At 33.6% G+C, this 126,583-nt stretch overlaps 3 protein-coding genes across 4 annotated transcripts in view; 1 reads left to right on the top strand and 2 right to left on the bottom strand.

Annotated features, from left to right (window-relative positions):
* The first annotated feature begins 11,583 nt into the window (after positions 1-11,583).
* Positions 11,584-34,840, top strand: LOC131958177 (EGF-like domain-containing protein 2). Its single transcript, XM_059323049.1, has 13 exons — positions 11,584-11,737; positions 20,703-20,804; positions 21,560-21,706; positions 22,039-22,140; positions 22,708-22,811; positions 24,359-24,478; positions 26,462-26,604; positions 27,063-27,205; positions 28,554-28,644; positions 29,790-29,958; positions 31,276-31,327; positions 32,955-33,197; positions 34,130-34,840. Exons 2-13 carry the CDS (start codon positions 20,747-20,749, stop codon positions 34,366-34,368), a joined length of 1,611 nt encoding a protein of 536 aa, XP_059179032.1. The 5' UTR covers positions 11,584-11,737; positions 20,703-20,746; the 3' UTR covers positions 34,369-34,840.
* A 2,322-nt stretch (positions 34,841-37,162) lies between these two features.
* Positions 37,163-102,135, bottom strand: LOC131958175 (cubilin). Of its 2 annotated transcripts, XM_059323046.1 has the most exons (71): positions 101,885-102,135; positions 100,365-100,494; positions 99,968-100,018; positions 98,595-98,699; positions 98,040-98,150; positions 97,438-97,479; positions 97,085-97,147; positions 93,480-93,518; positions 93,052-93,153; positions 89,847-89,950; positions 89,435-89,564; positions 89,080-89,248; positions 87,998-88,132; positions 87,228-87,317; positions 86,948-87,078; positions 86,495-86,684; positions 85,917-86,029; positions 85,484-85,727; positions 84,786-84,970; positions 83,660-83,828; positions 83,274-83,461; positions 82,770-82,926; positions 82,233-82,414; positions 81,604-81,778; positions 80,462-80,693; positions 79,767-79,894; positions 79,007-79,193; positions 78,739-78,902; positions 78,134-78,315; positions 77,763-77,916; positions 76,851-77,020; positions 75,160-75,313; positions 73,816-73,997; positions 73,194-73,359; positions 72,766-72,938; positions 70,271-70,433; positions 68,196-68,309; positions 61,488-61,742; positions 61,150-61,285; positions 58,850-59,043; positions 58,159-58,243; positions 57,825-57,921; positions 57,391-57,583; positions 56,848-57,033; positions 56,137-56,286; positions 55,735-55,922; positions 55,052-55,272; positions 54,814-54,951; positions 54,098-54,282; positions 53,303-53,653; positions 52,340-52,521; positions 51,719-51,884; positions 51,392-51,592; positions 50,235-50,378; positions 49,623-49,744; positions 48,994-49,216; positions 47,911-48,095; positions 47,335-47,491; positions 46,697-46,852; positions 46,293-46,469; positions 44,793-44,913; positions 44,053-44,273; positions 42,988-43,107; positions 42,085-42,164; positions 41,044-41,206; positions 40,137-40,324; positions 39,812-39,941; positions 39,445-39,626; positions 39,014-39,170; positions 38,369-38,613; positions 37,163-38,208 (listed from the first exon to the last, which is right to left on the bottom strand). In XM_059323046.1, the coding sequence occupies exons 1-71, from the start codon at positions 101,986-101,988 to the stop codon at positions 38,071-38,073; spliced, it is 11,115 nt and encodes a 3,704-aa protein (XP_059179029.1). In that variant the 5' UTR covers positions 101,989-102,135; the 3' UTR covers positions 37,163-38,070. The 2 variants fall into 2 exon arrangements, with proteins under 2 accessions (XP_059179029.1, XP_059179030.1); XM_059323047.1 differs by lacking the exon at positions 97,085-97,147.
* A 5,698-nt stretch (positions 102,136-107,833) lies between these two features.
* The window catches only part of LOC131958183 (cubilin), a 25,794-nt gene continuing 7,044 nt past the window's right edge, over positions 107,834-126,583 (bottom strand). Inside the window, exons 4-13 of the mRNA XM_059323056.1 lie at positions 126,268-126,488; positions 118,338-118,457; positions 117,972-118,051; positions 117,037-117,199; positions 116,273-116,460; positions 114,518-114,647; positions 112,440-112,621; positions 109,456-109,612; positions 108,259-108,503; positions 107,834-107,957 (exon numbers count right to left, since the gene is read on the bottom strand). Coding sequence (XP_059179039.1) covers positions 107,853-107,957; positions 108,259-108,503; positions 109,456-109,612; positions 112,440-112,621; positions 114,518-114,647; positions 116,273-116,460; positions 117,037-117,199; positions 117,972-118,051; positions 118,338-118,457; positions 126,268-126,488 — 1,591 coding nt within the window. The 3' untranslated portion in view covers positions 107,834-107,852. The remainder of the gene's footprint in view (positions 107,958-108,258; positions 108,504-109,455; positions 109,613-112,439; positions 112,622-114,517; positions 114,648-116,272; positions 116,461-117,036; positions 117,200-117,971; positions 118,052-118,337; positions 118,458-126,267; positions 126,489-126,583) is intronic.

The following is a 126,583-nucleotide window of genomic DNA, read 5'->3' as shown; positions in this document are numbered from 1 at the left end:
GGAATCAAAAGCCTTGAGGAAATGTATCAAGCGGTTGGTAACATTTGAATGATTTTTATGTAAGCCCTGCTAGGGGGGGATACCTTAGAATCTATCTACCCTTCCCTAGGCTTATCTATTACCGTCCGGTCAGTGCAAGCCCGGCTAAACCCAAACTTGTTAATACCTTAACCTTAGTCTAAATTTAAAAAAAAAAAAAAAAAAAAAAAAAAAAAAAAACTTTAACAAATTAATAAAATTTATTTCATGGAACCAATCCAATTAAGAAAGATGATAAACTACAGAATACACAAAACACGACTAAAAACTCAACGGGACAAAACACGACTAAACAAAACAAAACAGATTTATACTTGATGGAAAGAGGAACGCCTTCGCCCTCACCTCATTGCTTCAGCACACACAAAAGACATTACGAAGAAAACAGTACGTACAAAACAATATATATCAAATAAACTTTTTACACCAAACAAAACACTCAGCCAAGTTGCCCAAGCAACCTCACTGGAAGGGGGGGGGGAGAGAAAAAGAAAAGGTAAACATAAGAAAAATGCATGGAAAAATATATACATCAATATATACATGTTTAAATACTAATAACTTCTACTGGAGATATCTAAAGCTTCGAGTAAAACTAATCCCTACTATTACAATTCTAAAAGCAATTATCAAAAGCACAACTAACCACTGTCTAACCAAGAACTAGCAACTTAAAAATAACGTGTAAAACAAATTCATTGTAGAACCAATCTTTCCTACACAAGGAGCAGCCAGAAGCCATTGGTCTACTTATACAACATCCATATTGATAACATTGAAGTTATGCACAATAACAACACATCATATAAAGTAAAACAAGTAAATGCACACACGCATTCGTACCAGTTTAGGAAAACTCCTAAACACACTGACCTAAACCACGTGGTCCGAAAACACACGCCAAGGGTTTATAAAATACAAATTTTAAATCTTTCAAAATAACACACCACGTGCATACCAGACATGCCGATGCTCACTATCTCGTTTTAGACGAAAATGAAAGAAAACGAGAATTATCGGCAGTCGCATTCATACAAATCACTCATAAAAAAGTAAAATAAAAACAAATACCTTTACGCGTGAGATGCGCCACGCGCCCACGCAGAAATCGACCCTATCTATATCTTGCCTCGGGTCAAAAGAAAGAAAATTATCCGAGCGGTCAATTTATATACTGACCGCTTCGGGCGGAAGGGGAAACCCCGTGACCGCTCCCCATTGGATCTTCCACTTGCAGATTCGCACCAAATAACACTGGCTTTGGCGTAGAATCTGCCAACATAGTATGCTTCTTTAGTTAAGTTACGTGTACCCTAGTCTACCCCCCCCCCCCCCCCAATTTCCTAGACGTAGACGAACAAACACACTACTTGTCAAACACTCGTTATATATATATATATATATATATATATATATATATATATATATATATATATATATATACAGGGGCGGAACTACAGTGCCGCCAGACCCCGCAATGCGGTGGGCCCTGGCCGTTTAGGGGCCCACGGCTGACCATAATTAATATTTTTTTAAAATTTGAATTTAATTTTCGTGCATTTTTGCCTTGATATTTGGTTTGTAAAAGAAAAACACTGTAGCTGCAATACGATTATCTTTATTTTACAGTCACTATACCACGCTCTTCCGCAAAAAAAAAAATCCATTACACAAACTACAGTGTAAAATATAGGCAACTCTTCAAATTTGAATGACTTCTTTGACTCGTTGCCCCCCTTTGATAGCTAAATAGAGGACACGTAACTGTTTGACCGATCCTCCAAAGTGTACTGTGGCAGATGGGGCAGGGGATGGGGGCCAAAAAGGGGATAAAAAATTGTCGTCAAATTTTTTATGTTTAAAAAGTTATTTATAGTTGTATTTTTTAACCATCGTCAAGGCCGAGTTCTATTTCCCTACAATCAAACACACGCTGTCGCCCGCAAAATTCTTTTTAAAAAAAACATTAAAGTCCATATCACGAGAAGCCGCTACATATGAAGCGGGCTTTCATGATGCGCGGTTCTTCTTTGCGGCATTGGTTAGGGACCCGAAATCTATTGTACATTTTTCAATGTTAATATGTGTTTGTGATAGTGGTTGAATTTGTATCCTGTACTATCTTGTATCCTACAAATAATAAAAAATAATATAATATTAGAAACTTCAGTTTTATATAAGTTTACTTGTTTTTGCTTTTACAAGAAATATCATAGTTAACTTTTAAGGCTTATACTTGGAATTATCTCCCCTGAGTAAGTTTTCTAATGGGCGATGCTGACGTACAAAGGCGTTTTATTGTCTCTTTCAAGTTTTTTCCCAAGCCGACCCCGATCCCATCCCTCTTTCTTAGCCTGGCAAGTATCGAGTAGATCAATGTATCGTTTATGAACTTCTTCCTAACCGTACGATTCACCACTTCAGTACATTTTGTCGGACATTAGACAGCACTAGTCAACAGATATTAATTTACTCGCATAGTATTAGGCACATCTAATTCAAAAAACAGGGACGGTAAGATTATTATTTAAATTATATAATTATTTAGAAATTAATTAGAACGTTTAGAATTAATTGAACATTATTAATAGTCAATTACTATTTATAAATGACGTCATTGAGCTGGGGGTGTGTGAGGGCCTGGCTTTTTGTTAGTCGTTAAAAATGTGACGTCATTTGTGGATTCCCCCCACCCCTAAATCAGAAGTTTATCCGAAGCGTGAGCTGGCCACATACAGTTGTACATGTGAAAAACATTTTTCTATTATGCATTACTGCATCATTCACCCAATCGCCATGAAAACTTGGGAAGCTGTTGAGTACAGCCCCGCAAAAGTTTCTGTCATAAGGCCTAACATTTGTTTACATTTTGGAGTGGGGACGCCTAACGGAGATATGTGATTTAGCGCCCCAAGATACTACATAAGCGGATGGGGTTACTACTTGAATCCAGTGTTTTTTCCAGACCTTTTTCTCCGGGGGGGGGGGTTGAAATTTTCGGAGGGGGGGGGGGGGGAGAGCGGTCTAAATTTTTCGGGGAGGGGGGGGGGGCGGACACTAGTAAAAGTGTATGTTTACTTACAGCATGCTTTGGCGTGTCTAGTTGGTAGTGTGGACAAACCCGCGCCCTAAGATCCAAGAAATGAACTGCCGACATTGTTAACATTTAGATCTAATTCAACTACTGGAAAACAGGGCACACGGTTGGTAACGTTTTGATGAAAGCTTCATAGAAATCGGCGTCAGTTTGGTGTGTTGGACTAGATTTAGAGAGTCCGTGCTTCTCACTTGGAAAACTGAATAGGGCCAGCTCGTGTGCTGGAAAACCTCTGATTTATTCGTGTACCAGATGGAAATTTTTAAAAAAAATTAGAGCGACCCTTGTTTTCCATATATATATATATATATATATATATATATATATATATATATATATATATATATATATATATATATATATATAAATTTATACATATATATATATATATATATATATATATATAGGGGCCCAAAAAAAAATCTGCGGGGGGGGGGCCTTTTTTTCTAGTTCCGCCACTGGTTGACACGTATCCTTAATTGTGATGAAGGCGTGGTCGAGTCGGCTAAAGCTAATGGTTGATAAATTCGAAAAAAGTCTCGAGCTCAAACCCTCTGGCAGATAAGACTCGATCTCCTCCAACACTAAACATTAAGAACGAAGAAGAAGAAAAGAAGGTGTATATGCCCGCCTGAGAGTATATTTTAGTCTTTTTTGAGTACTTAGAGTCGTATGTATGTGTGTGTATATATATATATATATATATATATATATATATATATATATATATATATATATATATATATATATATATATATATATATACATATGAGTGTGTATACGTTTAAGTGTGTGTGAGTAGAGAGAGTGTATGTGTTGATGTCTGTGTGTGTATGCAGCCATGTGTGGTACTTCCGTGTTCACATAGCTTAAAACAAATATCCAGCAATACATTTTTTACATAACCAACGTTACCTCTTTGTCTATGTTTAACCCTTTACCTTCCATCTTTTCCCTCTTCTCTCACTTCTATCACCAACCCACCCCATAATCGATACATCGATCATGTTCGCTATGTCGCCGTGACTTAGTGGAGCAGATTTTATTTCAGTTCAATGATGTCAAAGCGAGCCTTACATAATATTGATTTTCTCAAAATAAAGTTATAATAACTTATCTTTCACACAAAATAAAGATATTTCGACTTATCATTCAAACAAATTAGAGATACTCTGACTTATCTTTCAAACAAAATAAAGATACTTTGACTTATCTTTCACACAAAATAAAGATACTATTACTTATCTTACACACAAAATAAAGATACTTTGACTTGTTTTTAAAACAAAATAAAGCTACTATTTATCTTTAAACAAATAGAGATGCTATTTTAAATTCAACAATTTAAGTAAATAACGCTGCTGTTTAGAATTCAACACATAGATTTACTCTTCAGTATCGCATCGAAAATCTTCAGCTTAGATAAATATTGATTTCCTGAACAAAAAATACAGTGATGTGCCTAGCGGCAGAACGCTAGACTGCTAACCCGAAATTCTCGAATTCGAATAAGATAGAACGTCCCTAAGTCCACTCAGATCTGATGGGTACATAACTCACGTTGGATAAAGGCGGCTGGGCACACTTTCCCTTCATGTGGCGAGGTCACAGAAACAGGTGAACTCTACTTCACATTCCCCATGGACCGTAGCTTCGAAAAGATAGCTTTATTTACTTTTACATGGCTAATACATAAAAACATTTCTTTTATAACAAAAAACATATTATCAATATAACAGATTAACCCTTCCCCCAAAGCCCCTACCCCCACAGAAAAGACTCCCACCTTACATGTGTGCCAACACATTGACGCAGCTAACACCCCCCTTCCCCCCCCCCCCACCCTTCTGTCATCAGATTAAATACGACCACACCCAAGTATATGAGAGCTGATGTAAAACTCTGTGGTTATAAAAATCATTAGGAGACACCTGTCGCTCAAACAAGCAAACAAGATGACGTAGTGGTTATTAAACATCTACAATATAAGCTTACCTGTGTTCATAAAAGTTCAAAGTAAACAAACGATTAAATGTATCGAAAGTGATATGAAAGGTGAAGATGGGGTTAAGGCAGCTCATCCACTCGAGTTTCATAGTTTTTAAAAGCCAGTTTCATAGTTTTTAAAAACCGGTTTCAAAGTTTTTAAATACCAGTTTCATAGTTTTTAAAAACCAGTTTCATAGTTTATAAAAACCAGTTTCATAGTTTTTAAAAACCAGTTTCATAGTTTTTAAAAACCAGTTTCATAGTTTTTAAAAACCAGTTTCATAATTTTTAAAAACCAGTTTCATAGTTTTTAAAAACTAGTTTCATACCTTTTAAAAACCAGTTTCATAGTTGTTGTTTTTTAATTTAAAAAACAGTTCATAATTTTTTTCAAAACCAGTTTAATAGTTTTTTTAAAAAATCTATTTCAACAAACATAGCTTCTAACAATAAAATATTTTAAATGAAACAAATTACTATTATATAAATTGACCAAAAATAATTCAAGGGCTTTCGCTACAAATTAAAGATTCAGCTTACAAAAAAACATAAATAAGATTCATATGACAAAATTAAAATTAAAGAAACAAAGCAAAGTAAAGTAAAAAACAACTAACGTAACAGAACAACCTAAATAACACTAACAGTCAAATAATTTTATATAACAATGCAGAAATCTACTTTATGTATCTAGTAAACTGAAAATCTAGTATCTTGTATCTAGTTAACTGAAAATAACACATGTTCTATATCAAGGTAAACTGGCTTTCGAAAAGTAAAATATATAGGCTATGTTTTAACAAAAACAATGAACTAGTAACTAAAATAAGGTTTGAATAATTAAGTCAAATTAACACAAACTCAAACATAATATATAGTAATCAACTTATTTGTTGGATAAATATAACAAAACCAAAACTGTATAATAATATTTAATGTTCGAAAGGATACGTGTTAGTCATTCTCTCTCATACTTTCAATTCTCTCTCTGACCTCTCTGTCCCCTATCTATATCTCCATTCTCCTCTCTCTCTTCCCCCCTCTTTCCCCCCCCCCCTCTCTCTCCACTCTCTCCACTCTCTTTCTATCATCTCCCCTCTCTGCCCCCCTCTCTCTCACTTGTATAAGCTCATTACAGTCTCAGGCAATGCTCTATTACAGGCTTATCAAGAGTCTCTCACCCCCCCCCCCCTAGTCGCAGCCACTAGACCCGTGGGTTTTCCGCACACTCCACCCTCACCACCCCACCCAAGTTCATCAGGTCACCTGGTTTGTGATAGGGAGCAGTTCTGTCTTAGGGTCCGAACTAGTTACCCTCAGGTTAGCAAGCGCGTGGTCTACCGATCGACCACCCTGTCGCTCTAACAATGAGTCACTGTATCGATATTACATTAACACAAAAGATAAAATATATCGATACTCGGTGATCGATAAATGCAAGCGAATGAAAGACAGGCTAAATAAATCAATTAGCCCACAGGGTTGTCATTGTAACAAACAGGAGTCATAATTACTTGTAAACAAGCTAATTACAAGAGAAAGTTTGGAGAAACATAAGACAATAACCGGTATCGTGCAAGGCATTATGGGTATCGTTTCACTTAAGGACACTGGCGTCATTAGCTTGGCGATGGGGTGTGGCAGGTGCATACTTTTGATATAGTGGTGTTGACTTATCACAAACACGAAAAAATGAATGAATCATTCTATCATTCTGGTGTAGCTAATTATCTATCATACACTTTTTTTTAAAACACCCATTCGATATATTAAGCTTTTATGTTAACTTATGTTTAGGTTTAAATTTGTTATAGCTTTAGGTTCAGAGTTTCTTCCATGCATCTCTTCGGGGGGGGGCTTCCGTCTATTGCTCCCCCCCCCTCGGACGAAGTGAAATTTATATAGAAAATATATACTTTTAACAGTTCCCCCCCCCCCCCCCCCGAAGAAAGTCTACCTCCCCCCCCCCCCCCCCCGAAAATTTCAAGTGACCCCTGGAGAAAAAAGTCTGGAAGAAAGGTTTGGGCCAAGTTAGTGTTCATGTTTGAGTTTTGGTTTGGGTTTAAATAAAAGTCATAATTTAGATGTAAGTTACTTTTAAGTTAAAATAAGACAATGGTGGATTTTACGATAAAATTCAGATTGAAGTTGAATATTTCTGGGTCTTTTGTTGGCTATGATAACAAACTAAAGACCCCAATCTTAGTTTCTTAAGATATAAAATAAAAACATAATTTCTTTTTAATCTTCAAGCAATGGATGGGGATTTTTTAAAATTCTAATATATTTTCTCGTAATGCTTTTTAAAGTATTTAATTTATCAGACAACGGTTGATATGTTTAAATTATTTGAATTCCATTTGACTGATTTTGTTTTATTTCCCAAACTTATTTTTTTGATTTAGTTAAATATCTTCTTGGGTTTTTTTAGTATCGCTGGATTATTACATCACTCAGGTACAATGTAAAACTTCCGTTCGGTAAACGAACCCAACTCAAATGCTTACAAACATGACATTGATTTTCTTACTTTATAACGTTTACAACACACATATCTAACACTTACTTCAAAAAATTATTATATTGGAGTAAGCCTATACTTTAAAGCACCCATTTTTATAACTCTAATTTATATTTATTTCTAAAAATTAAAATTATGTTTGTAAATTGACATAAGCTTTTGTGAATTATTTATTAAGCACAAAATTATCTGTGTAAATGAGTACTGTAGGCCTATCCTATAGATCTAGGTCTACTTTGGTATTTATGTTACACAAGAATTAAAAAGTGAGATTACGCTTGCTGTACGTTTCATAACAATTCTTATTAGCATAAACTTTCGATAACTAAACTTATTTGCATAAATGCAAGTATTCCAAATATCTGATTGTAGTATCTTGTTGATTTTGGAGAAACGCCAAAACAAATAATCCCCAAATGAATAATGTGTGTGTATTGACGTGTGGTCTGTTCTTACCGCGGTATTTTCTAATGGAGACATTTATGTTTGTTTTAGCTCGATTAGTTTCATGATTCACATCTGCCTATTGTGTTTGTGTGGGTGTCTGTGTTTTGAGTGAGTGAGAGTGTGTGTATCGGTCGATGTCAAATTGACCTGTGAATGGATCTATCAATATGTGTATGTATATGTGTATCTGTGCGTGCGAGGATCTATGAATGTGAGTGGGTTGGTGTAAGATACAACGCAAGACAACGGTCACCTGAAAAGTTCATACTTTGTAGTTTTTCAATTGTGTTCTTACACTCTACTTTAAGAGACACGAACATAACCGGCTCATGGCTGTCTCACATTAAACAGGCCTCAACACGGCGAACTCAGGTCAACTGGTTTTAGTAGGATTAAATCTCCCATTAGATATCGATGTATCTACTCCATACCTCCCTGTTTGATACAGAGGCGTAGCGATGGGGGGGGGGGGGGCAGGGGGGTACATATGTCCCCGGGCGCCGACCTTAGGGGGCGCCAAAATGGGTTGGAAAAACAAATTAAAATGTCAATTTAGCTGCACTTTTGCATTAAAGTTTGAGTGGGGGGTGGGGGTGCAAATCAAAAGTTTGGAGGGGGGGGGGGTGCAAATCGAAAGTTTGAGGGGGGGTGCAAATTGAAAATTTGCTCCCGAGGGGGGCGCCAAATTGAAAGTTTCTCCCCGGGCGCCGGGAAGGGTTGCTACGCCTCTGGTTTGATATGAAGGTTTAGTTGGACCCCACAGTGTTATATTTTTAAACAAATATGCCCTAGCCTACATACAGTTTTTCATTTTAAGTTAGTGATCTAACTACTGAACTCAAATTAACAAATTACATTAACATTGAATTTTTTTATTTTTTTATTTTTTTTTTTGGGAGAGGAGGGGTGTGGGGTTTTATGAGATATCTATGCAACAATAATATTTTTAATTTGTATCTTTTTGCCTGATTAGACAATGGATCGCGTCCAGAGATTATGATATATTTTTTTCTTGTGGTGCAATGTCTAATGTGGCTTTTGATGTCAATTTTAGACTGGCAATCTCTACCAGTTATTGCAGATCATTGTTGCTGTTACCATTTGGGCAGATTCTTTCCTTCTTCTCCTCCTAGATATTACCTCAGCCAACCAGCGATGCGGTTGCCAGTCCACAAGTCCTGTCTCCCCAAAGTTCTGTCTTGGACTAGTTCCTCCCACATCAAGCAGCACCAGAGTTTCATCTAGGGGGCGCGGACCTTGGCGTCTAATAAGGAGATCGTAGTTAACCCATGCGTTATAATCCCTCTCTCAATTAACCCATGCGTCATAATCCCTCTCGACCTTGACTGTATATTTTTTTTTATTTACCTTAAAACTAATACATAATAGGCCTAATTGCACTGAAAATTTTAAATAATTCAAATAGTTTAAACCCTTGCGTAACATATTTAATATTTCTAATGAATTCAATACCTTATGAACTAAAAATGTATCGATTGACTGAAGTTTTGAGGGTGCTTGTCCTAAATCAAACGTGCCCGAATTCTTAAATGTAACAAAATGGATTAAACGAGAGTACTGAGCTCTTTAAAGTATTAGCTCTTACAATTATACACTGCTGCGTTGAAGGGAGGTTTCATAAGCTTGAAAAGACGTCATGGATTAAAGCTAGTGTTGAAGTGGGGGTAAGGATTAGATTAGCGTGTCACGTGGATCTCGATAGCTTAGATCAGCGAAGCTGGTGTTCGATCCGTTGTTGGTTGTTTGTGTGGAAAATATGAGTAGGTCGGTTAATGCACGCGCTCGTGTGTGAGTGAGTTGTTTGTGTGTGTGTGGATGTTTGAAGTGTGTATGAGTGTAGATAGTTGTGAGATGTTTTAGAGTGTGTGTTATTGTTAGGGAGTAGGTTTATTGGGATTAGCGTATGTATGGTGTTGTATGTGTGTATGAGAGTTTGGGTTAGTGTACTTATTGTTTGTGTGTAGAGGTATGTGAACGTTTGTATGTGTGTGTATGTGTGAGTGAGTGTGTCTGTATGTTTGTGTGTCTGTATATGTCTATGTCTGTGTATATGTCTATGAGTGTTTGTGTTGATTGCTGTGTTCATGTTTATGTGTCTACGTGTATGTGTGCATGTGTATGTGTGTACGTGTATGTGCCTGTCGTTGTATCTGTGTTTGTATCTCTGTATGTGTCTCTGTGTTTTCTTTCTGTGTGCGTGTCTGTTTGTGTCTATGTGTGTACAAGCCTGTGTGTATGTCTATGTATGTGTGTGTCTGTACGTTAGCTTGTCTGAGTGTGTACCCATGTGTGTATATGTCTGTTTGTGTACATGTCTGTGTGTATGTCTATGTATGTGTGTGTCTGTATGTTAGTTTGTCTGTGTGTGTACGTGTGTACATGTCTGTGTGTTATTCTATGTATGTGTGTGTCTGTATGTTAGCTTGTCTGTGTGTGTGTCGGTGTGTACATGTCTATGTGTGTATATGTCTATGTGTGTACATGTCTATGTGTGTACATGTCTATGTGTGTACATGTCTATGTGTGTACATGTCTATGTGTGTACATGTCTATGTGTGTACATGTCTAAGTGTGTACATGTCTATGTGTCTACATGCCTGTGTGTATGTCTATGTATGTGTGTGTCTGTATGTTAGCTTGTCTGTGTTTGTGTCGATGTGTACATGTCTATGTGTGTATATGTCTATGTGTGTACATGTCTATGTGTGTACATGTCTATGTGTGTACATGTCTCTATGTGTGTACACATCTATGTGTATACATGTCTATATGTGTACATGTCTCTATGTGTGTACATGTCTATGTGTGTACATGTCTACGTGTGTGCATGTCTATGTGTGTACATGTCTATGTGTGTACATGTCTATGTGTGTGCATGTCTATGTGTGTACATGTCTATGTGTGTATATGTCTATGTGTGTACATGTCTATGTGTGTACATGTCTATGTGTGTACATGTCTATGTATTTACAAGTCTATGTGTGTACATGTCTATGTGTGTACAAGTCTATGTGTGTACATGTCTATGTGTGTACATGTCTATGTGTGTACATGTCTATGTGTGTACATGTCTATGTGTGTACACATCTATGTATGTACATATCTCTATGTGTTTACATGTCTATGTATGTACATGTCTATGTGTGTACAAGTCTATGTGTGTACATGTCTATGTGTGTACAAGTCTATGTGTGTACATGTCTATGTGTGTACATGTCTATGTGTGTTCATGTCTACGTGTGTACATGTCTACGTGTATACATGTCTATGTGTGTACAAGTATATATGTGTACATGCCTATATGTGTACATGTCTATGTGTGTACACATCTATGTATGTACTTATCTCTATGTGTAAGCTCGAGCAAGTCTCCTATGTGAGTTCGACCACCACCAGGTGAGAGTATTAAAAAAGAAAGCGCGTGCGCGTGTGTCTCCCGCCGGACGGTACTCAACCCATCAGTTACTGTATCAGCCACTCGGGTCACGTACAAAAACCTGACCTCCGCTCACACACAGCTCACCTCACGTCGGCTTATGACCGCCAGGGATTCTTAACATTGTTTTATATCAGGTGTTTGAACACAATTTCTTTATTGTCAACGTGGTTTTTATAAAACATAAGTAAGTATTGCTTAGATGTAATGTGTTTAAGTAAAATTAACTTAGTTTCGAAAATTTAACAAGTACAGTTGTATCGCATTGTTGATACAGTTTGATACTTTATTGATACACTTCATACATTGATGATAAAGTATGATACAATAATGATACACTTGATATTTTAATCATTCTACTAGATACAGTTTCATACATTAATGATACAGCTTGATAGAGCGTGATACATTAATTATACAACAGCTTGCCAGATTAATATCCACTTATTACAGCTTCTTTTAGTTTTAAGTTCGAAAATCGACCTTTTAAAATTAGGTTTTGTTTTCCCAAATTTAGTTTTAGATGCCTCTTTATTAAGTTTTGTAATTATCACATAACAACAAGAACTTGTTAAAAAATGTGCTTACTTTTTTTTAAATGTTCCCTCTAGTTTAGAAATTAAATTTTATTTTCTGTTCTAAAGATCTAGTTTTACTAGTTAATAATACAGAAGACAATACAATGGCAAATATTTATAGATTTTGTTTGTAGCTTGTACTAAAAAAACATTTTAAAGTAATAGGTCGTGCTTTGCTAGAAAAGTATTTCGTTTTTCAGATGAATGAGAGGCTTTGTTAAGGGTTAAACCATGTCTTCAGTACTTGTCTAACAAAGGTTTCTTTTAGACATCTCTCCGTATAAACAGTTCACCGCTTCCCAGACGAAATAGAAAAAAAAAGAATTGTGTTTATACAGAAAATATATACTTTAATGAGAGTCATATCGGGAGGTTCAAGTGCCTCCCCCTAGAGAAAATATCTGACATAAACCTCGCTCTATGCCTTGAATGGCCCTTCAAACATAAACATAACTCAAACCCCAGATCTGAGTGGCCATCAATAGATTACACGACAGACAGACAGATGGGAGCTTTTATTATTAGCCCTTACATCATTCACAGGACGGGCCAATCATTATTGGTCGGCCTGTCGTATATACTGGTTATACAATAATGCTTCGCTGTTACTCCGAGCAAACAAAACAGATCATCTATTTCATATTGCCTACCTTTTTACAGTTTTTAAAGTCAAAAACAATTGTTATTGTCATCAGTTATATACAGAGGCGTAGCGAGGCGGGGGGTGACACCATTTAGGGGGGTGAAACCAAGGCAAAAACAGCAAAATATATAGAGAAAAATGATAATTCCACTTAATAAAGTGATTAATTCGAGTGTTAAATAGTGTTTTAAGAGGTGCAAATTGAAAGTTTGAGGGGGGGGGGGGAGGGGGGTTCAAATCGAAAATTGAAAGTTTGTTCCCGGGAACGGTCGCTACGCCTCTGGGGGTTGGCACCATTAAGTGCCGCACCGGGTGACACCCGACCTCGCTACGCCACTGGTTATATATATATATATATATATATATATATATATATATATGTGTGTGTGTGTGTGTGTGCGTGCGTGCGTGTATTGAGAAAGTGGGTAATTCGTACCCCTTTAGGAAAAACAGCCATAAAAACTATTTACGTGAAGTGTGAGGCCCTACCAATGAGTATCGGTTCAACCAGACACTAATTAAATGCTGGGTGTCTTTACTTATAAAACTGAAAAAGATGACCAACATTTGCCAACAAATATTTAAGTTTAACGATAGTTATTTGGTCGTTTTTTTTTTGTTTCCGCCAACTGAAACTATATCAGATGATTTTTTTTTAATGTGACCACAAAAGTTGTCTCTTTAGGACTGGTGAGCTTTTTAAGAACTACAATCCTAGAAGTCCGATTTATGGAAGCAAATATGCAAAAAAATTAATGATGATATAGAAATATGTGTGCATGGAGAAAATTGGATGGGAGATAGTAAACAAAATAAAGTCGTAAAATAATATACACTTAAAAGTCATGATGATAACTGTTGGTAAGATAAGATCTAACAAGTCGGGTTATTAGTACCACGGGTACTTTTTACCCGCCGTTTCATTGTACGACATTGATTACAAACTCACTTCTGCTTCACGTTTGTCATTGCGAAGTTTACTAAACAGAACGTATTTATTAATGAAGTAGGCTGATTTTTTCAGCACTTTAGAACATTTCAAAACCAGTGTTTCTTCCAGACTTTTTTTCCGGGGGACGCACTTGAAATTTTCGGGGGGGGGGGGGGGGGGGTACTGTTAAAAGTAATAAAGTATATATTTTCTATATAAATTCCATTTTGTTCGGGGGGGGGGGGGGGAGACTTTATTGGGGGGGGGGGAGGGGTCGGAGCCTAAAGAAACTGTTCAAACCAGGTCCGCGTATCCTACTCAACATAGCACAATTAGAAAACAAAATCCAAACTGGGTTGTTGTTGTTTTTATCATTGGTGGCAGCTCCATCAACTGGGTGTACGCTAACATCATCTGTATTCAAAACAGCCGCTTCTTGTAAGGACCAAAATTATTAAATTAAAACCGAAATGTGTAAAAAAATTAAGTTTAGACAAAACTCGTTTAAAAATATTAGTCTGCTTAAATTATTGACAAATTGAATAAAGAAAATAAATCTGCAAGGCTATTGAGGACCATAGTTACATAAAAACCCAGTATTACATACTGTCTAAATTTTGTTCTTTATAATATGGCAGGGTTACTCCCATACTATTACTATGTCGCACACGTCAGTACTGGTTTATGGACTAGGTTACTCTAGGTCATTTAATTAAACTGATCCAAATTAACAATTAATTAGACGTTTTGACGACTCTGATTACTTAGATTCTTTTTTTACAGCATGCATAATGTAATTTTATTGTTTTCGTAACACGCTGGAAAACTGGGGGTGTGTATCGATACTATAAATCGGTATCGCTAATGAAAATAATGTATCTCTCCGATTTCATGGGATGCTCGCTCAACATGTTTACCCCGTTTTAATAATAATTGTAGCGATTTGATAATTAATTCATATTTTTAGCGACAAAAGCATTTATTAAAGATATAAAATTAGTTTTATTTTCTTATTTTCAGTGCATTAAAAAACTTTTTGCTATAAAGGTTTTTCATTTTTGTTTTTTATATATTTTTTTCGAACTTTTCTGGGGCTTTTTAATCAGCTGTTTACTAGAAACTGTCATGGAGCAACTGATATGTGATTTGAGTTTGAAATACGGGAATAATAATGACAGTATATAGACTGTTGTTCTGTTGTTGACTTGAAGCTGAAACTGTCAATTAAACTAAATAAATACTGGAAGCATTAACTCCGAAGAACAATATGCTGATGTTTTATTAAAATAAAAGAAAATGTAATTGATCAACATCTAAATTATTTGTAAATGTTTTTTATTTGGTAAAACGGTAATGAAACGTTCCTTTAATTAACTCTAATTTCTAGAAACCGTAATATCTATCAGTTTAATCAAACTTCCGAAACACGCTCACAAGTAACCAAAACTTCGTAATACAAACCTAACATGACCAGTTTTTTTATGTTTATTAATCTATGATGACATTGCAAAGGCGTAGTGACACTCCGTCGCCAAGGGCGGAGTTTCAAATTTGCGCCACATGGGCGAAAAAGCGCCCCCCCCCCCCCATTTTACTATTCAATATCCCTTGACAATTTTTATTAAGAACATTATGTCACAAAATTGAAAACAGTTAAGTTAGTCAGGAGAGCAAAGCAGTAGTCTGTGTATTATTCAGTAATGCTGCTCAGAATGAGCTTTTTAATAATTTTTTACCCTGGTTGGCGCCCCCTTAGGATGGGCGCCAGAGACGGCCACCCCACCCGCCCTCCTGTGTGCCATAGTAAGTAATAAGGTTTGAAGATCTGTTATGTTATTATAAGTTCAACTGTGTCATCGGTAACAAATATCGATTGACTGAGATGATAATTAGAAAAATTGTGAAATAACTACTGCTAAATACCAGAAGAATGTGCATTCAATTATTTACCACGAAAGATTAACAAATGTTCAACAAGTAAGTTGTGTCGATGTGATAGATTTTTTTTTTGCTGATGTTTAGAAATGTGCGTGTATATATATTTTATGCGACGTTAGTTAATTTTCATAATGTCTGACTTTATTTTTATTTTTTTGTGGAATGTATTTTTTTAACATTAAAAAAAATATATAAACGTTTTTTATCTAGGTATATCTAAACTATGTTTAAAAAATCAATAATCTCCTGCGTGTTTAAATTTTACACGATTAGCGTTGCTTCAGGCTGGTTTAAAATTAACGTTAAGAAAAATAAACAACTTCGCCTTTACAGTCTAGGGCGTTTAAATGATTAGCCGATTGTAAAGAAAATCCTAAAGTAAATACCGCTCAAGCGTAGCGTATTAAGTCTGAATCAATACAACTGTTTCGTGTTGCAGTGATTTATATGTGGTCAAATTAGCGTCGGCCAACCTCACATACATGGGGGAGGAGATTCAATTCTGTAGGAGGGCGCAGTCTCATATGTAGGCTAATGTTCAATTATTCGGATGTCTAGTAAAGTACGAAACTTTTGCTAATCCACAAGTGGGTGGGTGACAGAGGCGTCGCGACTCCTCCCGGCGCACGGGGCGAACTTTCAATTTGGCGCCTCATTATATATATATATATATATATATATATATATATATATATATATATATATATATATATGTGTGTGTGTTTGTGTGTTTGTTATTGTGTGTGTGCGACAGTCCGGAAAAATGAAATAATTACGATTTTCGTTCCCTAACACTTTACATGTCGCCAATTAAACTCGATAAGAAGCATTATTCCTTCTTGTTCTTTAAAAAAAAAAAGATTTGTAATATTAGAGAGAAGTTTAGGCCAGTCTTTTTATATTCTATCTTTGGGGAAGTCTCTATTATGATAGTTGGATTAGAAGTTTGTTAGAAAAGGGTCACGCAAGTAACATACAAAAGCAAATAATAAAAAAAAATGTGGAATCCAAATGCGTTGTCAAAAAATTCAAACAGGATCTATAGCTAAATGTGAAGCCTCTTTTACTGTATGGCTTGGAGCTGGGTTACAGACAGTGGATAATGAAATAAGAGCAACGGTGGTTGTAAGGGCACAATATCAAAAAGACAGTAAATAACATCACTAAGCAGGTGCTGATGTAAAGTCCACGGGGAAAAATGGAGAGAAGGAGACCAAAAACATCAGGAAGGAAATAGATAGAACTAGAGGTGTTGGAGGCTGGATTATAAGCGTTCGATCATCATAAATAAATTAAGTGAGTTGACGAAGTGTTGCCTATTCCTATGCTCCGAAGGAAGCTAAAACGAATGAAAAGAAGAAAATCAAAAGAGTTTAGAGAAGTGGTTCTTAACCTGGGTTCGATCGAACCCAAGAGGTTACGTAGGTCAGTCTAAGGGCATCGGCGTAGCACCCGACTCATATGATTCACAATCGAATTTTTTTCAGTGTTGACGATAAAACTATTAAGAATGGTTTAGTGAATGTGCTTATAAAACTGGTGGGGTTCGGTATCTCCAAAAAGGTTAAGAACCACTGATTTAGAGTGTAGTTTGTAGAAGGTGCAAGCTTATTTGGTCTTCTTTTGGTCGTGTCATTGGAACAATTAAGTTAATATTATATTACAGTTTTAAATCATCAGTTAGATTGAACAAAGTAACAAAGCAGTAGCAGTGTCGTGTTGTATCGTTCTTACCTCGTTTTATGAAACAAGCAATAAAATAACTGATCTTTTCGGTACAACATATTAATTGTTTTAGCTCTTTAAATTTCGGCAAAGAGTATCGCCATCCACCCACCCGCTCCGACCGTATGCTAATTTACTTATCGGATAATGATACAATAATCAGTGATATCTATTTCTCTTTAATACAGTGATTCATGCAAGATATAATGCAATCTAGTAAACGTATCTGATTTCTCACGTTGAGAATCGTACAACGAACTAGTCGTGTCATTTCTTAACAAAACTGGCTAGTTAAATCGTAAGCTGCGCGTTAATAAAATTGGTTAAGTGTTAAACAACTTATCTACTACTTTCTGTGTATATCCTTCCCAGTTGCCATGGCAAAAAAATATTACTATTACGCATTACGCTTTAATACAATTGGTTTCATTTCTAAGTGTTAAAAGAGTAAACTACTCACCTATCCATCCACCTATAAAAAAAACTATCATAGATCATGTTTTTTTTAAAAATTAAATTAAGAAAAAAAATCTGATCAATTTACAGTACTACAAAACCAGCTTGTATTAAGTGGTCATTGAAATACATAACCAGCTTGTATTAAGTGGTCATTATACTACATAACCAGCTTGTATTAAGTGGTCATTGAAATACATAACCAGCTTGTATTAAGTGGTCATTGTACTACATAACCAGCTTGTATTAAGTGGTCATTGTACTACATAACCAGCTTGTATTATGTGGTCATTGAAATAACAACCAGCTTGTATTATGTGTTCATTGTACTACATAACCAGCTTGTATTATGTGTTCATTGAAATAATAACCAGCTAGTAGTTTGTGGTCAGTGTAATACATAACCAAATAGTAGGCTGTGGTTATTGAAATACTTTTAACGAGCTAGCAGTGTGTGGTCATTGAAATATATAACGAGCTAGAAGTTTGTGGTCAGTGTAATACATAACCAGCTAGTATTGTGTGGTATTTGTGACCAACCCACATCTTATATAAATTAAATTGGTGACTAATACACATTGACTTTGTAAAAAAAAAAAAAATTATCCAAACAACCGACGTTTGCTTAACGTACAGATGCCCTTGTTTATTTTTCAAAAAAAAAAAACAAATAATGGAAAAGTTAGACGTAAAGTATGTGAAATATCTGAGGTTAGATAGGGCTAGTGACGTCATCAGGCGTGTAACATCTGGTCCAGGTGTTGTGATAAATCAAGGGGTAATGTGGATCAGTGTGGTTTACATGGTGGGTTTTACAGGCGGTAAGATAGGGGCAGTGTGGGCTTTACAGGCGATATGAGTAGGTTGGGGACAGTGGGCATTATAGGTGGTAGGAGTAGGCTGGGGACAGTGGGCTTTACAGGCGATATGAGTAGGTTGGGGACAGTGGGCATTATAGGTGGTAGGAGTAGGTTGGGCAGTGGGCTTTACATACCTACACGGTGTAGGTTTTCCACTCAGAGGTATTAAATAGGACATAGTGGGCTTCTCGATAAAAACTATTTAACATAGAGCCGTATAGCTTTTACACAAAATTGGACATCTTATTGCAACTACGCTTTATGAGAAGTGGGATTAAAATCATAAAGTGGTATTTTCTAGAGACCATGAAGCAATATTTACTTTGAGATTAGACACATTTGGATTTCGTGTAAAGTGGGTTTGTACAGATCAGGATATTTGCGTTGCATAAAGTGGGGGATTAACCCTCACACAGCACACAATGCTTCTTATCCTAACCCTAATCTTGTTTTTGTGCATATTTGCTCAATAGAATTAAAATTTCAATTTCACCATGATAAGAAAGTGAAACAATATCAGCAAAGATCGATTAAATTTGACGTAAATTGCCCTCGTTGATACAAATCAATACTGACATCGTGTCTAATAAATGTTGAAGTTGATATCCAGTTAACTGAACAGCTGCAAAAAACTTGGCAATAATAATTTTTTAGACTTATTTTGAATCATTGATAGCTAATACTTGATGCGTTGGAATCCGAATAAAATGTGTAAACTTTATAATATGTTTTAAACGGAGAACCTATATTTGGATGGCGGATTAAAAACTGTTAATCGAATACAGGATTATATTGATTTTTTATCTCAGGTTTGTTTTGGGGGCAGTTTGACTCGATACCTGGGGTCAAAGGTCAGCCAACCAAAGGCCGTCATTTTGTTTTCAACGTATGATGGGATTATACACGTCTAGGTAGTTCACAAGTTTTTACCAGGGTTCGGGTACCAGGGTTCACTGTGTTACGACAGTACTAAACCAGGGTTCACTCTATTAAGATAGTACCGGGTCAAAGTTCACTTTGTTACGATAGTACCGGGCCAGGGTTCACTTTGTTATGATAGTAACAGACCAGGGTTCACTGTTACGATAGTACCGGGCCAGGGTTCACTTTGTTACGATAGTATTAGGGTTCACTCTCTTATCGTAGTACCAGTGTTAACTTTATTACGGTAGTACCAGGGTTCGAGTAGCGAATTTGAGCTAGGGTTTACTCTGTTCGAGGGTCCGCCACGGATGTCAATAAGTAATACAATTTATACCAACCCCCACCAGGATGAGATCCAACACTAACACTTTCGACTCTTAACAAGTCATTAACAGTAAAGTCTTCATTGGATTAAACACTACCCTACACAAAATAAGCTACAGCGTACCAATGGGCAGGTTACGGATCTAACCTAACCTTATGTAGCCAATCAACCAAATGTGTTACAAAACACTAGTTGCCATTTTGCTGGTGTAATACGTTGTCGTAAATAAATAAACCTTTACAAACTTCTAAGACAACTTTCTCCCTATGTGTCTGACAACCCTAACATCAATCAATCCACAGTTACAATTTATGAAATGACTTTATAAATACGTTTTCAGATTAGTTACTCTTTTAAATAACCAATAGTTTATATTATGTAAGGATTAAGGGGATGAAAATGTATCAAATGTATAAAACTGTATGCGGTAGAGGTGAATTGCAACATTTTTTATGTAAGGTGTACGCGATGGCCAACTTGAAATATTCGTCTAAGTATAGATGGATTATTTGAAATATTTTTCTCTCTCTAGATCTCTAATTTTAAATGTGTCCATCTTATATATATATATATATATATATATATATATATATATATATATATATATATATATATATATATATATAACCTATAATTTATAATGTGTATATCTTTCTACAAAACCCTAGTTTGAATAATGTTTTTCTTTCTATAAATCCCTATATTGAAATATTTCTCCTTTGTTGTTGATAAATTCCAACTAACAATTTATCTCCATCAATTTCTGTTCCAGGGAAAGACAATTTAACAAAGTGCAACGGGAAAGAAGTTGACAAAATGAATTTTTACTTTCTGGCTTTTTGTGCCAGTGTCGTTTGGATTTTTTCATACCATGGTAGGCTAACAATTTAATTTTTATCATTGTAGGCCAAACATAATTTTATGGTTGACCAAACTTCTACAGTAGGCCAAATTTATTTTTTCTCCACCCGGTATAATCTTTTGAATTATCATTTTTTTTTTGTTAAATGACGTCATGGTTATTTGTACCGCTTGTTACCAATCCTTTCCTGCCGCCACAGAATGCTAAATTAAAATAATATTACACTTACGAGAATACCCCTTCTCACATTGCAAGCTTTGTTATTGGACATGTGATTTTTGTGCGTGAAAAGAGCTGGGTGAATATAGAGTAGCCTTTGTTGATCTACTTATGTTCAGTTATATACATTATATATATATATATATATATATATATATATATATATATATATATATATATATATATATATATATATATATATACTTGCATTCAAAAATCAAAATATTTTAACTTATATTCAATAAAGAAATTCGCCAGTTCATTGTTTGGTATAATATAAGTTTTAACTGATCATATAAAGAAGATTGTACGTTCTTAGGTTGCTGTAAGGTACAACAAGTCACAATAAAAGCTCTTTTGACATTTCTGAGGCAATGAATAAGTTTTTAATACTTTCATTTTTCTTTTGCGACCAAATTAATAAACTCTACTCTCCCACATCCTAAACTCTTCCTCCAACTTCGTAAACTCTATTCACTTCCTCAACTCCAACCTACCCTCCTAGAAACAACACACCCACATTCTAAACTCTTCAACTCTTCTTGAAGTCGAGGCCCAGACATCAACGGAATTTGTCTACGACTGCCGAAGACCAGGCAGCAACTGTGGCGATGGCAACACGTGCAACTTGTCGTCTGGAAACTGCATCTGTCCAAACACCACTGCTGTGAATTACGAATGTAAAGATTTAACAGGTAAATGGCTTTACAACGAGTTGATGTAATTCTGAACTCTGTGTTATCTTGCAAGATTTGTGGTCAACGTAAACTTGTGTCGTGACAAACTGGTTATAGGCTGGTTATGTTGTAACATTTATTAATGTTATAACAACAATTGTTCTTTTTAAGTCGATGAAACACAAATTTAAATGTGTTGAAGGCTTTGCCCTAACACGACTTGAAATTTTCTTTTGTTTTACTCTAGACAAAGCATTACTGTGGACTTGTAGATATGTGACAATAATGGGCACTGTTTCAAAGATAATATCGTGTAAATAATGATTTTCTTTCTTCTAATTCTACTCTAGGATCTGGGAACTGTACACAGACCTGTATCAACGGGGGATGCGTCTCTTCTGCGTGTGTCTGCAAGCAAGGATATTACGGCCAGACCTGTGAAATGCCTAGAGGTAAGGAAAATGTCTGTAGTCTGTTTGGTCATGGGGGGAGGGGGGGGGGGGGGTCCTGCTATCCTAAGTCTCTAGGCTAGATCTCATTTAACAGATGTAAAGCGATCAAGTAAATAATAAATTTAGGCATATGCCGATTTATAAAAGAACCTTGAATGAAATTATTTAATTCCCTGCTCAAATTTTGCACGCACGGTAATTGTAATTGATTAACTTTTATTTTTCATGTTTGTTTTATTAATTATGTTTTTCTATCATGACATGTTTTCATCAGACATGTAATTTACATCATCACTTTGTATTGCCTGCCTAAACGCTTAATTATTAAAGTTTTCATCATCAGCTTACTATTTTGACAACCCGCCCACCCCCCACCCCCCTCAAGGCCATTTAGTTTGTAAAAGTTGTACTTTATTTTTAAAATTTTAGAATGCAAATCAACGAATGTATTGTTTTTTTACAATGTAAAATAAAATTCTAATTGTCTAAATGTCACAACGTAAAATAAATGTAAGGTATGTTTTATTTAAAACTAAAATTAAACGTTTAAAAAAAAACTACCCACAGTCCAAGTTTTCTGCAATGCTGAGGAGATGTTCATCAACATCAACCCACACCCAGGATTCTCTGGTCTCATCACCGTGTTTAACAAAACTGATTGTCAATTGCAGGTAAATGTTGTGTTTTCTTTGTTGATATGATATGGCGCCGTCGAATGGCCTAGCGGTAGAGAGCTGTGCTGCTAACTCGAAAGTCTCTAGTCAGTAGAACGTCCCTGGGCCCATCCAGCTCCGCTGGGTACTCACGTTAGGGAAAGCAAAGTCGGCTGGGCATAGTGCTGAGCATACTATCACACTATCCCTTCATATTTCGAGGTACCTGACACAGGCGAACTCTACTTCATCCCATGTGTCTTGGACTCGAACGGAAAAAAGTAATGATCCAACCAAAACTGAGATTGACATGATAGTGGCGAATAGTAAAGGTCACGATAGTAAAGGTCGCGATAGTAAAGGTCACGATAGTAAAGGTCACGATAGTAAAGGTCACGATAGTAAAGGTCACGATAGTAAAGGTCACGATAGTAAAGGTCACGATAGTAAAGGTCACGATAGTAAAGGTCACGATAGTAAAGGTCACGATAGTAAAGGTCACGATAGTAAAGGTCACGATAGTAAAGGTCACGATAGTAAAGGTCACGATAGTAAAGGTCACGATAGTAAAGGTCACGATAGTAAAGGTCACGATAGTAAAAGTCACGATAGTAAAGGTCACGATAGTAAAGGTCAAAATAGTAATGGTGAATGTACTTGGTGCTCGACGTACTGTTCATTTATATATTATCAGCGCCGTGACTAAGAGGATTTACTTGAGCCAGGTACTTAATAGAGCTGAGTGGACTACGGGAATATCCTGTAGGCCTCAATGTGAACTGAACTCGACGACAACGTCATGAATACTTAAATGCTAGAGAGAAAAGTATTCTTCATTTCCCCTAGCTCCCTTTCTCTCTTTCAGACATACTAACGCGTTCCTACCTTTATCTCAAACTTTCACTCCCAGTTTCTCTCATACATTCTCACCGTTTATCACGTTCTTTCCCACTTTTTTCTTATTCTCACCCACACTTTCTCCCCACTCCCTCTCAAATTACCGACTTTAGTGTCAAGATTTCCCACTAATAAAAGTCTACATCTCATCGAGTAAATTACACATTTTACTGTTTTTCTAAAAGTCTGTTGTTTTTTAGATAAGAACACCAAAATCTATAGCTTTACTGGTGTCTGGTGTAGCTAGATGTGTGATTTTAAATGTGGTGCCAGTCAACGTATCTGAATTACGGCTTTCTTTAGGAGTCATTCATAAAGGACATCGTGCTTTGCTTTTACAGCCAGTTGATAGCATCTCCTATCATTAGGGTTAATCACAAAAAGCCAGATCCATCTTAAAACGATATCCCTCCCCGTTCACAGCAAAAAAATGTACCATAATTGTTGAGTGTTTTTTTTTCAATTCAATTTTTCCTTTGATAAAGTACAAAATAATTGCCCCTCCCCCCCCCACCCTTTTTCGAGGTTAGTGATTTCATGTATTATTTATTATTATATAGTTGCAAGATTTTCGTGTGGGGTCTTTTTTAATTATTATCTAGCTTTCCATGTTAAAATGGTATGTACTAAGGCGTATTAACTAATATTGATCCTAACTTTTTCCTTAGAATAATACAGGAAGTATCTCTTTATCATACGTGTCGGAAACTGTGAGTCCTAAACTTCAAGGACTTAGCCTTGTCATCAAAATGACAGATGAAAAATGTGGATATGCTGACAAAATAGATGTACGGTTTGTTTTGTGTTTTCGTTAAGTTTTTGTTTTGTCATTAAACTACAAGCCTAGTGCCATTTAGGCTACGATGTATTTTCATCAGAACGAATTGCGTCATTCTTATATAATAGAGATTTTGTTCTTTGTGTTTAACTATAATAGCGCTCGATTTTTTAAAATGTATTTTGTACTAATAAATCGTATAGAGTCTATGTATGATAAAAAAAAAGTTAATAAAAAGTCTAGTGACAATTTAAGCGCAATTTCCTTATGTTATCCATAACAATTTTTTATTTTTTTCTCACCGAACGAAAGGATATTTTTTGCGCTAAAAAAAGACAACTATATTAACCTATATCAACGGAAATAGTTTTATTTTAACGAGTAGGCCTACACGATGCTATGTTTAAAAAAAAATATCATCCTAGGCCTACACGATGCTCAGTTTTAAAAAGTAGTAATTAGTTTTTTGTGACCGAACGAAAGGATATTTTTGAAAACTCTCTTCGGCAATATTGTCCAAAATTATGACAGGAATCGATTGGTAAACGTTTCAAGTCGCTACGTGGTCTGGTTGCCGAGATATGGGCCAAAAACTGCATTTTTTTAGGTTTTTTGGCTTTTCCGGGAAATCCAACACGGAGTTCCGGGAATTGTTTTGGCCCACAATCATCCTCGGAACTTGCTTAACATATTTGCTTTTGGAACTAGTCCTCGATATTGCTTCGTTGAGGAGGAGATACGGCTTAAAGCTGCGAACACACATCCATCCATTCATTCATTCATCCATCCAGAAATGACGAGTTAATAATCGCAATTGTCCGTATGGAAATTGCGCTAAAAAGTACGTAGCACTGCCTCAGTAGGGAAACGCTGTGATGGTCACCCAATTATGTTTAGTGGTTTCATGGGCTGACCCTGAGAGACAACACAAACACACTTATGTGCATGTAAAACGTGAATCGCATGGGATTAACTTTAAAAATCGCTCAATAGAGCACTACACAAGATTCACAACCAAATTAGAGTTTGGTAATGTTCCCTTGGATGGTAACACTATGGTATGTGTTGAAGTTACATTGTCCATTACGAATAGATTAACGCATTTTCAACTATAAGATATTAAACCTATATAAAAATCGTTTACCTAACTGAAACAGTACTCAAATTATTATGCTGACACGGAGACAGAATAAAGCACTATTTATTGTTTCTGGAAATCTTTCAAAAGTTAATGAAAACTTTCGCATGTAATGTAAAACTTATATTTGGAATTTTGTCTACCGAACTTTAACGGTAATCAAGTTATAGGCTTTTGAGAAACCGGAAATGTAAGAACTACTAATTCCTCTTAATGGAAATCGCTCAAAAGTTTAGAGAAATCTACAAATTTGATGTCATACTTATATATGAAATTTTCTCAACCTAACTGAAACGTTACGCAAGTTATCACACACGCGCATGCACATATGTACAGAATTGCAAAACTAAGTTTTTTTCCGGCTCGAGAGGTTGTAAAGACAAAATTTATCAAAATCTAGATTTAGTTTTTTTGTAAGATTACAATACATTCTTTACATTCCGTATAATCAGGGGCGTAGCGAGGGGGGGGGGGCGGGGGGTGCGGACCGCACCGGGTGACACCATTTAGGGGGGTGACACCAAGGCAAAAAATAGCTAAATATATGGAGAAAAAGTTGAGGGGGGGTACAAATCGAAAGTTTGAGGGGGGGGGGGGGGTGGGTGCAAATCGAAAACTTGAGGGGGGTGCAAATCGAAAATTTGAAAGTTTGTCCCCGGGAAGGGTCGTTACGCCTCTGGGGGGGGGGTGACACCATTAAGTGCCGCACCGGGTGACACCCGACCTCGCTACGCCACTGCGTATAATATAAAGTATATATTTTATTCAATTTTTTGCACGTTTACATTTTCTCTACAATAAAAAAAAAGAATCGTATCTCCCTTTACAATCAAGAACCCGTAACTCTGTTCTCAGGGTGGTTTTTCTCGCAAGTTCTTCATTCAATACAACTCATACTTCAAGTCATCGGTGGATCAAATCATTACAGCCGAGTGTAGACTCCAGAATGGCAGCACAACAGTCTACAGTGGTACTAACATCATCAGTGACATTGACAGGTGGGTTTAGAATAGGTCTATCTGACGGCCAATAGTGAGTGACTTAAGAGTCAATAGTGATGAAGTTGAGTAGTGTAGTTCGTTCAATGCCTTGACGCCTTTAACATAGTTAAAGTTAATGGTAATTATTACTATATTAGAGCAATAGATGAGAGTTAGAGCCATGATGATAACCGTGGGTCACCATTAGGGTTCAGTTTGGCCTTGGTAACATTTTACGAAATTCGAGAAGTTTTAATGATATAAATAGTTGTTTGGGTAAAGTAAGCATTTTCGACCAACGACGCAGTTGTACATGTAACCAGCACTGTTTCTTTCAGACAGTCTGCTCAGGAGGCGAGGGGATTTAGTAAATTTCGCGGTGTTATGGGTGGCATTGTTAATTTGTTTCAAATGAATATCTTACAAGTTCCTGATCAAGTAACCAAGTAACATTCATGTGTGTGCTTTGTCCACAGCCCGTACAATCAAGTCAACGTCAGCACTGAGGTAGAGATTGTCAGCCTTGGAGTGAAGAACAACGACAAAGGAATTGACTCCAACACCCCTATTAAAATTGGTGAATCCATTGATCTAGTTTTTGCCTTGAAAACAGGTGTTGGTAAGTTTTAGTGCTAAACAGTTGTATGAAAACTATTTACTGCATGTTTTGTATGATAGGCTGTATACTGCATACCCCAAAATATATTTATATAAATGTCATTCATGTGTGTGTAGGCCTATATATATATATATATATATATATATATATATATATATATATATATATATGTGTGTGTATATATATATATATATATATATATATATAAATGCTTATAGGCCTATATATATATATATATATATATATATATATATATAGCTTATATATTTATGTGTATACATGTGTCTATTGTAACGGACACCAATCTATCAGCCAGATAGATGGCGAACGCTCCCGGATTCGTTTAACTGATTACACACAGATGGCGACAAGCCTAAATAAAAGAAAATTGACTCACTAGTTCGCTAGGACTCGTAATTGATGTCTAGGGGAAACACTAGAGAAACTAATGATGCCAACAAAACCTTTAATCTGCATATAACTTGTAATGAGTGTACAAAGTCGTGGCAGAACACTAGATTTAAACAAGAATAAAATGGATATACAGAATGATCAAAACCCAACTTACAATTCGTGGGAATAAATAGTATGATACACTATCACAGCTTTAACACTTTAGAAAAATCACCACTGTATACATAACACTGCTATAAGCATAAAGAATTACTTAATCACAAGTAATATAACAACTTAATACTGCACAGCAACACACAGGGCTTATCAACTCTCGACGACGTCTGACCAAAGACTGCCTCGAGACACATGTGGGCGATCTATTTATAGACTTAGGTAACATGGAAGGTCACCTTCAAATCATAAGACCATTGGTTGGGGTGGTCATCTGGTCTGAAACAATCAATCATCTCTCGATGGAAAATTTCTGAGTCTAAGACTCTCTTAGTAAGACAGCGGAAAAAAAACCGGTTATTGCACCACAGACCATATATGGTATTATAACAAATGTCAAACTAAAAATAAAACATTACTAGACCTAAGTAGGTCACACTATATGTAGGCTATGTACTATGCATCATTATGTAACTTGTATGTTTTGTCATTCTGTCCATTTTTATATAATGTTTGTAGTTTTCTAATGCTTTTTTTTATATTCTGTATTTAAATTTGTGAGGTTAACATTTTCTGGCAGTTTGCAAACTTTCCCAAAATACTCTGTTTCTTCTTCGTCTGCAGACACTTTTTAATTTTAGAATTTATCAATTGCTTCAACACCCACCCCGTCTCCCTTCCCTCCCACAAGCCAATTAAAACTGGGTAGGAGACTGAAGTTTAAAGACACTCATCACAAGGAATCTCATTCACTAACAGAAATAATTCAACTCTCCCCTAGGTTATACAGACATCCGTGTGGACAACTGTAAAGCGAACAACCATTGGGATAAAGCAGATAACTATAAGGAAACTGAGATTTTAAAAGACGGGTATGTTGACTTTTTTCTTTAAGCATATATCAGTGTGTGGTACATCTTATAGCTGGTGTTTTGTAAAATGGTGTAGCAGTGTCAATGGTGGGGGAGAGGGCTTGGACCGCATTGAGTGACATCCACAGTAAAATATAGGTCGTTTTAATAAGAAAGCAGCTTTTTTCTTTTTAATTAAGTATCTTATTACTTATAATTGGGTACATGAAAAAACCGACTTGGAAAGGGTTGACACCATATCATAAACATAGATCCTTTCATGCATCTCTCCTCCCAGAAGAACGTCCACTGCTTCCAAATGAAATAGTATTTATATTTAATATATATTTCAACCAGTGACTGCCTCCACCCACCCCCCATCACCACTCCTCTGATGTGTAACCTAGTGACACCACTGACACAATGTCATTGTCAAAATAAAAAAATCCTAATTTCCCAACTTTACAAGCAAATAATTTCAGTATCCAAACAAAATTTGTATATATAGCTTAAGAATTACAAAATCTATTAGACTTCAAGAGTCTATGTGTAATTCATCTTACGGATTACTTTCACTGTATGAATTGTTAATGAGGTCATTTTGTGTAATGTTCCTTAATACTGTGCATAAATGCCACAGTTTCGTGGCTCCCTTTTTTATTTTTGCTTATGTCTGAGTGGCACGTATTATAATTTTGGATAGTGTGCGTGTTTATATAATAGCCAACGTGATCAGCAACAATTCTGCAAAGAGTAAACCAACCAAAGTTAACAACTCATCATTTATTTTTCAAAACAGAATAAGTAGCATGTTTGTTTGTTAAAATATTTTTTCGTGAATTTTTATTGAAACCTGCACTCCATAAAATCTGATACTTCTTAGATAAAATACATCTTTTTTTTTATTTAATTAAAATAAAACCATAAGCACACAATTTTAACAATGAAATACAACATTGTAATATTTGAGTTATATTAAATTAATTTATGAACTGTAAAGTTTGAGCTGAATGACTCAATTTAAGCCTTATTTTGATTTGTTACTGTATCTTTATATATAATGCTTGTTTATAATAACTTAACACAAAAAATTCACAAAATATAGACTAATTATCTCCTAAAAAACCAAAATGTTATCTAATTCTATTTATCTTTACTGACAACAGGTGTCCTGCACCAGCTGCTGTTGGGCTGTTCACTGGAATAAACATTAACATGTCCTCACCAATGACAGTCACCATCAGCATGAAAGCCTTCATGTTTATTGGTCCTTCAAAGCAAGTCAATTTTGTTTGCAACTTGACTTTGTGTAATTCCAATTCCAATTGTCAACATGTAAGTAAAGAGTGTATTCTTTTCCTAGACACATTACCTCGTTTTCTAAAAGTGAGTTATTTAAGTGTAAACGATGCTGCCGATATACTTCTTGGATTTTTTTGAGTGTGCATTAGTCGCTCTCCGTAATAGTGAAGTGGAACATACTTCAGTAACAGCAGATGTCTCAGGGGCATAGTAGGATGCTCTTGGGAGCCACTGGTTACAGTATTACAAGGGTGCCGGGTACAACACTGGGTTCGGTTTAAGGCAAAATAGTACTCACAGAGAAAATTTTAGCTTGCTTAACAGCTTGTACATTGGGGCACCACTGTTTATATTTATTTGATTTTTTTGTCGAGCAAGCTAAAATTTGCTTCAACACAAGAAAAATTTTACAAGTAACTGGATTGGAGGGTTTAAAAAATTGGTGGAAAAGAAACACCCCCAAAAAAAGATTGCAATTGATTGTGAATCAGAGCTATTTAATGACACTTACTGAACTCATTTCTGAAACATTCTGAAAGTTAGCAAAAGTTAGCAAAAAACAAAACTCCTAAGACAAGTTTATTTTAACAGACTGCAGGAAAGTGGGTAAACGTGAAAAAAAGCAAAAACCCCACAAAGAGAACAGCTGTGGCAAAAATTTGGCAAATTTAACAAAACTGTATATAGTAAGATTTAGGTTTAGTTCTGTTTGTCAAGATTAAGTTATACTTAAGTTAAGAGATAAAGTGAAGCATCTGGAGTGTAATGAGTAAATGACTGAAAGAGCTTAGCATTAACAGCAAGTGAATGATGTAAAGCTCCTCTGTCTTTCTCCTCCAACATACACTGAAACTACTTTCTCTATCAGCATCTTCTGTAAGCTCAAGTGCTGTCTTTCAAGGAGAATAAACCTTATAAAACTAGTTTATTTCTTTACATTATCCTTTGTTATGTTATTAAACAATATTTGTCATGTATAAATTCATTTTTCTTATTTAAAAATGTATTAAAGCAACTTGGGGGAAGCATTTTTGGGTCAGGAACAGATTAAAGGCATTTCAATTAATTTCAATGGAGACAATTTATTTGAGATACGAGCAATTTGACATACGAGCAATGTTACAGAATGAATCAAACTCGTATCTCAAGGTACCACTATGTATATGTATAGGCTACATAGCTACCTGCAGATTGTTTACTTCATAACATGCTATTATGATTATAGTCCTTTGTAACTGTAATTAAGATTGTATTAATTATTTGTATAATAGTAAAGTGGTAATTTCCAGTTTTTTGCAACAAATTATTTTAAATGTCATGTGGTAATTATTTTATTAATTTATTCTTCAGAACAACTGCTCAGGCTTTTCAAACTTCTACAACCTCTACATCCCACCTACAAGTAATTTTTTTTTATTATTCCATTGTCACTTTAGTCTTATGCATATTGAACTACAACAAATAATGTTTGTAATGTAAAAAACTATAGAAGTATTTCATACAAGGTTAGGTTGACTATGCACATGTGAGAATAGGCCTACAATAATCTTTGCAATTTAAAATTTGGCTGTAAATTAAGGTAGTTAATTTATTTAGAAACTTTTTTTATTTGCTCATATTTTTAATAGCCCTTTTTACTTTCTAGTATGCAGATTATAAAGTATTGTAATCATGCACAAAAATCACATGAAATTTTGACTTTCAATTTTTCAAAACTCTATAGCTTGAATACTGTTTCAGATAGATAAACGAAATTTCACATATAAGTACAATATCTAATTATCTGCCTTCTTTCAAATTTTGAGTAATTTCCTTTGACTGGAAGTAGTAATATGCTATTTCCGATTTCTCAAAAAAAAACACATTTGAAGTACTAACAATATTCTTACTATTATACGCATACTGTTTTTCATTCATTTGGCATGAAATTCTTTTTTTCTATGAGATTTTATTATATTTTCAAAGTTTAAGTAATCAAAAATGTATTAAAAATCATGTCTATATCATGATGTGCCATCTCCGGTAGTGTTATATAAGAATATTCGAGAAAGTTTAGGGGAGATCACTCCCAGTTTATTTAAGATACATTACATTTAATTTTGAAAATATTAATTAGCTAAACATATTTATCATTTTTTTTTTACATATCATAAATACAAAAAGCATTTGAAAAAATCATACTATTAAAAATGTCAGAATTTTTTTATGGTCTCAGATAAAAATCTGTCAAAAGCACTCAAAACAAAATTGCTAGTACTTTAAGAAATATATAATTTTAATAAGCTTAGAAAAAAGTATAGGTAATCTACCTGTGGGAAAAATACAAATATTTCGGTGGTTATGTGACTTACTTAAAGTCTGTTCTTTGTAAAATATAATTTTATAGATCTCTTATTTAGTGTTAAGTTTTAGTTGGGCTTCCGCAGTTTGTAGGATGTCTGTGATCTGAGCCTACCCTAAATAAATGCTGCATATCATACTATTGTTATTTATGCTAAGGTCAAAGAAATTAATTTATCTGGACCATCAAGCCTAAAAGACGGCTGTACTTATGATTTACTGGTACAGTCATCAAGAATTTTCTGAAGTATGACATGGAAATATCATAACCATATTGCATGACATCATGAATTATTTTGATCAAAGACATATTTGATTTAATCATATGCATTGTATCATCAATCATCATTACTTTTTATGCATGGGGTAGATGAAGTAGAGTTAATCTGTTTCAATGACCTCAGGGGGTTAGGTGAACACTATGCCCAGCTGCCTTTGTTTTCCTGATTTGAGGTAGGTACTCATCAGAGCTGGGTGGACTCAGGGATGTCCTACAGACTCCAACCTGTGATCTGAACTTGAGACTTTTGGGATAGCAGTCTAGCATACTACCTTCGGCAACATGCAATGTATACTTAAATAAAATATGCTCCCATTATGTACTAACAATACATTATATAAATAGTTATATATATTTATTATATTGTTTGACCTCAATGCTGACTCTGGTTCAAACTTTCCACATAAAGCACCTGCACCACCAACAACTACAGTCAGCCCGGTCGTGTATCAAAACACAACCACCTTGAACAATACGTCCACTATCGCACCAGTCAACAGCACAGCGGAGTTGAACACAACAACAGAGTCAAACACCACAACACAAGCTTCAGGAAGGAGAAGGCGTGCTGCTAGTGATGGGGAACAGAAAACTGCAAAGGCTACAATATCAGTGTATGACCCATCAACCACATCAGTTCCAACTTCTGAAGGTACGCTCAAACTAGTGCTAAATATATTTTTAAAATGCATGGACAAATTTTAAGTAATATACATTCATGTGATTTGTTTGGCAGCAAAGGACTGCAACCACATTAATATTATGACTTTGATTTTGGGCAGCTCTCTACAGCTGTAAGTTCAGCAACTGTAGCTACATATTCTATAGTACTTGTCTACTATTTTCTTGGTCTTTTTCACTTTGGCTTACAATCTGGTGCCTACCTGGTGATATTAACTTCTCTTCTTCTCAGTATTTGCCCAACCTGTCCCCATTTATTGGGTTTAATGTCTTTAGTTATGGGATGCTGCCCTAAACTTTGCAATAGCTGTACACAACGAGACAATTTCAGGCCATCTTATATTAAAGATGCAATTTGAGCATTTGTTAGTGAAGGCTTGTATCCTGTTAGTGTTTGATATTCTAGGTCTCTGATGTGTAGAGCAGTAACACCTTAATATTTGTTTTATAGATTTCAATCTTGCTCTTTAAGGCACATCTGATCTGGTTGATGCAGCTTTTTATACATGTAAACTTGTCTGATTCTTGCATTTCTTCTTTATTTTAATTTCACTGGATCAATTTCTACATATAGTTATATATATATATATATATATATATATATATATATATATATATATATATATATATATATGGGGGGGGCTGATGTATGTATAAATTTACTAATATACACACATATTTTCTTATTTATTGTGATTTGCCATGCTTTTCTGAAAATGAATTTGTTTTTTTTACTTTCCTTGTTTTTGGTTCAAGCTTAGGCAGGTATTGATTTACTTTAATGTATGTAACAAATCAAGTCAACACAACGCTGGTCTATTTTATTGATTGCTAAATACAGTTTATATTTTACTTTACCATCTAAAAACAATAGGCACATTTTTTTTTAAATCTTTGTCACAGCTCCCGACTCCAACATCTCATCTGAGTGTATGCAAGATCCAAACATCCTAACTGTGGTCATCATCCTTTCTGTCATGGTAGTGCTGCTCCTGGTTGCCTGTTCCATCTTTGTCTGGCTGTGGATGAGGTCCGTGCCGAAGACGTACCCAGCAGACAACACAAGGTATGCTGCCAACCTGGAGACTGTCAGGATCCCTCGGCTGGGAGTCAGTCAAGCAGCAGACAACCATGGCTGTTGATCTTGTTCATTAATATTGGAAAAAAAAACCACTAATTTTTTCAACTAATTTCAATTTTTTTTTAGGCATAATTAGATTATTTTATTAAATTGTAGGGGAGAGAATTTCACATTGGCCTTGTATTATATTGTACAATCCAACACCCTCCTTTCCCTGCACCACCCTTTCCCCCACACACAAGTGTTTAAATTTATGGCTTAGCTAAACATTTCAGCAAAGGTGGCAAACACAATTTTGCTACTTCCTGTTTTTATGTAGGCCTACATGAAAATGATATATACATATACATGCATATATACACACACATATATATATCATAAATATCATATATATATGTATGGCATATATATATATATGTATGGCATATATATATGGCATATATATATGTAGCATTTATGTATGTATATATAGGATTATACGTATACACAATATACAAACATGTATATACATATATATATACCTACATACATGTACACACACATACACTTGTATATGTGTATATATATATATATATATATATATATATATATATATATATATTTGCATATATGTATAATCATATATATATATATATATTATTTTTATTTTTTATTATGTATATAATATTTTTTTTTCATTGTATTAATTTTACTTTATTTTGCTGTATATACATAGTTGTACAAATGGAAACCTCTATTCTTTCATTCATTCCATTTAGAAAATCTTGTTGGGGGAAACAGCTTTAATTGAAGACTTGCAATTTAAATGTATCCTGACAGAGAGCTAACGTAGTCATTTGCCATTCCATAATAATTCATTTTGTATTTATTTATTTTAAAATGGTCAATATTTAAAAAAAAACTAAATGGAATAATCATTATCCAGCATAATAGGAGGTAAAAATAATTATTATAGTCATAAGATAGTAATATATTAGCAAAGATTCATAATGTTATTTTAGAATTAAATCGCAAAAAAATCTGAATGTACTAGAAAGCAATAAAATGTTTGCTTGCACTGAGTAAAATTGAGTCTACTAGCTTTATTAAAACTCCAATCAGGATGTATGGATTTGACTACTTACTGATAATAAATAAGTTCTACTTACTCATATTATTGTTTAGTATTTTAACATATCTGAAGTTATAATAAGCTCTTTTCAAAATGTTCTCCCCAACACCTATAAAAATGTAACACTTCTTCAATGATAAATGACATTATCAATTAATTATCAATTATTCTGGTTCTATACCAAAGTTTTAGCTAATTATGTTACAAAAAGTTTGGCCATGGAAATCGCTTTCCTGTATTGTTATGCTATGTCATTACTACTGCCTCCATAATTAAAACTTACTAAAATAATAACACAATTTTTACAGCCTTTATTCATAGGTATTTATGTTTTGTCAGATTTGAGAGTAGGCCTATTTATTAACACCATTAATCCATAGTTTTTACCTATCATAAAAGAATATTGGTGGGCTAATGTATCTTTTTTCTTGAATAAAAAATAATTTTTAGTTATACTCAAGTTTCTAAATTTTGTAAAATTATAAATCTGACAACTTAATATGTGAAGAGAAATAAAACTTTGGCCTATTTTATTGTTGTTTTATTTTATATTAAATAATTTCATTGAGAAAACTAATTAAGTTGTAGGCAAACAACATTCTCTTTTTAAAATAGCACAGCAGTTCCTAGAATTTTAAAATTAATTTTTTCATTAGAATTAAAACTTCTTAGTCAATAGTTGTTTCTTTTTTTTTTTCAAATTAACATAAAGTAAAAAAGCAAAATTAAGCACTTTTAAGAATGAAGCACTCTAAAAGCAACAAAACACAGGTGAAGCCAGGTATTTGTGATGGAAATGGGGGGGGGGGGGAGTGGTGAGAGCTTACATAAGCACTAGTTTTTTATCATTTCAATGTCTCCCACAACAGCTTTTCAAGTTGTGTTAGAGCACTATTTCCCTTATAGTCTTATATTTCCATTGCATATTTCAACAAATCCAACTCATATGTAGGCATCCTACATGATTGGACAGTACTTTTAGTAGGCTAATTGAGATTTGAACAAATATGTCACACAGACTTAATCACACCACTCTCAATCAGTGCTATTGTTTATCAATGCACACTGTAAAAACTTTATGAAAACTTAAAACCTGGGTTCATTTATAGCTGCTTAAAATGTCAGGCTTGAAAATGTCTAATTCAAGCATATATATATATATATAGGCCTTTACATATATATATATATATATATATATATATATATATATATATATATATATATAAATAATGTAGGGACAAATCCCCTCCCACAAAAAAAAATTCTAGCTATGGACAGCAATCCATATAGAAACAAATATGCCAAAATCAAACAACTGCTGGATGGACAACGGCTATGGAAGTAAATCCAGAAAGGAAAGCAGGCTGAAATCGGAGTCAATGGCATAAAATACGTTGACACATAATAGATATTTGTGTTGGAGGAAATTCCTTCTAACATTTAAATTTAGATCAAAGACGAAACCAATGAGAAGGGCAGTAATAAACAAAAATTTGCACTTTACAGTGTTAGATGAGTAGGCTTTTTAAAAATTAATACAATATACTGAACAGTAATAGTTTATAATTTTCAAATTATTTTCTCGCTCACATTTTGGAGATTTACTAATCTTTAATTAGTACATTAGAACAACCTGTTTTAAATTCTTGTAGAGTATTGCGTGAATAATGGAATGCACATTTTCATTAAATTTCTGTAAATGCAGTACATTTGTACAAAACTAATAAAAACAAAAGCAATAAACTGTTCCAGAAGGTGTTTAATAATAAATCAAATTAAAATGAATGAGTATATATACACAAGTACATCACACAGTGATCTGCAAAATCTTATCTTGTTTAGTAATTAATTGCCACTTTTCTTAAATAATACATGAACATTTTCTTACAGGGAAGAGTTAAAACATGTAACCAAAGTTATAACTAGGGGAGCACACTCAATAATTTTCAAGCCAACACCTCTTTCAATGTTGTTGTTGCAATGTAAATGTAATGTATAACAAGTACAATGTACAGCCTGAAATAATTTGATCAGAAAATATGATTAAAACAATTTTTGTTGTCTGATGCGTCTTAATGGTCCAAAGCAGGGATCTCCAAATTACAGTCCGCTGGCCAGATGCAGCCCACAAAGCCCTCTCATCTGGCCCGTTAAGATCCTTTTGACTACGGAATTCAATTTTTTTTTAGTGCCCAGCCATGGCCAAGAAGAGGAAAAGAAAACTAGACAATGAATGTCAGCAATTTCAAGACGAATGGCGTTTGAAATACTTCTTTATCAAATCTGGAGAGAAAGCATTGTGTGTGATTTGCAATGAAACCACACCCTTGAAGAACAATTAGATAACAAACCTTTCCATTGATAATTTCAGGTCACTGTTGATGTAAGGGACATCAAATCTAAAGCCAGAATTGTCTTCTATTCTGACATTCAGGAAAACATTTTCACCATTCCCACTAATACAGGTGTTCATGTATAGTGTAACAATGTGTTATTAAATAATAACTGAATAAAATAATATTAAATAAATAATAAAAAAACCATTTGGATGAGTATGTTGTCGCTTATTGATAGTTAATGCGCCACTCTGGCTGAAAAGTTTGGAGACCCCTGATAAAGGGATCAAGCCTACCAAAACAGACAAAATTGTAACTACCGGCCATACAGAGCACTAGTTGGATTAAAAGTAGACCTATTAGTAGAGAATTTCATCTTGAAAACAGTTCCGTTTCCATTTGAAACATAATTGACCAAAATTGGTGAACTGAATAAACGGGGTGAGCTTGGTTCCTGTTTATAAATAAAAGAAACATAAATTAGTAAACTGACAGTTTGTGAGTTAATGTTAAGTTTCAACAGAACAGATTTTAACTTGAATCAAATAAAATATGTGTGATAAGGAGAATGCAATGTAAATACATGTTTAAAATAGTAAAATAAAATAACTTACATTACAATACTGTCCCAGCAATTGATCATCAGTTGTAGAACCTTGATAAACATTGATGTAATTACTACTGCAGCTACTTGGGTTATCATGGGCTGTGACCTGGGTGAACCAATAATACATTGGCCTGCTTGAGATTGGTGTAATGTACCATGCACAAGTCTCATTTCTGGTGAAAGTTGCAGGAAAGTTGGGGCTAGTAATTACACCTGTTGAGATACCTTCAATGGCACCACCACATCCTGGACCTGGGATAAACGGAAAACACCTTTTTACTAAGAAGGGGCAGCATTTTAAAAAAACTGGCATCTACAGATATACATTAAATAATTGTTGCATTATGAAATAATGAAGTGAAATTATCCACAACCTTAGCGACATCAATAATAGTCACAGTACTAGTTACTTTGTCAATTATACCAGCCATTACAGCTTCCCCATTGTTCTCTAGATGCAGAGTTGATTATTAATTTAAAAATCAATTTATTTTAATTTGTTTAAAATGTATGCACCCGGATAAAGAAAAATAAAGATAGTAATAGTGATAATTTACAGAGGATGATTCATTGACTGAACAACATAGAACTTCCAGCCAGAAGGTTGAAAATTTGCAAATGTATCCTGCCAAATAAAAACATGTCTACTTACTTTGAGTTGATGCCACATATGTAATGTCAAATCCTCTTTGTGGTACACTTTGATCTGTTATTAATCTTAGCGTCACTATGTTATCATTCAGATGTATTGGATCAGGGATGTAACTTCCACACAGCTTGTTTACTCTTAAGGATGAGCTATTAAGAACCTAGAAAGAGGAGGGTATATTTGACTTCAATTTTAGAAGGTATAAAAGCACTGAAGTCAAATAAATATTTTGTATTTGTAAGAAAATTTATATTTTCGAACTGCCCACACACAACTGCCAAAACTCATGGTTTAACTTACATTTCAGCATGGGGGAAGGGGGAGACGAGAGGAGACATCAATTCTTAATTATGTTTTAATTTACACATACTATTATTGATATAAATTCTTGCACTTATGCCTATATTTATTTAATATAACATTTATCATATTACCTGTAGACTGTCATATTCACACAAATAATGATTCTCCAGGTTAAAATCATTAAAGTAAAGAGAAATTGTGGTACGTTCAGGAGAAGTTATAAAATAAGTGCAGTTTAAATTATGTTGGTACGGAGTTGGATAGTTTGGGCTTGTTAACCTTCCACTTGAGTGTGTGTAATTCCTGTGACAATCTGCACAAGAAAATTGTTTAAATTACAAAATAAAATTAACTTAGTAAATTGTCTGTATATTTTAAATCACACTAGGAGATAAGTTGTTACAAAGTAAAAAGCTGTTTTGGTTCAAAGCATCAAGTAATGCACAGATTTAGATCTAAAAATAGATTTTTTAAGAGCCATTACATTTTTAAATGTACCTGATAATGTATAGTTTAACTGAAATCTTGAAGCAGAAGAACTTGATAGTTGTGATTCGATGAAAATTTGTTGTGAAGTAGAATAAAAAGTTGGAGGTATTGCAGCACCTCTGTAGGTTTTTTCCTGACCCTAAATTTAGAATGATATTTTAAAGACAACATCAATTTGATATAAATTAATGTTTAATTATTCATTTTAAAAAAGCATAGTTTATAAAATAAATTCAAAACAAAGCTTGTACAATCAAATTAAAAATAATGAAGTGTTATGTCAAATTTGACTGATGTCTAAAATAAACATTATTGATAGATACATCAGACTAACCACAGGGTGATCAGAGAGCCTAACAAACTCAGAGTCTGTCAACTGGAAATCTGTGAAATCTATGCGTATTGTTTGATCAACTGAGCCTGAGTCAATTGTCCAATGGCAGTGCTGTGTAGTATCAGGTTGTGCTGAATAGGATATAGTCTGTGTCACATTGGTAGCATTATAGCCACCTCCACATACAACTGTAGAGAGAGAAATCATGTTTAAAACATGATGTGCATAAGCTTTTGATATTCCAACCAGTTTGTACTTGATATGATTATACTCTTTAGTACATTGTTAACAATTTGCCCACTGCCCCAAACAGCTAAACAGATTGACCAAAACATTCACTCTGGTTACCAAAAGCAGTGCATCAATTTGTGCGCTAAATTAAAATATTAAAATACCCCCCCCCCCCTCTTAGGCACAAAACAACAACCCATTTAAAAGATAACTATATGTATATATTGTTATGTATATACACAACGGTCAACAAAGAAAATGCACAACAGAAAACTGAGTAACTAAAATGTGTGCAAGGGAATTACAGATGTTAGTAAAACAATTACCACTTTCATGTATATTGTACCATAATAAATCATTTTGTTCCATGAAAATTAAAATAAATTGTAAGTTTATTACTATAATTAGTTTGTATTTCCATATGTTTCTGTTTGTTGAGTATTCAGATACACATTTTTGATGTTTTAAATTGCGTTATCGCAACAATTTATTTAGCAGAACAAGATAGCAACAAGAGGCCCAAGTCAGAGCTGTTCAAATATGCTGACCATGTTACAAGCCTTAAAGCTAAAAGCCTCTCTGAAAATATCTCTATTCAAATCTATCTAAAGCCACACTATCTGGGTTTAGTAAATTTAGCTGCCTCCATTGCACTTGTTAATAAAAAAAAACGTACCATCAATTTCTTGGAAAGTTGCATTAAAACCTCTGCCAGAAGTAACAGAATCAGTTTTAAAGATAACCAGAATTACATTGCCTGAAGATCTCACTGTTTGTGGAATTTGCTGACCGCAATAAGAACCAAGTATTCTGTGATCAACTGTCAGCCCATCATACACCTATTATTAAAAAATAACACTTTACATCTCACTATGTGGTCAGCACATATATAGACTTATACATTATTTGAGGCGTAATAAAGAAAGTAATTATGAATGTACATTTACATGTACATATAAATTTTTTTATAAAACTTAAATAGAATGAAATGGAATTGGGAATGAAAATGAACGGAAAGGTATATATATATATATATATATATATATATATATATATATATATGCTGCCATATTTCATCATGTATTAAGAAAAATTGTGTATTTTCCATGTGAATGTCAACAGAGAAACTCCAAGGGTTTAATAATTAATTAACTAGTTAACATGCTTCAATTAGTGTCCAGGCTTGAAGAAACTGTCCCTCCATAAAATTTAGTAGATTCCCCCCACAACACTTTTGAAGCCTAAATGTTTCACTGATGAGTCAATGAAATTTTGAATAAAATAATTTCTATTAATACACAAATATTATACACAAATATTGAGAAAATAGCAACTTTGAAAGATTGTGTTGTTATGGAAATTCCCAACCGAATTCTTTGCAATAGATGGGGGAGTCTTCATTATTTTCTTGAGATCCCATGCAATGTACATCAAGTATCATTCAAATTAAACACTTATATACAAAACATGTAAATTGCAAAATAAAAAAAAATTATGTTAATTTTCAGTACCTTTTTTTCAAGAGGTAATTATCATGGTAAACCATAATATCAATTAACTTGTCTCAACCAAGAAAATCTTCAAAACAATAGGACCTGTTACTCCATAGTTCCACTTACTTTTTTGTGGATTTCTTTGTAATTTCACATGATAATTTTCATGGCCTGTTACAAGTACAGATTAAAAGTACAGATTAAAAATGAACATAAATACTCACAGTGAGACTGTCTCTTTCACAGTTGATGTGGTATTCAATATCTATATTATTAACTGTAAAGTTGATGGCTTTGTTTGTTCCTGTAAATAAACAATAACAAAAAACCACTGACTACTAAGGTGTTGTCTAGTGTTAGAGCACTGGACTGTTAACATAAATGTCACCAGTTTGGTCCCTAAGCTTAAGTTTGTAGGCTGTGCATGAGTTTCCCCCAGCTCTTTTTTCTACACAAGGGACAGAGTGGCCGAGTGATAGAGAGCTAACCTGTATGTCTTGAGTTCAAATCCGGGTTCAAGTAAAGACGACAGGGCATAGTGCTGACCACACTATCCTTTCATATGGAGAGGTCACAGAAACAGGTGAACTTGTCAGGTTTGGAAAGGGAACTTTACTTTTACTTACTTTTCTCTACACACAGAATATAGCTAATGATAATCAATCAAACTGACTTATATTAAAGGGATTAGCCTGAGTATCATGTTACAGTCTGTTATGAATATATCAGCTGGCCTCTTCTGATTGGTCAATACATCAGTGTGACATCAAGATATCTACCTGAATTATCAATGTAACCCTACTACTAGACTGACATCAAGGTAAAATATGACTTAAAAAAGGAACACATTCACATCACAACACTATTCTTGCATAAGGTTACAAACCTAAAGTAGCACTGGTACTAAAATCATATCAAAATACCAACCTGACATACCAATGTACCACTAAATGGTTTAGCCAACAAGTGTTTTACATCTAGCAAAACATCTATCTTTTAAAACTTGTTATATTTTTATATTTACTTATCATGTCTCCTTATAAGCAAAATGAAAATCCATTAGAGTGCACTATAAGCAATCAGCAGAGGTCTAAGAACAAAACACTAGCTTTTACTACTGCACCTACCAACAAATATAAGCCAATTGCATTCCAAATCAGGCTCATACTGTCCATCATTGTTTATATCCAAAGATCTTATTGTTCCACTTGGTTGTCTTAACGTACCACCACAACCTTGGAGTGGCCCTAGAAAATGATTTCATAATGTTGTGTATTATCAGTGGCTAAACAAAAGTGGTTGAGAAAACTGGACATAATCTTAAAAATGCTTCTGTACAGGAATACAATTCACATCTATTGCTGTGGACTGGAATTAATAGAACTATCACAGTGTAATGAAACAATTGGGTAAACTATATGAACATAGAAAAACAAAATTTTTCAAAAGGATCACTAGTTTTAAAACTCCAATTTTTTTTACCTTCCCGCCTAAATATCTGTAGGGAGTTGGATATTGTTTCCCTATTAATTACCCCCCCCCCCCCACATTACATGCAGATAAACTAGCTCCCACCCCTAATTAGATACCCCATGAAAAATTACCACCCCTTCTTCTCTAGAATACTTATTATTCATAGTATATCATCATCAACTTTATTCTTAATTTTAGTGTTGAAAGGGATACCCTCCAGCACAATTAAGTATATGTGTCAACTGGTTATGTGCCATTGAGACCATTAACTACAATTTCAGCCTGCTTTTCTTTTTGGATTTGCTTCTATTGTCTTTGTCCAACCAAGAACAAACTACAAGGCAGCAGTTGTTTGATTTTGGAGTTGTCTCTCCTAGAAGAGTGGCTGTCCCCAGCTAACGAGCCTCATCTGCTCGAGGGTTCGAACTCGAGACTTTAGCAACCATGAGCTTTACTGACTCAACCACGCCGGTCCCTTCATAGTATCTGAGATTGTGAAGTGGGATGGTGGGGTGGGGGTGTGTGCTTGAATGTCTTAGACCCATGTCTGTATCAGTCAAAATCTCTAGCTTCAATTTTTGAGAAACTCACAGCTCAAAACTGATAATAGAAGATTACCATTTATTTAACTACCTAAGCTTGTCATACACTTTGAAAAGGAATGCAACAAACTACAACAATACCAGTTTTGAGCTTTAGAAACTGAATTGAGCATTTACCATATGTAGTATAATAGGTTCCAGTAAAAGTAATCTGGCCATAAGGTTTTCTATTAAAATGAATGTACATTGAATCTCCTGAGCTTGCATAGATAGGCATCTGGTTATTAAGTGGCCCACAGAAATGTAAAATTTCACTTGCATTCAAATTACGTCCATCATAGAGATTTAAAAAGCCATTAAAACAGCTATGCCAATAATAAGAATTCCAACTCTCGAGTCTGAAAAATAAAATTATTTTAAAAATATTTATTGGTAGCATAAATAGAATTTTTTAGTTAAAGAAACATAAGAAAATTATTAACTTAATAAGTAATCGCATTTCCATATGATGGATTCTACTAATTTTAATTCACTTTTTATTTTTGATAACTAATTCAGTTGTTTTTATTTTGTTGTATTATTTTTTATTTAAAGCTACACGCACATTCAACCTGATTTTTAAAAAGACAATTTTTAATAATTTTTTTGTTGAGGTTTAAAAAAAAAACTCAACACTAAACAACTGGAGTGATTGTATAAAGTATTTATATCACCAGGGTAGTCATACTAGAAAATAAAACCTTTAACTCCTTTAATTACAAATGTGTGGAGGGGGGAAAGTATCAGATAAAACAAGCATTTTAAAATCTCTCACTTGAATTTAATGATTTTGTTATTTGCAGTGATATTCCAAAAACATTTACAAATGTTTGGAGGGGGAAAGTATCAAATAAAACAAGCATTTTAAAATCTCTCACTTGAATTTAATGATTTTGTTATTTGCAGTGATATTCCAAAAACAGTTGACATCACTCTGGTGCTGGAGTGTACGAGTGTATGCAATTGTTCCATTTGGTTCTGTAAAATCTCCACCACATTCTGTAACATAAATGATTGAATATCATAATAGAAATTTTATTTTTAATTTGCATGTAAAACATTTTAATAACAAGCTTTTAAGTAATAGTGCACAAAAAGGAGAAAATAAATTATTTTCTTTAAATATATAATAACACACTATTTAAATTGCGATTAAAAAAAGCATAGGTCAATATATTATCTATTGCAAACCTTTACTAATATTTAGGAAGAGAACCACGCTTTTCTTTATAGTTATTTTTATAGTAGAGTATTATAATATACGAGCCGACCCGCTGTGTACCATTAATTATTTAATTTCTACTTTTCAGTAATTCATAATTTTTTTCTTTAAAACACTATCAGTAGCTCGTGAAGGACAATTGTTCTCACCGTCTCTTCCCCCACCCCCAGTGAAAGCAGCACCTTAGTTTCAAATAGTTTAAAAACTAAATTACCTGCCCCTTATAGCCATCACTAATTTGACCCGAAACTCTATGATTGTAAGCATTATGTGTGAACCACAGCTCACCAGACTGGTAGGGGTGGTGGTGAAAGCAATATGTTCTGTTGTGGATGGAGCGAGGAGGGGTGGGAGGAGGGTTAGACAGTTGGCTTGTGTGTGTGGTGGTGTTTATGTAGATAATTATATATATAAATTCAAAGTAAATCATTTATTTTCTCTGTTTTTGTGCACTATTGCATAAAAACTTGATATTTAAGTTTTTTATGCAATTTTTTTCTTTAGTACTTTAAATTTATATTTACAACTGAGTTGGATGACTAAAAACTATTGCACACCAAATGCACATGAAAATAGTGCGTAAAGAGTAGTACAAGAGTAGTACAAGACTGCCTACTAGCCTGAGAAAATTATAATTAATTCATAAAAAAATAACTTGTCATCCAATGAAGTCAAATTTAATGTCACATTGCATTGTCTTCAAGTCTTGACTCATGTGCCAATTTTGAAACAAATTTTTTGGAGGAGTGCCCAAAAGTTTGATCACCCGTTTTGATCTATGGTTACAGACAAACTCTCAACAGAATGACAACAGAAAGAGGAAGTCAAATTTAATGTCACATTGCATTGTCTTCAAGTCTTGACTCATGTGCCAATTTTGAAACAAATTTTTTGGAGGAGTGCCCAAAAGTTCGATCACCCATTTTGATCTATGGTTACAGACAAACTGTCAACAGAATGACAACAGAAAGAGGAAGCAAGTTAAATAAAAGCTTATAAAATGTATAAATCTATCTGTCTGTCTATCTAATATATATATATATATATATATATATATATATATATATATATATATATATATATATATATATATATATATATATATATACATATATATATATAGCTCTAGTAACAAATGGTTTAAAAATGTCTTTACCTTCTGTTGTGTAATGTGCATGAAATCCTTTATTACTTCTATATGAATTAGTAATAAATTGAAAATGCAGTTCATTTTGCGTTGATATTTTGGAATAAAATGTATTAGAACCACAAATTCTTTGGCCACTACTTGGAAACAAGACATAATCTCTGCAATAGTATCTATAATATCCAGCTGAAATAAATGTATGTATATATATATATATATATATATAAATATATATATATATATATATATATATATATATATATATATATATATATATATTTAGATAGATAGATATTATATATATATACATACTAATATATATATATATTAGACACACGTACATTATTCTGCTTAGTTTTCAGTTATAGTATCATTTTTTTAAAACAAAACTTATTCTTTAAAATAATACTTACAAGGTGCTTCTAACTCAATATCCAAAAATTCCAGAGTTATTATCTGATTTTTACTGGCTTTTATGGTGTAATTGCAAACTAAATTGTTAGGATAGTTGTTTGGGTATCCAGGAGATAATATTGATCCTTGAGGAGAAGTAAAGACACCACCACACACTATTGAAATAAAATACAGATATCTGATTATGTTTATTTACCACTAAAATTGATTGAACTTTCTTTTTTGGCTATTTACTATTTGTCTTATCAAGTGAAGAAGATAAGATGTTTATCTTGTTAAAAAAGAAAGAAAATGTTTTGCAACAATGGAATAAAATATTGTGATGTGCTCAATATATACAATTACATAAATATAATAATTTTATTAATGGTGATTCAATTTTTTAATGGTTTTATTTAAGACAGGAAAAACAATGTCAATTAAAGAGAAGCTGATTTAATTAATTAATCAAAGTTGCCAAAGGACACTTTTGACAGAAAAATGGATTTTTAAACATTCCAAAATGAAAAAAACTATCATGTGTGTTAGATTTTATGTCATTTCAGTTGTTTAAAATATTTTTTAAAAATAAAAATGGAAACATCATAAAAATCAAACATAGCAAAAAATCTAAATATGTTGTAAGTTGTTAATTTACATGAGGTCCAGTTGGCAGAAAATCCTATGCCATTAGAGTCAAGGTCAGATCTAAAAATAACTTTCATTTTGTTTGATTTTGAAATTTGAGGAGGTGGAGCATGATTCCTGCAGAATTTGCCCAGCAACTGCTGTGTTTCATTCACAGAATCAAATACCTAAATAATAAATTTCTGCATTAATAAGATTACTCCAAAGTAATTTGTTTGCATTATCAAATATCTAAAAGCTTAAAGTTGGTTAACGCAAATGCTAAAGAATATTATTCTGAATGAAATTAAATAGCTACCATTATTATCCCTTTATGTGGGCCCTATATGTTATAAGGTTTAATGGTAGTCTATATAAAGATAAAATAAATCAAAACATTTAAAATCATTAACTCTCCCAAAGCTGTAAAATTAGTGAGAGTTAATGGTCAATAACTATTTTCTAATAGTATTTGTTGGTTTATAGACTCTATGCCTATTCCATTAGGGAACACTAACATTTAAAAAAATGTAAGCAATTAGTAAAAAAGTATTACTTTATTTTAACTACACTTAAGTTGCTAATACTGTGTATTGTACATTTTTACCTCGACATGATCAAATTCACAATCACTGTCTGCTTCCAGATCAAAATGGGGGTTGAAATTAAGCACAATATGATATCCTGGATCAACATTGATTTCCCACACACACTCAATATTGTGTGGATATCTGCTAGGATAATTTGGTGATTTCAGCTGGCCACTATTACTATTGAACAATCGATTACAACCTAAAGATAATAATTCATAACATTAACATACTTCAAACATTTTTGTGTGATTACGATTGCAAAGTGGAATTGAAGAAATTAGTACAAACTTTTGAGATGAAGGAGGCAATTAAAATTTGATTTTGATGTCTACTTATAACGTGTATGCAATTGATAATAAATTAATATGTCACTTTTAATTAATTCTTTTCTTATACATATATGTTTTAGTAATTAATTTGTGTGAAAGGGGGCGTTTTAATATGTTTTGCCTAGGGCGCTAAATAACCTGGCGCCGGCACTGCACACACACAACACACAAATGAGAAACTGTCACACACATGACACACACATGTGTATCTGTCACACACATGACACACACACAGACGTGTAGCTGTCACACACATGGCACACACATGTGTAACTGTCACACACATGACACACACGTGTGTATCTGTCACACATTAGTCAACATCATGGTCATTATTGTTTTATTAAATAGGTAAAAGTTTTGACTAATAATCAAATTCACTTTTTTTTTAAATGATTAAGCTAAATCTTAAAGTATTCATTGTTTACCTTAATGAATAAGAACAAGCAAATTAATATAAATGCAAAAAAAATGTATGTTGTAACTATTGCATTCTAAAACATTCCAGGTTTTTGTGTGAGACTCTTAGTCAAGTATTAATCTAAAGTTTGCTTTTACGCGCAGTGAAATTCTATAAAGGAAGTTAAACCTTGAGCTAGTCAAACGTTCTAATAATAATCCTTCTTCACAGATGAAATACATTTCACCTGCCTAAAGGACAAGCAATGTTTAAAAAAAAATGTATGCTGTTTTTTTTAACTGACAGCTTTACTATATTTATTTTTAAGCAGTTATGTAATTATGAAAATTTCATATAGATTTACTTACTGCTGCTGGTAAAACTATATTCTACTCTGAATCCTCTTCTTGGCACAGAAGAGTTACTCTTTACCAATGTAAGTCGTAATTCATTACTTTGGGAAGTAAAACTTGGCGGACTTGTGCCGCTACAGAATACACCAACATTTGGAGAATCTTGGCTTCCTCCATTTTGTAATATTAAATTTTCTTCTGAACAATTTAGAGGAAATTCAAAATCCCAGTTGGATAACTAAAATATAAGATATTGCAAATAATCATTATATATATATATGATTATAATACATATAGGCCTACATTTTATATATATATATATATATATATATATATATATATATATATATATATATATATATATATATATATATATATATATATATATATATATACAAAATGCAAAAAAAATGTTCAAATCAACTAGAATGATACTAAATACTATAAATATTTTGTCTAGGATATTTTGTCAGAGATCATTTGTCCTGTCAACATATAAATTTACTTATAAACTGGGAATCACCTTGCCATTTCAGTAAACCTTTATTTCTGTGTCCATTTATATTAACACATAAGTGTACAATCAAGCTATGATGTAGTATTTACTGTTAATGTAATAGATTTTTAAAAAAACCACTCTCAACCTCAATTACACTCCCTTCTGGTGCACTGATTTTCCAGCTGCAATAGTTACTTCCTGTGTTACCATTTGGGTATCCAGGACTTGATATTATGCCATTTGGTTCAGTCAGAATTCCTCCACAAGCTAAAGATAATAGGTAGTTTATTAAAAAATCAACAGTTTTGTAACATGCCTTAATAATGGTAGGCTTATACTTTTTTAATGTTGAGGAAAAGAATTATTCCCGTAAGTGTATTATGTTATAGGAGAGTAAGTATAGTGTGGCCAAATGGAAGCATGCTCATCTATTAACCTTTAAGTCTTTGGCTCGAGTATGTAGCGTGTCTCTGAGTCTACCCACATATGATGGGTACCAGATTAACATTCAGGAAATTAAAGGCAGCTGGGCATAGTGCTGACTACATTTATCCTTTAATATGCCATAGAAACTGGGTTTTTGTTTATGATATAGGAGAGTAATTATGTTCTTATAGGCCTTACATCAATTGTAAAAATAAATTACCTAAAAATTCTCTGAATTTTATTTACTGTAAAAACATATCAATGGAACAATTAATAGTCTTTGCTGCTTTTTAGAATTCAAATAAAGTAAAGGCTTAAATCTTAAACTTACTTGTGAATTCATAATTAATTTCAAAACGACTTGCCACATTGACGTCTGTTGCAAATCTTACTAAAGCATCATTATCAGGAATAATAGCTCTATCATTTCTAGTTCCACAATACCGTTTGTATAATACATTATCAGCTATGTTCCCTGTAAAAACAATTGTTGTAATATCTTTCACATAAAACTTCAGCCATTACATTTTTTTCATAACTGTTTCAAAACATATATTCAAACAATGTGGTTACTAAAATGTAAAAAGCTAATAAAAAAAGTGATGAAATTAAACACACTAATAAATCCCCAATCAATACAGCTACCACAATGTAGACATTTTCTGTACAACAAAGTGTATCAGAAATTCAGATAGATTAAGAAAAAATAGGGGAGAAAAATAAACTTATTTAAAACAATTATAATTAGGCCCTAATAGGTTGAATAAACAATTGATAGTGGGCTTTCTATGCGTCAAAATTATTTTGTGTCTAAACCTAAGACAATTTAGATCTTTTTTTTTTAAAAAAATCTAGTACTAAACTTAAATAACGGAAAAAAAAACTAATTTAAATAATAGCTCAAGTAGACATAGTTGTCATGGCCAGCACAACCATAAGAAACTTGTAACAGGTGGTTTGTGTTGTGCAGACTGTGTCGCAAAATGTCGGTAAAGTTGAGTAAAAGTAACAATTGGAGTAAACACAGCAAAGACTTTTTGTTAGTAGAAAAATACGCATATAGTGTATAAGTTTTATTTCTAAAATTAAGTTCATGAATTTTATATAACCCAGACTTTTTGAGATGTTAAACTCAATTTAATAAATTCTAGACTTTCCACAAACTCTAGTATCAGCACATTTTGATTTCATAAAATGGGTATTCAAATAAATTATTTTTTTCTTGTATTTATATTTTTAACAGAAAAATGGATCAACAAAAAAAATTAAAGATTTTCTTCAGAAAAAGTCAGTCAGTGGAAAATATAGACATTTTTCTCAAGCGGAAAAAGTGGATTTTCATTAAAAAAGAGGAAAAGCTACATCTCTGTAGATACCATCATAAGTCTATTGGTCTTTAGGCTACATATATAAACATTTTTAACAAATATATTTTCAATGTTAAAACTCCACTTATAATATTATTAAAATAAATCTAATGGTTGTTACCTTCAAATATTTCCAAATAATCAAATGAACAGATTGGACTATCCTCTATTGCAAATGCCAAATTGATATTGATGGAGCTATTGATTTGATAATTATGTATTTTCCATTCACAAAACTGGTTATGTTGTGGAGTAGCAAGGGATCCATTATATACTGGAAAAGTAATTCTCCCTGTACTGTTAGTAAGGTAGCCACCACAGTCTGTGCATCATTTGAAAAAAACAATGTCTACATAAATGTGTACATAACAATGTACAATTATATAAACAAAATGGTACTAAAAAAATTCTATGCTTTTGTGATATATTTAACACTGATATATTTTACCTGCTTCTGTATCTGATGTATATGTTGCTCTGAATCCATTATTGGTGCCATGTCCATTGGTGTAAAAAATAACTGTCATTTTATTCATTGAAGAGCTTACAGGTTGAGGTACAGTATTACAGTATGTGCCAAGACGCATTGCTCTAGGTAAAAATCCATTATACACCTGTAATGAATAAGTATCACATAACAATACTTTAATTAATTAATGCACATGCCTTCGACAATTACAACTGGCCTTTTTGTAAAAAAATGTATCCTTCTTTGACTATGATTGCCATATGTTTCCTTATGTTAATTTCTTTTGTTTATGATAGCTTTTTATTTAATTTAGTATTTACTTTTAAACTGATAGAAAAACATTATGTTGGACTTTGATATTTTAGGCATAGATTTGTTTTATAAAAGGCCATTAGTCAAAACGAACAATTTATTTATAGAATTTAATTAGTAAATTAAGTATTTATTTTAATTAAATATATGATTCCTCTGAGTTTTTTTAAATTTATGACCTGTTTGTAATGTCAAACGGCTTGAGAAATTATTTTCAAATAGTTTCAGAAAAAAAAAATCACATTGATTTAAAAGTTTTAAAACGGAGCAATAAAAAAGGTACTCTACCGTAACATAATCTGAGCACATAAAAAATCCTCTGCTGAGTCTCATATCATTAAAAGTCAAGGTCACTTTTCTACCAGTTTCAACCTCAATCTGCCAAACACATCTGCGGTTGTGAGCATAAAAACCTGGGTAATTGGGAGATGTGAGAACTCCAGTTGGTGCTGTTAATGTTCCACCACAGCCTATGGTTTAAAAAGATAAAGATTTTTTTTATAAATAAAATGTTTTACTCAAAAAAAAATTCTAGTAGTAATTTAATTACAGGGCTCACTGGACGTGGTTCATGTACAATAATATAGGCCTCCAATTGCACTAAGCAGTACATGCTAATGTTTTCCATACATTTATCTTAGCCATTATTGGTCAAAAATTTTTAGCATTGACTATTAGTTAAAGCATTTGACAATTTTTTTGGCCTGAGTTTTCAGTGATGGTTGTTGTATGGATAAACATACAATAAAGACAACATGTAAAGATTGATGCCCCTTTACTTAAGTTTAAGTACATTGAAAAACATGAATAAGATACTAAAGGTTCACAATTTAAAGACAGATGCAGTAACACTTGAGTGGCAATTAGGAAAGGTACAAGAAAATAAATGCCCATTTAATGTTTGAGTTTACTTTTTACATTTACAGCAGAGTGATATTTTGAAAGTTATATATGACACTAGATATGGGATTATATAGCCTGCATTTAACCTAAAGGAGCAGGTCTATAAGTTTCACTGTCCAGGTTGTATTATAATCTATTTTTGTAAAAAAAAAAACAGCATTAATTACAAAGTTAACAATTAGCTGGGTACTGAATATTTACAAAGGATAAACTACACTGTGTTACAAAAAATGGTAAATTAAACATTCCTAAACATCATGCACAAAATACATTCTGAATGCGTAAATCTAATTATACAACAATAAGAGAATGTTTCTACAGCCTAAAAGCAAAATCTAAAACACTTACTTTCAACACTAGCTTGGAATACAATCCTAAACCCAGCAGCTGTAGAGCTGCTATCAGATCTAAATTTGATGTAAGCTGTGTTGTCCGATGTTTCCACCCTTTGTACTCCAGACACTGAACCACAGCTGTGAAAAATGTTTGGGTCTGTTGCATTTCCATCATTGATGTGAAGGAAATCAGCTGTACAATTGGTTGAAGACTGCAGGTTAAAATTTGTAATGTTGAAGATGATATAGTGTCCCACAGGTGCAACGACAGACCATTCACATTCTGTATTAATCCTGTAGTTCCCAGGATAGTTGGGACTGGTGATTGTACCACTTGCTCCAATAATTGTACCTCCACATGTTGCTAGGGACAAAGATTTTTTTAATATGAAGCTAGCATAAAAAACACAAATGCCCATTTGTGGTTATCATGCAAATCCCCCTTGGACATAAGCCCCTCCATTTGAGGTTTAATATAAGAAAAAAAGAACTTTAAAGAGAACAAAACCAAATTTTAAAACAATTCATGAAACTCAGAAGTGGGCCTAGCCTTTCAGTTTACATATTGGGGGGGGGGGGAAGGCCTAGACTTCCTTGTTCCATTTCAAATCGACCCATAGCATTATAAAAATAAAAAAATATAACAATAAAAAATGTAGAGATCTGTTGATACGCCCACATTTTGCTCAATTTTTTTTTTTAGCAGATTGGCCAATGTATAACCTAAATAAGAAATAACTATAACACATACTTCACAATGTAAAAATAATTAGGAGAACCAGTATCATGACAAAAACAAATAACTTACCAATAGAATAATTAGCTTTAAATCCCCAGCCATTTACTGGATGGTCTGTTCTAAACCTTGCCAGAAGAACGTTGTTTGTTGAATAAATTGTGCCTGGTTTTGATGTACCACACAAACGTTGTCCAATTGTAGGGGAAGAAATTGTACCACCATCATGTAATTCAATGAAGTATGAGTTGCACACACTGTAAATAGGTTTAGCTAATCAATTTAATGCATTAAACTTTATAAAAAAGTTTTTCAGTTCGGGATATTTGGTTGTATTTGATAAAGTGTCAATATTTTGTTGTGTTTGATACAATGTCGATATTTGGTTATGTTTTATACAGTATCAATATTTTATTGTATTTGATGCAGTGTGGATATTTGGTTACGTTTGATACAATTTTGAAATTCTGTTGTTTTATATGAATATGCCCATTTAATTTCTCCTATGATTTTTCACTCAACTGTTTCCATATTTTCAGATTGCTGTGTCTGATTGGGTGTTTTGTTCTATGATTAGATTGTAGTGAATTTATTTGTTGATTCTTTTAAAGGATTTGGTTTTCATTGTTTTTTTTTTCAATAAAGTTTATGATCAGTAGTTAATTATCTTGTTTTGTTTTTTATTTAGACTAAGTTTAGGCATTAACTGACACCCATAATTTAATTATGGTCCTAGGGTTTGAATATGTACCCACATGTCAGGGCTTAATTAAAAGTAATATTTTTACCCATCTCTGACTTGAATCTCAAATCTGTCATCAAAATCCAATCTCACTCTTTCTCCAGCTGGTGCAGTAATGACCCATTTACAGTCAAGATTTGGCATATAATATGTACTTCCATTATTTCTTGGAGGCTCTATTAATCTTTAAAATAATTATTTGTTGATATTAGTATTATATGAATTTAAATTTGAACACATCAAGTAAGCAGGCTGATAAGCTAAGTGTAAAAAGATTTTCCTACCCTGATGGCCTAGAATGTGACAGTATTATGTGGTCACTACAGTCCAAACTGACTTCTGAGAAGGTAAAAGAAAACCCAGATCCAAGACCACTGGAGCCGGAGACAAACTGTACAAACAAATAATTACTAGATGTCTCTAGTATTTGTGGTGCAACTGTTCCACAGTAAGTTCCATTTTGTGTTCCAAGTGGAGGAGAACTAGGTGTCAATCCATTCAAAATCTACAATAAAATATACAGAGATACACTGATTTAAAAATAATGCAGTAGATGTTTAGAGTTAATTCAAAACATATAGACATTTTAAGTATGTAACAACTTTTAATATAGCATGTATATAGATCAAAGGGTTTATGGAACAAATGATATACAATTGCCTTAACACAGTAATTTCCTAACATGTTTCATTTATCTCCTTTGAAAAACAATAATCTTAGCAACTTTAATAAAAACCAATATCTTGGCACCTCTCCAACCTATCTCATGCAATAATATATTTTGTACCTAAATTCTTATAATTATTAGTACAACCATAACCCTTATTGAGATATGGTAATGCAGTTTTGCAACTAAGAAAGAAAACTAACAACTTTCAATGATGGGACCAGGATATGAAAGCTGATGACATGTTTAAGTATTTTTTTATTGACACAATGTAATGGTCATCCCATTGTAAAAGATTACCTTTAAGTATTGATTTGCACAGGGGTTGGTATCAGGAATGTCAAACTGTTGGTTAAAAGTTAATCGAATTGTTCGTCCAGGTCGTACAGAAATTTTCCAAATGCAGGTTTGATTGGGTGTGAAGTTCTCAGGATAAAATGGGCTGGTAATGGTACCACCAGATACTTGCTCCATGATAGATCCACACACTAAAGTATTGGTAAAAGTAGAATTTATTTTAGTTACATTAAATAACCATCTAGAATTTTTCATACAATACTACTTATATCCCTAAATCTACATACTACTCAACTGTAATTTGAAGAAGCCAAGCATACACTCTTTTCTTCTAAATAGACTATATTAACATAGAAAAGAACATTTAAAAACCAGTCTAGTTTAATAAGAACTTAAAAAACATACCCTGAGTGTAAGTTATGTTGCCACCTGATCTATTTATTGAAAAATCAGAATGAAACAACACTCCCAAAGTATTACCAGGTGAAATAAATGCCGGAAAATTTTCATTGGTCGCCCTTTGAGAAATCTTATTGATATCATTCCAACCTAGCCCTATAATTAGAAAAATTAAAAATGATTGGGCTATAAAAATACAAGAGTACATTTAAGGAATGGTAAATATTTTATAGTGAGGATGAAATTCAGAAACAAGACACAGGCATGTTTAACAGCTTTTTATGAAGCAATTATATTGTTTGATATGGGAATATGATGGATTTCATGGGAGAATTGTGCTTTGTTATAGTAAGTAGAAATGTTTGATGGTTGTTTAAAATGTAAACAGAGGGGGAGGTGTGCAAGACTGGAGTTGTGTGTGAACAAGGGTGAATGCAAAGGAACAGTTGGAGGAGTTGTGTTGTGAATAACTGTGATTTTTGTGATAAAATTAGGACTCCAGTTTCAAGTAGATCAAATATATTCTTTTGCTCAAACCACACCGCCAGAGTTGGTTTATTGTGCTCTTGACAACTGTTCAAGTCTCTGTTCCACCTGGCTCAAAGAGCCATAAAACATAATAGGTCAGACAAAACGGCACATTTCTCATATTAACTGTTAAACAAATTTTGAAAAGTATGCCTACATTATTCATATTTTAGTTATAGGAATACCAACCATTGTAGAATTGTATATAATCACAGCAATCTTCTACAACCAAACTGTTAATTTGAGCTTTTATAGAATAGCCTTCAGGGGCCAGAATTGTCCATTTACAATTGGCATAGTCGGGATAATTATTAGGAAAATTAGGTGTATATAGTTCTTGATTTGTCCAGTTGGCTATAAGGGTGCCTCCACATCCTGCAATTTAAAATTGTTTGTTAACAAATAGTTTTTGTAGCAACTCTTTTTTCATTTCCACAAGAGCTTTAACATTCATTTTATCAAGTGAAAATCTTGTAAAATATATGTGAAAAATAAATACAATTTAAAATAATAATGATTTTATTGTATTATAATATTATACATTTATTTAAAAAAGGTATTATAATTTTAGATTGAAAAGTACTGCTTTTTTACTAGGCATTTAAACTTTCTTTCAGCTGACCATTGGGTGCAGAGATTTAAGGACATGAATATCCTTGCCTAAACAGGTGGAAAACTCAATATATGTCACCAATAGCACTAAGGTGCACCACTATATTTACATCCACTCACCTACTGCAGTTGTCTCTGGAGAATTTTGAGAGTAAAAGGAATTCCAAGTTAACAAAAATCCTCTAAAATTATCATGGTCGTCTGTCACAAAAACCACTGTCATTACATTGCCAGTGGAGCGCACAGGTGGTGGGAGGCTAGTGCCACACCATTTTCCTAAGGAAGTTCCAGTATCTCGGCTTCCATCAAAAATCTATGGAAGAAATTAAAGTTTAAAAGTCTAAGTAATTTTTACTAGATATTTTTGGCAGGAGGGTATGCTAAAGTTACACTGAAAACATCTGTTTGGGTTTTAGAGACATCTTCATTCTGAATGATCATGAATTATATTAACCAAGAACTATCACTCTATTGTAACAAATGTATTGTTATACATAGCAAATAACTTTATAAATAAATACATTAGTGTAGCCTTAAATTAAATTATTAAATACCTCTACAAAGTCATATCTACAGTTTTGGCTCAACTCCAGCACAAACTCATTAAAAGTTACTTGAAGCTGTTTATCTTGGGATGTAATTATTGTCCAACTGCCAAAGACAACATAATTGAAAGTTTGCTTTAGAATATACGTAATATCATTTTAATTTATGTTGTGTACATCTTATATATACGATAAACCATTTCTGATCCATAATTGACATTGTGGCTTTAGCAAATATAAGTTAAAAGACTTCTAGCAATTTTGTTATGATACATACAGGTACGGCTGATAAAAATACATCAGTGATTACATCAATGTTAGTTTTTATGAATAAGTCTCTTACGTATAAAAACCAGATCCTGGGTAAATAGATGGATAATGAGGGGACGATATCTGTCCGTCATCACCAGTTAATTGGTTAGAGGTAGCTAAAAAAGAAAATTATAAAATTAATCCAGGCCAAAATTATTGTGGCACTTATCTTAATATTACAAATTTTGTTCCAGGCAACCTTGCAAGATGTGTAAATTATTATACAGGAGAATGAAAATGAACATTAAATTTTAAATAGTTCTAAAAACCAACTGGCTAGCTTACCAAAAAGACAATACATTTACAAACAGATTTTACAATTTTATTACCTGTTGTGGTGCAAAGTTATATTAAAGACATCCAATAGCCCCGGATTCCCCCCCCCCCTGCTCCCACGCCTAAGACCCAATCACTTCATATGTTAACATTTTAAGACTCCCCTCTCCACTTCAATGTGGATGTCATAAATGGATGACTCCCAGTCATAAAAAAGAATTTTTTGTTAAATCTTATAACTCATTTAATTTTGCTTTCACAATAGCAGAAAGACCTTCATAATCAATAATTAAAATGCCTCCCAAATAGAATATGTCTGAAAATACAGTAGCAAATCAGTAACACATAGGAGTAACATCCTAGATTATGAAAGACAGAGATTAATTTATTGGTTATAAATTATTAGCAGGCAGTATCATGTCTATAAAATATTATTTTAAACATACTTGCAGCCCATGAGCCTGCAAAGCCTTTCCCTGTATTTGCTTCATTTGTTCTAAAGATAACAATAGCACCAGCATAAGATGAGCTTAAGTTGAAAGGACCATTGTTTCCATACCATCTGCCAATATAGTTAGTTATTTCTGGTGCTCGTATTTCTACATAGTCATCATTGAAACCTCCATCAAGTTCAAAGTCACTGAAAAACATGGTTTTTAAATAGAACTTGAAAAATAGAATTGATTGTTTACATGGCAAATGCTACTTTAAATATTAAATATGATTTTCCCCGACAGGCTTATTTTTGACCTTGTGACTTAGTAGGCTGACTCTGAATAAATTTATCAGATGATTCTAGTTCTAGAAATTGCTATTTTTCTGACCTTATGTAATGTGTTTTCAAATGTGACTAATTAAATTACTCTCATTGCATTTTTAATAGTTTAAACACAAATTTGAAAACAATATATTTTTTACCATAGTAAAGTGCACTTAATGAGCATGGTTACCATTACAAAACCAGCAATGGGAAAATATCTTCAGGATAGCAATTGAAAACAATTAATATTGAAATTAATTCATGTAAATAAAATTTTAAAACAAATTCCAGCTCATGATAGAGAGTTAAAAAAAAACAACCAATTATCCAGAAATGACTAACTTTAGCTTTCAACAGCTGTATTTATGTTTTTTATGACATAAATTTTTTTCATCTCTACATCTACCACATTTGGTGGTTTTATACAGTCAGTGATTGATCTAGTTTGTCTACATTCACTTTCACACTTTACCGCATTAATGCCACATACATGAAAACACACACATATTTTTTAATTTTCAAATCAATGTGGAAAGTCAAAGGCTAAGTGTTAAAATTTTAAGTATTAAAATGTAACTATAAGTTTGAATTATTAGAAAAAACTGCATTTCCAGTATACTTGACGACTACTCCACAATTAGCCATACCTTATTAGGCCTAATGATAGCTTGACAGATGTCAATACTTGGTATTAACATTTCTTCTTCTTTGTTTTTAATTTTTAGTGTTGGAATAGATTTCCTCCAACACAATAAGTGTATGTGTCAACTGGTATGCACCATATAGGCCATTGACTGCAATTTCAGCCTGCTTTTCTTTTTGGATTCCATTGCGTTTGTCCAGCCAAGAACAAACTACAAGGCAGTGGTTGTTTGGTTTTGGAGTTGTCTCTCTTGAAGAATTGCTGTCCCCAGCTAACGAGCCTTATCTGCCTGAGGGTTCGACCGTGAGACTTATCGGTTTAGCTTTACCAACTCGACTCCCTGGTATTGTCATTTAAACGGGTACTATTTTGAAGAAACCACATGCTACATAGCTTTAACAGTAAAATAATTTTATAAATGTTTACCTCAAAACCCAAATTAACCAGATATAAAACATTATTAAGTCCTAAATTTTGTAGTATCATATTTGTTACACTAGAATTGTGTACAATCCTATTGAATTCACTATAGTATATTTGTATTGAAGCAACTTATATTGAACTGAGTGTAACTAAAGTAAAAGTTATCAATGGACACCAGCGAGTTGACGAGATTCCTTCCGTAATGTTGTTGACATGGAATAAAAATGTGCTTTTTTTAGATTTAGGACCATAAAACTAATAAAAGATAAAATTTTATTAAAAACTTAAGCCTAAAATTAATTAAGAAATGTAATATTTTTAGAATCAATGCTATACAAGTTGCAGATCCAGAGAACTTGAAAATAATTTGTTGAGTTTAAGGCTACATTTCTATTTATTTTCATCAAGCCTAAGTTATAACCCGATGTTTCACTTTCGTAAGACAAACATTGATTGGCTGTAAAGGAACTCCGTGATCGATTTCTGACAGCCCCACTTTATAGTTATTTTGTTTACAAAACTTTGCAGATCAAGTTTTTAAATAACTATGCAAATTTACACACCATGACCTATTTTTTCTATTTTTAGCTTACGATGTGTACAATAAAATTTATGGCGGCCATTGTTTATGTCGCCATTACACGTGAAAACCAAATTGTTTTTGCTTTTTTTTAAATTTTTATTTAGTTACCGAAAATATTAAAAACATCAAATACATCCAATCTTTAGTAAAGTCAAAAAAACCAGACAGACAGGATTTTATAACCATATTAATTGTAACTACGCCGTGCAAGATTTTTAAATGAATTTATACACCTCTCAAATACCTTTGAGACTTTTCTCGCTGGTGTCCATTGAGACTTATGGTAAGAACAAAGAAAAAACAAATAAAATAAGAGTTTTAAAAAAAGGTATCTTACTTAAAAGATAATGTCAGTGCATTTCCTGGTGAAGTTTTGAATACCCACTGACAATCAATATTGTTAGGGTAATTGTTAGGGTAGTTTGGACTTTGAAACTGTCCTGATATTGCTGTTATGTCATCACCACCACAAGCTGTTAGATATATAATTCCAAAATAGATATTATAATAACAAATTTGTTTGTCTAAACCCAACCATAATACAATAGACATTAAAGTGGACCAATGTATTTTGTTAAAGCAGTTTCAGCACTGAGTTACAGAAACATATATTAATTTTTTCAACACTTGAAAAACTAAAACAAGTGTATAAGAAAATAATTACTGATAACTTACAAGCAAGTGAAGATGAGTATACAGCCCTAAATCCATTGCCAGTACGATAAGAAGCACCAGACCTGAACACTACATAGATGGCAAAATCTTGAGAATAATAAGGTGCAGGGATGTTGTTTCCACAATATCTTGTTTGTTGTTGATTTGGATGAAGCTCAAGTGGTTCTGTGCCATCATTAACTGTTACATAACTTTGCTGGCAACCATCAACATCAGGTATATTCATGTAGGTAAATGAAAGATGAACTTTTGAAGCTGTAAAATTTTTAAAAAAATTATTTAGACACTTTTATTTAACTCGATTCCTTTAGCTTTTGTCTGTTCTGCTTTCTCCTTCATGGGTCAAAACTGATGAGCAAAATTTCAACCACTTTTAGCAGACCGATTTCTTTCAAACTAGGCACGTGGATCAAGACTCGGGGGACAATGCAATGTGACATCAAATTTGCCTTAATTGAAGACTTTTAAACAATTTGTTAAGGATTAAAAAGTACAAACTTTACAGCACATTCAATAGGTGTGTTATGATGTATGTTTTAGTAGATATTGAATTGAGTGCAGGTTGGTGCGAAGAACATAGTGAACACATTGGTATGATGGGGTAGAGAGTTGGTTGCAAGGAGTTTATGTGTGAGGGAGTTGAATCTCGATTGTCGGTGTGAAAGGTTGTGTGCTGGTTGGCATGACTCAAGTTGAGAGATAGGTTCTAGGAATATAGATACGTGAATACAGTAATAAAGATTTGTACAAGAAGTATTTAGTTCATCTTATTTCTAAACGTCGTTGATTTGTCTGAACGTAAGAGAACCTTAGTGGTTCTCAAGGTTTAATACTCTCTCCCTGGTATTGGAGACTAGCGAAATGGTAGTTGGCTGAGTCAAGTGACTCAAACCCTCTCACTGCACAGCCTAAGCATAACAAGGTGTGTAAGTCGTTTTAGCAACTCATGCTTTTCTTTTGAGTTATTTAAATAGTGGTGCATTATTACAAATAGAAAATTATTTATTTACTTCTTTTTGGCAGATAATTATATAAAAGTTCATTATAAAAAAAAAATTATTTTAATATTTATAGGTACCATAAATTATTTAAAGTTAATGCACATATAGGCATTACAATCATTTGTATAAGTTACATTAGCTTTGTCCCTAAAATTTTACCAACATATACTCTACATTTCATTATTGATTCTAAACTATTTGTGGAAAGAATGTGGACACAATTTTTATACAAAACATTTACCTATGGTAAACTGTGTCAAAAATATACATCAAGTTTGTTTGATTTCATACATAACTATAATCTATGGTTATTAATCTAAAAATCTCAAACAAAAAAAATGTTAAAGGAAAAAGGCTTCATATTTATAATAGATTGACGACAGAAGCCTGTGGTTGTATATAACACATTTAATCTGGTCTAACTACCACGATGGTAACACACAGAGAGGACTGGAGGAAGTAGACAAGGGACATCACTGAAGATAACAATATTATAAATATAACTAATACAGAAGAGTGAGTTCCCTTGACCTCACAATTATTTCAATCTATTACATCCCTTTACCCTTAGAACACAATAACACATCTCTCAATAGAACAATTGATAGTATCCTAAAATCACCAATTATATTGTAACATGAACATTATGGTAGATTACATCCTTACAAACAATGCACAATATGCCACAACATAATCAAGATACAACACAATGATGTCAAAGTCCTTTTGACCTTTAAAATCATAGGTCTAACTTATTTGGGACTTTGATTGTCCTGCTTGACCTTCTCAGTGGCTTCTGATTTGGTGACTCAAGATTCTGACCATCTGGACTCTCTATCTCAGGAGGTCTAGGATTTAAATCATTAACTCCAGAATTTACATTTTCTGACTCCAGACAACTTGGTTCACTCATATCAACAGAACTTGGTTGTGGAACAAACTGAGTTGGTGTGAACTGTTCAGATTTGGTGGGATTGATAGATTCACACTTATTATCTGCACAAGTTATTTTTACTTTATAAGACACAGGTCCTGTACATTGAACAATTTGACCTGGTATCCATTTTTCCTTTCTCCCATAATTTCTTAGATACACATTCTTATTAACACCAAATTCTCTTTCAATGAATGTCTTGTCATGATTTAATGGAACTATTTTTGAATTGGCATCTGAAAGTATTATGCTATTATTCCGATCCTTAACTGGCATAGATTTCTTTGATTGATCAATTTCTCAGGTAATCTGATAGTGCTTTCCTGGTAACCAAAAATACTGTTTAAAGTAATATCCTGGACAATATCACTTTGCAACTGTGATCCAGTATTTGAAGTGGGTGTATTAAATGGCAAAAATCCTTTTTCTTTTCTTTTGATGTTACCCTTTTAGTTTCTGTAAGTGCTAATGATGTTAGCAAAGTTGTTTGATGATCACATTCCTTCTTACTAATGTATTCTCTTTAAAACATTTGAAATTGCCATATCACCATAATCATTTATTAAGTTACAAATACTTTGTTTAGGCAACTCTGACTGATAATGGACTGCATCTTCTCCATCTTTTATATTATCTTCACAAAGGGTTTTTATTTCTTATTTAATATGGCTTTAAGTCCTCATTCACTGACTCTTCAGGCCAACCATTCTTACAGTACTCATATACTTTTATTAAGCACTCATCTTTTTGTGTTTCTCTCTTAATATCATTCACATTTATATTGGAGTTATCCATGATAGTGAAGAGAACAAAAACATCTTCTGGTACATAGCTCAGGCTTTGGTTTTTTAAAGGTAATCTACTAAGACTATCTGCACTATTCTCAGATCCAGGTTTGTATTTCAATTCATAATTGTATGCAGTTAGTGTGATAGCCCATCTTTGAATTCTTGGTGAGGCATGCTCAGGTAGGGTTTTGTTTTCTCCAAATAAACCTAGCAATGGTTTATGATCTGTAAAGATGGTGAACTTCCTACCAAACAGAAACTTATGAAATTTCTTAACACCAAAAATGATGCCTAAGCCTTCCCTATCTAACTGAGAATAATTTTTCTCAGCCTGATTCAAAGATCTACTGGCAAAAGCAATGGGTCTGTCACCCTTCTCATCCATGTGGGACAAGACTGCTCCTACACCATCTGGTGAAGCATCACATGTCAATACGAGTCTTTTCCCTGGGTCATAGTGAGTTAGTAAGGTGTCAGCAGACAAAGCCTCTTTTGCTGTGTTAAAAGCAGCTTCTTGTTGTTTACCCCAGTGCCAAGTTGCATTTTTCTGTAGCAGCTTGTACAGTGGTGATAGTTTACCAGACAGATTCCCTATGAACTTTGCATAGTAATTTATCAAGCCCAAGAAAGCTCTTAGTTGTTGGGTATTTTCAGGTTTGGGTGCTTCTTTAATGGCTTTAGTTTTCTCAGGTTGAGGTCTGATGCCTTGTTTGCTCAATATATAACCAAGAAAACTAATTTCTGTCAGCATGAATTGACATTTATCTTTGTTTATCTTTAAACCTTTTTCACCAACAATTTTCAAGACTTTATCAAGTGTTTTAAGATGTTCAGTGTCATTCTTACCAGTTATGTACACATTGTCAAAGTACACACAAACATTTGGAATATCCTTAAAAATACTGTCCATGACAGCTTGGAAAATTCCAGGGCTAGATGATATGCCAAAACATAGTCTTTCATATTGGTAGAGTCCTTTATGTGTGTTTATTGTCGTATAGACTTTTGAATCTGGATGCAGTTCTAGTTGAGTGTAAGCATGACTAAAGTCTAATTCAGTGAATTTGTCTCCTCCTGCCAAATTCAAAGAAATTTCCTCAATGTTAGGTATAGGGTACCTATTTAGCTCTATTTGCTTATTCAGTGTAGTTTTATAATCTCCACAAATTCTTATAGAACCATCCTTCTTTAACACTGGCACAATGGGTGTCGCCCAATCGGAATAGTCTACCTTCTTTATAATGCCATTAGATTCCAATCTACTTAGCTCATTTTCAATTTTATTCCTCATTGCATAAGGTGGAACTCTAGCTTTGCAGTATCTTGGATTTGTATCTTTAATGCTTAACTTCACTGTTCTATCATTTAGTAATCCATGATTACCAAAAACACATTTATTTTCAGATATTACTTTATCTAGTGAAGTAAGACTAGATTCTTTTACATTCTTCAATGAACAAATACTCTCCCAATTTAACTTAAGATCACTTAACCAGTTCCTACCTAGTAATGGCGGTCCATTTCCTTCAACCACAAGAAGAGGAAGTTTAACACTTTGACCATTATAACTCACATGAACCATACACTCTCCTATTACCGGAACATTGTCACCAGTGTATGTTGTTAGGCACTTGTGACATGGCTGTAGAGGCACTGATCCTCCAGTGACAGTGTCAAAATCTTTCTTTGTTATGAGTGTTAGAGATGCTCCAGTGTCAAGTTGGAAGCTGATGCTCTTACCGTTGATATTAACTTGTACATTGATGGGAGCATGACTTATTGATTTAACAGAGAACAGGTTGAAATCCGGCTGCAAATCAATTTGAGCATTTTCACAGGTAGAGTGGTTCATTGGTTGGGTTAGGTAGTCTTGGTGAGAGTTAACATAGTGCTGCCTTTGGTTGCGGTACTGTCTTGACTGGCTAGATTTAGCAACAGACGAAGACTTTGCAAAGCAGGCCTTAGCAATGTGACCTTGCTCACTGCACTTATAACAAGTTGCAGACTTGAACTTGCACCGATGAGATGCATGGGGACCTTTGCATCGATGACATTTTTGATAATTATTACTAGATTTAGAACTAGGATTTGAACGAGCAGGCTGTTTAGCATAAATTGGAATGCTCTGATGGGGTTGGTGTTTGTTGACTAACCTGCTGTTTACTGCATGGATCCCTGAAGGCGTAAGAGATTTCGCCGCATCTGATGACTGCTGGTATGAAGTTGCAAGTTGTATTGCTTTTTCCAATTTTAGATCTGACTCGAGCAGCAACTTTCTTTGAATATCAGGGCTGTTTACACCTGTCACAAACTTTTCACATAGTCTGTCAGACAGCGTATCGCCGAATTCACAAAATCTACTTAAATGACGTAAAGCAGCAACATATTCTGATATTGACTCGTTTGGTTGACGAGTCCTACTGTCAAATCTAGCTCGACATAGAAACTTTGATGGGGTAGGCGCATGGTGGTCTGTTAGCAATTTGCTCAGCTCGTTAAAGCTCTTGGTAGTTAGACTGGCTGGTGCGCATAAGTCTTTTAGTAGCCTAAATTGTTGAGGCCCTATGACTGTTAACAAAACAGCTCTCTTTTTGGCTTCTATCGTCACGTTGTTAGCTTCTAGGTAAAAGCTTAACCTCTCTAGGTAATCTTGAATGATTTCATCATTCGCATCAAATTCTTTTATTTGGCCATACAGCGCCATAATTCTAGAAATAATTAGCTAATAAGCTCTAGCAAACCTCTTTTTTGCGTAAGTAGGTGCTCTTTCTAGTAGATGTTTATCCTTCGTCGCCAGTTATAATAGATTGACGACAGAAGCCTGTGGTTGTATATAACACATTTAATCTGGTCTAACTACCACGATGGTAACACACAGAGAGGACTGGAGGAAGTAGACAAGGGACATCACTGAAGATAACAATATTATAAATATAACTAATACAGAAGAGTGAGTTCCCTTGACCTCACAATTATTTCAATCTATTACAATATTCACAAATCACCAACAAAAATCATCAATAAAAAATGCAATAAGTAAAAACTAAATTAATTTGGTGTTACCTTAGTTACTAAAGCTATTTGCTGGTATGACTAAAAATAAAAGCCTGGGAGCTTATAGATGAAAATCGAACATGTCTTATTTTATGTTATAGAACAAACCTATCAATGAATTCCTTGTGAAGGGAATATATTTTCCATCAGTGAGTGCCCAGGCTTTTATTTTTAGTCATATATAGCCCCAATAAGGTTACACCAAATAAAATTATTTTTTTTTACATTTAAGTGCATTTTTCATATGTGATTTTTTTTGTGATTTGTGAAAATGATAAGTCTTTTTTCTCAAAAAGAACATTTTTTAAATTTTTATCCCACTTTTGTAGTTTGTGATCACTTTAAAGTTGATCTTTCAAGTAGCAATCCCATCACTAAAATTGAGTTATCTACCACTAATTAGTTTGTACTCTACAAAATCAGCCAACCGTAAACTGAATTGAGTTCATCCATGACAGCCCTCTTATTATCAAGCGATAGCTAGTATTTTTTATTTTATCTTTGTCTCTTTGAATATAGTAATTTTTTAAATTGTCTATCTAATACGATTAAAACTTGCATTATCATCCAAGATCTTCCTCTGTCCCAAATTTCAGCTCAATTCAACAATGGGAAGTGGGTTAAATTAAAATTCCTAGAGCCACACACATACTGAGCAAGCTAAATAAAAGCCTTTTAAAGAAAGTTGATTAAGAGATAAAAGGATATATATATTTCCAAATTAAAAGATTAAAGAAGGTAGTGGTGTAGATAAAAAATCAGAAGAGAAGGAACATGATTTGGACATTTGAAGGTCATTGTCTTTCTGTAACAATTGTAACAGAACTACAACATTTACAGTTACATATTTATGAGTTTTTTTGGAGAATCCAAATTGACCTCTAACAAAACTTTGGCTGGCACTCTTATGAAAATGCATTAAAAAACTTACCAAGTGTAGAAGACCTGATAATCCAGATGCAAGTTGTATTAAATGGATACTGATTGGGATAAAAAGGAGTTTGTATTGATCCTCCCAAGTCTGCATTCAAAGTACCACCACAGCCTAAAAATATTGTTATGTCTTTAAAAATCGGAACATGTAAAAATTGCATTTAATCTCACTAAACCATTTATCTATATACTACTAAAAGTCAACTTTGTTTACATGTTTGAATATTTATTTGTTTGCCTGATCGAAAATTGTGATATGTTCGACTCTATCTGGAAAGCTGTAAAATGGTATGCAGGTAGAGAATAATTTTTTAATGCAGACAGACTGTTGATCACAAATTTATTTAAAGACGTTAATTAATTTATTGATTTATTCCTACGCAGAATAACCCATTTTTTTTTAAAATGTTAAAACCTTGACTAAACTTTGTGGGAATAGTGACGTCACAGGTTTTTGTTTACTCTTTAGTACAATAAAATGGCGGCGTCTATTGAAGAAAATTGTGTTCCCATTCAAAAGTTTAACGCGTTCTAAATCTAATTTTCTGTCGGTCATAACTTTAACAATACGTCCGTTTGCTGTATTTATTACGTTCCAACACTTATATCAATTTTCAACTGTCTTTTTCATTTAGTTTTACGATAAATTTCTCTAGATCTAAAGATCAGCTATCGAAGGAAATTTATGAATCTAGCCTAGATCTAGATCTAGCCTAGATGTAGGTCACTAGATTCAATGTAAATTCTACATCTAGAATCTATTTCAGACCTTAATTATTTTATATAAATCTTTGTTTGGCTTATTTAAGATAAAATTTAATTTGAAAGTTAGTACTACTAGACTTATTTTTAGATCTAGATCTAGAATCTATACGCGTAAATCAAGTTGCATAAGGAGACACATAGTATAGTATAAAAATTCACTTGTGACGTCACGAGTAAATAGCTAAAATGGTAGCGTAGTCAGCTCTCATGCAGGAGGCACGGGTTCTAGACCAATATGTCAATGAAATTTTTTTTTTAATTTTTTTTTTTTAGATGTGAATGATAACGTTGCCTATCTGAACTTGGCAAGATACAGGGCAGGTGAAGTAGAGTTCATCTGTTTCTTTGTCCTAAGCATATGAAAGGATAGTGTGGTCAGATACATGCCCGGCTGGAATTGTTTTTTAAACGATAAAAACATGTTGTCTGAGACTTGGCAGGACACTGGGCAGGTGAAGTAGAGTTGAGTAGGTCACCTGTGACGTCAGTTTATGAAGGGATAGTCCGAAATCGGTGTTTTCGGTGTTTTTAAAAGATAAAAAACATATATTTGAATGTGGGGTCTGTTTTTTGTGACGATAAGTGACACTGCAGTAGCGTCCCGAGGAGGGGGGGGGGGACGGTAGGGGAGGGGAGGCGGGGGGTGGGGAGGGGAGGCGGGGGGTGGGGAGGGGAGGCGGGGGGTGGGGAGGGGAGGCGGGGGGGGGGGAAGGGGGGGTGGGGAGGTGGAGGGGGGAAGGGGGGGGGGACATATGTTGGGGCGCCAAAATGGTTTGGAAAAATAAATTGATAGGTTGAGGGGGGTTCAAATCAAAAGTTTGAGTGGGGGGGGGGTGCACATCAAAAGTTTGAGGGGGGGGGGGGGTTCAAATCGAAAACTTTGTCCCCGGGCGCCGGGAAGGGTCGCTATGCCTCTGAGTGACAGACGTGATGTTTTTTGATGGATGACCCCCGAAACCCACAGTTATCCAACGGATGACGGGTATTCTAGTAGATACTAAAAACAACTTTAAATTTACAATAAACTGAATGGCAAATAAAGTAATTGTTCATAACTTATTTTTTTATTAGGCCTACTCTACTCAAAATTAAAATTTGCAGCATCATGTAATTATAAATTGTATGTATGACTATAGGCCTATTTACTCATTTTTTAACCATGTTTTTATTAATGCTTTTATCAATATTTAATACTTTATTTATACATGTCTTAGTAGTTTTTATATTACATATTTTTATTTACAAGTAAAACAAACTACTCAACATACTTTTAACAGTTTTAGGGAATTGATGAACAGAATCTAATACCTGTTATATATTGGGCTCTAAAGCCTCTATTCTTAACTCCTTGTAATGACAACATGCGAATGGACATTTGATTTCCAGTTGATCTGTACTCTGTCTGGTTTGGTAGTTGATTGTCACAAAGCCTTCCAAGGGAGACTTCATTTGAATCGATTACATCAAAGATCTACAAAAGATGATGAGATATATCTCATTTCCATATAGGAAGTTTTCAGTAGCATTAATGCAAACGCACAATGACAATGCTTGCCTGCATAAGGATTACCTTGTATCCACAGTGCATGGACACACCACAATGAAAAATCATGAGTACTTGCTTGTTAAAATAATTAGAGAGCTGCTCAATGTATAAGCAACATCTTAATATTCTGTTATTGACCTCTTCATGCCTCAATTATGTCCCAGCATGTAAAAAATTATTTGTGCTGATTTACTGTCATACTGACACTGGATTTAAGGTATATTATCGTTTTTAAATTTGGACTTGTCACTAATTTGCAATATCAGGCACTATTGGACAAAAGAGTTAAAAAAATTGTAGTCTGGGTAATTTTACTATTTTTACCAACACAGGTTTCTCTAAATATCTATGCACAAACAATAGAATATCACAAGCTAAACATATGGACATGTAAGCAGGTGTAGACTCACTTGTAAAATTCATGAAAACTTTGAATCATTGCTGATAAGGTTCTACTGTTCTACAGTATAAAGATACATATGAAAGTGACTTAGTTGTCACTGGTACGCCCTTATTGTGAACTCCTATTCAAAAAGTTCCCTTTTTAAACCTGACGGCCTATAGGGCAAGTGAAGTAGAGTTCACTTGTTTCTGTGACCTCGGCATATGAAGTGAAAGTGTGGTCAGCACTATGCCCATCCGCCTTTACTTTCCCTAACATGAGATAGGTACCCATCAGAGTTGGTTGGACTCAGGGACAGTCTACTGACTTGAACCCGGATTCGAACTCGAGACTTACGGGTTAGCAGTCCAGCTCTTTACCGCTAGGCCACTCCGTCCCATGAACTCCTATTCAAGGTCAACTAATAAAGATGCATATTTCTCATTTGACCTATATTTGCTATACACACAAAGCACATGAACAAATATTGTTCTAAATGACAATGTTCTGCCATTGTATATTCTTTCATGCTCAATGTAGCTGCTGTGGGTACTCTGTTCCACTGGCGTGGGGACTCACTGCTATTGTTGTTGGTACCCAATGTTTCTGTTTTTAGTACTACATGCTACTCCTGTGGTACTTGAATGATACTGCTATGGATACCCAATGACAGTGCTGTAGCTACATAGTGCCAATGTTGTGGGTACTCAGTGTTGAATCAGTGGGCACTGAGTGCTGAAACCGTGTGTACTGAGTGCTAAAGCTGTGGGTACTCAATAACACTGCTGTTGGTACTGAATGCCAGTATCTTAGAAACTTTGAATTTACCAATCTGCTTAATTAGACTATTAAAAATAATTTTCAATTACTTATTTTTATTTTATTTTAAAAAAAAAAACCCAACACAAATGTTATAAAAATAAGTAAAAATCCATGGAAAAATTTCATAGACTCACGCCTCATATTTTCGTATTCAACAAATAATATCTTGTTTACATTTAACTTATTTTGTTGTGACAGATCACATATACCATGTTTAAATGAAGATAACTAGCTTAATAATTGAGATTCAGAAACATATTACTAAAAAAAATACTAAAAGTTAAAGAGCAAAGGAGTTCTAAAGAAGATCTAGGTGTTTGTAAATTGCGAGGAAGACAAATTATGTCATATCTGGAGTTTAACTTCTATTTTTATTAAAAATTAAAGATGGCTTGATAGTACAGGAAAACAAAAATGTTACTGTAGTATTAAAGAAAAAAATTGATTAAAACAAAAGGTTATAGTTATGGGTAAATGACAAAGAAAAACTAGAGCTTCAATATTGAATAAATTTTAAAAAAAGGAGAACTTCAAAATTAAAATTCATTAAATTAAAACATTTTAAAATGTTTATTTTGTTTTCACGATAAAACAAAATTTTATAAAATTTATATTGTACATTTTTAAATGCATGTGATAATTATTTAATAACTTGTAACACGATCTATTACCTTCTTTTTATGTCTTTCTATTTAAAAAATAATTCAGTATATGTCTGCTCTTTCTTATTAAATTGTTAAAAATGATAAGCTGAGGCAGATTTCTTTTATATAACCGCCTAGAAAATATTCAGTTTTCATTTTATATGTGGTTACAATTTAGTGGAAAATAATTGTTCAAAAAAGAAATCACAATATACTATTTTAATGTTACTTTTATTCAATTTTTCAACATTTATTAAAAGAAACAAACTTTTTTGGATATAAAAGGACTTAACTGTACAGGAAGAATCGAATAGCCAAATTTGCAGCCATAGTTTTTCTTTAAAAAAACATGAACTAGTTGGTTGTATGGATGATATTTTTAAAGTAAAACAATTTTGTAATCACTTACTTCTACATAGTCATTGGGGCAATTCCCCAGAGCAAAGTCTGTAAATGTAAGAACAACATTATGTCCTTCTCCAACAGTTATCCTCCAGTTACATATTGAATTGCGGTCATAATTTTGTGGGTAGTTCTTAGACATTATTGTAGCTGTCATAGCAGAAAAATTTCCACCGCATCCTGAAATACATTGTAAGTTTTGCAATGGTTTTATAACTTTTAAAAAATCATATAAAGTCATCTTAGATGGTTTGTTTTGGTTTATATTAAGATTTATAATCTGCATTTTTATTTTTTAAAAGGGAGGTTAATCAATATGTAGAATATATTAAAATGAATTAACATATTCTCATTTACGCTCCATTTGATATTTTTGCATTCTAAAGGAAATATATATATATATATATATATATATATAAAATGATGCTTTTTTACCTCCAGGTATTGCCCTGTATGTAGCATTGAATCCATTTCCAACAAATGATTCATCACTCATAAACTTAATAAGCAACTGGTTTCCATGTGATGTGATGATTTGGTTTGATACTGAATGACATAGCTGAGTAAGAAGTGGGCCTTGATCACTTCCACCTTCAAAAACCTGAAAAATAATTAATACAAAGTATTGAGAAACAAACTGAAACTTTACCTTCAACAAGATGTTCATGATGTACATGATGGGATGTAGATCTATATGAGTATAATAAGATGAGCTGTTCTATGCTAAGAATGTCCCTTGATATATATTTGAGAGAACATTTATGTACATGGCTGTAGGCCTATTTAATTATAAATATCAAAGTTTATGTACAATTTTTAAAAATTTGTACCAAAGTGTGCATAAAATATTTTACTAAAATGTCGGCCACATGTCGAGAACTTTGCAATTCCAAATAATTAAAGTAGTAATCCTACATTATTTAAAATCTTAAATTCATAAAAAGAAAAACCTCAATTTTCAAGTAAAAAAATACTGCTATTCTTGATGATAGCCCACTAATCAATTGAAAACAAACTTAATTAAAACAAAGATGTATAATACAGTTTATTTTTTTACCTTCACGTAATCATATTCACAGCGATCATGAGCTTCTAGTTGAAATGTTGGAAACGTAAGTTCAATTGCCTGATCCAAGTTAGCAATAATTTTCCATACACATTCAATGTTTCTGTTATAAGGATTTGGGAAGTTTGGACTGGTAAAGGTGCCCGTAGGATCTTGCAATATTCCTCCACAGCCTAGAAATTTTAAAATAGTGACAATAGATGTAAATTATATTTCAACAAAAATGAATTTATAAAAATACACCATCAGCTGCACTGCAAAACACAAACCAATATCCTGTTAGGCCAACCCCACCCTTTATAAAGCCTTTTAACCCCAAATGAATCTCTGACTACCCAATCCTTTAGGGACATCCATTTATGATGTGGGGGCCATAGGGAAGATGATTTTTGTTAATGCTTGCAACAGGGAAGGATAAGGTTGGCTTAGTGGTAACTTCCACACATCAAATATAAAATTTGCTAATTAGAGGACAAAGGAAGGGGTGGGTTATATAGTGGAAGACTCAAACCGAGGTGTGCAATGGGAATTGGGGAGGGAGTGGGCATTTTTTAACTTTCCGCTTGACTGAATAATCGGAATTCTTATTTTTAACCCCCCCCCCAACTTTATTTATTTAATTTATTTAATACTTAAACTGATTTATTGCCTAAAAAAATTCCAAAAAAACTATTTTATTAAGTGGGTTTTCTTTTGGGGTTTTAAAAACTTCTTTTGTTCTCTTTTTTTTTTTCTTTTGCCAACAATAAGTGATTTTTCTGAGGTCCGTGCCTTCATCAGTAAATAACATGAATATAAACATTGATTTCTTTCTCGAATAGGAAGCTCTTTCAAATTTTTTTAACCATGCCACTACAGTCTTATCATTATTTAACATATAGCAGAAGGCCACAATGGAATTTACTCCACTGATATCTTTAATATTATTTTCTTCGATACTTGTTGAATCAATGTGGAGATCATTTAAATTGTATGTCAGTTTACGTGATTATTTTAAATATTGAACATAGTCATGTTCATTTGATTTCCATTATATTCATGCTATTCTGAGAAAGTGTTTTTTGTATTATTGAATTTTAAATAAAATTTGAGATAAAAACTATGTTATAGGTATTTAAACAGATGACCAAACCCTTTATTTACTGAGGTCATGGAAAGAGGTGAACTACTTAATTTGCCCTATTGACTGTCAGGTCTGACAAGCCATTTTTACTTCACTTATGCCCTGCATTGAAGTATTATTTTATTAATGAGCTCCAGAAAAAATCAAACTATTTTTTAATGCAAATATCTTAATATAAAGCATAATTTAAAACTGATATAATAAATGATTACCAATGAATGCCCATTCAAGTCTAAATCCACTATAGACAATTGATCGATCAGTGATGAAATTTAGCTTCAGAACATTACCACTGGAGTTATAGGACTGTGGTATAGTGTTTCCTGTAAGGCGCCTACTTTGAGAAGAGTTTTGAACATCTGTAATCTGAAAGAGTCAAGCATGTATATAAATACAAAATTAACAATAATATACAACTTTAAAATTATGAAATACTACACCAGTCTTTCTTAGTTATATTATAGATAAATATATATATTATGATATATCATATTTTACAAGGCATAATATATTTTACATTATGACATTTGTCAGCTATGTATTATTACATATTATTTACATATATTTCTAAACTGTAATGTTAGTAAAGCTATACCAGAGTTCTTACAAATTTGATTTTAAGCATTTTCCATACCAAAACTGAAAGATTACAAGACTTAAGAAAAGACAATGTGGAAATGTTAATCTAAATTTAATTGTAGTAATTGCCTTATGTTCATTTATTTTGGAAGGTATTGGTGTTTTATTTTATGATAGGGGCTACTAGAAGTTAAGATTTGTCCTTGAACATCAATACACAATTTTTACCCCCCCCCCCCCCCCTCTTGTCTCTACTCTATGACAACATTACTCTCAAATTTCTTTTCTCTACTTCTCTCCCCCATACGTCTGGGCAAAACAACATCAACTTTGTTATAAACCTTCTATTGTTTTTTAGGAATAAAGTCATAATGAATGGATACCCAAAACAAAGTATATTTTATTTATTGTCTAATATTTTGCTCGAAGCTCAAGAGGATGGCCGGTGGCTTGGGAGAGTACAAGGTAGATATACCAAAAGTTTGTTAGACCTCTGGGGAAATGAGGTTAACTGAGGACAGCATCCCATATAATGTTAGTACAAAAAAACTCTGAAACCAAATAATGCTGCCTTGCAGGTGTTCTTGGTTGAACTAAGTCTATAGAAGCACATCCAGAAAGAAAATCAGAATGAAGCTCTTATTTGAAAACTTTTGCCTGTACCGGTATCATTGTACTCTTCCTTAGGCTGACTTGCAGTTTGACACACTCTTTTTCCATCAGTTAATGGATCAGAAAGCCAGTAAAACTATTTAACTCTCATGAGCTTATGTAGTGCTTTAATTTCATTACCAGTATGCCTATAGATAATTGTAACAAGCAGCCACTTTTCCTCTTAAGTCAACTAACAATGTGCAGCATTCATTTAATCATGTATAAATATGGTCCTCTAGTTCAGGGGTCTCCAAACTTTTCAGCCCGAGGGCCGCATTGACTATCAAAGTTCAGTTCGGGGGCCAGTTTCTTCCAGACATGTCTTTGATTTTTCTGGGAAAAGTTCCTCAGCTATCACCAACAAATGTTTTTTGCGTGGACAAAAAGATCTCCGCGGGCCGGATGAGAGGACCTCGCGGGCCGCATCCGGCCCGCGGGCCGTAGTTTGGAGACCCCTGCTCTAGTTCAAGGTGAGTTGATATTAACCATGAATAGTAATGTGAAAAAAAAATGAAGAAACTGATAGTAATTCTGTACTTGCCTTTATAGTATTAAAGTTTTTAAAAAATTATTTCAAATTTAGTTTCCAGAATTTTCCAAACATTCCAGACTAAATAAGCCATGTATAACTGATTATATTTAAAAAGAAAACATTTATTTTATAACAAACCTGAAGGTAGTCATGGAAATTTTCCAAATAAAATGTAGCAAACTCCAAATTTATCTTGTTCCCTTTATTTACTTTAATGAACCATGTACAATTTAAATTGTTGAGATATGAATTAGGATAATTTGGACTTTCAATGACACCCCCAAATCCAGTAAAGTTTTTGTTACAATCTAGAAAAAAAAAAATTATGTACATAATTATAAGTTCTAAATTGTAAATATAAAAATGGCTCAGAAATCAATACAATTTAAAATTCATTAAAATAAATTAATACTAAATTCACTGCAAGGCTATTTAAAAAGCAACGAGTAATATATTTTATAAATTTGACTTTCATAAATTAAAATACATTTAATCAGCTGAAATTATCTATTTTAATAGAACTGTGTTACAAACATTACATTAGCAAGTAACTTGACCTACTCTTTTTAGTTTTGTTATCAAAATTTCATATATGTGTAATGTAATTACCATTATTTTGCTAAACTGGCTTTGATATTAATATAATTACAACAACAGATGCTTAGTGTTAGTTGCACATTTTCAAATTGTAGTTTTTACTTGTCCAAAAAGCTGAGTATATTGAGCAGAAGTTAAGTTGTGAATAACATGTTAAAATTATATAAAATTGTTGATACATTCCTTAAAAAACTGCTACATATAAAGAGAATGTTACTTCATACCAAATCAATTTAATTCTAGAGAAATACAATATTCATCCATATAAAAAGCTTCGATGAGCCAATGGACATTGATGCCACTTTTCTAATGCCAGCCATGTGTTTAAATGGGATGAACTGCAGCAGACAACACATTTTTTAAATATAGTGAATAAATGTCTGGCATTAAAAGGCAACATCTTAATTTCATTAAGTCAACCAATGTAGGCTGGTTTAAATAAAATCCACTCACTTGTAAGATACTGTAAACTGAATCCCCTGCCTTCTATGTATTGGTCACTCTTAAATTTTATCCACAGCTTGTTAGACTCAGTGTAAATGGGATGAGGAAGGGTGCGGCCACAAAATTTACCAAGCATTTTTCCTGTTTCTCCTTCTTCACGAATCTGTTTTTATATACATAGAAGAACAAAGGAGGTGCATGGAAACATATAGCATGCAGCAAAGTTTAAATAGTTTATGTTAAATAGTTTTAATAAACAAGTGACTATAAAAACGGAACAGATAATATAATAAATGTAAACTTTTTCTGTCAAAAAATGCATAGAGGTCTTAATTAAATAGCACATAAAAATAATACAATGTAGCATTATGTAAACATACCATAAGGTAATCATAACGACAAGAATAAGAATTCTCCAAGTCAATTTCAGCAAAAGTAATGATAATTGAATTTCCTTGTGCAACAGTAATGGTCCATATACAATCAGTGTTATGTGCGTAACTCTCTGGATAATCAGGGGAAGTAATTGTTCCAGTTGGTGAATTTAAATCGCCATAGCATCCTGAAAATTATTTAAAATAACAATACAAATAATATTTTTCCAAGATTTACAAGAGTTACAAGATTCGCCACAAACTCACAATCAAACAAATTAACATACAGACGTTGCGAATTAAACAAAAGGTTGTAAAGAAGGTTTTGTCACGAAATCAGTATCTACAGTGAGTTTACTGTTCCAATAAGGAAATTGTATGAATTGATTAACATGACTGAAAAAGTATTCTTATAGTCCTATAATAAACGATTAATAATTCAATGCACTAATAAGCAATTATTTAGTATTTAAAAGTGAATCAACAAATCATCAGACTAAAAAATGAATCTAAAACTTAAGTAACAATATTTTTAGGAAAACATAAATCTAACCCAAATATTAGAAAACTTAATGATTATTATGAATTGAGATATTTTTAATGAAGCTGACCTGAAGCAGAGCTACCATACTCTAATCGGAAACCTGGATGTGTGACTGTAGCATCGGTTTTAAACTTCAGATACAAACGATTGCCATATGAACGTATAAGAGGAACAGCTTCCTGATAGCCACATAGTTTGACCTTTAGTGGAGAATTTGCAGAGCCCCCATCTCTGAAAATTTTTTGAAATTTTTTTTTTTAAATTTGAAAATCCTCAACTTAAATTATTTAACTCCTGATTTACCAGACTAGCAAGAAATGAGAACTGATTCGTACCTTATTTCAAGGAAATCCCAATTACAAGTATCTGATGGCTCCAGATGAAAAGAAGTAAAGTTTAGAAATATTTGGCGTCCTCTTGGAACTGTTATAGTCCACTCACATTGTCTATGATGAGGATAGTTTTGTGGAAAATTTGGTGAAGTAATCTCACCAGAAGTTGCTGTCAAAGCCCCACCACAAACTGTAAAATGTTTTATAGATATGTTAACAAAAACTGATCCAAAGATGCTAATAATATGTAAATAACAACAGATACACAAAAATAACAATTCCAATTGTGCTTGTGATGGCAGTCAATAATCAACAGAATTTATATTATTAATTTTAAAACATATTGCTTTTTCTAAAAATTATGAGTAGCTCATCTCTTTTCATTCAGTTTTTATCTTTAATTCTGAAAATATTTTAAACAACCAATGCCTCAACTGTAATAAAAATTAATGTAGAATTTTTTTTTAAATTCCTCCATGTTATTGGATGTGTAAATCCATGCATAGTGTAAAAAATTCAAACAACAAAAAAAAACTTTTTTTAATTATCTGTAGGAACCAATATGGCAAACTATGAACAATGATAAACAAACTTATTGTCTTTCAACAGCAATACTAATTTTAAAAGTATAGTCAGTAATTCTAAAAACTCAAGATGCTGCATGCCCTGACCCTGACTTTCATATTGGTAGAAATAAAAGCTAATTATATATTCTAAGACAAAAGTAACAGAACCTGACATAATTTAAAATTAAATCACTTACAAGTACTGGTATTCAAAGCCACAAAAGAAGCATAGAAACCATCATAAGCAACACTTGAATCTGTAATCATCACAACAGTTAAATAGTTTTCAGATGAGGTAATCACAGGAGGTCTTTCACGGCAGAATCTGAATTAAAACAAACATTTTTAAACTGTGTATAAAATGATTATCTAAGATATAACAAAACCTCTTGAGTGCCAAAGTGACACGGCTTACTTTTTTTTTTGCATGTATAGTGAAAAGAGGTAGCTTGTCTTCCACCTAAAATATGGGCCACAGACAAGAGCTAATTTTCTTTTATAAATTTTGCAAGGACCAAACTTTTTATGCTGGTAGTCTAAGTGTGTCATAGTTCTTCACAGGTAATTGTACTGGGCCAGTTTGATCTTTTGAGGCAGGTGTTTATAAATGCTCATATATTCTCTTTATTTAATTCAGTGGGTCATGTCCCTTGATTTATAAAGATTTACTGTTTAATGGTCAGTGTATATAATTGAAATTCTTATGTTGACCATAATGCAGAAATAGTATTATATTATATTTGATAATTTGAAAGAAGCTTAGTTTTTACATTTCTATTTAAGCATAAAAATTGTGTGAGAAAGCCCTAAAACAAATAATAGTGTAATAAAACATAATTAGCATAACAAAGCGCACAAAAAATAGTTTAACAGAAACAATAAATTTAATAACCTTCCAAGAGATGGTCCTGTTGCTGTGATATTATCATAAATTTCAATGTAGTCATGGCAAGTATTATAACCATGCTCAAAACTGAATGTATGAAATTCAAGTCTCACAATATGCCCCTGGTCAACCATTATGTACCATGTGCAGTTGATGCCATGAGGATAAACGTTTGCTTGCACAGGACTCCTAATAATGCCAGAATTTCTATTTAAAGTGCCACCACAGCCCATGGATGCTGAAAATAATAGAAAAAAATAAAGTAGGAAAACATTTAGCCTACAAACATTTATGTCGAGACTATATTCATAACATAAATTTTTGTAATTGTTATCACATTACTATTTGTTCGAATTCTTTTCATATTAAGATTTTTTAAACATATAGCTTCAATAAACTTTTTACAAACAACAGCAGATTACGGGATTGTGTGGCCAGCAATGTCTAGCCACCATGCACATTTCCTTCATAAGAGAAAAACTGATTCCTTCCATTATGTGGTGACATGAAAGATGGGCGGTGGCAAAATGCGCAATGGGAAAACTGCACACAAAAAGTAGGCAAGGGCATTTTTATTTTCTTAAAGTGAGCATTTATAGACCATAATAAAGATTGACTACAAGTACATTGTTGCATAATAAAACATATGACAAAATTAAAGCGTATTACTATTAGTATAATTTGTATTTGCACATTTTTCATTTTTCTGTTTGCTTAGTTTTCTGTTTTGCAGTTTTCTGATTGCATATTTTTCTGTGAACCATTTATTCATGCACCAAAAATGCATATTTTAATAGTTTGTTCAGCTGATATATAATTTACTTTTTAAAGTATTTTATTAAACAGCAAGTCTCATTATCATTTTCCCCATTTGTGCCAAAGACACATGGGGCTGATGAAGTAGAGTGCATCTGTTTCAATGACCTCAGAATACAAGGGGGAAGTGTGGTCTTTGTTTCCATAACATGAGTCAGGTACCCATCTGAGCTGGGTGGACTCAGGGACTTCCTACAGACTTGAGTCCAGGATCCAAAATTGAGACTTGAGGCCACACTGTACCTAAACAGCTAGCCTGAGTTGCTAAAATTATTTGTTTTTATTTATTAATTTTGCAATAAAGTAAAGCAAAAAAAAAATGTAATGTTTACCTCCCCCATCATCAACCATACTGTAAGTAGCATGAAAACCAGCATGTTGAACGCTATCATCTGTTACAAATTTAACAAACAAAGCATTTCCAGTGGATCTAATATTGACAGGTGTATTTTGTCCACAATATCTACTACCTAGCAGAGGTGCAGTTTCACTGGAGCCATCACGTATCTGTAAAGATTAGGTTTGATAAAACATTTTAAAATAGATGTAGCAATTTCAGGAACTGGATCACAATGCATTCTAATTTAGGATTACTTTAATAATAAAGTTAACTGTTTTATTTGTGATAATTCATTAAGACTTTTTTAAATGTGATTTTATAAAGAACTATATATTTAAAAAACATATGTGAAGATAGCATATAAAATGATTTTGAAAGTATTTGAAAAGTTAACAATATATATTTATTTTAGTAAGGACACCTGTGCTATTGAAAATGATGTTAAGGATTTTTCTTGTTTTGTTATAACTATTTAACTGGATTTCTATGATGAGGCATTCAAATGAGACCCAAACATTTTTTTTTTTAAAATAGTCATAACTCTAGAAAAAAAAGTTTAATCAGTATATACATTAAAAAGCATAATTTTTCAATGAGAAATGTTTAAAGCAGCTTAGTCACCTCTAAATAATCATATGCACAGCTAGAGTCAGCCTCTAAAACAAAAGAATCAAATGTCAGCAAAACATTTTGTGAATCCGAGGCTTGGATAATAAATGAGCAGTCAGCACTAGCATGATAATCTCCAGGCCATCCAGGAGACTGTATACTGCCTGAACTATTTGTATATACACCACCACATTCTATAAAACAAAAAATAGATGTACATGTTAAAGAAAATACAATAATTATTTTATGAAAATTTCCTCTTAGAACATGAATGGTATGTAGTGCAGATTACAACCTCAAACAGCCAGTTTGATTTATTAGGGAGAGAAAACAAAAACTTTGCCCAGAACCCAAAAATATGTGCTTTTAAAACCCACCGCGTATCTTGTGTACATAAAAGTAGGGTAAGTCCTTCATATATATTGTGTCAAGAAGATGCATTAAATCTCTACATAATATCCTGCATACATATATGCAGGGTAAAAATAATCTCTGCATATGTCACAAGCGTAAACGTATTGCAATTCATATTTTAAGTAACAAGCTCACCAGTTGTCCATTGTATTCTAAAGCCTGCTCCAGAACTTGTTTCATCAGACCTGAACTCTATATAGGCCACATTGCCATTAGTTTGAACTGCAGCAGGCTGATTGCTGCCACAGTAAACAGCTAGTAAATCACCCATGTAATTCTCACCATCTCTAATCTGATAAAGATGAACAGTCAACTATTACAAATACACTATGGCAAAACAGTTAATAATGTTATTTATAATTTATTATTACGTTTATTGCTCAAGCAAAGAAATCTGCCATCATTAAATTAATGTTTGAAAAAAAATGAAAGATTTACTATATAGCTTGCTATTAGTTACTAATTCTATAGAAGTTTGAAAAGTAATTTTTTCTTATCACAATTTAGACAAAAACCATTTTTTTTTTGTCTTGCTGAATATTCTGACCATAGGTAATCATAATAACAACAAAAAAAGAAGCGGTAGATGGTTTTACTAACTGAAATCCAAGCAATTGAGAAAATGAAAAAAATGCTAACCATTAGATAATCAGAACTGCAACCTGCTGTTGTCTGCAAGTCAAAAGCTAAAAAGGTAAATGAAATCCTGCTGGTCGTAGGGCGTCTGATGACCCAACTACACATTTTTCCATGAGGGTAATTATTTGGATAATTAGGTGAGCTTATCACTCCTGTTTCACTAGTGAATGTTCCACCACAGGTTGTATCTAAATATGTAAAAAAAAACTATCTTAATTCAAAAGCTGTTAAATGTGCTAGGGTCTCAATAATTAGTCTAGAGAATCGACAAGAATGTTCATTAATGTGATGTAAAAAGTTTAATTGAAAAAAAATAAAAAAGAATATCTCTTTTGAGAATAAAACAGATGTTATTAAGGAGCCATATAAATGAAAACAAAACATACCAATAGAAGAGGAGTATGTAATGGAAAAACCTTGGCCATTTTCACTCGGATCACTATGAAATCTAATAAAAGCATTTGGACCACTTGTCTGGATGGGAGGAGGTAAACCTGTTGTCATCCCACACAGTCGTTGTAAAACTGGTGCAGAATCACTAGCCCCATCATATATCTGTTAGATAGTTAAAATATTTATTAAATTTTTGCACATGTTTACCTCAAGTAATTATAAGTATGAAACACCAGTTTTTGTTTTTGTAACTTTAAAATAGAAACTCCAATAAATACACATTTTTAATAATTGTGCTAATAATGATTATATTATAAATCTTACATTTGATCATTTATAATTATATAAATTAACAAGGACCCTGAGTACCTCAACAGCTAATTAATGCATACAACATAAGCTATTTGAAATAATAAACAAATATTTAACAACATAAAGTTTCACATATAAGGCTTGTAAGTAGGTCATCAACTTCTCATTCTAATACTTGCCTGTAACATTTTTCAAACAAAATGTCAATATTTTTATAAAAAATGTACTCCACTATTGTGTTAAAGTTATTTAAAATCGAAAACAAAAGATATAGCCTAGTTTAGAAAAAAATAGCCTACTTGAAATTGTGATTTTTTTTAAACTAAGTGTACAGTTTGATATTATTTATTTAAATCTGTAACATAACAAGTTGTCCTAAATGTAGTTACAATATTAATACAATATTATTAATGGCCCAGGCCTACAGTTACTTAATTTGATTCTATTATTGGTAAAATTTCTATAATTGTTGCATTTTGGGTACTTATGGTATTTTTAAAATTTTGAAGCACAGGCGAAAAACAAATAGCCACCATTTTTTCTTGTTATCAATGGGAATTATGTTCAAGATCATTAATTTTGTTCGATTTTAAATTTTAGACGAGAGAGACCAAGATTTACAAGCCTTACTGTCATTCTTGAAATTGTTCATAAGCCTCTGTCAATAATGTCTTTTAGTTTCTAGATACATAGAAAAATTAAATTGTTAACATTCTCTGTTCTTAACACCAGTGAAATAATAAACAGGGCCTTTCACACTATTCAGTCCCAAAAGTAGGCTTATTATTAACAGTAGTAGACTTTTACCTCTAGATAGTCATATCTACAGTCAGGATGCTGTTCAATGTCTAATGAAGCAAACTGGAATGATATTGTATATCCTGGCTGCACAGATATAATCCAACTGCAGTTACTGTTATGTGGGTAGTTGTTTGGATAATTGGGGCTGTTAATTGCACCATGATCACTACCACTGAATGTTCCCCCACAGGCTGAAAGAAAATAATTTTTTTGTACATTTATAATACAACTTTAAAAAATAAAGACACCCATAAAGGGGTTTGTTTTGTATAAAATTTAGGGGTCGGCGTGGTCGAGTCGGTAAAGCTCATGGTTGCTAAACCGAAAAGTCTCGAGTTCGAACCCTCGGGCAGATGAGGCTCGTTAGCTGGGGACAGCCACTCTTCTAGGAGAGACAACTTTAAAATTAAACAACTGCTGCCTTGTAGTTTGTTCTTGGTTGGACAAAGGCTATGGAAGCAAATCCAAAAAGAAAAGCAGGCTGAAATCGGAGTCAATGGCCTCAATGGCGCATAACCAGTTGACACGTAACGCTTAATTGTGTTAGAGGCGTGGTCGAGTCGGCAAAAAGCTCATGTTTGATACATTCGAACAAAGTCTCGAATTCAAACCCACTGGCAGATAAATCTCGATCCCCTTCAACACTAATAATTAAGAACGAAAAAGAAAAGAAGTATAAAATTTAAAATTCTTATCCAACCTACCAGGCTGTGCTGATGTCCAGGTGAGGCTAAAACCATAATGTTCTACGGAATAATCAGATTTGAACCAGATGGACAACTCATGTTGAGTACTGTTAATTAATGATCCCCCATTGGGCAGCTGAAGGCCACAGTATCTACCCATAAACCTTGAGGAAGTTGTTGGACCATCATTTAATTGTAGAAAATCATGAATACAATTATCATGATGTTCCATACTGAAACTGGTAAATGTAACTTGCACAATCTGAAATGACACATAATGAATGATAATGTGGAACACTTCATAATGTGAAAGATTTCATGTGATTACATTATGATAAACAGAGAACAAAGACATTTGAAGTTGGAATGCAAATGAACAAAAGTAATGTCAATTTTTTTAACTGTAAAATTATTCTTTTAATTAGCAAACTATATTAGCCATTAAGCTTACCTTATCTACTGTTGTTGAAATAACCCATTTACAATCTGCATTTGGTGGATAAGAACTGTTTGTTGCTGGATATCTTAACAAACCACTTTCTTGCAGCAACCTCCCACCACATACTATAAATATAAAAGTTCTATTTAATAGTGAGCTACTACTTAACTACAAATACATCAAACTAAGATGTTTTAGAGTTATCCATTAAGGGGATATGCACAGAAAAAAAAATCATCAACATCTTGATTTTTTTTAAACTGGGTTTCTTGCACTTATGGATTTTTTGAGCGTTTTTGAAAAAAATGCTTGTATAAATTATTTTTAAATAAATACACCTTAACCAAAAGCGCATAACTTAATTGTACAGATTATTACAGTATGTTTTCTATTTAATATTAATCAAATATTTGATTTTTATAAAGCGGAAATGTAATTTTACCTATGAATAAAAGTACAATAATTTAAATTTATGTTATAGTATTTTTAGTTATATTCTACCTTTATATTACACAATTTTGTAAGGAGATTAGTTTTTTTTATTTTTCATATTAGTCTAACATGTTAAATGAAAAATGAATTTGTTATACCTTGCTGCTGTATTCCACAAGTAAATCCAGTAAAACCTTCAGGACAGTTGCAAATGAATCCAGCTCCTTGTGAAACACAAGTGCCTCCATTCTGACACGGGTTACTGTTACAAGCATTGGCAGTGCTATTACAGGTTGGCCCTGTATAACCACTGGGACAAGTGCAAGTGAAGACACCTGTTCCTGCAGGCTAGATGTTATACAGCAAATAAATATTGTTGGAGGGAAAAATAACTTTACTTTCCAAGAAAAGCTGCGTTAAAAAACGTTTTTTAATTAACAGAATGTCATAAGTATTATCAGATGCAAGCACAAGTTACTTTATAGTGTTGATCTTCAAAATAATATAGGAAATGCTATGGGTTACAAAATTTCACTAAACACAGCTAAATGTTTAGTAATGTTTAAATTTTCTAAGGCAATTAAGCTCTATACAATAAATTTGATGCTTACAGTACATGTTCCTCCATTAGCACAAGGATTTGAGTTACAGGACCCATACATTGATTGTTGGATGCAACCATTTGGACCCTCTCCATTGCCAATATATCCATTCTGACAAATGCAAAGTCTCCCACTAGCTCCTGTTTTTATAATACTTATTGTTTTTAAACAGTGGGAGTAAGCATTGTTCAATTTATCTATTTTGATAAATTTTTTTTTACTTTTTGATAAACTAAATAAATATATTATATGCCTAAATGACTATTTTTAACTTTAGTTTATGAATTACCTTCAATACAACTTGCAGAATTATGACATCCACCATTATTGTATGAACAATAAGAAGAAGCTGTGCAAATCCTCCCATTTCCTTGATATCCTGAAGGTTTGTTTTGAAATCAATTCATTGTCAGTGAGGGACTATTTTATTAAACTTTCAACAATAAAAATGTCTATATTTCAAGGTGCATATAGATGAAATTACAAAAGTTTGTTTTCAATTTGAATTTGTATAAACAAGAAACATGAACAACAAAAGAGAATTAAAAAATGCTTAGTTGCATGAATGTTATAACAACGATACAGCAAAATAGTAAAACATTTTTCAAAACCAAATACCTACATTAACCGTTGTAAACCATCGTAAACATAAAGGCCTATAAACAAGTTATAGTGTAAATATGTAGGCCTACATCTTTAATTTGGTATTTATAGGCCTATTTTAGTTAACTTATTGATACAAACTATCAGTTTCTAGTAATTTCTGACAAGAAATACTATTTTTCCTTATTTTTTCATGTATGGGCTTATTAGCATGTTCATGACAATTAATCGATCATTAAATTTACAAATATTTTACAAACGGAATAGGAATTTCTATGTTGTGCAAATGTTTTATCAAAGAAGTCAAATATATTTAGGAGGAACTGGGATATTGTGTAACTTATTGTGTAAATATTAAATGCTAAAAGGATATCAGATAAACCAAAATTTAAAATGGAAAAGTAAATACAAAACATTTATAAATTGTGCCACTTTTTAAAACCATAAAATGAATACCTGTTGGGCATCTTCCACAGGTACTTGATCCAATTGTATTTATACATTCTACATAAGGATTTCTTGAGCAGCCACCATTATTACCATCTTGACATTCATCTGTGTCATAACATGAATACCCACTGCCACTGTAACCTGCATGTTCACATTAAAAAGAGATACAGTGCTAGTTAAAATGTTTAAAATTTTATCAGTTACATCTTCACATTGTTTCCAGAGTAATACTATTCACAATACATCAATGCAAAACTTAGACATTGCTTTAAGCTTTGCTCTGTGTACCCAAAAATCAATCAAAGATTCCAGAACCCTTTTAATTGATAAATATGGACCTTTTTATTAGTAATTACAAACTGAAAATAAATTAGTACAAGTAAAGTTCTTCTTTCAGACTTAATGATCCATAAGGTAAATGAAGTAGAGTTCTTATGTCTCTTGACCTTGGCATATGAAGGGATGGTGTGGTCAGCACTATCCCCATCGCCTTTACTTTCCCTAATGTGAGCCAGGTACCCATCTGAGCAAGGTGGACGCAGAGACGTCCTACAGTCACGAGTTGGAACATTCATAAACATAATAACGTGGACTAGGAGATTGCCAATTAAGCCACACTTCTACTGTTTGCCATATATTTAACGGGATGAAATACAGCTCACATCTATCTTTGCGAGCTACATCTGAACTCATGAAAAAAAAAGAACTAACACATTATTACACAGGAATAGAGGTTTAGCATGATAGCAATTTAGTAATAAATTTCTTTTTCTAAAAATTACTTTCTAGACTATTGGTTTAAATTGATAGTTAAAGTTCAACTAGAGGAAAAGAAATAATTTTAATTGTTAGATAATCATCACATTACACTTTCCAGTTCATGCCTAAGACAAATAAGGCAGATGAACGCTGTTTCAATGACAACTGCATTTTATTTTTTGTATGAAAATTAAAGTAAATATTTCGAGCCATGTAAGGAATGAATAAGGCACCGTAGTAAAAGAATCCTTTATAATGTTAAACATATGTAATGGGTGGAATATAAAAAAGCTGTCCCACTAATAAGATATTATAAACAATAAGAGTACCTGCAGGGCATGAACCACACACAAATGAACCAGGAATATTAATGCATTGAACTGGAGGATTGACTGAGCAATGTGTTCCTGTTCGGCATTCATCAATGTCTATGTTACAAGCTGGAGACACTGTTATATTTGATGTCCAACCAGAATCACACAAACATCTATAGCGAGGCTAGGATTCAATTAAAGAGTGACAGAACCAAATGAAAATGTAGTTCTCAATAAATGATAGAATTATGTAGCAAACAAAAAATTTAATTATTTAAAAAATTTGCTAGAATAAAACCCACACCTGTGGGACTGACTACATGCCCATTAACAGGATAGGTTTTAACAATTGTATAAAAAAGTATCTTACTCTAGAAGGATTTTGATTGTTGTCATTTATGCAGACTCCATGATCACACATCTCCCAATGAGAAGCACCATCACATGAATTGTTTGGTGAATTACAATGAATGCCACTCCAACCAGGTCGACACTGGCAGCTTTAGAAAAAAATATCTTTTAAAGTACACCACAAGACATTAACTTAGAAAATATATTACAATCAAGAAAATCATTTCTTTATTTGTGCAGTTAATGCTGTTTGAAATCATCAAGAAAATAGTTAATTAACTTTTATCACGTGTAATAATTAAATCTAAAATATCTAAATTTATGTTATTTTTTTTTAAAGTTTAAAAATGTCACAGAAAAATGTAGGCCTACATTATAAACCACAATCTAGTATAAAGGAATGTACACAACATAAGTATCATCGACTAAACCTGAATGATCCTTGTGTATTAATGCATGTTGCACCATTATGACATCCTAAGTCGGTACCCATGTAGATGCTACATTCATTCACGTCTTCATCACACCTAACACCCTAATAGACAAATGAAATTTTTTTAAAAGACAATTGTAATAACATGAGGCTATAAACATGAGTAGGTCTACTATAAAAGTACACATAGTAGAAGAATAGCTGTAGGCCTATTAGTTAAATAAAGTAGTAGCTACTGTGGCATTTGATTACAGCAAGTTAACTTTAACGTTACGAAGTTTATGACTGAAAAAAATTAAATACAAAGGGTGCTAGATAGTGTTGTCTTTTTCTCCAAACTGAAACCAAAACCAATATCCCTACCTCAACCTCAATTTTAACCGGAAATGAAAAATGTCATTGAAAACTGATTTTTATCCTGAATCTGCATTTTAACCAGACACTAAAATTTTACTTAAAATGAAACACCTAATAACCCCCCCCCCCCCCTTTAATCCTGTTGCAAATGCTTACTCTATATAATACTATATATTGCTATTAGTTTACCTGTATTTGTTTTGTATATCTACATTGACTTCTAAATAGACAATTAAGTTACCTTTAAATTTTTTTTCTCTATTATCAATGAGGTGATTATTATTGTGTAAAGTTTTCAGCTTTTGATTCTTAATTCTATTTTTTATTGAATGAATAATCTAGAAACATTTTCTACTTTTGGCCGCTAATCCTCAATCATGCAGTGTTTCTTTCGGATTTGAAATTTTAGTAGAAAAGTAACGGGTACCGACGGCTAGTATAAATCTATGATCCCTCTTATGAATCTGATACTATACGCCTTATGACAGAGACGTAGCAACCCTTCCAGGCACCCGGCGACAAACTTTCGATTTGCACCTCCCACAAACTTTTTATTTGCACACCCCCCCCCCCCTCAAACTTTCGATTTGTTTTTCCAACCCATTTTGGCGCCCCCCTAAGGTCGGCGCCCGGGGACATATGTCCCACCCCCCGCTACGCCTCTGCCTTATGATATGATAATATGAACTGTTAATTAATTATTATTATTACTATTACTGTACCATTTTATTAAACCCCCCATTTTAAAAAAGGGTTCGGTGAATGAGTGACTCAGACTCAGTGACTGGGAGTAGTCCTGAGACTGACTCGTCGAACTCCAGGGGTTCGACCGAACCCAGATTAGGAATCACTGCGCTAGAGTCTAGATCTAGAATGGAATCTAGATCTACTCTAGATTCTCGATCTAGAAGTAGATTAAGATCTAGATCTAGAAATACTAATTTAAACATTTGTAAGTTTTCTTCTGCTATGATTGATGGCTTAGGCTTAATGGGCAAATTTTTGTAAATTTCCATACTTCAATAATAAATTGTTCCAGATAAATAGATCTAGGACTAGATCTAGATTTACACGTAATTTCAAATTGTAATGTGTTCACTTTATTACTATTCTTATTTATGATTTTATTTAATTTTTGAATACCTAGATTCTAGATTTAGATATGAATCAATTCTTTTTTGCTAACTAGGCCTGTACTATAATGATTTTTTTTAAAGAAATTTTCAAACGGGCATTTTTGCATATGCCTAAATGGAGTTTAAAAAGATGAGCGGCAGGCCAAACTTCCTATTTGACCAACGAATTTTAAAAGTATTTTAATTTTTAGACTAGGCATAACAATCACATTCACATTGGTTCTGCGGTTATAAATCAGACAGGAACAAACCAGTTCTTCAAAAAGTAAAATATAAAATATGACGACATAAGAAGCTCAGGTTTTTTTGCAGATATTTTTCTCCTAGGGCAGGGGTCGGCAACCAATTGAGACGAAAGGGCCAAAAGTTACAATCTACAAAACTGCCAAAATTTCAAAGAGTCACTAACATTTGTATGTGCACTTCGGTAATGGAAAGCATGGAACTATTGCCACGGAGCTGGCAACAGCACAGTTGTGGGGCTGGGCCTAATGCCCAGCGTTTGTCAGCCAGTTTTTTTTCCCCAGGCGTCTTCGGTGGGGAAGGGGGGGGGGGGCAAGACCCCACTTCCCAAAGAAAGTCTTCCCCCCCCCCCCCCCACGAAAGAAATGGAATTTATATAGAAAACATACTTTTAACATCGTCCGCCCCCCCCCCCCACACGGAGAAAAAAGTTTTGAAGAAACACTGTCAGCTGTCCATATACGCTCTACTCCACCTAGTCTCGTTGTTGTTTTTTTTTTGTTTTTTTTTTTTATTATTTAACGTTGTTTTTTTTTTATTTAAAGTATAATATTTTTGAGTTTTGAAAATAAATATAATTATTATGGAACTGGAGAGCCATATCTTGACATCAAAAGAGCCGCATGTGGCTCGCGAGCCGCAGGTTACCGACCCCTGTCCTAGGGGGCACTTGAAGATCAATGAAAATTCCGGCAATCTTAAAATATCAGGGGGGAGGGGGTGGGTGGGGGGGGGGGGGATACTGGCTAAAGTAGGCTATATAATTATTTTCTATATGAGTTTTTAAAATTTCGTTCGGGGTGGATGGGGAGGGGCTTTTACTCGGTAACACGTATAAATACCACCTCTCACTCATTTTCAATGCAAACCTCATCTTCACCCGCATCAGTCTCCCCCTGACGAAAGACGGTAAGTCATGGCTTGTCGGTGAAAAGACATTTTGTGAGTGACGTATAGCTTAGTCATTCACCACAACCATTTTGAGATGTGTCTATAAATGACTTTACTTCCTTAGAGGTTTTGAAGTTATGTAACGCTGTATGACGAGGGGGGTGAGGAGTGGCTAAAAGTATGACGTAATACTTTTGCATTTATTAAATTGTAGCCGTAATTTTATATTAAAAAACGTTTTGTAAATTGTAATACAATTGATCTATATGTATAATCTTGACATTGCTGTGCTAATATATTTTTAAATAGATGACTGTGCTAAAAAATGTAATTTAATGAGATGGGGTAGACTTAAGACAGAGTCACCTTATTTTAGGGGGCGTGGTCTGACGATGTGTATCGATAGGCCCACATTAGTCTCATAGGGTATATTTCCTACATCCAATACGCCCATATGATTAGTAGACGGGCATGTCTATCAACAATCGATCTTCCAGTATTAGGATATCATTATTTTATCTTTTAATGTAACAACAGTACGTCTAGATTTACCTACATTCTTTCTAACACACTTACCTGCCAATTAGTAGGACATCGACACTGAAAGCCATTGAAAGTGTTACTGCAAGTTCCACCATGTTGACAAGGATTGCTTGCACAATAGTTTGTGTTGAGTTGCTAGAAGATTTTTGTTTTAAAAAAGGTTTAATTAGTATAGGCCTAATTATTGATACAGAAATAATACATGTTGAAAAAAATGTATGGTTTATTTGTCTACATTTCAAAATAGAAATGATTACAAAATAGTGTATCGGTTTCTTTATGTAAGAATCATAATACTGCATATTATATCAAGGCCTATAATATGGAAAAACATAAACCTGCATCCATGATTGTATTCGTCTCAGTTAAGTGGAAGAAAAGGTAACTTGTAACAACTTCAGAATAGCTTATATATTTTTTAAACGTACACAATGAATTAATTAACAGGTTTTATTACTCACAGTTTGAAGATTACGAATGATGTTTTCTAAATCTGTTACCTAAATATGTGTAAAATATATAAATTGATCAGACCATTTTTAGTTATAGATGATTTTTTAAATAAATTTTCTTTATACGCTCAAGCTTTCCATCATATTTATCACATGTATTTTTATTTATCCAAGAGAGCAGTTTCCACATTCCCCCCCCCCCCCCAATCACACTCAAGTTTGCGGCTTCTAGAATTTTGAGAAAGTTTAACAAAATGTAAGCATATACTTGCTCAGGTTAAATTTAAATTTAAGATGATACAAACATTGAAAATAATTAAAATTTGAAAAAAATATATATTTTTTAAATACAATATAAAAGAATGTGTGTAGAATAAATGGGTTGTGTTGATTTTCCGTATCAAAAGTTTTTTTTTTTAACAGGTGTATTCATGCATATTTAATACACAAAGGGGTAACATGCACATTTGACGGGAACAAACACTTAGTCCAAAATGTAATTCAAATTTGTCATTCTTGTGTATTAATTTTTAAAAAATGAAACCACTCAAAATAAAAATATCGCTCCTGGAGTTTAAGTGACTGAACTATCGAACCCTAATAAGTGGCGGAACTAGAAATCAAAGGCTCCCCCGCAAAGAAAAATCTAGGGCCCCCCTATATATATATATATATATATATATATATATATATATATATATATATATATGATCTATATCCTAACTGAGTAATTTAGTCTACTTCATTGCAATATATAACCATTCTGAGAGAACAAAACAGAAAAAATTTAGTCCAAACTCCTTGCGACCACAAAAAAAGGTGTTCAACATGCTGGTCAAAAATATATAAAGACGTTAGCTTGATTCGTGAATGGTTTCTCGCGTTATGTTTATTTTTTTCCTTTTTGGCTTTTATAATATCAATTTTGAAAACATTGATTTTTATAGCTATACTATTGTATAGTACGTCTTATTTAAGTAACAATTCAGAGAATCCATTGCTTTTTAATATACATAGTACAAAACTATTTAAATGAGCTTCGTGGGCATCCCTATTTTAAAGAAGGGCAGTAAGTCATGGAAGTAGTGTGAATGTTTACCTACCTTTCAAACTATAGCTCTTGTAGATTTTAAAATATTTTTCTACGCAACAATCTCTGCTATAGTAGACCTGTTTTTTTTTTTTACAAAACCACTTTCAAGATGCATGAAAACATAATTTTTGAAAAAAAAATGCATTGTTTTTTGGTCGGAACTGGGCCCCTAAACGTCCTGGGCCCCCCCGCATTGCGGGGTCTGGCGGTATGGTAGTTCCGCCCCTGACCCTAATCCCTAGCATGATGTTTAGGGTCAATTACTAATTTACCGAGGGGGGAATAACATATTCCAGTGTTTGGTCCCCCTGTCACCTCAGCCACTCCTGGGGAGTATAAATCATATTATTCGGACACGTTCTTTTAATACTGGCCCTGTACCAAGGCAAGAACCTATTATAGTAAATTTATAACAGATTTTGCTAATCTACTCTATCCCATTACTGAACTAACGAAAACCAGAGGTACTGCTGGGTATATGGCCATTAATTGTAGTAGGAAGTGTGATGACACTTTAAGCTATCTAAAAACATGTTTTGTTCAACACCGTAGCTCGTCCACTGCAGTGGCGGAACTAGAAAAAAAGGGCCACCCCGCAAAAAAAATGTTTAGGCCCCCCCATATATATATATATATATATATATATATATATATATATATATATATATATATATATATATATATATATATATATATACAATAACATAGGATACTCGTTGCTGTCCTGTTCGAAATTTGAAAAAAAATCAATTAAATAAATTTTCAACATCATGTCATGTGTGTAAGTGCATTAGCGTGTTTTGTGAAAAACCAGTGTTATTTATTTTTAATAGAAGCCCTCGTAGAAACTTGTCGGTCCAAATAATATAAAACATGAAAGCTTTGTATAAGTAATGGTGTCTCGTGTTATGTTTATTTTTATGTTTTTTTTGTGTAGTTATATTATTGATGTTTTAAATATTATTGATTTAATACATTTCAATATATTTCCTTTTTATACAATATCATTCTTTAGTAATTACTTATAAAAATTTAATAATTAAGAGAAGTAATTGCTTTTTAATTTGTTTAGTACAAATCTATTAAAAGGAGCTTATGATCACCCCTATTTGACTATTTTTTTTTAAAAAAGGGAAATAAGTCATGGTTTGAACATTTGCTTATCTTTGATAAGTTTAATTGTAGGAAAAAGACTCGGCTTTCAAAGTTGTTTAAAAACAAAGGGAAAAAGAAGATACAAGAGCGTGGGGTGGTGTCTCTAGAATAAAGATAATCCAACCGCAGCTACGGTAATTTTTTTACAAAACAACCATCAAGTCAAAAATGAAAGAAAATTTACTTTTTTTTAACTATTTTAAACTATAAAAAAATTTATTATGGTCGGCTCTGGGCCCCTAAATGGCGTGGGCCCCCCCGCATTGCGGGGTCTGGCGGCACTGTAGTTCCGCCCCTGGTCCACTGACGTCCATCTGATGCCAACTTGGTTGGTTCGTATTTCCATACATTTTCGTCCTGTGTCTGTCCATGTGCTTTTCGGAGTACATTTCTCTCCTAGCTAGTTAATAGGTTGCCCCCATGCCTGTCAAGTATCAATGCTCTGTCTTTTTTTTTTCGCGAAATGCAAAATGTTTTGCACGATTTCTAAGCGAATCGACGATTTACTGTAAAGTCTATGTCTATGGAACTGTTTGCTTGCTTTCTATGGGGTATCGTTTTTGTATGGTTTAAATACTGCTACCTTGAAATACCCAAATCAATAGCCATTGTCACTTTCTATCTGTCCATGCATATTCTATAAAATTTATAGTAAAAAAAGACCTAATAAAGTAGGGGAAAGTAGGGCTAAAAGTCACAGGGGCAATTTGACACAAGTGGCCTGCGGCCATATTTTTATTACTCAATTATAAAAGCTCGAAACCATTTCATGAAAGTAATAAAATGTAGTAAACTAGATCTAGTTAAAATCTGTATGCATATTTTTTTTTGCTGTATAAAATTGGATTTTTAAAAATTTGGCATCTGTAGCTACAAGTCAGCAACCCCGTCGTGTGACGTAATTGTTCGTTCAACAACCTCATGGGACTTTAGCCAGGAAAATAAGTCATAAGGTGTTGATGTAGTTATAAAACTAATTGATTACAGTTTAATTAAAGTTTAACGACTATATGTCCTTATTGCACTGTAATACATTTGTAACTCTTAGCCCCATGCCCTTTGTCAACTTGCCACAGAGTCGGCCATGTTAAATTTGAGACTTCCAGAAAAAATTATGATATGATGCTATAAAAAGTATTTAGAATCTATTTTCTTTTTATCAATTTTTACTTCACGTTCTTTTAAAAGTTTGGATTTAAGAATACAGACAGGCATTCCCTGAACATTGCTCTATCTACTAACAACATCCGCTTTGGTTATATAAGACATTGTCAGTAAAAAAGGGAAATAAACATTGAGAAATGTCATGCAAAAGGATTCAATCAAATGCAGCCATCAGGCAAAAGAAATAGCGCAAATACAGTACCCTGTTCTCTAGCTGTCTTATTCTGTTATTTCTACCTCCTCCCGAGTTGTTATTGTTATTCGGCTAAAATACAACAGTATGGTTATATAGTTTTTAATGAATTGTTATATAGCTAGCGTGGATAACAAGCTATAAAATAAATTTATTGTAAAATAATTACTAATTTTTTTCCCTTTCAGATCAGAAGGTCCATGTGACAGATAAAAACAGAGTGAGTATGTTTCTCTTACACCGGCAACAGTAGAAATTACATAGCAGCGCTATGTCCCGACGCCCACCCCCCCCCCCCCCCCAACCTGTGTGAAATCATTTATGAAAGACGCCTTAAATTAACGTTAAGATAAAAGCCTTACCCTCCTCGTGACACTGGCAGTTGCAGCAGTGACCGCGTCAGACTGTGGGATTAGAGTTAGTATCATGGGTTAACAAGACAAAACGGCTTTCTTATTTCGTTTCGCTGCTAGTACAGTTTTATTGGTGCAGTGGAATCACAGGGGGATTGACACCATACATAAAGCTCAGCCATTTGAGCTTCAGAACAGGTTTTTATAAAATATGGGCACAACAATTGGATGATCTAATACACTATTTAAACTTAGCTTATAGAAAAATAGGCGTATATATATATATATATATATATATATATATATATATATATATATATATATATATATATATATATATATATATATATATATATATATATATATATATATACATGCATACCTACATATATACATATATACAATATACATATATATATATATATATATATATATATATATATATATATATATATATATATATATATATATATCACTCGCAGGTAACTGAATTGATTATTGAAATTGCAGATTCTCAAAATTGCGTATTGATTACATTAGGTCTATACTTCATTTTTTATTATAAATTATATGAAGGCTTGATTACAAAAAAAAATTGTTTAAATACTTACAGTACTCTCGAGCTCCGTGACCCTCTGCCTGAGAGCATTCAGGTCAGATCTCAACTCCTCCACAGACGTTGACGTTTGACTGCTCTCCAGGGCTGTTATCCGCTGTCCCACCTTTAAAATTAGCAATGTTTTAAAAACTTGGATCTTGGACGATAACAACAATGCACTATACAAATTTAAGTCAGGAAGGGGCCGCTTTTATTATTTCCCGGGGCGCTTGGACACAGCCAGTCACCACATGATACACTGTCATAACAGCTTGTTTTAAACATAGAAGTAGCCTACAAACTTAAATTTCAATTTCAGTTTGCCAGATACATTTACTCACCCCGATCCATAAAACGTAATCTGTATGCCTCTAATAAGTTTCACTTTAATTTAATCATTATTGTATTTAAATCTAGTTTTATACGTTTTACTCAGAATTTCTTTATGTAAAAAAACATATTGATTTCATCAGTGACATTTTTTTTTGCTTCGAATACATCTATTTTCAGAAATTTTCAAAAGTTTTATTCTATTAATTCAAACTCAGCAACGATCAAACAACATTACCTGTGTCAGGTCGGCGTTTAGCTGGTTGACACGTGAAGGTAAATTAATAACAGTAGACAGCTGTGTCTCTAAAGACGGGACTCTGGCGTTGAACTGGTTATCCAGCTGAAAAAAAATAACATGTCAATATTTGGCCGTAATAGAATTGTAAAGCTTTTTTATTACTTATTCCTATATATATATATATATATATATATATATATATATATATATATATATATATATATATGTTAAAATGTTATTATAGATGTTGAATATATAATAATTTTTTAAACTTTAGCAGAGTAAATTCTTACATTAAAAAGAAAAGTATATTTTTTCAATCTTTGTCAAGCATAATCAGGAAATGAAAGTTAAATATTGGTTCACGTCCTGTCATTTGTTATTCAATCATGTCTAGAAAAGTGATCTTATGATTTTCCTTTTTTCTCTAACTCTCTTAGGGACCCATTGATAATTTCTAAACACAGGGAGGATAGTGGTGGACCTTCTAAACACAGGGAGGATAGGACCTTCTAAACACAGGGAGGATAGGACCTTCTAACCACAGGGAGGATAGTGGTGGACCTTCTAAACACAGGGAGGATAGTGGTGGACCTTCTAAACACAGGGAGGATAGGACCTTCTAAACACAGGGAGGATAGTGGTGGACCTTCTAAACACAGGGAGGATAGTGGTGGACCTTCTAAACACAGCGAGAATAGTGGTGGACCTTCTAAACACAGGGAGGATAGTGGTGGACCTTCTAAACACAGGGAAGATAGAGGTGGACCTTCTAAACACAGGGAGGATAGGACCTTCTTAACACAGGGAGGATAGTGGTGGACCTTCTAAACACAGGGAGGATAGTGGTGGACCTTCTAAACACAGGGAGGATAGTGGTGGGCCTTCTAAACACAGGGAGGATAGTGGTGGACCTTCTAAACACAGGGAGGATAGTGGTGGGCCTTCTAAACACAGGGAGGATAGGACCTTCTAAACATAGGGAGGATCGAGGTGGACCTTTTAAACACAGGGAGGATAGAGGTGAACCTTCTAAACACGGGGAGGATAGAGGTGGACCTTCTAAACACAGGGAGGATAGAGGTGAACCTTCTAAACACAGGGAGGATAGTGGTGGGCCTTCTAAACACAGGGAGGATAGGACCTTCTAAACATAGGGAGGATCGAGGTGGGCCTTCTAAACACAGGGAGGATAGGACCTTTTAAACATAGGGAGGATCGAGGTGGGCCTTCTAAACACAGGGAGGATAGGACCTTCTAAACACAGGGAGGATAGGACCTTCTAAACACAGGGAGGATAGGACCTTCTAAACACAGGGAGGATAGTGGTGGATCGTGTATGACATATTAGTACGCTAAATGAAACTTACCCTGCTGAAAGATGTTTGTAGATTTCCCAGAGAGGCATTGTTTGCTGATATCTAAAAGAATATTCGATTATATATATATATTTATATATATATATATATATATATATATATATATATATATATATATATATATATATATATATATATATTTATATATATATATATATATATTATATATATATATATATTTATATATACATACATACATATATATATACATATATATACACACACACACACATATATATATATATATATATATATATATATATATATATATATATATATATATATATATATATTTATATATATATATATATATATATATGTGTGTGTGTGTGTGTATGTGTGTGTGTTTGTGTGTTATTTAGATCTTCGTTGTATATTCCTTGCTCACCTGGGTCATTGTGACCTTAAAATCCACATTGTCCAAATAAATTCCTCCACCTTGACCCGACACAAAAGAGATGTTGCGACTGGAGGCAGAGCGGAAGTACAGGTGGCCATTTTCTGTCACTATACGGGGGCTGTGGAGATTTGTTGACATGTTTTATGATTTTAAATTTAAATTTTCTCTTCCTTGCCTCGTCATTTTAATGAAACACACAATATAGCTAAGACTGGGAGAATCGTACACTATTTAACTTATAGTAATATCTTAACAAGGTATGTTGTGCCCCCCCCCCCACTTCGCATCGAAGAGATGCCTGAAAGCATGAAAGTAACTCAGAACACAAACATATATATACATATATATATATATATATATATATATATATATATATATATATATATATATATATATATATATATATATATATATATATATATATATATATATATATATATATATATATATATATATATTTGTAACATTGTGTAATGTAGTATCCATATCAAGTAACATTAGCAAAAAATATAAAGAAAAGAATAACTAAACGCTTTTTTGTAATCCATTGTCAAAGTTCAATACTATCACTACTACAAATCAAGCTACATCACAAAAATAATACATCACTTTCTTCGCTTTGTGTTATCCGCAAGAGATAGTAATGCATTTGAGTAAATAGCAGTTTCGGAAAACAACGTGTACTTTTGTGTATGCATGTCCAAGCCCATTTGCAAGTACATGTGGGTATGTGCAAGTGTAGGCCTATATGTGGATGTGGCTTTGTTTATGTGCGTGCGCGTAGGTATGTGTGCGTGTCAGAGGCGTAGCGACCCCTCCCGGCGCCCGGGGCGAGCTTTCAGTTTGGCGCCCCCCATATATATATATATATATATATATATATATATATATATATATATATATATATATATATATATATATATATATATATATATATATATATGCGCTGATTGTCGTTCCCTAAAACTTCACTGGACGCCAATGAAATTCCCCTCAAGCCGAAACTGATAAAAAGTAGAAAATCAAAAGAGCTTAGAACAGTGGGCTCCATCGAACCCGAGAGGTTCGGTAATTCAGTCTCAGGGCTTCCGCGGAGGTCAAGACACACAACCGACTCATATGATTTACGATCGGATTTTGTCAGTGTGGACGATAGAACTATTAAGAAGGGTTCGGTGAATGTGCATATGAAACTGGTGGGGTTCGGTACCTCCAAAAAGTTAAGAACCACTGATTTAGGGTGTATTTTTATGAAGGTGCAAGCTTATTTGATCTACTTTTGGTCGTGTCTTTAGAACAATTTCGATAATAGTAGGCCAATACTGCAATTTTGAATTATCAATTAGGTTGAACAAAGTAATAATCACGTGCGTGTGTATGTGTATGGTTATATGTGTGTGCATCAATGTGTATGTGTATGAATGTGCGCGTACGTTTGCACTTGCATATGCATGGGTATGAGGATACGTAAACGTAAAAACTGAAATATTTAAAGAACTGATACTCACTAATCATTTACTGTTTGTCTTTTGTGTCGCACATTCATAGAAGTTTGCGGAATCAGCACAAGTAGTATGGTCAAAGTAAACAAGAGACTTAAGTTGTCTCCCATTCTTTTTAGAGTCAATTGCCTCCCTTAAATAAGGCGCATAACTCCAGAAAAAGCTAAGTATTTTTTTGTTCTTGCGAAAATTTCCGAAAAAATGAAGGCTGTAAATTTTTTTAAAAATTACAAATTAATTGTCAGTTTCCGTTGTCTTTCTGATATCCAAATCTGCTTTATCGTAAATCCATAAAAAAAGAAAGCAACGATTGGACCCTAGCTCTTGGTAAAACAAACTTAAAATTTATTATTTTGATGAATGTCCAAATGAAAAAAACAACTGAAGTTTAAAAAGTTATGTTGATAAAATTATCTATTTTCTACAAAATAAACAACAAACCAGACAAAAAACTGCTTTTTACTTACAAACGAGTTAATTACCGAACAACACAAAGACCAATAGCAAAAACGTCAACAACATATAGACAGACGGAACAGGGCTGATATTCGTGTGGTTAGCTAGCAGAGGCGTAGGATGCAAGCATTAACTTTCCCGCAAGCTTAAGTAAGCCGAGTCTACCACCAAAGCCATTTTGATAAGTGTTGCATACTAAACCAGAGTTTTAAATAGACATTCTTTCAAGCATCTTACCGCAAATGAATTTTATGTGAAAGTTATAATTGTAAAATAAACTGGAAATACATTGGATCCTTTCCAGCTTAGTGTATTGTGCTGAAGAGGGATAAAGTTATCAAAAATATTTCCTATTATCATCTCCCTCCCCCAAAACTCCCGTTCTTAAGTCTTCAAGCTTTAACTTGCTGGGAAAAATCAAACTTATGCCATATTTATGCCTAAAATAAAAAAAAAATTTCACAAAGTGAATTGCGAAAATTGCAAACAAAAAATATATTTATAATTTTATTGTTACTACAATTTTCAATTTAAAATTATTTTTTTTTTCAGGTATAAGATTATTTGAATCTTTATTTGAAAAAAAAAAAACTTATATTTCAAACACAATAGTGTTTCTTTACTTTTATCTTCTCGTATACCGTGTTTTAAAAATAATAAAACAATAGTTTCGGTTTGATGGACGGAATTTCATGTTTTTTTTTAAAAAAAATAAACGGTGTGGTCACATATTTTCCTCCATTTTGTCGCCCGATTCCACTGTAAGTGCTACCCCCAAACAGATTGTTGTATACGACAAGTAAAGAAGCTCCCTTTCGCTATATTATTAAAGGGTTTGCAACATTGTAGTCTTATGTCGTCATTGGTTCCGCCTCTGTTAACGTTGTGTCTTCTCTGTAAATTTCAGCGTGGATACAAGAAATTAGGGGGTGGATGCGTCTTTTTTTGCATTGTCAGATAAGACATTCTTTTAAAGTGAGTGGTTCTAAAATCACAAAGTTTAACTCATGTTTTTTCTTTTTTTTTTTTACTAAATTTTAAATGCATTTTCCGCCCTAACTTTGGTTTAGCTGTAAAGCTTTAAATTAGCGTTTCATACAACATAATTTGATCAAAAATAAATACGTGAATTATGTTATCATTTAATGTTTTGTAGCATATCATGTTTACATGTTTAGTTAAAAAAGCAAGTAAATACTTTTTGGTAAGGACATTTTTTATATTTGTCGTTCCATTTATAGACTTAAACTAGAGAATATATTTCTCTGACTTGGATACTAGGTCGTACAGTGCGGTCAACACTACACCCAGCCGTCTTATTCTTAATATAACACAATAAAACTTCCTTTAAATGGCGACTACATCACAACGACCCCCAACCCCAACCACGACCAGTTTGAGAACACCTGGAAATGAACACCGAGATAGTTGTTCGACGCTGGGAAGTGCTAGTCGCCGACTCAGTACCGCCCCATATCAGCCACCGATAAGGCACATATCTTGTTTGTCTCGCTTCAAAACCACACACTACATGACCGCAGCTCCCCTCCACTCGGCTCAGTTCTAAAAGTAATTAAATTACGTTTTATGACTTTTACTGTTAAGCATTAAAAATTTTCAACGAATGTTAATAGATTGGATCTGCAAAATAATGCGATCTTCGAGTTTTGTGAAACAATAATGTATTGCATGTACAGTTAAGGATATTAAACATGACTTAATTCTAAAAAAAAATACTGATTATTGTATGCCTATTTGCCGTACGTAGCTTTCAGCAGCCTATCCATATCAATAATGGTCGGCATTAACTGTACTCATGTCTTTAAATAATTAATAGAACATGTTTTTATTCCCATCAAAATGAGATAAGTTTACAGTCTCCACAGAAATTAGACATGCATTTGTCTTTACTTCGGAAAGTAAAGAAGAGTCCTCTCTACTATTTTCATGTTATTGTTTTAACATGGACAGCATAGATATATTTAGTAGGTAATTTCAATAACACCGATCGGGTCTTTCAAAGTATGAATCCAATATGCTACCACATAGTATATATATATATATATATATATATATATATATATATATATATATATATATATATATATATATATATATATATATACATATATATAAACGTGTGTGTGTGTGTACTTTATATACATTATATTGACTTGAAAGTACTATATATACAGCCTTTATAGATAGGCCTAAATGTTTATATTAGGGAACATCGCGGCCTAAGCGTTAGAGCGCTAGGCTCCGAACACGAAAGCCTCTAGTTCGAATCCGGGTCCACGTCAATAGAATAAACCTCAGTCCACCCAGCTCTAATGGGTACCTAACTCATGTTAGGCGGCTGGGCAAAGTGCTGACCACACATTCCCTTCATACACCAAGATGTTCTTAAATAGAGAACTGCATCGATTAATATCACCTTTCCGTCGTTATCTACGTCTCAGCTTCCAATGACTGGTCATCTTCATTTTCCATTGATCGGGCTTTACATCTTTTCATTCGTTCTTATCCACTGACCAATACCTACGCTAATCTAACGGCGTCACTAAGTTGGCTGACACCAGTTGCGATACTGTATATTTTGGAGCTTCAAAATATATTTTTCTACAACTCTCCCTCCTTCTCTTCCTTCCATTAAGGTTACAGCCGTAACTAAAGAGGATGTTTGTGCTTGATGTTTGTTTTGTTTTATTTTGTTTGTTTCGTTGTATTTGAAAAATGTTTCTTCTTCTTCTTCTTCGTTCTTAATTTTTACAGCACAATTAAGTATACGTGTCAACTGGTTATGCGCCATTGAGGCCATTGACTCCGATTTCAGCCTGCTTTTCTTTTTAGATTTGCTTCCATAGCCTTTGACCAACCAAGAACAAACTACAAGGAAGTAGTTGTTTGATTTTGGAGTTGTCTCTCCTAGAAGAGTTGCTGTCCCCAGCTAATGAGCCTCATCTGCCCGAAGGTTCTAACTCGAGACTTTTCGGTTTAGCTGCCATGAACTTTACCGAAGCGACTACGCCGACCCCTGAAAGGAGCTTATTGGTTTTTTTTTTAAAGATTTGGTTCTACTTTTTTTTGTTGGTACAATAAAATCTATTATACACATATTTTGTTTTTATTTTGACCAAGGTTAAGTGATTACCACTGTGGGTTTAGCCATGGTTGCACTGACACCCATTTGATTAGTAATCTTAAGGATTAGATTAGGACGCCCCCGTCCCCTAATGTCAGAGCTTACTTATGACCATGGCCGTATGAACGATATGGGTAAGGCTACACTGCTGGATGGAATCAAAGAAATCCCACTGATCTGAACCCAAAATCCGAAATCGAGACTTTCGGGCTCGCAGCCGAACACTCTACTATTCGACCATGTCGTTCCTTTATCACATACAAGAGAGGTAGTCTATAATTGTATTTTCTTTTCTCGCTTTGTTTTTACAATAATTGTGAAGACCAGGATCTCTTTCTGCTACGATTAAACAAACGCTGCCATCAGATGAATAGTTTAAAAAAAATCAAAGCCCATAGCTCTAGAGGCCGCTAGCTATGAAAACGATGTTTTGTGCTTAGGTGTAGTCATAGTACAGTTTACAATGTAAAATGTGAATCTGTTATGATGGTAGAGCTACTATCAGGTACTATCGTGTATCCAGTATCAAGGATTTCAAAGTAAATTCGCGTGTCGCATTTTACCAAGACCCAAAAAATTGTAGTAGACTATTGAACATTGTTTTTGAACTTGTAGGCCTACTCACATTCCATAATTAATAACAGACAAATTAAATGTTAAGAAACTGTGTTTAGTTTAATCATAATAAATCAAAAGTAAAATAATATTCATTGATACAAACAGAAGAATTTAAGTCCAAGGTCAGAAACAATTAGTGTTTTGTAAGATTAAATTTATAAAATTATTTAAATTTTCTACTCAGAATTTAAAAAAGAAATATAATACCACATATCATATCAGGGGCGTAGCGAGGGGGGGGGGGGGCGGGGGTGTGGACCGCACCGGGTGACACCATTTAGGGGGTGACACCAAGGCAAAAAATAGCAAAATATATAGAGAAAAACTTGAGGGGGGTGCAAATCGAAAGTTTGAGAAGGGGGGTCCAAATCGAAAACTTGACAGGGGGGGGGGGGGGGAAATCGAAAGTTTGAGGGGGGGGGTGCAAATCGAAAACTTGAAAGTTTGTCTCCGGGAAGGGTCGCAACGCCTCTGGGGGGTGACACCATTAAGTGCCGCACCGGGTGACACCCGACGTCGCTACGCCACTGTATCATATAACAATCGGGATTAAATTATAATGTTCATTATTAGTTCTTATATTAATAATAGGCCTGCTACTTCATCATTGGAGAACAGCAAATAATAACAGAAATGAATTTAACAATATAAATTATTTAACATAGTGGGTGAGTTGAGTGTTAAAAAGGGGGTGGTGTGGAGTTAGGAAATGTAAAAAGAGGGTTGAATCGGGATTGGGAAAGACATGGTGAGAGTGGTTAATGTGGGGCATTGCAGCTATATATTTATTTGCTAAGTAGGCCTATGTCTGTTAATAAGCTATTTAGATAGATATAAGTTTTTTCTCATTAAAACTTACTGATGAATTAAGAGTATGCTAATAAAATTAAATGTAATATCTGTTCCTTTAGACATTACAATAGTTACATGTTATTTTCATGAAATTGTATCCTAGACATCTAAAAATCTAACAAAAACTAGCTTTCCCCCATTTTTTATGCCTGTCGTATAACAGTCTTCATGTCTGACATGAATGTTAGAAGAGAAAGCCTGACTCTTCCAGAGATAATTTCTAAGACATTGCTAATTTTTTACTGATTTATTTCAGCAAAAATAATATTATATACAAATATAAATAATACTTAAATATAAAAAAAAAAATAAACTTTAGAGCTTGATGGTCCATGGGGGAGGGGAAGTATAATTTACCAGTTTCTGTAATGTTGGCATATACGGGGATAGTGTGGTCAGCATTACACCTTTACTTAACCAAACATGAATCGGGTATCGTTCACATTTGCGTGGACTCAGGGTCGCACTACTGACTCAAGCAGTCCAGTCCTGCGTTCTAACATCCTACCACGCAGACGATATATATATATATATATATATATATATATATATATATATATATATATATATATAGACATATATATATAGAGAGACAGAGAGATAGAGAGATACATACATGTATACACATATTTTATATACATATATATATATATATATATATATATATATATATATATATATATATAGAGAGAGAGAGAGAGAGAGAGAGAGAGAGAGAGATGTCTATACATTGTGCCATCATTGTCTCCATCCTAATATATTGGTAAATAACATTGTTACAATTTGCTAACTTTAATGTGGGATATAGATGTTAAATATGATTTCATAATTTCAACTACAGCAAATTATTTCAGCTAAGGTAAAAAAAATTAAAAATCTATTAAAACTGATCTACAATTTAGTTTAGGGCCTTCTAGTTGAGAATTTCAACTGGAAAACAGTTCCGTTTCCATTTGAAACATAATTCACCAAAATTGGTGAATTGAATAAACGGGGTGAGCTTGGTTCCTGTTAATAAATAAACGAAACATAAATTAGTAAATTGACAGTATGTAAGTTAAAGTGAAAGTTTAACATAACTGAATTTCATGTTTTATTTAACGTGAGTTAAATAAAATATGAGTGATGAGGGGTAATTTATTTATGACGTCCACACACATTTTGAATGTCAATTCTACATGTGGACGTCCACATTGACCCCCCCCCCAAGAAATTGAGTTTTTTCGGAGCCCCCTGCCCCATAAATGGATGGCCCCTAAAGAGGCTGAAAGTAAATAAATGTATTATTTAGTAAAATAAAATAACTTACATTACAATACTGTCCCAGCAATTGATCATCAGTTGTAGAACCTTGATAAACATTGATGTAATTACTACTGCAGCTACTTGGGTTATCATAGGCTGTGACCTGGGTGAACCAATAATACATTGGCCTGCTTGAGATTGGTGTAATGTACCATGCACAGGTCTCATTTCTGGTGAAAGTTGCAGGAAAGTTGGGGCTAGTAATTACACCTGTTGAGATACCTTCAATGGCACCACCACATCCTGGACCTGTGATAAACAGAAAACACCTTTTTGCTAAAGAAAGGAGGGGGTAACATGTAAAACAACCATTCTCCTGTAGGCCTATTCTTTTATAACAGTAAGAGAGATAGTGATGCTAGGCCAACGGCGTAGCCAGGACCAGGATAGTCTCTTAGGGGATGGGGGGCCGTCAATCTTTTTCCATCATTATATATATAAATATATATTAAGTAGACTGTCTTACTAAATTTTGAATTAATTATTTCAAACATTCTTAATTTAGTAATTTAACCTATTAAATCGCAATGTATATCATGAAGCAATAAATCATAAAAAAATTAGCTCTACTTCGGGGGAGATATAATCGTGCTTTAATTTAAAAGTTTATATCTATGTTGCACGACTGCCGTTGAAAAATCATCTCGGTGATAGTTTTCGATCGATAAATGAGATATTATGTAATAACAACATCTATAAAAATTAGGCAGAGTTTGAGGGTTTAAAATTTCATGTTTAGTTGTACTAAGTTTGTTACTATACGAATCATTTTGTTATAGAAAATATACATTTGGGCGACACGGGCGAAACCCGCGTTTTTCCCTGCTGTTTGACAATCTATAAGCAATATCACCTGATGATCGTTTCAATGTCAAAAAGCAGAAGTTTAATTACTGAAAGTTATTGTTTAGATGTAAGTTTCATGTTCTCGGCTTTTGGCTTGCTAGAAAAAGAATTTATAGGTATAGTGCATAACTGATTGACTATTAAAATTGTACATGTTCTAATCTTATTTTGTTCCAGCGTCATTTGTGATCTGCCTACATTGTTGATGTTTATTTTAAAAATTCGTTTTACTTTACTAGAATGACCAAACAATACCATCTCGGTCCCCCATACATAAGCAACCAACAGAACTTCTAACCATTTGATTGAGAATGTACATATCCACCACCTATTAAATAAAAATATGTATAATTACTTTGAGTTGATGCCACAAATGTAATGTCAAATCCAGATGTAGCAACAGAGTCATCTGTATGTAAGTTTAGCGTCACACTGTTATCATTCAGATATATTGGATCAGGAATGTAAGGTCCACACAACTTCTTTACTTCCAGGGATGAGCTATCAATAACCTAAAAAAGGCAGGGTAAAAGACTTTAGGTTCACATTTAGAATGTGTAAAAATACAAATGTGTAAAACAAACATTTTGTAGCCTACTTGTAGGCCTATCTATATACATTCAAATTATAAGGTAGATACATACAGTGCAGTCTGAAAAGTTTTCGACCTCAAAATGAAAAAAGCATCACATATCAATAAAACTTGAGGCGTGGGTTATCAAATGCGCTGATCAGTGGCCTAGCTAGAAATTTTCCGACATTTATGCGAAAGTTAGCTTATAACGGAATAAAATGTGGGCAGAGAAGACATCGACTACTACATATAAAAGAGGTTTTTCCATAATATAAATAATTTGTACATTTTGTATTTTATACGTCTTGATTGTACATGTATACTGTATTATTATGTAGCACCCCGTAACATAAGTTATTTCTTATTATTGTATATCATATTTATGTAAAAAATACAACTGTAAGCCTGTAACATACAAGTAACCAAACAGTGACGTCATAAGATGGATGCGGGTTCAGTCCTCTCAGAGTGGCCATTTAGGTAGGTGACACCGAGACAAAAAAATCGTATCTTTTACTGTCAAAACAATGTTTTATCAAATTCAAATAGTAAAATAAGGGGAAATGGGTGACCCACGTAACGTCACTAACCAAACACAATATTGTAAAAGTTTCTCAGGGTTTATTTAGATTAAAAATTTTTTTTTTTTTTTTAAGTTTGTAAAATGATTATGAAAATGTTTCCGCTGCTTCTGAATGTTTGATACTTAAGATAGACAAGTTACTGACAAAAAAAAGCATATTTACAATTAGTTTTATAACATCACAATATAGAGTAAAAATGAGAAATTCTTTAAAAATCCACCTTAGACATCAAAGTCTCCACTATGTTCGTGGAGTGCTATTTTTTTTCTGGAATTAGCATACCCGTCTCGCGTTGCTGTGGTCTAGCTAGCCCTACACACCATAGTAGCGAAACATTTAAGCAGAGTTTCATCAGCGCGTTACCAATCGTGTAGTTTTAGACGAGTGACCTTGTTTTCTAAAAAGTGGTGGGGCAAAGGTGAGTGCAAGGCTGCTCGAAAGTCCCAAGTTTGAATGCCGGACTCAAATCTGTAGGACGTACCTGATCTCATTCACCATCGAGGCGTACTTATTACGTTGACGAAAGCAAAGGAGGCTGAGCATGGGAGTTGTCACACTAATCTCATATGCCAAGGACATAGAAACGAGGATCGAGTAGGAAAAAGAACTGCGCACCATGAACGTTAACAATTTGTGCTCGAGCGGAAAATTACTACATTATAAAGAAACTAATTAATTTATAAAAGTTAATTAAACATCTAGTCAAATCACATTTAAGTCACAGTGCATTTTCATTGAGTCTTGACCTAGGCTAAAAGTTTTAAACAAATCAGTCCGGTAGAAGTGATATAATTTTTTTAGCAGTCGAAAATACCGTAAAGTGCGCTACTACTCCTGTTACCGGGAATAATTTAAAATTTGATAAAATAAAAAGAATAAGATCTTATATCTATCAATAGAATATCACTCATCTATCTGAAACGTGGCTTATGTTATCTGTATTTTAGAAAGAGGAAATAGAGTAAAGTACCTCTTATGGATGTCGGAAGTCACTAAAAATTTGCGATTAATCCAAGTATAAGATCGTATACTTAAATAGAAAATTTCGTCTACCTAAGAAAAACAGTATTGAAGTCATCGTGTTCGCAATGAAATAGAGCAACGTACAACTCCCATGTACCGGAAATAGTACACAATTTTAAAGTAACCTTCACATACAATATATTTATTATATTTATTATTATATTTATTATTTTTATATTTGAAATTTTGTCTACCTAGCTTTAATGGTATTAAAATTATCAGCTTTTGAGAGATCGGGAGTAGAGTACGAATCACTTCCGTTTTACCGAAAATAACTCATAAGTAGAAAGAAATCTACAAATTTGATAAAATACTTAATCTGAAATTTGGTCAACATAGCTGAAACGGTGCCCAAGTTTTCGTGTTTACAGACACACAATCAGACAAAACTTTGTTTTTCCGACTCCGGAAGGTTATAGAGCCTCAACATTTGTCACAATCTCAAATAAGGTTTTTGCACAATTACAATGCATCCTTTATATTCCGTATTCGATACAGTGGATAGGTGTAAAACGGCAAAATCTATTAAAATTTCAATTAATTTTTCTGCATGATAACAATACTTTCTCTATAAATACCATGTTTGTTGACGTATGCAAAAGAGTAAAAACTTTGCCAACAATAAAAAAAAATTAAGTCGTTACATAAATAGTGCGGCATTACTTAAGTTAAAATAGCGCAATTGGGGCGCAATGCGATGCAAGTAAAATCACGGCATGTGTTGATGTTTACATTTATGGTTCTAGAATCTATAGCTATGACGGAATGACGGACTGACTGACACACTACCTGGCCGCTTATATTATAGATACACTTCTATTAAAAAACTATAAAGAAAGGCGTGGGTATCTTCCTAAATATTATTAAAGGTATCCAATACATAATAAAGTGAGCCTCTCGTAGGGCTAAAACGTGATCGCAAGTCAAATCTTCCTCATAAAATAGGATATATATATATATATATATATATATATATATATATATATATATATATATATATATATATATATATATATAACGAGCCCCGTATCCGAATTCGATACTTCTGGAACAGTAGTCGTGCGCTAACCCCCTCCCATCCACCTTACTTACGCCTTACTATAAGTGTATTATATTGATTAGGTAATCAAGATTATGCTGAAGAGTTTATCATATTACCTGTAAACTGTCATGAAAGCAGTAGTGGTTATGCTCCAAGCTAAATTCATTGAAGTACAGTGAGATTGTGGTATTTCCGGGTGAAGTTATAATATATTTGCAGTCCAAATAATGTGGATGTTCATCTGGATAATTTGGGCTGGTTAATCGTCCACTTGAATGTGTATAGTTCCTGTTACAATCTGTACCAGAAAATTGTTGTTAAACTTCGCACGCCAATAGCTGTTTTATTTCATGACATAAAGTAACATATATTTTAATTTTAATAACAAAATATAGATTTTTGAAATTCATTATAGAGTTAAGTCTGGTTAGTGCAGAGGCGTAGCGAGGGGCGGGGGCGGGGGGGGGGCGGGGGGGGGCGGACATATGTCCCCGGGCGCCGACCTTAGGGGGGGCGCCAAATTGAAAGTTTGAGGGGGGGGGTGCAAATGAAAAGTTCGAGGGGGGGGGGTGCAAATGAAAAGTTCGAGGGGGGGTGCAAATCGAAAGTTTGAGGGGGGGGTGCAAATGAAAAGTTCGAGGGGGGGGGGGGGGGGTGCAAATCGAAAATTTGCTCCCGAGGGGGGCGCCAAATTGAAAGTATGTCCCCGGGCGCCGGGAAGGGTCGCTACGCCTCTGGGTTAGTGCTATATTCCGTCAACTTTGACAAAATAAATGTTTTTGTTTTAGTCTATTGACTGTGAAGGAAAAGACAATTTCCTTATTTCTGCAAAATGGTCTTTCGGTAGATGCTGCTAACGCTTCTCATTTCATAATTAAATTTTCACCATTGCTCTAATGAAAAATCATTATTTTCTTATCTCTAATTTACATATATACATAAAAATTATATTATTGGTGTCTTTTAGCAAATATTAACTAAAGAGATAAATGGCCCGTCGCGAGAGAAATACAACGGGCGCTAGGTTGATAGTGTTGTCTATTTTTTAAAAATCGAAACCAAAACCAAAATCACAATTTCAACTTCAAATTTAACCGGAAACGAAAAATGTAATTGAAAACGGATTTTTATCCAGAATCGGGATTTTAATCGGATTTAAGCTTGATCTACACGTAGTTACTGCACATTGATACTAAATATTGTCGTAGCAATACCCCTAAACCTTGAACCTAATCTCAAACATGATAAAAGTCGCATTTAGAGTTTCTTTCAGGCGACCAAAGCACGTCTACCGTCCCATTCAACGAAATAGAATTTATATAGAAAATATACTTTTACCATTGTCCGCCCCCTCCCTGAAAAGTTAGTTTACCCCCACCCTCGGAAATTTCAAGTACCCCATCTGGGGAGGAAAAAGTCTAAGAGAAATACTGGTAGCTTTTCTATAATGTAAACCTGTTTCCTACTTTCGGCCGATAAACCTCACTCACGCAGACAGTGTTTCTTTCAGACTTTTTTCCGGGGATGGGGCACTTTTATTTTTGCAGCGACGAATAAAATTCTCCGAGGCGAGGGATGCCGACAATGGTAAAAGTGTATATTTTCTATATAAATTATATTTTGTTTATTTTATGGGGTTAGACGTTCTACCAGTGGGGAGGGGGGGGGGGGGGGGCGGGGTAAGTGGGCGAAGCGTTGCATGAAAGAAACTCTGCACGCAAACCACTTTTTTAACATTAGACAAAATTGGCTTTTTAATTCTATGTTTACTCAACAATCAATGATGTCAAATTATTGTGTGTACTTTTCCGGCTTAAGAATATTTCCTACTTTATGTACCATGTGACGTCAAGTTTCGTTCATCGTTTAACTGTGCAAGTATTTACTTTGCTTGTGTTTCCTCTATAGTGAAAAGCGTTCCCAACAGATAGAGTGACACATAGAAAGAGTGACAGAATAGCAAACTATTATTATAAATAACACCGAGCTGTACTTTGTTCTGAACACGAAACTTGGATGATAATTGTTGTATGCTCAATTTTGCTATGCTAACACTCCACAGCATAGCATTAAAGAAAATCAATCAGTCACACTACTGTTCAACAATTCTAAAATATGTTTCCCTAATTATAGATCACAGTTGACCGAAATAAGCACTTTATACAAAAGCATACATTAAAAATATAGACCTTACCTGCTAATGTATAGTTTAATTGAAATCTTGAAGCAGAAGAGCTTGATAGTTGTGATTCAATGAAAATTTGTTTTGAAGTAGAGTAAAAAGTTGGAGGTAAAGCAGCACCTGTGTAGGTTTTTTCCTGACCCTAAATTTAGAATGATCTTTTTAAGATAACATCAATTTTGCATGCCATAATATTTAATTACTAGGCATGCTGCCCAGCTTCGCTTAGGCTTTCGAAAACTTTGAGAATTTGAATGCTTAATTAATTCGCCCGAGGGTCGGTCTACGACCTCAGGAGTTATGAAGAGGTTCCTCCGTGGACATTTTTTTTCGATTTATAGCTCATATAAGGCGCCGGTCAGTCGAGGTCAGTTTTGACCCCATCATCGTAGACTTTTCGGCCAACCGGCCCCCGTGTTCTGTCGCCCCAAGGCAAGATCCTGCCAAATTTGAAGCGCCTGCGGCGCCGGGAAGTGCCCCATCGGGCACCCGACAACTTTGCTTTATATATTATAAAGATTAGCAAATTGCATAGATAAACAAAGATTTCAATAAAGTAATTAAGGCCTGAAATACTTTAGTATAGAAATGTATTATTTGAATAGATTCTAGATCTAGGTAGGGTCTACATCTGTGTAAGTCTAGTTTTTCCGTAGATCTAGATCATCTAGATCTAGAATCTCTAGATCTAGATGATCTAGAATCTCTAGATCTAGATGATCTAGAATATCTAGATCTAGATTATCTAGAATCTCTAGGTCTAGAATCCTAATAGAATTTTTAGCCCGAGCAAAAAAAAAAAAACCAAGTTTGACTTGGTGTGTCTCAAACCCGCACCACCTGCGTGGTTTTAAGTACACTATCATCTCAGCTATTTAGGCATCTTACAAAACTCAGAGAATGAAGGACGTATTTTAAAATCTTAACTTACGCGAATATGCCTATTCTTTCAAATTAATTTTTTTATCCCAAATTAGCCAGTTCCAAACAAAGGTTTTGTATAAAATAATTAAGTCTTGAAATAGTTTAGTCCTAATATAGAAATTTATTTTTGGAATAATTCTAGAGTAATTAGAGTCTACATCTAGATCTTTGCGTCTACGTCTAGTTATTGCGTAGATTTAGATCTAGTCTAGATCTAGAATCTCTAGATCTAGAATCCAATTAAATAAAATAAATTTTATGAGTTTAGGCCGGAAAAATTGTATTGTATACATTTCATAGTGTACGTAAATCTAGATCTAAATCAAATTTGAATGAAATAGTTCATTTCTTTTTATTCTAAACACGGCAGATGACGTCATTAGTTAATGTATAAGCAATAGTGACGTCACAGTTTTATGTGTTCTTTTTCACATCTATTAATGCTTTTCCTGTTGCATAATAAAAATTGTTTTTCTACATTCGAATACGCCTTTATTTGATATTTTTCTTCTTTAAATAAAATTGTGGTTATGCATTTAAAACATCTAACATATTATTTTCAACAAAAGTCCGTAGAAAGTTCTTCATATATCGCTGCAGTTTCTGACTGATGTCCGGCGAAAATATTTTGCGGACAGACAGACAGAGAGAGAGAAAGAGAGAGAGAGAGAGAGAGAAGTGCGCACGGGGGGTTTTATACATTAGGATTGGTATAAAAGTGCATGGTTTATAAAATAAAACTGCACATAACTCCTGGGACAAAATATTATGAAATAATGAAGAGATATGTCATATTTGACTAATATCCCAAACAAACAGTATTGATAGATACATCAGACTAACCACAGGGTGATCAGAGAGTCTAACAAACTCAGAGTCTGTCAAATGGAAATCTGTGAAATCTATGCGTATTGTTTGATCAACTGAGCCTGAGTCAATTGTCCAATGGCAGTGCTGTGTAGTGTCAGGTTGTGCTGAAGAGGATAAAGTCTGTGGCACATTGGTAGCATTATAGCCACCTCCACATACAACTGTAGAGAAAGACAGGCAAATTATATTTATAAAAAGTGTGAATAAGTTGTTGATATTCTCACCAGTTTTTACAGGAATTAATATTCTTTAGAAAAAAAATATTTTTGCCACGTTCTTAAACAATGTGTGGAATAAGATGTCGAGATTGACCCAAACATTTACTCAGCTTCATCAGTTACTGACAATTATTCAGATTATGAATGAAATACTTCTTTTCAGTCACAAATACTTATATAGAAAGTTTCAGCAAAGTTAATTATATTTTGAAGGTAAAAATAAAATGTATTATGGTAATAATAACATTATCAGGAAACAGTTTAAAGCCATATGCTGTCGTACCACACATTATTATTTAAAATATGCCTCCATCAACGGACGTACTCAAAATAGTGCTAAATATGACACTAAGATGACAACAAATACTTTAAAAAGTCTGATGACAAAATGCTATCAAAGCCAAGCCATCTCGGGTCATTAAATTGTGAGAACCTGTTTTCTTTTCACACTTTACTTTTTGACAAGATGCAACAGTAAAGCTTATTTTATAAAGTATATTAATTATTTTAGAAAGTTACCATCAATTTCTTGAAAATTTGCATTAAAACCTCTACCAGATGTTTCAGAATCTGTTTTAAAGATAACCAGAATTATGTTGAAGGAAGATCTCATAGTTTGTTGAATTTGCTGACCGCAATAAGAACCAAGTATTCCATGATCAGCTGTGAGTCCATCGTATACCTATAATAAAATATTACATATAAATGTATATATATATATATATATATATATATATATATATATATATATATATATATATATATATATATATATATATATATTCCTGAATATATTCAGCCAAAGTAATCATCTACATTAATATAATAATAATAATATTATTATTTTTGACTTCCTGAGATTCTATGCATATAATAAGGTATTGTTAAAATTATTTATAGCATTTATAGAAAAGCCATTAAATTTTAACCATGCAATTGATATTAATTGCCTCTATAATCTTTAAAAGTATAATTATCAAAAATAAAATGATAAAACAAAGCACTTCAACAAAACCTGAAATAATTTCCCATTTTATTTTTGTCTAATGACTTTTGAGGAAAAGGGGTGGTGATAAATATGTTAACCCTCTGTGCTGTGTTCATTCAACCTGAGAATCGGTCATCGCTAACACTGTGTGCAAAATAGATTACACAAATAAAGAATCCAGAGACATATTTTAGTTGCTGAAACTTTGAAAAATCCCCATCTAAATAATCTCCATCCGATATATAGACTCGATTTTCACTTTCTGACAAGGAAGTTATGGGAGGGAATTGAATCCTTCTCCAGATTGACCTATACACATAAGATAACAAATTGTATTGTGTAGTTTTATTTCTATGCATGTGGATTTTACATATTGTTGTTTCTGTGTATTGTTTTTGAGCCAAATAATGCAGATTATTGAACAAGTTGCAAGCTCTTGATTAGAAAGTAATGTCGAAATACTCACAGTAAGACTGTCTTTATCACAACTGGTGTGACTTTCTATATCTATATCATTAATAGTAAAATTAATTGCTTTGTTTTCACCTGTGGAAAAAAAAATACACACACATAAGTAAAAAATGCTGAGCTTATCTGAGTCAACCCAGTTCTTTTTTGTGTATTTAGAGGTCTACTTGGAGAGAGTTAAAAGTTAATGCAGCTCAAATATATGCTGATCACACAATTATTTAAAATGCTGAAAAAGATGACCCATTATAACAATCCTTACGGTGAGAGAGAGAGCACAAAACTTAAAACTAAAAACTAATAGTGCTCAACCTACACCAATTATGAATGTCAAAAAAAAAATGCTAGCATGTACTCCACTTACCGACAAATATAAGCCAACTGCATTCCATATCAGGCTCATACTGTCCATCATTGTCTATATCCAAAGATCTTATTGTTCCATTTGGTTGCCTGAATGTGCCACTACAACCCTGGGCAGGCCCTGGAAATTTATTTCATGATAGTGTTGGAAAAAAAAAGTTATACTCCAAAAGTTGATAACTAAAATCTGGTTACCATTCAAAAGTTTAGCAATTTGTTTTGTTTAACAACTAAACTGCATATTTCTAGTGTAATATAGTAAAAAAAAAAAAAACACTATAATATCAAGCATTTAGATGGGTCTAGTACAAGAGGCGGCAACCTGTGGCTCATGAACAGCATGCAACTCTTTCGATTTCAAGATGCGGCTCTCCAACTCCATGTGCAAATATTAATTAATTAATATTAATTACACGGCAAAAAAATTAAATGTCGGACGGCAAGTATATTACAACACGAACGATACAATCTATCTATCTATCTATATATATAAAAAGCAATGTATGTGTGTTTGTCCTTTATGCATTACTACACCTCTCATCACATCGCCGTGAAACTTTGGGAAGTTGTTGAGAATAGTCCTGGGGAGGTTTCTGCGAAAAAAAAAATTTCAAATTCGCAGGGGTGGCACCCCGGCAGGGCGCGATTTGTTTTTCTCTATATACCGTATATAAAAATAAAAGTCGATTTTGGTTTGGCATCGTTCATCTGATAGCCATGAGACTTTGGGGAGTTTATTATACCACTCTAGGGAAGGGTTCTGTAAAAAAATAATTTTTAATTTCGCAAGGGCGGCGCCACGGGAGGGTCCGATTTTTCTCTATATACGGTATATAAAAATAATAAAAGTGAGTTGCAGTGACACCGTTCATCCAATAGGCATGATTCTTTGGGGAGTTCATTATAAAACTCTAGGGAAGGGTTCTGTAAAAAATCATTTATAATTTCACAAGGGCGGCGCCACGGGAGGGTGCGATTTTTCTCTATATACGGTATATACAAATAAAAGTCGATTTTGGTGTGACACCGTTATCCGATAGCCATGAGACTTTGGGGGAGTTGATTAGAACAATTCAGGGAAAGGGTTCTGTAAAAAAAAAATCCTTTTTTAATTTCGCAAGGGCGGCGCCACGGGAGGCTGCGATTTTTCTCTTTATACGGTTTATAAAAATAAAAGTCTATTTCGGTTTCACACCGTTCACCCGTGTACCATGAAACTTTGGGGAGATGATTATATCACTCAATGGTAGGGTTCTGAAAAAAAAATATTGTTTAATATTGCTAGGGCGGCGCCCCCCGGGGGGGGGGGGGGAGCGATTTTTTTTCTCTATACACGGTATATAAAAAATAAAACTCGGATGCGGTTCATCCGAGTGCCATGAAACTTTAGGGAGTAGATGAGAATACTCCCGAGAATATTTCTGCAAAAAAGAAAACTAAAGTTTCTTATGGGCAGCGCCATATAGGGTACAACTTTCGTCAATACACGGTTTGGCGCCCAGAGTTTTAGAGCGACGATGTTGGCGCTTGGCATCCGTTAATCGAGCGTCCTGCATAGCGAGTAAGGGGCACTACTATATTCAGCGGTAAAACTACAACAGGCTTATAAAAATAACTTTGTAACGCGTGGAAGTCCTTCTGTACAGTTTCGTCACCTTGCCAAAGATGAAAAAATAACTTTTTGAATATGAGGAGCCTACTGTAGAGTTTCGTCACTTTGCGAATGATGCAATAAGCATCCATTATTAGACAATCCAGTCGTCAAATATTTTTTTACGTGTTAAAGAAAAAAATCCTGTTCATTTGTGTCACCTTAGCGAATGACGAAATCAGCATCATTATTAACAGGATGCTATTTGGCACGATGGCGCCTGTTAGTTTTAAGGAGCCAGGGGTCGTACGCCGCGCCTTTGCGGTAGTGTAATCGGGGGGTGGGGGCCCTGAGAGCGCCCCTCTACGTCTCTGACACGTGGGCGGTCACCGAAGTGTGTTCTACCATATTATTTCGGTGAGTGATTAATGTACATTCAATGTTTTCATGCGGTAGTGTAGGTAAACCTGTGTCCCGATATTTATGATCCAAGCGCAGGCATTGTTTACATTTAAATAACTCACTTTTAGAAACGACGGTCACGCGTCTAAGAACATATGATTGGTAACGCGTTGGTGAAATCTTTCTAATACATTTGGTCAAACTTACTTCTATCCCCGCGGCAACGCGCGGGGGACGGGTACGCTAGTATATATATAAAGCAATGTATGTTTGTGTGTGTCTGTCTTTTATGCATTACTACACCTCTCGTCACATCGCCGTGAAACTTTGGGAAGTTGTTGTGAATATTCCTGGGGAGGTTTCTGGGGATAAAAAATTCAAATTCGCAGGGATGGCGCCCGGCAGGGCGCGATTTGTTTTTTCTCAATATACGGTATATGAAAATAAAAGTCGATTTTGGTTTGACAGCGCTCACCCTATAGCCATGAGACTTTGGGGGAGTTGATTAGAACAATCTCTCTCGGGAAGGGTTCTGTAAAAAATCATTTTTAATTTCGCAAGGGCGGCGCCACGGAAAGGTGCGATTTTTTTCTATATACGGTAATAAAATACTTAAAAAAAAACTTTTTAAAAAACCACGTTTTTCTTGTGGACTAAAAAGTAGAAAATAACTATTTACATACATTTGATGACAAAAAACGTGGGTACGTTCACCATCAAATTTCCCGACCCATCTGCCCGACCCACGTTTTTTGTCATCAAATGTATGTAAATAGTTATTTTCTACTTTTTAGTCCACAAGAAAAACGTGGTTTTTTAAAAAGTTTTTTTTTAAGTATTTTATTTTCTCCTTTTTAGTCCGTTGCTACACATGAAAAACGTGGTTTTTAAAAAAGTGTTTATAAATACACGGACTAAAAAAATCTTGAGCGACCAGGATTCGAACCTGGGTTGTCGCGGCCACAACGCGAAGTACTAACCACTATACGATCACGGCCAGCGCGCTCACATCGATTGGGGCCGAAGTAACTGTGTCTATAGGCCTCCAGTCTTGTCGGTATCTTTAGAAATCATGTCCTCAATTTTATGGTCCTTGGGGCGTAATTAAATTAAGCTAATTACGGTCTCTAATTGCTAGTTTTTATGATTGCATCTGAAATTGTTAGGCGAAAGTAACCTGCATGCCAAATTTCAGAACTATAGAACAATCAGAAGTGGGCTAATTTTCGATGTCAATTTTAACAACAAACACATCCACGCGAAGCTGAGTTAATAAAAACGTGTTAAAAATAATAAAAGTCGATTTTGGTTTGACAGCGTGTTCACCCGATAGCCATGAGACTTTCGGGGAGTTGATTAGGACACTGTGGGAAAGGGTTCTGTAAAAATCATCTTTAATTTCGCAAGGGCGGCTGCACGGAATGGTGGGATTTTTATCTATATACCGTATATAAAAATAATAAAAGTGAATTGCGGTGACACCGTTCACACGATCGCCATGAAACTTTGGGAAGATGTTGAGAATATTCCTGGGGAGGTTTCTGCGCTAAAAACATGTTCAAATTCGCATGGGTGGCGCCCCGACAGGGCGCGATTTGTTTTCTCTCTATATATCTATATATAAAAAAGCTCTCACAACGTTCATCCAATAGCCATCAAATTTCAGGGACATGATTAGAACACCCCAGGGAAGGGTTCTGTAAAAAAAATCATTTTTATTTTCGCGAGGGCGACGCCACAGGAGGGTGCGATTTTCTCTATATACGGTATATAAAAAGAAACGTCGATTGCAGTTTCACGGCGTTATTCCGATCGCCATCAAATTTTGTGGAGTTGATTAGAACACTCCAGGGAAGGTTTCTGTAAATAAATTTTTTTTTTTTAAATTTCACAATGGCGGCATTTGTGGCCCCCCGACAGGATGCGATTCGGCGCCCTGGTCTTTCTCGTGAGCGCTATGTCGACTAAGTTCGGTCTAAACAGTGTGATAGACAGTGGATAGGATAGAGCGTTACAAACGCTCACTAAATTGAATCAGGCGTGTCCTCCGGCGCCCTGGTAGGGTGCGATTTTGCAGCAAATAAAAAAATTTTCTGCCCCCAAAGGCTCGGCACCCCGTCAAAAGAGCGCACGACAAAAGAGCGCACGACAAAAGAGCGCCGACAAAAGAGCGCAGACAAAAGAGCACCGACATAAGAGCGCCAACAAAAGAGCGCAGTCAATTATAAAAACACATGTTGTAAGCTTAACAAATATGGCATTAAACAACCGGCGGTACGATAAAACGACATGTGTTTATTTATACATTGTGGTTGATATGGTATAAATGTAGTTTGAAAATATTTCTAGCCCAAGTAACATGGAGAAGATCGAATCACAGAAAGGTAAGGTTATTATATCCCTATATTGCACGCTTTTTTATTTGAACATGCAAAAATTTTTCTATGCTGTGTTTGTGTTATGGGTAGATCATAGATTACTTCTATATGGATAATGTGTAAAAAAAAATTATGGGATATTGCTTTTGTAGGTACGTTGCCATGCGGCAACATGGTGTGTATAAGGATTAAAAACTCAGTAGTTGCCAAATGGCAACAAACTAACACATTTCAGTATAAACAAAGACAAACAAGCTCTAAGGCAGTACAAACTAAAGATTTATTAAACATATCAATGATATATGCATTTCAACACATATTGGTAATTTTTACATACTACTAAAACACATAAAAATGTATTTATTTATATATGAAACTCATAAGAAAGAGATAAACTTCCAAAACTTGTGCTGGATGCGTGGTATTGAAATCAATGATCACATTATTTAATTGCATTATAATCCTAACCCTTATTTTGGACCTAACACAATAAGTACCATTATTAACTGTTTAGGTAAATTTGGAAATTATTATGAGTAACTTAGTATAACATATCTTTATTTTTTATCACATGAGAATATTGTAGAGAAAATAAGTTGCTATAGAGTTTTCCTAATGGGATTGACACAAGTGTGTATTTCTTGAACTTGCTTGTTGTAATAAGTTTCTGGTAGCTAAAAGATTTATAAAAAAAAAACAACTTATAGGCTATGATTATATTATAAATTTTATTAGCCGATAGTCAAATATATTGTAAAGTTTATAAAAGTAATACTACTACTATTCTAAATTAGTAATGTTCTTGACTAAATAATATATTGCATTTGCCAATAACAGTTTATATATATTTTCATAGTGATATATGTGCTAAAATAGTTAGATCTATTTAGTAGTCATACTAATAATACTAGTAAATAGTAAATAGGCCTATTATTAGTAGGCGGATAAATTTAGTAAATAAATTTTCTTTCTGTGACATGCTCTCAACAAAATAACTTATGAAGTAATTGGTAATAGGGGCATTATTATCTTCTTTGAATATAACTAAATACATTGAAAATTTTTTGAAAAACAAAAAATAGATTTATTGTTGCCATTGGGCTACAGAGCCTGATTCAGTGACTTCTGTTGCAATATGATGCCATATGGCAACAAACCATTTTCGATCTAAATAAGTATGTAAATCATATTACATAATACATATGATAGAATATACACAATTTAGAATAGTTTTGAAATATCATTATAATTTTTTATAGTGAAGTAAGAAGTACTTTATGAAAAAAAAATTATTAAAAAATACCAACCTTCATATATCATGGTGATCAGCTGGTCGTTATTCTCACAAAAATGAAATCGGAAATGGAACAAAAATTTCTTCAACTAAAAAAAGAACGCATTTATTTTGAACGAGAGATTATAATAAAGGGATGAAACACTATAGTTAATGTGTATCTGTAAAATTAAAGATTTGTGTGTGTTCAAAATGGTACGTTGCCATATGGCTACAGTATGCAATATAGAATATTGGTCAAAGGCTACAGATATCAAAAGGACAGAGCAAATGCTGATGGAAATACGACATGGAGATGCTGCATAAAAGATGGCTGCCGAGGACGGATAAAAAATGCTGAACAATGTTATTCTGTCATCATCGGAACACAATTACGCTCCTGATCCGGCTAAAAACAAAGCAGCGAAAGTCGTTTCGGCTATACGAAAACAGGCAGTGGAAGGGGTGATAAAAACAAGGCAGATTTTACAACAAGCCAGAGAAGGAATTTCGATGGAAGTAGCACCAGTGTTTTTTCCAGACTTTTTTCTCCGGTATGGGGGGGGGGGGGGGACTTGAAATTTTCGGGGGGGGGGGGGGCGGTAGACTTTTTTCGGGGGGGCGGACACTGTTAAAAGTATATATTTTCTATATAAATTTCATTTCGTTCGGGGGGGGGGGGGGCGGTAGACTTTCTTCGGGGGTGGGGGGGGGGGGGCAAAGCCCCCCCCCCCCCCCCCCCCCCCGAAGAGATGCCTGGAAGAAACTCTGAGTAGCACCTCATTTGCTGGTATAGGTCGCTTCACAACGTGCAATAGAAAGACAGAGAAAACGCAAGCAGCTGCCATACCAAAATCCGCAGAACGTTGCAGAAATAACAATTCCTAAACCTCTTCAAACGACAACAAGAAGCAAAATTTCGTCTGTGGGATTCCGGACTGACTGACGTTTACAGAATGATGATGTTCAGAACAATCATATCAATCGTCTACATCAAAATGAACATTGGTTTGTGGATGGAACTTTCAAAGTTGCACCAGTAATCTTCTATCAGGTATTAACAATGCATGCTTTAATAGATAACAAGGCAGCTTGTCAATGTGTTCACAACATTGTATTTAGTCATTTTTTTTTAAATTTTTGTTGGGTTTAATTTTCTTGCTTGATTGGGTTGTGGTTACTTCATAGAATCTCTTCGTGGAGGATAAGAATGAGAGATCCCAACAAATTAAATTACAGACAGAGCAATTGGCCCAGCACTTTGAAGATATTCTAAACCAACCTCTCTCATCAACCATTCCCGATATACCACCTACAAATCACCTATTAAATGTGAGTACAGCCCCCCCCCCCTTTCCAAATTTAGATATAGTAAGGGCAATGAAGATTATGGCGCTTTTTGATTCGTAGACCTAGGGGGTTACCAAAACAAATACAGACAGGCCGCAGTCATTCATAAACACACGACATCCTTACGATAAGATGGTCAGAGAAAAATATACAATAACGACATGTGGCAAACATCAATCAACACCCAATAGACAAGGATGTTAAATCCCGCAAATGGGGATGGATAGGGCATACCGTGTGAAGTGGAGAGGACAACATTGTGAGGAAAGCAATAGATCGGAATCCCCAGGGTGGGAGGAAAGAAAGCATGTAAAGGATATCCCAGAGAATGACCGTATAAGACGAGGAAAGGGCTCCCGGGCTTAGATTGGCACAAATAAAGAGAGCCGCTCAAAACCAACAGCAGTCCTTTGCTCTCCAGGGGACATAGAGAAATAAATTAAGGGAAGTGATACATAATTTTAAATATCAAATTTGATTTTAAAAGATCAGAATTCTGTATTGTCATCAAAACTGCACTTTTATAATAAATTGCTCTATTAGAAAAGAGGCAAAATTTACAGTAAGTTTCAACAAGATGTGGACAGAAACAAAAAAATATATTGTAATCTAAGAAAAAGGTTAGGCCTATACAATTGTTTTTAGCCTACCAAAAAAAAATATTATAAGCAGACTTTTTATGAAAATAAAATCTATTTTTGCATTTCACTTTAAATTATTTGTAGAAGCTAAATATTTAGACTGTGTTATCATTATGCCTAGCTTAAGTTTTTAATATAATTTAGGCCTAATAATAAAATCCTATGTTGTATTCTCAAAGTGATGACGAATTGTTTTTCCTTGTTTAAAACCTACCTCATAATGCGACAAAGAATGCAAAAATCTACAAAATGTTCTAATTTTGTTCTAAGTTTTAAAAACTTTATTGGGTAGTTACCATATGTAGTAAGATATGTTCCTGAAAAAGTCGTGTCACTCCAATCTTGTTTATAAAAATGAATATACATTGAATTTCCAGAGCTTGCATAGGCAGCCATCTGTGTAAATCGCCGACAGAGATATAAAAGTTGATTAGCAGTCTCATTCTGTCCATCATAGATTTTTAAAAAACTATAATGACAGCCATGCCAATTAACCCAGCCGCTTCCGCTCTCAAGTCTGAAAAAAAGAAAACAAAAAAAAAACCACACCTATAATAGCCAGAAGAAAAGCACAAAAACGTAAAGAAAAAGCAAAAAGTACAGTGCTAGAAC

The sequence above is a fragment of the Physella acuta genome, unplaced genomic scaffold, assembly GCF_028476545.2.
Source record: "Physella acuta isolate Inbredline_101_S28 unplaced genomic scaffold, ASM2847654v3 ptg001297l, whole genome shotgun sequence".
Lineage (NCBI taxonomy): Eukaryota > Metazoa > Mollusca > Gastropoda > Physidae > Physella > Physella acuta.
Note: the sequence above shows the minus strand (reverse complement) of the source record. Positions and strands in the feature narration are given on the sequence as shown.

Coding starts and splice junctions, on each gene's coding strand:
- LOC131958175 (XM_059323046.1), bottom strand. CDS start 101,988: ATGGGAGACAACTTAAGTCTCTTGTTTACTTTGACCATACTACTTGTG. Junction 80,694..81,603: donor TATGGTTGATGATGGGGGAG/GTAAACATTACA, acceptor TATTATTTTCAG/CATCCATGGGCTGTGGTGGC. Junction 78,903..79,006: donor TGGGATTTCCTTGAAATAAG/GTACGAATCAGT, acceptor AAAAATTTTCAG/AGATGGGGGCTCTGCAAATT.
- LOC131958177 (XM_059323049.1), top strand. CDS start 20,747: ATGAATTTTTACTTTCTGGCTTTTTGTGCCAGTGTCGTTTGGATTTTT. Junction 22,141..22,707: donor GACCTGTGAAATGCCTAGAG/GTAAGGAAAATG, acceptor AACTACCCACAG/TCCAAGTTTTCTGCAATGCT. Junction 22,812..24,358: donor AAACTGATTGTCAATTGCAG/GTAAATGTTGTG, acceptor CTTTTTCCTTAG/AATAATACAGGAAGTATCTC.